Source organism: Apodemus sylvaticus, chromosome 15 (genome assembly GCF_947179515.1).
Source record: "Apodemus sylvaticus chromosome 15, mApoSyl1.1, whole genome shotgun sequence".
Classification (NCBI taxonomy): Eukaryota; Metazoa; Chordata; class Mammalia; order Rodentia; family Muridae; genus Apodemus; species Apodemus sylvaticus.
Window position 1 is genome coordinate 70093835 of NC_067486.1, and position 143051 is coordinate 70236885.

General features: G+C 44.1%; 4 protein-coding genes and 1 pseudogene across 6 annotated transcripts in view; all 5 read left to right on the forward strand.

Moving 5' to 3' along the window:
* The first annotated feature begins 14112 nt into the window (after positions 1–14112).
* Positions 14113–89204, forward strand: Atp13a3 (ATPase 13A3). Of its 3 annotated transcripts, XM_052158245.1 has the most exons (34): positions 14113–14603; positions 15292–15335; positions 36673–36772; positions 40549–40722; positions 41305–41475; positions 41814–41884; positions 43564–43644; positions 46082–46151; positions 47380–47514; positions 48769–48841; positions 50595–50726; positions 51890–52069; positions 52179–52336; positions 53373–53561; positions 55145–55206; positions 55376–55526; positions 58466–58582; positions 59206–59223; positions 59317–59470; positions 59562–59682; positions 60944–61068; positions 61700–61875; positions 62797–62919; positions 64135–64214; positions 65224–65266; positions 65350–65459; positions 66153–66249; positions 67481–67553; positions 70063–70231; positions 71554–71741; positions 74770–74858; positions 79006–79086; positions 80027–80116; positions 85913–89204. In XM_052158245.1, the coding sequence occupies exons 3-34, from the start codon at positions 36722–36724 to the stop codon at positions 86108–86110; spliced, it is 3750 nt and encodes a 1249-aa protein (XP_052014205.1). In that variant the 5' UTR covers positions 14113–14603; positions 15292–15335; positions 36673–36721; the 3' UTR covers positions 86111–89204. The 3 variants fall into 3 exon arrangements, with proteins under 3 accessions (XP_052014205.1, XP_052014207.1, XP_052014206.1); XM_052158247.1 differs by lacking the exon at positions 80027–80116; XM_052158246.1 differs by lacking the exon at positions 43564–43644.
* Positions 62930–63463, forward strand: LOC127665732 (non-histone chromosomal protein HMG-14-like; annotated as a pseudogene).
* Positions 89205–90654: 1450 nt separating the features above from the next.
* Positions 90655–95155, forward strand: Gp5 (glycoprotein V platelet). Its single transcript, XM_052158254.1, has 2 exons — positions 90655–90734; positions 92286–95155. Exons 1-2 carry the CDS (start codon positions 90668–90670, stop codon positions 93989–93991), a joined length of 1773 nt encoding a protein of 590 aa, XP_052014214.1. The 5' UTR covers positions 90655–90667; the 3' UTR covers positions 93992–95155.
* A 33375-nt stretch (positions 95156–128530) lies between these two features.
* On the forward strand, positions 128531–130365 carry Lrrc15 (leucine rich repeat containing 15). The gene has a single exon (XM_052158255.1). The coding sequence runs from the start codon at positions 128531–128533 to the stop codon at positions 130265–130267; it is 1737 nt and encodes a 578-aa protein (XP_052014215.1). The 3' UTR covers positions 130268–130365.
* Positions 130366–135723: 5358 nt separating this feature from the next.
* Positions 135724–143051, forward strand: part of Cpn2 (carboxypeptidase N subunit 2) — a 10567-nt gene continuing 3239 nt past the window's right edge. The window contains exon 1 of the mRNA XM_052158256.1: positions 135724–135808. Within this exon, the coding sequence (XP_052014216.1) occupies positions 135743–135808 (66 nt within the window). The 5' untranslated portion in view covers positions 135724–135742. The remainder of the gene's footprint in view (positions 135809–143051) is intronic.

Genomic DNA, 143051 nt, shown 5'->3' on the forward strand with positions numbered 1-143051 from the left:
TGGGATCGGAGAGGTGGCTCAGTGGTTAAACCACTTGCTTTTTCAGAGGCTCTGAAAGGATAGAAAATAATACAGCCTAACTCTAATGACCCCAAGAAGTCAGAAGTTTAAAATGCTATCTCGATTTGTTAGAAACTAGGTAAAAGGTCACATTCCCGATCCCGCCCTTTAAGAGCTAGGCAGAAAGGCCTTGAGTAGGAGATCCTGGCCCCACAAGGTAACTGGAAATGGGCTAAGCTTATCTTGCTTCTGTAAACTGCTTACGCCATTACCCCTATGCCAGAGTTCATGCAGCTATAGACATTCAAGAAAATAGGAAACTAATTGGTCCACTGAACGGCTCTGATAATTTAAACTTGGCCTAAAAGCTATGGCGTGGTACAAATCGATTGGCTCGCATTTCGAGGACTCTCCATGCTAAGAAATGATTGGTTTGTGATTCTCCGGCTTTGTTGTAAACTTATAAAAGCTGTCACAATTCGGCACTTGGGGTCCTCAGACCTCTACCCTTGTGCGGTGTATGGCTGTGGAACCCAGAATTCTGGAATAAAGACATCCTCATGCTATTGCATCGAGACCGTTTCTCGCGAGTAATTTGGGTGTCACCTTCCGAGGTGTGGGGTACTGGGGCACCCTCGGTTTTGGGGGTCTTACAGCTCCAGCTTCCATTCCCAGGACCCACGCGTAACTCTATCCTCAGGTGACCCTGAATTCTCTTTTGGCCTTTACAGGCTTCAGGTACACATGAAGTGTACAAACCTACATCCTGGGACTCTGCAGGGGTGGGGAAGGATAGGGGTGTGTGTGGGGGGGAGGTGATGAAGATTGTTCTTTGTGACCACCAAGGCCAGCAGAGTGTCATACACTAGAACTAGGAAGGAAATTCGGGTTAACAGAAATCAGTAGCTGACCTTGGTTCAAACTGAGAGTCTGACTGTAAGTAGTTTTATTTTAAGTATATTTAAGCACAGTAAAAATTGAAAAAACAAGCAAACAAGATTCCTGGGTATAATTAACTCAATCCCATTTGCACAGCAAAGTTTAAGACTTGATTGGGGGCCGGGTGATTACACCTGTAATCCCAGCACTCTGGGAGGCAGAGGCAGGCAGATTTCTGAGTTCGAGGACAGTCAGGGCTACACAGAGAAACCCTATCTTGAAGAAACCAAAAAATTAAAAAAAATAAATAAATAAAAAGACTTGATTGCATCTAAACTATTGTAACACACAATTGACATCTTCCATAAAGATAGGCTCTACAGATTAACAGAGGAAACCGAGTCAATATAAACCGAGTCATGATAAAGGTCTGGGAGCGTATAGTGCCATACATTGATTGAGACAAAAAAAGCTCAGGAGAAGGATCTACAGGAGCTCAGCCTGTAGTTGGTAGTGCAGGGATCACCAGGCTGTTGCCCACATCTTTTTCCAGTCTTCTAGGCAGAAAACATGTTATACATCTCTTCCTTTGAAGATAAAACCCCATGTGTTTAACATTCCTGGTTTCCCTAACGCTTTTCTGTGAGTACAAGGACCTACATATCTCCCACAGAAATGCTGATACACACATTTAGTGCTAGCATGTGGAAGGCAGGGGCAGGCAGAGCTTTGTGAGTTCAAGGCCAGCTTGGTCTATATATCAAGTTTCAGGCCAACCAGGGCTACAGACAAGACCCTGTCTCAAAAATAAAACATGCATGAAGGCAAAGCATTCATCCATAAAAATAGAAAGATAATAATAATAATAATAATAATAAATAATAATAATAAAGATCACAGTAATCATCATAAAGCATGGGGTTAGGGAGATGGCTCGACAGACAAAGTGCTTGCCACGCAAGCATGGAGGGCTGAACTTGACTCACCAGAACACACATAAAAGCAAGACACATGGGGGCTGGTGAGAATGGTGGAGATAGCATGATAGCAAGACTTAGCAAATCAAGCAGACAGACAGATAGAGAGAGCGGGACAAATCCTGTGGGTTACAAGGAGGCCCAGGAGCTGGGGGAGGGAAGGGCCAGAATGCCAGTGTGGACTTTGAAATGTGTAACAGGTACTTGTGTTACAGAAGGATCCTGCTGGCCAGTGTGTGCTCTGATATGTTGATAGACACCGTAGGTAGTCAAATGTCCCTTCAGCCAGAGGTAAGGGAGTGGTCTCCTTTGGGCAGATGGGAGCTGATTCCCTGAGAAATGCTGGCTTTATGTACCATCCAGAATCCTATAGTCCATCTTGAGCTTACTTGTAGACATAGACAGCCTGAGCCCTAACAAATATAACATAAACTTTATTAGCAAAGTATCATCATGGTTTCCATTCCACGAGGAGAGTCGTTGGGAGGAAGACACTTGCCTCTCAGACTTCAGTATGTTTCTTCCAAGTGTCTCCCAAGACTGCCTGTCCTGGAGTGGGCCGGTCACCTGACCCTCTAACAGGGAGGGGGAAAGACAAACAACCAAGGATGTTAAAAAGCATTGTCTCCTTGACAGCAGCTTGAAGGTAACCATTTCCAACAGAGGTTACTACTGTGCATTCCGTGGCATAAAAATGCCTGCACTGGGAAAGAAGCTGGAAGTTCCTTTCTAGAGGAAAAAGGTCTCTGCCCAGGACTCTAGGCTGGGAACACCACCATGACGGTTTCAGCTGCGACTCCCCAGCTGCCCTGCCCGATGGTGGAAGCCCTTGATTCAAAGTTGCTTTTGCTTGCTCTCAGCTGGGCTCTACTCCAGTCCGGAGGTGTGAGCTGGGTCCTTTGAAGCCACCTGATGCAGCTAGGATGGAACTCTGGTCCTCCAATACAACAGTAAATGCTCTTATGTGCGTAGCTGTCTCTCCAGTCCTTCGCCATCTTCTGAGTGGCTGCTGGCGTGAAGGACTCAATGGATTAAGTTCCTAACTTCCTTAAGGTTGTCTCCAGAGTCATATTTTCTGACCTTGGACTACTCTACACAAAGCGATGTTATTATGCAGAGGTGGCGTGGGGGTGGAAGGGAGTAAAGAGATGAGTATGACTCTCCCTAGCATTTTTTTTTCTTTTATTGTGTGTGCACATGATGTATGTGTAAGAGCCAAGGGCAACGATCTTAGCTGCATGCAGCGAAGCTAAGAAAGTCGGTTGCACCTGGCGCATTAAAGCATTTTCAACATAAGCTATTTCAAGTTTACAACAGACTTATCATTACACACTGCCTCATAAACTGAGGGGCACTTGTATTTAAAGACAAGCTAAGGGGGCTGGAGTGATGGCCCAGAGGCTCAGAGCACTTCTGTTCTTGCTTGGTCTGGTTCCACGTGGCAGTTCACAACTGTCTATACCACCAGTTCTGTCTGTAACTCCAGTTCCAGAGGGTCTGACACCTTCTTCTGGTCTCCATGAATACCTGCACATGTCTGTTGCATATTATATACACTCAGGCCTAAACACACACATACACACACACACACACACACACACACACACACACACACAGCAAGCTAAGGTCATAATTGTATTCAAATTTACCTTTAAATAAAATTACCTTTAAATTTGCCGGGCAGTGGTGCACACCTTTAATCCCAGCACTTGGGAGGCAGAGGCAGGCAAATTTCTGAGTTCTAGGCCAGCCTGGTCTACAGAGTGAGCTCCAGGACAGCCAGGGCTACACAGAGAAACCCTGACTCAGAAAAAAAGTTCAGGGCTGGGATCCTAGCTCAGTGGGTAGAGCACTGGTCTGGATGTTCTAGGTTCAACCTGTGGCACTTGAAAATAAAATTGCTCACATATCTGCTGAGCATGGTGGCATATCCCTGTTAGCCCATCATGCAGGAGGCTAAGGTCGGAGGACCATTTTAGAGTTCAAGGCTAGCCTGAGCAACATATTGAGACAAAAAGATCTTGGTGGTTCAGGACTGGTGATCATAGAAGCTAAAGGCAGAGACAGGAGGATCAGGAGTTCAGTGCCAGCCTCAGCTACATGGTGAGTCTGAGGTCAGATCAAGCTATAGGAGACCCTGCTTCTAAATAAGTGACTGGATAGACAAATGGAACCTTTAAAGCATGATGTCCCCTGATGTTCTCCTCACTGGGGAGGTTGAGGCAGAAGATTGTTAAGCTGCAGCATAGCCTGGGCTATATAGGGTGACCCTGGTTAGTTTTATCTTATTTTGTTTGTTTTGAGACAGAGTCATTCTACACAGCAGCCCTGGATATCCTGGAACTCACTATATAGATCTGCTCTCTCTCTCTCTCTCTCTCTCTCACTCTCTCTCTCTCTCCCTCCCTCCCTCCTCCTTGGCCCTTTGACCAAGATCTAATGTAAAAAATGAACTTGTAGTTTAGCTCCAAGAGGTTTTACTTCAGTTTTCTTAACTGCTGATAGGAACTCTTTAAGTCACTCTAAGGACTATGGTGGCTAAGACCCTGTGTTGTGAAGCTAACAGTGTTTAAGCACTTCTCCGGCTTAGAGCCTGGCTCCCTTTCCTTTGGTGCTGACAGCTGGTGTGGACTTTGCAGAACCTTGAGCTATTTAGATCCTGCTTCCTCTGCTGGATTAGATTACAGGTAACGCCAAACTGGAGGCGTGTTTTGGACAGGCTCACTTTTGTGTGAAAGAAATTCTTTGGCAGCAGAACCCCCACACTGCAGCTGGCAATCACTATTGCCTCAACTTACCAGATCTGTGGAAGCTGCTCTGCTTTGAGAGGAAAAAAAGCTAACTAAGAGCAAACACCCTCCACTTTCCTCCCCCTCACCCACAAGGAAGCAACTGCCTTCAGCAAACAGAAGATAATAGCCTCTGGCTATTTAGATCTTAAGATACTGACTTGTGGGTTACTGCACTGAGAATCAATCTACATGAATGTGGCCTTTGGGCTCCCACCTGTCCTCTTTCCAATGAGCAATCACCTTTTGGAACTAGGAGCTTAAAGGAAACCTGGGAATCTACCCTGGAGGCCAGGTTTGTCCCCTGTTTGCTCTAGAAGCCATGAGCTGCCAGCTCTGAAAATAGGCCGCGGGTGACTGGCAGTCCCTCTGAGGCTCATAGGAAGTAGCTACAAAGGTCAGGGGAAGTTCTTAACGACGACCGAAAGCTAGAGAAGGGCAGGCTCCGTGAATGGCAGGCTCCGAGGAGCTTCTTTGTTTGGAATGTGAAACAGGCGTTGGGGAAGCAGCCGTGGGTACAGGATGACAGGTGTCGAGATGCCAGCCTAATGCTTCAGCCCCAAGGAAGAGCTGGCCCTGTTGTGCCAATAGCTCCTCTGCAGTCGGGGGAGCCGCCCAGCAGGACAGCAGAACTTCTGGAAAGGTGTGCATGTGTGGCTCTGGCTTTAGAGACCTACTACAGTATCCTAAGAGGCCAGCCTGGATAAGCAGCCTTTGAATTTCTCCTTCCTTTCCACTCCCCCACCCCCACTTCAAGGTTGAACCTGGAGCCTCACACAAGAGAAGCAGAATAGCTACGTTCCCCCAACACCCCCCACCCCCAAAGTCCCTGCTTCTCCTATCTTTGCCACCTAACTGCTGGGATTACGGATGTGTTTGACACCCAGGGTCTTCCTTCCAGCTACCTTCAGGCTCCTTTGTAGCGCATAGCGCAGGCATACTTCAAATTCACATACTTCTGCATCATTCTCCCAAGTGAATGGAATTACTGGTGTGTATTAGCAGGCCAGTGAATGGAATTACTGGTGTGTATTAGCAGGCCTGGCTGACTTCATTTCAACCAGAAGATTCCCCAAAAGTAGGAAACATAAATGCTCTGTCTCTCTGTCTCCGCATCTCCCATTTTGTCTGTTTCTCTCCCCCCCCCCCCTCTCTCTGGAGAGAGACAGTTTATTAAGGATGAGAAAGACACTTTTTTTTTTTTTTGGTTTTGTTTTGGTTTTTTTTGAGCCAAGGTAGCCCTGGATGTCCTGGAACTCACTCTGTAGATCAGGCTGGCCTCCAAAAATCTGCCTGCCTCTGCCTCCTAAGTGCTGGGATTAAAGGCATGTACCACCACCTCCTGGCTGAGAAAGACATTCTTGAGAAGCTGGATAAAAACATCTGCTCAGGGCCTTAACAAGAAGATTTTTGTGGATTACTTGTTATCAGTAGTCTCACGTTATGCTATTAAGAAGGCCATTTCAAGCCTCGAGGTGGTGGCACGCGACTTTAATCCCAGCACCTTAATCCCAGCACTCCAATCCCAGCACTCCAGAGGCAGAGGCAGGCAGATTTGAGTTCGAGGCCAGCCTGGCCTACAGAGTGAGTTCCAGGACAGCCAGGGCTATATAGAGAAACCCTGTCTCGAAAAACCAAATCCAAAAAAAAAAAAAAAAAGCCATTTTACTGCTGCAGCTCTTAGAGTACAAACGGTGGGAGAGTTTCTTCACAGACGCTGTGTTCACTTGTCTTATTGGTCAGCAGAGGTCATTTTCAAACCAATTTCACCCACCATCAGTAACCAACATGTCACCCCATACATACAGGTAGGATCTCACAGAACAGCGGTCAGTAAGCATTCTCTGTCAGAGAGTTAGGTGGTGTTTGGCCCATAGGTCCCCTCACCTCTGTCATATAATAAAAACTGCTATAGACAATGCTACCTGAATGGGTCTGTAAACTCTAGAGGACTAGTACTCTAGGTAGAATGTAGGTTGGATTCTAGCAGTAGCTAAACATGGGGAAAAAATGAAGGAAGGAAGGAAGGAAGGAAGGAAGGAAGGAAGGAAGGAAGGAAGGAAGGAAGGTAGGTGTTGGGGGGGGAATATTAAAAAAATAGATCTGGCATGTTCCTGCACTCCTACCTGTGCCAGGCCTGGGGTGGCACTGGAGGGCAATGGCTGACCTGACTTTAGTCTTGTGGAGATTCTAACTCTGAACTCTATAATCTCTCTACCCAGATCGCTAGGTTCCCACTGGCAAGTTGCTACCATGCCAAACCTGTACTTCAAATCCCCCAAGGCCTTTGTGGTACACATCTGGCAAAACCACCTTTCTCTCTTGAACCCAGACGAGCCACTGCATGACGAAGGAAAACACAACACAAACTTGGTTCAGAAACAATGGTAGCTCAATCTCTGGGTGCAACAACTAAAACCTAATCTTGTAAGCCTTATTAAAATCGGATCCAGTTGGGCGGTGGTGGTGCACGCCTGTAATCCCAGCACTCTGGAAAGCAGAGACAGGCGGATTTCTGAGTTTGAGGCCTGCCTGGTCTACAGAGTGAGTTCCAGGACAGCCAGGGCTACACAGAGAAACCCTGTCTGGGGGCGGGGGGGGGGGGGGGGGGGGGGGGGGACAAATCCAAAAAAAAAAAAGGATCCGTCATGATTACTAGGAAACTCTAGCAGCTACATCTTAACCCTCTGCTATCCTGGACCTTACTCTCTCCTGCTTGGGCCCTTCTTCCGTCCAACCCAGAAGTCCTGCCCACTCGCCCAGTGAATGGCTCCTTTATTCATGGTTCACAAGAACAGCACCAGGCCAATCCACAACTGTAAGGGAGGAAGGAAGGGAGGGAGGGAGGGAGGGAGGAAGGGAAATTAAGAAAGGGAGGGAGGGAGGGAGGAAGGGAGGGAGGGAAAATAAGAAAAGGAGGGAGGGAGGGAGCTAACTGACTTGGAGCTATAGACTTTAAAGCAGTGATTCTCAACCTTGCTAATGCTGCAACCCTTTAATAGCGTTCCTCATGTTCCAATGACCCCCCCCACACACACACACACCATAAAGTTATTTTTGTTGCTCCTTTATAACTGTAATTTGGAACTATTATGAATTGTAATATAAATATCTGATATGCAGGATATCTAATATGAGACCTGTGTGAAAGGATCATTCAACCCCTAAAAGTGTGGCTGACTCAGAGGTTGAGAACTACTGCTGCTGAGTCTGGCCGTGGCCTCAAATTCACCGTATAGCCAAGGCTGGCCTCAAACACCTGTGCCTCATGCCAGGATTACAGGAGTGTGCTGGGACACTCAGCTGTCACTTAAGAAAGTTTCAAAAAAATGTTTTATTAACATAGCACTATACGTGAGTCAGGGGCGGGGCACACATGTGGAGGCCAGAGGACTAGTATGTGGAGTTGGTTCTCTCCTTCCACCGTTCATGTGAGTTCCTAGGATTGCATTTTGCATTGCCAGGTTGTGCCTTTTCCTGCTGAGCTAGCTCACTAGCCCCTCATCTTCAATTTCTATGCTGCTTCTAGGAAGATGCTGGAACCCCAAATATAACCACCCTTGGGCCTATCTTTTTTTCTTTCCTGTTAGTGCTAGGGATTGGACCCAGGGCCTTGTGGTTGCTCAGCAGTGCCTGACCATTGACCTATACACCCAGTCTATGGTCCCCATCTTCCCAGAAGTCATAGCTTAACAAGAAAGACAGATTTAAAGAAATATACCTGCAAATACAACGGTGACAATGATTACAAAGGGGGCAAAGGAGATGATAGGAAAATGAAGGAAGAGAAGGGATGACTGGCCACCTTCTCAACATCTGATATGAGTGCTTAAGCCAGAGCCGAGTTCCTAAGAGTTAGCTTACAAGAGGAGAGAGGAAAGGGGGAGACAGGAAAGAGCTTGGTGTATATGAGGAACTGAGAGAGGACCATGTGACATGGATGAGGAAGGTAGACAGGGAACCCGGGGTGACAGTTGCGGGGCAAAAGGGGAAAGGCTTGGACCTCGTAGGTCAACAAAGTTTACATTTCATTCCTAGCAAAATGGGCAGCCATTGAAAATTGTCATCGGTAGCTATGCTCCAATGCTCGGTGACACTCTGGTCAGGATGTGAGAATGACTGCAAGTGCCGGAGGGTGACAGTGCAGACACCAGTTGGAGGTAGCTGCAATAGTTCTGGGTGAGTGATGGAGATGGCTGAGATTGTTACAGTGGTGACAGATACAGAGCGAGGTGGACAGATTTGTCATAGACATGTCATGAGGTTGTCAGTGGGTAGCAGAAGAATAGGAGATACAAAGAATGACAGCCAAGGGAAATGAAATCATCCAACAACTGGGATGCCTGTATTCTCACATGCCAGGTAATGAGGTTCCCAATGGTCAAGATACAGAATACAGCGGTGTCCTCTGACAGAAGTCGGAAAGGAAAGTACAGTGCTTCAGCCAGCCTGATTGCACAGACTTCTAATTCCAGCCCTTAGGTAGAAGAAGTAAGTCATGGTTATCTTTACCTGCATAGCAAGTCTAAAGAAAGCCTGGGATTCATGAAACCCTGTTCAAAAGGGGGGGAAATGGGCTTGGGATGCAGCTCAGTTGGCCAAATGTGTATGCAGCCTTCATGAAGCCCTGGGTTCTGTCTCTAGCACTATAGAAACCAGGTTTCAGTGAGTGGAGTCAGGAGGATCAGAAGTTCAAGGTCATCTTTGTCTACACAACAAATTCAAGGGCAGAATGGGAAACAGAAGACATGCCCCCCCTTTGGAAAAAATTATATATATATATATATATATATATTTGCTGTTGTTGTTTTTTGTTTTTTTTTGTTTTTGTTTTTTTTTTTGAGACAGGGTTTCTCTGTGTAGTCCTGGCTGTCCTGGAACTCACTCTATAGACCAGGCTGGCCTCAAACTCAGAAATCCCCCTGCCTCTGCCTCCCAAGTGCTGGGATTAAAGGCATGTGCCACCACTGCCCGATGGAAAAAATTATATTTAAGAGGTAGCACACATAGTCTAAGCACTCTATAAAAGTGTCAAAAACAGGCTGATCTCTTAATTCTAGGTTAGACTGGTCTACATTTGAGTTCCAAGGCAGAAAAAATTATATAGAAAGATCCTGTCTCAAAAAACAAAAACAGGGCTGGTGAGATGGCTCAGCGGGTAGGAGTACTGACTGCTCTACCCAAAGTCCTGAGTTCAAATCCCAGCAATCACATGGTGGCTCAAAATCACCCATAGTGAGATCTAACACCCTCTTTTGGTGTGTTTAAAGACAGCTACAAAGTGTACTTAAATACAGAAATAAATAAATCTTTGGGCCGGAGCCAGCAGGGACTGAGCTAGCAAGGGGTGGGGTGGGGCGGTGGGGTGGGGGTGGGGCGGTGGGGTGGGTGACTGGAGCGAGCAGAGGTCCTAAATTCAATCCCCAGCAACCACACACAGGCTCACAACCATCTGTACAGCTACAGCATACCATATACATTAAATAAATAAATAAATAAATAAATAAATAAATAAATAAATCTTTAAAAAATAAAGCTAAAACAAAAAGGGAAAGACTCCAGCCAATGAACCAGCTGCCAAGAACCAGCCTCAGCCTGGAGAGGGGATCTTAGGAAGGGGTGTTTGGGAGAAATGACTTGAAGTTAATCGTGAGTACAAGCTGAGAGCTCTGTCTTCTGCTTGAGAAGGCTTTCCAGACAGCTGTGTCAATAGCTCAACCCTTCTTTTTTTCTTAAAGATTTAAGAACACCTTCAGAAGAGCAGTCCAAGCTCTTAGCCACTGAGCCATGAGCCATCTCACCAGCCCCTAACTCAGCCCTTCAAACCAAACCCCAGTCTTTATTTGCATATCAATTCAATCATTACCCCAGGTTCCCTTTTGATTATCCCATGAATCAGCATTTTACGGCCTTTGTGGGTTGCTGGGAGTTGTTAGAAGACAGTAAGTACATTTTTTTTTTTCCAACACAGCAAATGAATTCAGAGATCTGCCTGCCTTTGTAAGCACAGACAATAAGCCAGCCCATGGAAGGGTGGAACCTTACCTTGTAATCACTATTTATCTGTTTATCTCCTTCCTTAATATCTTTCTGACAAGCTGGGTCATTAGTGCAGTTGTCTCTGTTCTTTTAGGTCTATGAAGCTGCTCATACAATTCATATTACATCCTTATATTTTGCATAGTAGAAAAAAGAAAGAAAGAAAGACAAGGTAGCTCAAAGAGGGAGAGATGGTGGGTGTGGTGGGTGGGTGAAGTGAAACAAGCCTGAAGTCTCAGCACCCACTGGAGGATTGCCACAACTTTTTTTTTTTACTTTTTTGTTTTTGTTTTGTTTTGTTTTGGAGACAGGGTTTCTCTGTGTAGCCCTGGCTGTGCTGGAACTCACTCTGTAGACCAGGCTGGCCTCAAACTCAGAAATCCGCCTGTCTCTGCCTCCCAAGTGCTGGGATTAAAGGCGTGTGCCACCACCACCTGACTTTGCCACAACTTTTAAAACTAATTCTAAGGTACATAGTGGGTTCCAATCTGGCAAGGTGACATAGAGGGACATTGTCTCAAAAATAAATAATGGACTGGAGAGAACTGACAGTCTTCCCAAGTTCAATTCTCATCCCATACATAGCAGCTTCCACCTGTCTGTACTCCAGTTCCTGGAGATGACAACCTCTTCTGGCCTCAAAGGCTACCAGGCAGGTTTGTGGTGCAGAGACATACATGCAGGCAAAAGACTCATACATGTGAGTTGCCTTAATTTGAAAAAATTTAGTTGGGCTGGAGAGATGGCTCAGTGGTTAAGAGCACTGCTCTTCCAGAGGTCCTGAGTTCAAATCCCAGCAACCACATGGTGGCTCACAACCATCTGTAATGGTATCTGATGCCCTTTTGTGTCTGAAGACAGCTGCAGTGTACTCACATACATTAAATAGATACATAAATAATTTTTTAAAAAAATTTGGTTGAAGTCGGGACTTTTCAAGTTTGTTTGTCTGTTGTCTTGGAACGTGGTCTCTCATACAGTTCATGCTGGTTTTAAACTCACTTTGCTTCTACCTCCCAAGTGCTGATTTCACAGGCATGGATTACTAGGTGTGGGCTTGTAGTGTCCTTTAAAACCCCAGTGCTGGCCTGTGGAATGGCAGGCAGGTACCAAGCCTGACCACCTGAGTTCTATCCTTGGGACCCACAGCATGCATGCAACTAGAGAACCAGTTCCAAAAGATTGCCCTCTGACGTCCACTCTTGGGCCATGAAGTGTCTCCCACCCCCACAAATAAAAATAATAGCAAACTAAACAAACAAACAAACAAACAAGTCTGAGTGCATTGACCTTAGGGCTTTAAGTAGGTGTGCATTTTAGACAGGACTTTGGAGGCAGGGTGGAGGATGTGTTCCTCCTAAGAAGGCTGGTGGAGGCTACCAAGGCAGCGTAGCTTAGAAAGGATGAGTGCCCGAGGAGGAGGCAGGAGTCTGACATGAAACAGATAGGGCTTGGTGACTAATCGTGGGTGACTCATCTATTCCTAATTTCCCAATTCAGATGGTTATGTGATGGCGGTGCTAATAGTTTTGGGAGGGGCAGTCAGAAAGGCAGAGGGCTAGTTCGGTTTTGGATTCACTGTTGGTGTTTCTCTGTGAGCTCTCCATAGAGATACATGACAGGCAATTGGATATTTGATTCTCTCTTTTGTAAAAGGCATCTCGCTGATGTGGGAGTTCAAAGCCAGAGTAGAGTCGAGCCTTCCAGAGTTGAGTGAAGCTGAGTGGGCACAGCTATGGGCTTAGGGTGCCGGCCTGCATTTCAGGTGCTGCTTCACAGCTGGTGCCACTTAAGGATGCCACTGAGGAAGGCAGAGGTCTTAGTTACAGAGAGTTGACAACTGGGAGAGCAAAATCCTCTGCAAGCTGAGGCAGTAGAGTAATTTCAGAGGGTGAGAACACCCACAGTGTCATATGTGGCAGGAGAGATGCTGAGGAGGTAGCGCTCAGGACAGTTCGACCCAATGGTGGATGACATCAAGGTCAAGGGTTACTGTCAATTGAGCAGAGTTAAAAGGATCTCTCTCGCTGTCTCTCTCTTTCTGTGTGTGTGTGTGGTCAGTTTGCCAAGAGTTGAGGAATGAGGAAGTAGAGGCAGCTAGGGGGAGACCACTGTTTGAGAGGTGTGCATAAGAGGATCAGAAACACTTGATGGCTAATTGAAGAGGGCACTCTAAGTGGATGGCTTGCTTGGCAGTTTTATTTATAGGACCAGGAGAGGTTTGTGCTTGTTTAAAATCTGAGAGGTAAATAACCAGCTGCTAAGGAAGCTGGAAGGAGTGTGTGCAGGGTTAGTTAGTCCAGCCCTACCCTGACTTCCTCAATCCTATACCATTTACTTCAGCACAAGTGAGCTAGGAAACACATTGAGGGCTGAAACACAGTGGTGAGCAGGAGCTGGGAGCACACAGCTGGGGGTCATCTTCATTTACTGTCATGTCCACATCACCTGGTCGAAATAATTCTATGGCTGCCATCCAGGCCTTTACCGCCGCGGTTGGAAAGCAGGAGCAGCATCCTTAGTGTTCCCAATGAAGTATGTTAGGGCCATGTATCTGGGACACATTACTGACCCAAATGAGGTGCCATTCTCTGCTGCGGACCGAGAGGCTGGATGCTCCACGCCCTTGGTGGACTGTGCACAAGTGTGGGAACAGGAGCTGAGCACAAGCTGTTCCCTCCTCTAAGACAGTCAGGCAGCTAAAAGTTATGTTTGTAGGAAGGCAGGAGATCAATAACGAGTGATGGCCAGACGTCTGGGAAGCAGGTGAGGTAGACTTAAGAGTGGAAAGATGGCGGAGCTGGAGGCAGCAGGTGGCAGGCTCAGCTTCCCGCGCTAGACATCGAGCGGAAGGCAGTGAAAACCAAAACCAAGATTTGAATATCCGGGCGGGGCAGTGCCCCAAGATAAATCTCCTGTGGAGGGAAGTATTTAATTTGCTTCCAGCGCAGTTGGAAGAAACTGCTCCCTGAGTTCGGGCAGTCAACAGTGTGGAAGCTTTCTCTTGCCTACCTGACTGTTCTCGGTCCCACGCCCGGGGGCTGGGCCAGGAGTTCCATTGGGATTAAAGTGTTCTTTTTGGTGTAGGTGGGGATGAAGGAGGGAAAGAATCTGGGTCCCGAGCTAGGACTTCGCTCTCCACCTTGCTAGCCCAGGCGTCCTTTGATTGCCACCCTGGACAAGTCTGCACTTACCACTGGGCATCAGTGTCTTTGTTCAGAAAATGGGGGTTTGAACTACGACCTCCTTGCACGGCAAGCAACACAGAGTTGATCGCCTCCCGTAAAACGAGTCCCGAGCAGCATCCCGCTAGCAGTTCTTGCTTAGGCGGGCTGGGGGACCGGTGAGCGACGAGGTGGGCGGGACCGGAGGGTCGCCCCGCCCCCTGACGGCCCCTCCGCGCTGGGCGCTGGGATGAGGCAATCACGTGACCTCACATCCGGCGCGGGAGTCCTGAGCTCGCGGGGCGCTCCCCGTGTGCCCGCCGGCCCTCCCCGCAGCGTGACCGGGCGCCGTGGCCGCGGGGAGGGGGTCCGCTTCGTCGCCGACGGCGGGAGGCCGCTTCGCAGCACAGACCACCTCCCACCCCTGCCGGTCTTCCGCGCCGCGCTCCCTTGTTCACGCCCTGCCCGGCTGCACGCCGCCGCCGCCGCGGGCGCTGATAGCGGAGCGCGGACGCCCCTGCGCCCGGTGCGGCCCGGGCCCCGCCGCGGCGTCTCTGTTCCTACAGCCCGAGCCGCGACGCGCGGCGGCGGACCCTCGAGCCCGAGCGACCCGCGGCCGCCGGCGCCGGCCGAGGGTGATGGGGCTGGGCTGAGGAGAGGCGGCGGCAGTGGCGAAAGCGGCCCCCCGGCCCCCTGCGGCCTTTTGGCTGCCCGGGCCGGGAGGCCGCGGAGAAGGCGGCACGGCGGCGCGGCTGGTGAGTGACTGGGCGAGCGGGGTGTGGGGCGGGAGGCGAAGGTGATGGGGAGGCTGGAGGAGGCGAACGGCTTCGCCCGGGTGGCGGGTACCAGGTGGGTCTACGGCTGCTTCCTGGACCCGAATCGGACATCACCTTTCTGGGAAGGGGTGTGTGACAGGGAGGGTGCGGAGACCCCGCACTGTCTGGGAGCACGTGTGGGTGTGGAGGACCGGAGTGCACCCTCTGCGTGCCCGCCGGCCCCGGTAGGCCAGCCGCTCTGCAAAGTCCAGAAGGTGATGCGCCGGGAGCAAGAATGTGGGAAGGGCCCCAGATGGGTCCGTGCTGGAGCCGTCACTAGCCTACCTAGTTCGGCCCCAGCCACTGAGGAGTAAATTACCCTTGGCTATCAGCGCACTTTACACCGATAACGGAGGTCCGGAAAGGAGAACGGACTTGAGGTGTCAACACTCCTGATTAAGGAGAAAGAGGCAGGGCGGTGAGGACTAGAAAAAAAAAAACAGACCCATTTGCGCCAGTACTCTCTGGCCTCGCCTTCACCCAGACTGTTGGTCCGATTGATAGCTTTTCTGGTGCGGTGTGGAGTTGGGGGTGGAGGAAGGAATAGCATTGGGAGATCGACAGTAACTGGGGCTTCCCAGTTTGAAAAGCTTTGGTGACAGGTGTTCATTGTTTATTTTCCCCTTAGGTCTGACAGAAGCATCCTAGGATCTTGGTGTCTGAACATAAGAGGTATGAATCACTTATATAATTAGCTCCCAATCATTGATGTTTTAGAGCTATATTTAGTGGTTTGTATTAGTGCAAAATGAATGGGTATGGAGTCATAAACCCAGAAATTTCCATGATTTTTGAACTGAATGGAATATACTTGAGTATATTAATGGTGAATTTTTTTTTTTTTTAATCTGTGAATCAGGACTCGAAATGCGGGGCCTTTCGTGATGAATACTATTTTAGAGGGTTTGAGGCTAACGTGAAAGTTTATTATTTTATTTATTTTTACTTACATATGTTTGAATATGTATATGAAATGTGTGGATGCTCTTGAAAGCCAGACCCTTTGAAACCGGAGTTACAGGTGGTTGTGAGCTGACTACTGTGGTTCGGTCCTAAGAGCAGCAGGCGCTTTCTACTGCTGAGCCGTCTTTCTAGCTCCAGTGTATTTTTATTCTGGAAGGGCATCATTAAATGTGATCCACCTTTGATTAGAACCAAACCTTTTTGCTAAAGCTGGCATCAATTTTGTTTTTTCTAGAATATATGTAGCATTCTTTTTGAGGATTGTCGCTTTGCAGAATAGGTTATAAGTTGCCAAAATAAATTATGGACATCCATCAGGGTTTAACAACAACTTCAAAAGTACATCAGTTTCTGGAAGTTTGTTTGTTTGTTTTGAAATAGTAAGCCTATTAATGATTGTTGTAGAAGAGGGAAAAAAATGATATTGCCTTAGCCTCCTGAACGGTTGTTTTACAGGCAGCACCACTAAGTTTAACAGGATAATTTTTATTTTTTTTTTCCTAGTATTAAAATCTGCTCTCCCCAACCCCCAGTCATTTGTCATTAAATTAGGTTGAGGATGGAATAGTTGAGATTTTTAAATATTGTTAGAATAGCAATGCCTGTTTTGGTTATGGGATTAGGCAGGAAAAGTGATAACTTATATGGTTCATTAAATGCAGTTGTAATTAGATAAAAATATTTTTGAAAACAAAGTTGATAAGCTTCACTCTGATAGAGTGCTAGGATTGATTTCTTTGCCCAAGCCAACCAGTAACAGAAATTGAAATTTTAATTTAGAATTAGTTTGAGATCATATAAATTCCTATATTGGTATTAAAATAGTTTCATAGATAGTAGGGAAAAACTCATGTCTGTTGAGGTGCTTGGTTGTGTTAGCAGATATTGGCACTAACATAGTTCAGCGAGTTTAGTTTACCCTTAATAACTATGTAATGCCAGTTTCAAAATGTTTCTTTTTTTTTAAAAAAATTTGTTTTCATCTTATATGCATTAGTGTTTTGCCTGAATGTGTGTCTGTGTGAGGTGTCTGGTTCCCTGGAATAGTAATTGTGAGCTGCCTGCCATGTGGGTGCTGGGAACGCTCTGCCGAGTCATCTCTCCAGCCCAAAATGTTTCAAATGTTGATTGTTCTGTAAGTGTTTGGGGTTTCGGATGTAGCTCAGCTGGGTAAAATCCTGGATGTGGTATCAAATGCTTCTAATTCGTGCAGGGAATCAAAAGTTAAGGGCATCCTCACCAACAGACTTAGTTTAGGGCTAACATGGAATACATGAGATTGTCTAAAAGAAAAAAGGAAGAATGTATGCTGACAGTTAAGAAAACTGTAATAGAAAGAATTGATGGGATTTGGGACTCTGTCTTGACTGATAACTGATTTACCTTTGTCGATGATGGTAGTTATGGAGCTAGTGTCCATGTACTAGGCCCTATGCAAACACTTGGTAGTTACTGAACTTTCTTTGCTAGATGAGGAAACAGGTTTTGCAATACATTTCTAGTTACATACTTACACAAACCAAGAAATAAGAACTTGTGTGTTGTAGACAGTAATATTAAACTTAGATTGTGGTTTTCTTCAAAGTCCTTAAACTCTAAGTTGCTTAACTTTCTTGTTTCATTTCAATTTACAAAGAACAATTATTCTAAGAGGCTTGAGGGCCACTGAGCACATGTGAAGGAGGGAGCACTCAGCTAGCTCTGCCTGGGTTCCTTTCTTCTCCTATGCATGGTGCTTGGAAGATAAAATAGAATTTCAAAATGATCTTGATGATGATGGTCTTACATAAAATGGATTCTGTGTTTTGTGATACTTGAATTCAGAACTTCACAGATGGTAGGCAAACACTATTCAGAGCTACAGCCCCAGCCCCCTTTGTGTTTTTAAATAAATTTTTTGGTAGAGTCTCGATGCACTTGCCCTGGTTGGCTGACCTTAGATTAAAATTTTCCTGTCCAGGATTCCAAAGTAGCTGGGATTAAAAACCTGTGACTTTAGGCCAGTAAAACAGGTTATTTGGTAGTATACTTGGTGACCTACACTAACTATAAGTACAAAATATAAGACCTTGTATATGACTAGACCATACATTGAGCAGGAGTTGGCTTATCATTTATTGACAAGATACTCTTAAAACAGAGATATGCTGAAAGTCGTTAATCTAGTGTCTAACATCTGTTAAATTGATACTCTTGATGTGCTCTAAAATTTGAGTGCTGAAACAAATTCTGAATGCAATAGTATCCTTTCTATACAGCTCCCACCCATAGTTTAACCTTCTGTGGTTTCAGTTAATGATCATTCAGCTGTGGCTTGACAATATTAAATGGAAAATTCCAGAAATAATCTAGACCAGTGGTTCTCAACCTTTGGGTTTCAACCCCTTTGGTAAACCTTTATCTTCAATATATTTACATTACAATTCATAACAGTAGCTTTGTGTTATTTTGAGTAGTGATAAAATTTTGTGCTGTGCTATTTTGTTCTGGCCTAGACCCTAGTCAGCCCTAGGTCCCGCACACTCATTGCTTATGCCTACTAGTTGGTTATTAGCTATTGTTTTCTCTACTTATTTATCTAACTAGCAATTCTGTTATCCAAAGAAAAACTAGAAATTATTTCCTTTAGTTAAAGGTAAGATATTTGAAAAGAAAAAAATAAAAGGAGAGATCACATACATAGTTTCCAGTATAGTATAATGTTGAGTTGCTTCATTGTTGATAATCTTACTGTGCTTAATTTATAAATTAAATTTCCTCATGTATGTATAGGAGAACAGTATATACAAAGTTTGGTACTACCTCAGTTTCATTTGTGCACTAGGAGTTCTTGGACTGTCCGGTTGGTTTAAGGGGACGGTTAGTATGCCAAATCTGATTTGTTTAGATCTTGATCTAAGAGTTGGGTTACAGGATTTAGTCTTTGGCTTTTTTGTAACTTTCTGTTAATTGAAGAAAACGGGCCTATATATACATAGTAACTCTGTAATCTTGAAAGTCATGTTCTTGACTTCTTGAATTCTCTTACTTTGAGAGAGAAGTTCAGGATTTAGGTACATGTTTTAGTTTTAGGTTAAAAAATAGTCAAGTGTTCTGTAATTATTTAATCTTTTAAAACTTTTATTTGTAACGCATAAAAGTGCTTTTATAAGTGTTTTGCCTGCATGTATGTTTGTGTACCACATGTGTGCCTAGTGCCTACAGAGGCCAGTATCTAATCCTTGGAACTGGGGTTATGAATGGTTAAGGTAACCAGTCTGTTACTGTAACTAAAACCATGATTTCTGCTATTCACTATTACAAGTCATATTGGGATGGTTGGTAGACTGAATGGTTATGTGGGTGGTAGGAATTGAATCCATGTTCTGCAAGAGCAAAGTGGTTTTTTGTTGTTTGTTGATTGTTTTTGTTGAGGTTTCTGAGACAGGGTTCCTAGTCCTGGCTGGCCTGAAGCTCCCTTGTAGAACAAGAGCCTTGAATTTACAGAGATCCTCCCGCCTCTGCCTCCCAAGTGCTGGGATAAAGGCGTGTGCTTGTGGCCACAAGTGCTCTCAACTGCTAAGCTACCTCTCTAGCCCTGTTCGTTTGTTTATTTTAATCATATGTGTGTGTGTATCTGTGCTTGTCTGTACATAAGAGTCCAGGTACTTATAGAGGCCAGAGGTGTTAGCTCCTCTAGGGTTGGAGTTGCAGGAAGTTGTGAGATGCTTGGGTATTTGAAATCATACTTGGGTACTCTGAAAGAGCAGTAGTGTGTGTTCTTAATTAACCATCAATCCTTCTTCCAGCCCCAGCTTAATCTTGAATAAAGTAGAAATTTAAAAGATAGAATGCCTTGAAGTTAATGATAACCTGATAACCATTGATAAAATTAAGATAAAAAATTAGCATTACTGATATTAAAAATAATGTGTATGGTTGGGCACAGTGCTGAGCCTGTAGTTCATGACTGAGGAGGCTGGGGCATATAGATGATCGATGCTAGAAGCTTACTGAGACTTTGGCTCAAAAAGTCAAAACAAGTTGGGTATAGTAGTGATGCTTTTGTAATCTCAGCTGACACAAGAGGCTCACTGAAAATTTAAGACCAGACAGCTACTACCTATCAAGACCCTGACTCAAAATAACAAAACAACAGAATAATAAAAAAGGTAAAGTGTCGTGAATTGGCAAAAATACAGTTACTGCAATGATCGCTTAAAATTAGTTTTGTGATAATTACTACTTCTTAGTGTAGAAAAATGGAGTGAGGAATAGAGCTATTCAAAAATGCAATGCAAAAGTTTCAAATAGAGGCAAAAGTTATTTGAGGATGGGAATTGCTGCAGTTCCATAGAACAATCGAACACCAGATCTGTTAACATTTTAGACAAACCCACAGGTCATATTGTGTGTGACCTTTGGTAGAATCTGAGGTGGTGAAACAGCTTAAAATAGATCTTAGTGTATGAAACTAATTTGTTAATTAGAACTTTCTTTATAGTCTATAAGTTTTCCCTTGGAATGAGCAATTAGGTAATATGCAGAATAATTATGAAGGAAAGTTTTAGAAAGACTGAATCGTACCTTAATAGTAGGTTGGATTTATTCTATGATTTAGTTTTTCTTGTTTTCATAACAAAAGTATTGGGCATTAAAATAAAGGTCCAAGAGTAGAAAATAATAATGCTGAGAAGTAACAGACTATTTAGACTGGCCCTTTCTTACAGAAGTTGGTGTCTGGGAGGGAAATGGCAACATGTTAATAAAGGGTCTAGGTTGAATTCCAGTCTCTGTCAAGTATGTGTTCTTTTCTTCAGGGTCTTTATTCTGCATTGTAACCAGCCTGGCAGAGATGAAGATAGTCTAAAGAGACATGATCATTGGACTATTGAGACAGTGGCCCTCCCCAAAATTGTAGCTCCCCCAGAAATCTTAGGTTTGGAGAAGTGAAAGCAAGCCTAAAGCCTAAGCCCCTATGGACGGACACAACACTCCTCCCACTCATCCCAGAAATTTACAACTTGACATACTACCTTAGAGATGAGAGAAAGGGTGGAACCACATCATGACCTGGACTGGTTTGTAGAAATATGTAGCTCTAGCCCTCTTCTTAATTTTTAACCTCATGTTAAGACACAGATGATGGACTTGGCCAGGCTCACTGGATTTCTTTGTCCCTCCTCACACTATTTGATTGCTTCAGTTGAATTATTGCATATGTGTAGAGGAGTTTTTGTCCAGTGAGGCTGCCTCATCAAAGGATCTAGGTCTGTGTGATCTTCTGGAATGAGATGCACCTTTAATCCCAGGAGACAGAGGCAAGGAGATCCCTTGAATTGAAGGCTGGCTTGTTACAGAACAAGTTTCATGTAAAGAAAAGCCAGTAAAAGTCAGGTGTGGTGGTACACACCTCTAATGCTAGCTAGCACCCGGGAGAGAAGCATACAGATTTCTTGAGTTCTAGTCAGTTTGATTTGAGTCTGAGTTAAAAAGCAAGCAGCACAGCTGGGCGGTGGTGGCGCACCCCTGTAATCCCAGCACTCTGGAGGCAGAGGCAGGCGGATTTCTGAGTTCGAGGCCAGCCTGGTCTACAGAGTGAGTTCCAGGACAGCCAGGGCAACACAGAGAAACCCTGACTTGAAAAAAACTAAAAAAAAAAAAAAAAAAAAAAAAAGCAAGCAGCACAGTGGAGTTGCCACCATTTGAGTTCATGCAGTTCATTGCAGGTCCATAGAGGCAATTGAAGACAGAAAATAATGAGCCAGAGAAGATTAGAACAAATTATCAATATATGCAGGTATTGTGTGTACATATGTGCTTGTGTGGAGGCCAAAAGACAACTTCAGATATTTGGGGAACGTTGCAGGGCCATGATATGGGTCAGAGGTTGACATTGGGTGTCTTTGTGACTTTTCTACCTTAATTTTTGCAGACAGTGTGTCTCTTACTGAACCTGGAGCTTGCTAATTGGGTAGACTATCTTCAAGAAAGCCCTTGGATCTGGCTGTTTTCCTTGCAAAGCCCTGGGGTTACAGATCCCTGCCATTTCTGGCTTTTATATGGGACCTGGGGAACAGGCTTATGTCTTAATGCTTTTATGCAAGATTTTCCCTCTGAGTTATCTCTGCAGCCTCCTACTTTGTGTGTGTGTGTGTGTGTTTGTGTTAATGTGTGTGTTTCCTAGGTTCCTGGAGGTCATTGTGAGCTACCTGATATGGGTGCTGGAAACCAAACCTGGGAAGAATATGAAGTACTCCTAACTACTGAGCCATCTCTTCATCCCCTATTTTACTTTACTGTTATGTATGTGTGTGTGTTTTAATGTTTTATATTGCATTTTAAGTGTTTTATCTGAATGTATCTGTACCATGTGTTTGACTGGTGCCTGTGGAAGCCGGAAGACACTGATCCTAGGAATTGAACCTGGATCCTCTGGAAGAGTGGACAGTGCTTTTTTTGTTTGTCTGTTTTTCATGATAGGGCACCTAGGCATAGTTCTGGAATTCACTCTGAAGACCAGGTTGGCCTTGAATTGCCTACCTCAACCCCCCCAAGTGCCATCCTTCAGCTAGTGCTCTTAACCACTGGACCATCTCTCCAGCCCCTCCTGTTTTTGAGACCATGTCTCTTATTCTAAGACCAGTGAGCCTCAGGGATCTGCTTGTCTTTAGGCTGGGTTCAAGCCCCGTTATTTTACATTGGTTCTGGCCCTCTTTATTTAACATTGGGACTTTTCAAGTGCTTTACCTACTGAACCCTCTTTCCCATTCCCCAGCAGTCAATTCTGTGTGCATTAACTTTTGAGAATGACTCTTTTTTTTTTTTTTTTTTTTTTGGTTTTTCGAGACAGGGTTTCTGGAACTCATTTTGTAGACCATGCTGGCCTCGAACTCAGAAATCCGCCTGCCTCTGCCTCCCAAGTGCTGAGATTACAGGCGTGTGCCACCACCGCCCAGCTGAGAATGACTCTTGAGCAATGATTGTCAACCTTTGTTGTCACACCCTTTGGGGTCACATATATTCCTCAAGTCAGATATTTACATTACAATTAATAGTAGCAAAATTACTGTTATGAAGTGGTCAGTGAAATAATTTTATGGTTGGGGTCATCACAACATGAGGGGACTGTATTAAAGGGTCACAACATTATTAGGGAGGTAGAAGCACTGCTCTTGAGAAAGAGATATTAATTTGGTGGACACAAATAACATTGTGATGGGTTTCTCTTGGGAGGGTTACAGGTCAGGAAGGAATCTGGCTAAATTAGTTGGGAAAGGGGCATAGGATTGACATATGGGACATGTTTAGACTCCAAATTTATTGTAGGATTTTGCCCAGAAAAAAAGGATTCCACCTTTGGTCTTACCTCATTTCATTTATTTGATTGCATTACCAGGTGGCAGTTTGAGAATCATAACTTTTAAGGCTAAGTTTGATGTAGTTAGTAACTGCTCTGACAGTTGGAGTAGTGGGGGAAAGTGGCAGGAGTCCTTTGCCAGAAGAAGATGGAAAGGACAGTCAAAGAAAGCCTAGTGGCTTGAGTTGACTTGAAGGATTAACTGCAGCTTCTCAGCCAAACTAGGTTTGTGAAGGCATTCTTGGCAGAAAGAGGATTGTATAGAGAAGAATGGTGTCAGGAAGTGGGAGAGCAATTTGAAGAGCTGCAAATTGTGCTCATTGTGAAAGGGATGTAAAGTTTCTAAGTGTGAATGATAGCAGTTGTAAAGTGGCAGATTGCAGTTAGTTTTTTACTTTGAACCCCATTTCCACAATGGTAGAGAAAGAAATACGTACTTTGTGTTATGAGACTTTAGACACTAGCTAGAGAACAGTGTTTTAAACATTTTGTAAGTTTGTCCAATTTATATGAGCAGGGAATCTTTTGAAATGCTTTGGATGTATTCTCACTAATTTGGGAAATGACATTGCAGTGACTAGCTATTGAGACTTTACAAAGGGGAAGTAGAGAGGTCATAGTTGGTTTAGATATCCATGTGAATGAGGAAGACTTGGAAAAGGACCTGAATTGGAGTAATTTCTGTGGAGATAGGGCTGGTGAAGTGGAGAAAGACTAGGAATGATGCCCAGCTGCTTGTAAAAGGTGTTAAATAGTGGAGTCTAGGTGACTGGTAAATTTTGTTTTAAACAAATCATTAAGGGGTAGAAAGAATTGAAAAGCTTAAAGAGCAGAGTATTTTGAAGAAAGGTTGAATTTTAGCAATCTGTAAAGAAGGATGGAGAGGTTCAGTTTGTAGGTCTGAAAATGAGATGAGTGCTGAAAACTGATGGGTTGTTGTTGTAGGCACAGACATTCCAGTAGTGCTACACTTTGTCCCCAGAGACATCTTACAGACACAGCCCAGGGGACATTAACAATTAAGTGATTTTAGGAAGTAGGAGCTTAGTAACCTGTCTACTTGCCCTTTTATTTAGGCTAGTAAAATGTAAATTGCAGTTAGGCAGAACTGTGGGGGTAGGCAGGGCATTTGGGGGCCATCTTAGAAGCCTGGTTACTGTTTTTCTCATGAGTAAGTGATTCAGCTTTATTTGTAGCAACGATCAGTTTAGTGGAGCTTTAGAAAATAATCCTGTGAAAAAATATATCAGTGTCTTTTTTTTTTTTTTTTTTCCAGACAGGGTTTAGTCCTGTTTAGTCCTGGCTGTCCTGGAACTCACTCTGTAGACCAGGCTGGCCTCGAACTCAGAAATCCACCTGCCTGTGCCCCTGCCTCCCAAGTGCTGGAATTAAAGGCGTGCGCCACCACTGCCCGGCCCAATGTCATTTTTTAAAAAACCTTGTTGGTAAAGCCTTTTTAATGTAGTTTCATCTCATGCCTGCCTTTCTTGTCTTTAAAAAGATACCGCGTAAGCCTGGGATTGTGCTAAGAGTCCAGTGGTATATCCTTGCCTGGGGTGGGTGAGACCTTGGGTTCAGTCCCCAGCATCTCAAATAACAAGCTATAACACAACAGTATCAGTAGTTTTGTAGATGCCCATGAAGGTGGTTTCTAGGCTAAATATACCTGTACAGATTAGCCTTCTCTGGGACTCACAGTGTAGTCAGGGAGGTCTGCCTGCTTCTGCCTCTTGAGTGCTGTGATTAAATGAAAGTACCACCATATCCTGCACTTCTCTCTTTTCTCCCAAGTTGCTATGTAGCCCAGGCTGTCCTTTGCTACCTGAATATATTTTTATAATATTCATAGACAGTAGTTGTTTGAGGTCTTTTGTACTGCATTGACTCAACATAGCAACTTTGGAATTGAGAAAAAGGAATAAAGCAGAAAAACAAACTCCTACAATCTCTAAAGTTCACATAATCCAGGTGTATGTGACTGTAACCCTGGGAAGCTGAAGCAGGAAGATGCAGAGTTAAAGGCCTGTCTGTCCGTTCTGATCAGATCTTACTTCAAGTACAACTTTCTCCTCTTCTGACACCGTTGACCTCAGTTCTTATTAGTTATGGTTGTTAAATGTGCAGGGTTGTATCTTTTGTAAAGAATAATTTCCTGCTGATTGCATGCTTCTTCGTGATTGGGCCTTCAAATCAACAAGCCTGGAAGAGTGAAATGTGGATCATACTGTAGTAAAGATCATGAATGAAACAAATCCGTGGTTTTTTTGAAAGCAGTGTAGTAGTGTGTTAATGAAAGGTGTGTGTGTGTGTGTGTGTGTGCGCGCGCGCGCGCGCGCGCGCGCGCGCGGTCCATCCGTCCGTCCGTCCGTCCGTCCGTCCGTCCGTCCGTCCGTCCTAGGGGCTGTAAGTGTAGCTTGGGTTAGTCCTGTGCTTGACTAACATCAAGCAATGGGCCCAGGGGTTTAAATCTCCCTTTTCCCAATCTACCCCATAAACCAGGCACTGTGGCTTGAGGTATAATCAGGAGGGTCAAAAAGATTTCTGGGGTTTCTATCTCCCAAACATACTGAAGATTTAGGAATCTATTCCTCTGGAAAGTTTTCTCATTTTCCTTGTCACTTACTCTATTCACCCTTTCTAGCCCTGCTCTTCCTACCCACTCTGTTGCTGTATTTTGAGTCCTTTCTGTGCATGCTAGTACTTGTTGACAGTCCTATTGTAAGGTAGTTTATTCAAAATGCATTAGTAATTTAAGACATGTACTTACTACTAACAATGTACATGCATCAATTTTGAGAAATAAGAATACCAATTTTGAACATTCTGTACAGTGACCCATGCATGCTGACAGCAACAATAACGTTTAAAAAGCACTCAATTTCTACCTGTGGTAAAGTGGAAAGTAGCAGCCTCAGAATTGATGAGCATGGTTGGGATTGGTTCTAATGCTTTGATTTATTGGGAATCTGTGTGACAACACACTGAAGGTCCTTGTCCTCAATTGGTTTCAATCAGTCAGTAAAGATGCCAGTGGGGGGCTGGAGAGATGACTCAGTGACTGTTCTTCCAGAGGTCCTGAGTTCAATTCCCAGCAACCACATGGTGGCTCACAACCATCTATAATGGCACCCGATACCCTTTTCTAATGTGTCTGAGGTCAGTGTACTCACATTAAAAAAAAAAAAAATCTTAAAAAAAAAAAAAAGAGAGAGATGCCAGTGGCTACTGGCTGGACAAAGGGAGATTGGGGGCGGGGGAACTCTTAGATTTGTGCAGGCTAGGACTCAATGGAGGGGCGCAGAGAGCAGAATTGCCAGGTTTCAGAGGGAGACAGATCAGATTTTTTAGAGTTAGATAAGGAAAATCATCTGAAATGTAGGTGAGAGGGAATGTGCCCCCAAAAGGGCTGCTCAGAAGCATCTTGGGCAGCAAAGTCTGGGGGGCCACCCAGAAGGAACAGGGCAGCAAAGAGAGAGCATAGATAGATTCAGAGGGAAGTACACCACAGCTGTCTTCAGACACCAGAAGACGGCGTCAGATCTCTTTACAGGTGCTTGTGAGCCACCATGTGGTTGCTGGGATTTGAACTTGGGATCTCTGGAAGAGCAGTCAGTGCCCTTAACCGCTGAACCATCTCTCCAGCCCCCAAGGCATTTCAAAAACAAGATAATGTGTGTGTCTTTCATTTGCGGATCCAAGGCAGGTGGCTGGAAGTGCTTAACCTGTTGGGAGCTAAAGCGGTGTAGCTAATCTCTACACTACAGAGCATTTAGAGTTAAATCATCAATTTAAATGTCAACCAAGTTATTAGTGATTTTAGTTAATGGTAGTATAGTGTTAAGCTGAAACTAATTTGTACTAAATGGGAGAACCTCTCATTTATATTATTCAAAGAAACCCTTAGCCTTAAATCTAAATTACAGATTTTAGGTTGGAGTAAGTAGACTCATTTGTCAGTTTGCCTTGTTTACATAGACAGTTATTGAGATTCTTGTTTTCTTAGTCTTTATTGTATTTTGTATTCAGTGTCTCTATTATATCATTTCACTTTTGCTTGTTTTAAAATAACCTTTGTTTTAGTGAGATTTTTACTTTCAAATCCACTGTCACCACCCTCAATGGGGCGGGGAACACAAATTTTACATTTAATTTTGCAGAAGAACTTGAATTGAAATATTTGATACTGGTAGACTTTACATTACCTAAAAGACTTTGTTAGTTTTGGTGTACGTCTTTTGAGACAGGGTCTCACCACGAAGCCGAGGCTAACCTACAACTCATTGTGTAGACCAGGCTGGCTTCAACCTCAGAGTTATCAGCCTGCCTCTGTGTCTAGAGTGCTAGGCTTAAAGCCATGCACCACCATTTCTGTCTCTTTGCTTGTTTATAAACATGCATATGCAACTTTTTGATTGCTACAAAAGTTGCATATTAGTCATATTTCTTTTTCTCTTGTATAGAGCTATCCTGGTCTCATAATTTGACTCATTTGTCTTTCATAAGCCATTCATACATTCCGTTGGCACACATTGCACACATTAAGATACATTCTAAGGGTCTTAGGTTTGTTACAAACTGTATAGTAGGATGTTTTAACCATACATACTTAGTATAGATAACACATGCCATGAATATTGATTAGAATTGTTAGATTAGGTATATACAGATTTTAAATTTAAAGATGTCAGTTGGTTTTCTAAAAAGATAGTATAGATCCCCCCCCCACTCCCTTTCCTCTTTCTTTTCTTGGGGATCAAAAAGGTATATACTCTCTTTTTATTGATCTGTTTAAGAAGCAGGAAGGATCTTACAGCTGGCTTAAACTTGTGTTCTTCTTGCCGTATCCTCCCAAGGATTACATGGGACCACTACTTCTAACTGAAAATCTTTTTTATTCTTCAATACAGGGTTTCTCTGTGTAGCCTTGGTTGTCCTGAAACTCACTTGGTAGACCAGGCTGGCCTACCTAAGATCTCCCTGTCTTAGACTCTGAGTTCTGGGATTAAAGCCATGATGCCCATATTACTCTTTAATTTTTTTTTTTTTTATTACTCTTTAATTTTAAAGAGACTGTGTCTTAACGTAGTTTACCTTGTTGGTTTCAGAAGTCACTGTGTAGCTGAGGATGGCCTTAAATACCAGATTCTCAGGTTTCCATTTGCAAAATGCTGAGATTACAGGTGTGTGCCACCTCCATGCTAGGTACCTCCTCCTCTTCCTTTCCTTCTTTCCTCCTTTCCTTTCCTTTTCCTTTTCTTTCCTTTCCTTTTCCCTTTCCTTTTCCCTTTCCTTTCCTTTTTCCTTTCCTTTTTCCTTTCCTTTTTCCTTTCCTTTCTTTCTTTTTCTCCTCCTCCTCCTCCTCTCCTTCCCTCCTCCACTCCTCTCCTTCTGTTATAATTTTAAGTTGATCTATAAAGTAGTGACTTATTATTATGTGTGTGCATGTGCCTGCCTCTGCCTCCCAAGTGCTGGGATTAAAGGTGTGGGCCCCCACTGCCTGGCGCAACCCCTTTTCATATTGACTAAACAAATTGGTGTATAGTACCTTATCTCTAATCATTGAATATTTTAGTCAATTCTTTTTCCTTAGCAATATTGGATTGCCACCTACAGGTGAAAGAGTGCAACAGCAGGTTGTACATAGGGTCTTTGCATTGCTTTGCTTTGCTTTCTTTCTTTAAAGAGTCAGGGTCTCTCTATAGCTATGGCTGTCCTGGAGCTTAATATGTAGACCAGGCTGGCCTTCAACTCACAGAGATCTTCCTACGTCTGCCCCCTGAGTGCTGGGATTGAAGATATTGTGTCACTATATTTGCCTGTATTCTTGGAAGGCAAAACTTTTTCATGGTTGACTCCATCTTACAGCGTTATTTTACCAGCCTTGTATTGTAGTAGTGAAGAGATTGAGGCCAAGATAAGTGAAGAGATGCTCGTAACAGTTCTTAGTGGATTGTCTTCTGTGGACAAGTTAAAGCTGATACTCATGTTCTGTGGCCTTTCAGACCTTTGCTTTGGCGGAGAGAGAACTTACATTCTCCTTTTTTGTTTTTTGTTTTATCCATACAAGTTTTCTTTGTAGCCTTGGCTGTCCTGGAAATATGGAAATAGGTCTGTAGAACTGCCTGGCCTTGAACTCACAGAGATATACCTGCCTCTCAGCACCCCCAGTGCTGGAATTAAAAGTATGTACCACCACCACATCATTTTTTGACAGCATCTTGTCTCTCTGTGTATAGCCCTGGCTGTTGCAGAATTCACTATAGAATGGGCTGACCTTGAACTCTTAAAGTGTCTCTTGCATGCTGGCATTGAAATAAGCCCTGCCACACCCAATTTCTTCGCTCTTAATATGATGATGCACTTGCTTACTTAATTCTGTAGATGAATTCAATAAAAAATAAGAATTTGTGGCCAAGCTATGGTGGCACAGGCCTTTCTAATCCCAGCACACTGGAGGCAGAGGCAGGTAGATCTCTGAGTTTGAGGACAGAGAAATCATATCTTTTTTTAAGCTTTATTTAAGTATGCTGTAACAGACACTGCAGAAGAGGGCGTCAGATCCCATTACAGATGGTTGTGAGCCACCGTGTGGTTGCTGGGAATTGGACTCAGGGCCTTCGGGAGAGCAGTCTTAACTTCTGAGCCATCTCACCAGCCCGAGAAATCATGTCTTAAAGAACAAAGAATATGCTGCTACTTCTCATATTTGTATTATGGGTTATCAATACACTTTCTCAAACCAAAATATAGATAAGACAGAACTTTAACTCTGCAGCTTGGTGGTGAAGCACTTGCTGAGCTCCTGTCAAGTCCTGGGTTGTGGGTCGTAGGCAAGCCTGTGCTACAAAGAGGCTTGATATTAGAAAAAGAAAACAAAACAAATAAAAGGCAATGTGCATGTTAAAGAAATAGCTTTTAAAATGCCAAAAGTAAAATGACTTCAGTTGAGATCTAGGCAGAGTGTGAAGATTTTAGGGATTATGTATACATTGTACAGTCTTCCTTCTGGGTAAAACCACCTAGCTTTCTGTCTTCTTACTCCTGCCCAGTGGATGGTTACCACCAATTAATCAACACATTGACTTTGGTTGTTGCTGCTTTTATTTGTTGTTGGTTTTTTTTTTCTCCCCAAGACAGAGTTTCTGTTTGCCCTGGTTATTCTGGAACTCACTCTATAGACCAGACTGGTCAGTAGAAGCTCTTCCTCCTCCTGCTGGGATTAACTCCCAGATTGCTGGGATTAGAGGTGGGCCCACTACTACCCAGTTTACACATTGTCTTCGATATCAGAGGCACTTGTCTTTCTAGGTTGTTTAGCCCTGCAAGTTATAATTCTTTCTGTCTACAGGGTAAATCTGTTTCAAATTCTTGCCTGCTGTGGCATTTTCATAATGGATAAGAATTTGAAATCTATCTAGTCATTATAGCATTTTGCTAACTTTTTGAACATGGACTTCAGAAATGTTACATACATGAGAAAGAAATATGAGACTTCTAGAACCTTAGTGACTTGAATAATTGAAACTGGTTTTGAATTACATAAGTACACTTGAATGAAGTTCAGATCACATGGAGTAGCAGATGAACTCAAACTCCCTAAGCAGTTGAAGAGACCTTCGATTCTTGATCCTCCTACCTCTTTCCCAAGCAGTAGCATTATAGGCATGCGCCACCATCCCCAGCTTTATTTTATAAATTAATTCACAAATAATGGTTTCAGTATGGTGCTCTCCTCCATGTATCAGCATTGTTTCACTCCTCTGCTTTCCCCATTCCCCCTTCCTCCTTAAACAGACATTTAAGAAATGCAGACTAGGGCCGGTGGTGGTAGTGCACACCTGTAATCCCAGCACTCTGGGAGGCAGAGGCAGGCAGATCTCTGAGTTCCAGGACAGCCTGGTCTACAGAGTGAGTTCCAGGACAGCCAGGGCTACACAGAGAAACCCTGTCTAGGGGGAAAAAAAAAAAACAACCAACCAAACAAACAAAATGCAAACTAAACTGGGTAGTGTGGCATATGCCTATAATCCCAGCACTATTGGTGGCAGAGGCAGGAGCAGGAGGGTCATGTGTTCAAGGCCAGCCTCAGTTGCATAGGGAGTTGAGGGACAGGCTGGGTTATATGATATTGTCTTAAAATCCTAATTAAATAAATAAATAAACAATCCAAACTTTTATTAGATGAACTATTTTGTCTCATGAGGACAGTTTTTTAAAAAAAGATTTTTATGTATATGATTACACTGCCACTGTCTTCAGACACATCTGATCCCATCTCAGATGGTTGTGAGCCACCGTGTGGTTGCTGGGAATTGAACTCAGGACCTCTGGAAGAGCAGTCAGTGCTCTTAACCTCTGAGCCATCTTTCCAGCCCAAGGACAGTCTTAGCCATTTGGAATACCTCTAAATAAAAATGTTGATTAAAAAAAATAGTATATAATAAAGTGATTAAAAATAGTATAGTCTAAACTCATTGTTTATATTAATCCCAACATGGGGAATTATATTTTGTAGCCTAATTATAACTTATTTTATTATACCTCTCACGTTGCTCTATAACATAGGGAAAACATACTATACAAAGACTTCACTTGGGAAATGTAAATACAGTCTTAGTTTGGTGTATATTGGACACAATAGTTGTCCTTAAGCCTAAACACAGAAACAAAAGCATGTATTATAAGAGAAAGTCTAAGATGGGAAGTGATAAAGTGGGTATTGAGTAAACCTTTGTTAAAATGAAGCTGGTATCTTTGTAAAATTTCCACGTATTCATTAAGCTATATTATGTCATTTTATTGTTATGTTAGGAGCTGATTTGAAGTTGAGTTCTGTCCTCAGAGCTGTCAACAGTTCGCTTACTATGGCTGGAAGATTAAGATTTTCTTACTCTTTTTACATAGGTATTTATATAGAGAGTAAGAAGTAAGGTAAAGATTGTTCATTGGGCATATAAATTTTGAATTGTGGGTTTGTTGTGGGTGCTGTAAATTGGCAAATCTATGCCAGTTGTGGTATTTGTTGAAGCATCCTTTCCTGTGTCCTTTAGTTTTTACCTGATGAGGTGGTAAATGTCTCAGCACTTGGAAAGTTAAGGCAAGAGGTCAGAACCCACTAGGCTATATGGAGAGACAGACCTTAACTCAAAAAAGGGTTAAATGTTTATTTAAAATCTTTTATTTGTGTGTATATGTCATAGGGGGAGGCAAGCATACACGTGTCACAGCACATATGTGGAGGTCAGAAACAACTACATAGGAAGTGCAGGGCCAGCCTGGGCTACTTGGGAGTCTCCACAAAAGAAAACAAAATATACTTAAAATTGCTTGCTTAGGGCTGGAGAAGTGGCTTCAGGTTAAGAGCACTGATTGCTCTTCTGAAGGTCCTAAGTTCAAATCCCAGCAATGACATGGTGGCTCACAACCATTCATAATGAGATCTCATGCCTCCTCCTGGGGAGTCTGAAGGAGTCTGAACTACAGTGCTTACAGTACTTACATATAATAAGTAAATTTTAAAAAGCACCTTGTGAAATTATTCCTTTGGGATTTCTAGACAGGTTTAAATTTTTTCATTGAATTTCATTTTGAGATAGCTTCAGACTAACCTTGAACACATTCTACCCCAGTTCCCTGAATGCTGAGATTACAGCATGAGATTATATATATATGCATACACATCACACCCCCCCCCCACATTTGGCTCAGATGAATTATTACAGTATTATGCTCATATAAAGCAAAGATGTCTTAAGATGTTTGGGGAGTTTCTCTGCAAGTTGATATCACTTTGTCTTGTTTTAGAAAATAAGCTCTGATAAACTTGTAGAACAGACTATAGACTAATTTCAATAGTTCTTAATAATTGTGGAATGTGGGGGGAGGGGAGTAAGCATTATATTAAACTTGGTGACTTTTATTTCTGATAGCTTCACTTCATCCTCCCCTGCATTTTTTTTCTCCCGATGAAGTAAATCCATTTCATTATAAATTCAAGGAAGGGTTTGGTTTAGGACAATAGCCTAGCCCTTTGCTGTTTAGATAACATCAAGATTCAGGCATGCACTGTAGGCTGGAACTTGTGTATGCTAGCAGGATAGGATTTATTCAAATAGGAGTTCTGCCAGTGACAAAGAACAGAAGGGTATACCTTCTAAAACAATTTAAATTTGCTGAATTAAAAAGTCCTAAATTTTAATATCATAATTATTTTACAGCAGTTTAAACAGAGCCAGTATTTGGCATAAAATTTTAATATTTGTATGGATTTCTATGGTCTTTATATGAAGAGCCAGCTTTTGAAAGCTGATATATCAGGATTGGAGAAGAATAATGGTATAGTGCTATTGGTAAGAACAAACTCTTTTATTTTCTGTGATGTAGAAATTGACTTGACTCTATAGCAAGCCACCAAAGTGTATTTTCAAAGCTTGTTGTTAATGCTTCAGATGTCTTAAGATGTATGACAGAAACACATTTAATATACAACTTGATTACATTTGTATTAAGATATTTTTATATTGTTCTTTGTTTTTATGGAGTCATTGAAATGTTAAAGGTTGTCTTATATAAACATTACATTTAATTATACCTTTACAATGTTTCAAATGTAAGCACAGTTGGATTGTGAGTTTTCCAAGGGTATTTGAAGGGTTAATTCTTGGTAATTTCCTGTGAAGTGTATGATATATTTAAAATTAATGATAATGGATACTTTTTAGAGCATTTTTATTATATTTAAATTAATTTTATAATTTTGCTAACTTTGGTTAAAATGTGTTAAGCTGTTACTTTTGTCTTAAAGCAATTGACTCAGAGAAGTAATTCTTACATAAAGAGCTGCAGTATAATAGGGTCAACGATTGTTGGAAAAAGTATAGGTTGTCTCCCCACTAAATTACCATATGATAAATAGTTGGAGTATTCCTTTTTTTTTTTTTTTTTCTTTTCGAGACAGGGTTTCTCTGTATAGTCCTGGCTGTCCTGGAACTTGATCTGTAGACCAGGCTGGCCCCAACTCCCAAGTGCTGGGATTAAAGGCATGCACCACCACTGCCCGGTGGAGTATTCCTTACTTTGTTTTTTAACTGTTGAAGATCTTGGGAGAATACTCAATGTTAGAATAAGGCCAACTTGTTAAAGAAATTTAGGGAAATAATTTGTAAATAGTAAACAGGCTCAATGAGAGCATTGAATTTTAATGGCAACTTCAGCTAGCCATACTGGTTTATTTTTATAATCCCACAAAAGGTAGGAAAGGAGAGATAGGATGAGAATAGGGGAGGGGGAGAGAGGGAGAGAAGGAGGGAAGAAAGGGCAGAGGGAGAGAAAAGGGAGGGGTGTCAACAACCTGGACCATAAGTTTGCATAGTAAGCTCCAGGCCAGCCAGGGAAGAGGCTAGAACTGATAATTTAAATGTGACTGGCCATTGGTATTTGTTATGTAGCTGCCAGGACTCTGCCAGGTGCTAAAGTCCGAGGTGTTTAATCATTTATATAAAGTGGTAGACTGTTTGCATTTAACCCATGTTTATTCCTTTGCTACTCATGACAAGAAAAAGTGTACATGTTTAGTACTGGTGCTTTGTCTACCTAAATATTTGTAATCCCTGGTTGGTTGAACTCTGGAAGTCTCTGGGGATACATCAGAATCAGCTCAATAGGAGAACACTTCACTATCACACACAGTTCCAGGCTTCTCCAGCACCTCAGAAGTAATGCTGACTGGTTCTGCAGTGACAATGGCATGCCAATTCTTGACCCTCCACTACTTATGATCATAAAACTCAGTGTGCTTCATTAACCTATACCTGCTGCAGTTTTGGTATATAATAATTTAACTTCTGAGAGAAATAATCTTTTTTCTTCATCCCTTAGCTTTAGGGGAGTCTTATTCATCTACTTTGAACTAAGAACTAAATTCACTTTAAAGCATCAAGCACCAGCCAGGAAACCAATCTCCACAGCCTTTTGGGGTAGTGTGTGAGGTGGGGAGAGGAAGTCTTAAGTAGCTCAGACTCCTCAAACTCATGATTATCCTGCCTCTGCCTCCTGAATGCTGGCATTAGAGGTGTGTACCACCAGATCTGGATCTTAAGAGATCATTGTTCCCAACAAATAATTGCCGAATGTGTTACATATGTAATAGTAGTTCCTAGCCAAAGTTTTATTAGGATAGCACTCAACCAACCCTGTCTGACTCCACATACACTGAGCAATCCTCTGATTGTTCCTTACTCTATGTTCTTTCACCCTATGTCTAGGGTGAAAACTCATTAAGTTGATTGACAACTACCAAAGAGATAACTTAAAAGGGGAGAGGAAGAGATTATTAAAGAAATTTATAAAATGTAAAGCACAGCTGCTTTTCTTGCCAAGGTAAAAGAAATTAAAGTTTAACTTTGGCCAGGTGGTGGTGATGTACAATCTCAGCAGAGAGGCGCCAGCCTGGTCTACAGAGTGAAATCCAGAATAGCCAGGGTTACAGAGAAACCCTGTCTCGAAAAACCAAAACCAAAGTAAATAAAAAGCAACAACAACAAAAAAATTTGTTGTAGAGACAATCTTACTATGTAACTCCACTATGTAAACCATGTTGGGCCTTGATCTGACAGATCTGCTCATACCTTCCAAGTGCTGGGAGGAGATAAAAGTTGTGAGCTACAACACCTGGTGTACTAAAGGGTTTGTTTTTGTTTTTATGATAGCTTATTCTTTGATGATTTCATACCCATGTCTAATGTGTATGGATTTCACATACCCATCCTTTCCCCATTGTCTTCTCATCTCCCACTTCCACAGAACACTTATTTTTTTCAGCAAGCTCTATTTTTGTTTTGCTATTACCCATTGAGTTTAATTAGAGTTGATTAGGAAACCGACTGGTGACTATTCAACTGAAGAAATGGACTGCCGCCCCCCCCCCCCCCCCCCCCCCCCCCCCGCTACCATAACTGCTAATAGCTCCTCAGGGATGGGGGTCTTATCAGCCCCCCCCCATGATGAAATACTGATTGCCGTATTTGCTGTTGAGTTAGTGACTGCAGCTGTCATGACGTGTGGAGGACAGCATTTCACAATTTTGTTTCTTTTTTTCCCCAGCCCCCTATAATTCCATGATATTCTTTCAGCCTTCAAGAGGGTGAAATAGATGTCCTAAGTGTTTAGGGATGGGCTCTTAACATTTATTCTTCCAGTTATGAATCACTTTACTAACTGCAGATGTTTCTCTGTCCAAGGTTGAGAGCAGCAATAATCTGTGAATATAAAAATGAACAATTGAAATTAGTTTGGACAAAACAAGAATAATAGGTTTGTTACCACAGGGTCTGAGACTTCCCTAGCCATGGGCTTTAGTCCAGGTTTCCAGGACAAAGATGATTTCCCTCCCGTGGAATGAGTCCCACATGCAGTACGAAAGTGGTTGGTTATGTACATAACAGTCATGACCCTATTGTACCCATGAGGATATTTTGCCTGACAGATTGGTTGTATGCATAGTGTAGAAGTTCGACTCTTGATGGCTTTTCTCCAGTAGCAGCTTGCATAGCACCTTTTGGCAGTAGGAAAACTATTCACAGGGGACAGTTTCTAGCTCAGTTCCAACCTGATTTCTCAGTGTGTGGTGTCATCAGCAGTGGGGTTTTAGCATCTTGGTGGCCAAGATCTGTTTTTAAAGAGAGCCAACATTTGTTTCTTTTCCTGCAGTTATCTTCACCTGTTGTGTGAAGCACAGCACCTTCAAGCCACTGTAGAAATGGACAAAGAAGAAAGGAAGACTATCAACAAGGGTCAAGAAGATGAAATGGTAACCAGCTTTCATAATTTTCTAGGGAGTGATACAATTAAAGAAAATCCAACATAGGCTGAGCCCAGTGGTGGCCTGTTTGGCTTCAGATTTGATCTCTAGTGAAACACCCAGCCACAACATAAATCGGAATCTCTGTATCCTGACTAAGGTGTGTGTGTGTCTGTGTGTGTGTATTTTCTTTGTTTTAGACAACAAAGTCTTACTAGAAAGCTATGGCTGGCCTGGAACTTGTTATGTAGACCAGGCCAGCTTCAGTCTCAGAGTTCTACCAGTTTGTGCTTTCCAAGTCCTAGAATCAAAGATACGAGCCATTCCTGACCTGACTTGAGGTGGTGGTGGTGGTGGTGGTGGTGGTTGCCATTTCATTTAATTTGATTGATTGATTGATTGATTGATTGATTGATTTTGAGGCAGGGTAGCCCTGGCTGCCCTGGACCTCTCTTTGTAGAACAAGTCAGAAATCAGCCTTCCTCTGCTTATCTAATGCTGGAATTAAAGTTACCCTCCACTGTCTTCTGATACTTGATTTTATTTTTGGTTATTTGAATTGAGGTTATATAACACTTATGTTGGTTGGATTTTTAAAATAATTCTCTTTTATGTGCATTGGTGTTTTGCCTGCACCTATGTTTCAGGTGTCAGAAGCCCTGCACAGGTGTGAGCTGCCATATGTGGGTGCTGGGATCGAACCCAGGTTCTCTGGAAGAGCAGCTCTTAACACTGAGCCATCTCCAGGCCTGCATAGTGTGGATTTTAGTATATAGCCTTTTCAGGGTTTTTATTTGTTTTGTTTTAATTGTTGAAGGTTTTCATTTTCTCATGTAGTTTAATCATAGTGAACAGTGAATGGCCAATTTATTTTGTCCACCAGAAGTATGTCTCTCCTGCACATAAAGAGTTTCATCTTGAAGTAGGGGCAGGATTTTTAAATACTTGAATCCTGATCCCTAGAAACAAGTAATTTTAGATATATTTCATAGCTATGTGACTTAGTGGAAGCGTTAAAGTAGAACATTAATACACACACACACACACACACACACACACACACACACGAATGAATGAATGAATGAATGAATGACAGAACTTGAGCAAGGTCCACTTGGTTCCAAAAGTTTTTTTCTTTCTCCTCCTTTTTCTCTTTTTCTTCTTCCTTCTCTTCCTCTTCCTCCTCCTTTTAACAGTTTCATTACTTTTTAATTTTTTTCTTTTACTGAAAATAGATTTTTTTCATTTCATATAATCTGATTATGGTTTTCCCTTTTTCTCTTCTTCCCAGTTCCTTCTACTTCTCTCATTTGGATCTACCCCATTTTTGTCTCTATAGAAAAACAAAAAGGCATCTAAGGGATAATAATAAAACAAAATATTATAAGATAAATAAAAACCAACAAATGAGAATAGGACAAAACAAGCAGAAGGAAAAAGAGACCAAGGGAAGGTGCACGGGTAGCCATAGACACAGACCGTGTCTGCCATCCAGCAATCCCATAGAAACACAGAACTGGAAGCCATGATATACATACACAACCTGCAGGACAAAAAGAATAAAGGTTAAAGGCTAAAGCCCTGACAGGACATTATGAAATAAGGAGCCTTCAAAGTTTGGTTTTGTTGGTCTCTACTGCTGAGTGTGCAATCTATTCTTAAGGTGGTTTGTTTCCCCAGGGTCTCATTTTGTTCAGGCTGATCTAAATACACTGTTGCCCAGACTGGCCTCAGGTTTATGGCAATCAGTCCTGCTTCAGCTCGAGTGCTGCTGCTGTGTGACGCACAAGCCATCATACTCAGTTCCCCTTTCCCGTGTAAAGTGATAGCAGTTGGGGAAAGACATGGTTTTGTATGTGGATATTTAAAATGTTAGCTAGTGCTAAAGTATCCCAAATAAAGGTCTCTGTCTCCCTCTCCCCTTCTCCCTCTCTCTCCCTCTTCTCTCTCCCTGCCTTCTTGAGACAGGGTCTCTTTATGTAACTCAGGCTACTCCGAGACTTGTCCCCCACGCCCCCCAGGAGTGCCTTCCAGGTGCCACACCTGGCTGTTTGTGTAGACACACATGTGCGTGCCATGGTGTGCATGTGGTGGATGTCAGGAGACAACTTTTAGGAGTTTTAAAAGTTGTTTGGGTTTTAGTGATTGAACTCAGGTCAGCATACATGGCCGAGACATCTTGCTGGTTCCCCAAGTAAAGGTTTCTATTTGTGGTTTGTAAAGTTGAAAATTCAGTTCAGTTAAAACAAAAACTCAGGCTGGAGAGGTGGCTCAGCAGTTAAGAGCACTAACTGTTCTTCCAGAGATCCTGAGTTCAATTCCCAGCAACCACATGGTGGCTCACAGCTATCTGACGCCCTCTTCTGGTGTGTCTGAAGACAGCTATAGTGTACTTGTATACATAAAGTAAATCTTTAAAAAAGATAAAACCATACCAAACACTCAGGTTTTTGCTAGGTAAAGTAGATACCTTTAAAATAATCAAAGAATAAAGTTTTCTTCTTGCTATATAGTTTAGGCTGGTTTCAAACTCATATTTTCTCTCTTGTCCTAGCCTCTCAAGTTCAGAGATTATAGGCATGTATTGCCACCATGTCAAGTAATAAGTTGTAATGTATCTCAGATGTTGCCATGGGATAAATAATGTTTTTGTTTGTTTGTTTTTTGTTTTTTTGAGACCGGGTTTCTCTGTGTAGCCCTGGCTGTCCTGGAACTCACTCTGTAGACCAGGCTGGCCTCCAACTCAGAAATCTGCCTGCCTCTGCCTCTCAAGTGCTGGGACTAAAGGCGTGTGCCACCACTGCCCGGCTGAGATAAATAATTTTCATTGCTTGAAATTTACACTTACCTAGGCCTTTAACAGTTTGAAATGTTATATTTGGGAACCCTTGTAGGTGAGAATGTAAGAATATTTAAATTAATTTGAGGTAGAGAGTGAAGTTAATCAATCCAGTGGTAGCATTGGAACAATTTTCAAGTCACTTAGACAAAAACCTATCCAAATGTACTGTGCTAGGCAAGGAGACACACACTTTGTAATTCTAGATGCAGGAGGCAGAGAAACAGAAGGATCGTGAGCTGGAGGCCACTTTGTGTACAATCAATTATATCTAAGTGAGACCCTGTCTCATGGCAAGCTCTTAGAGTGTCTGAGCCATCTCAACAGTGTAAGACCCTGTCTCAGTTCATCCATCCATCCATCCATCCATCCATCCATCCATCCATCCACTCACTCACCCAGTGAGTGAGCGAGCGAGCGAGCAAGTGTAGGTCATGAAACAAGATCCAAGTAGAAAAGCTGGTGAAATACTGAGTATAATTGACAGTACAGGAGCACTGTGATTTTTGACAGAAGCACCAGATGTTAGGGTCAGGAAAGTGGATGAAAGGGTCTATAAGAAACACTGGTATTTTACAGTTTTCTGTAGTGGTTACAGAATTAAAATTTTATTTTAAAAAACCCACCTGAAGTCTTAAGCTTTTAAAAATGAAATGATAAAATTACAAGGAATGGGGCTGGTGAGTTGGCTTGGTAGGTGGTTAAGAGCACTGGGTGTTCCTCTGGAGTTTGATTCTCAGTCCCCACAATGAGACTCGTAACCATCTGTAACTCAGTTTCCAGGGGGCATTCTAAAATTTGTACAGTGAATTTATTGAAAATAACATAGGTAAATTAGCAGTTGAGGAAATACAGTTTATATGCAAAGAAAATAGTTTGTAACTGAGCAAATTTTAGTTTATCTGCCTTATCATTTGCTCATTATGTGATTGCCATTTCTGTGTAGGAGATACATGGCTATAACTTATGCCGCTGGAAGCTTGCCATGGTTTTTGTAGGAGTGATTTGTACTGGTGGTTTCCTCCTCCTCCTCCTCTACTGGATGCCTGAGTGGCGAGTGAAAGCCACGTGTGTTAGAGCTGCAGTTAAAGACTGTGAAGTGGTGCTTCTCAGGACGACTGTAAGTCCATGCAAGTGTATTTACTAGTAGCTGATTATTCAAGGAGTAAAATAAACTGTTTAGAATAAGTAATAGGGACTTTATTGCCAGGACACGGTAGGAATGTTTAATATTTTTAGGTATGGCTTTGATATGAATTCAGTTCCAGCGATTAAGCTAAAGAGTCTTAAAAGTTGATGAGGCTGTCTATCCTCTTATAGCCTCATGACCCACAGTAGTAGATATTCAGTGGTCTTTTAAGGTCCTGGCCCTTTAGGATTACAGCCCATACACTTGAGTAACTTGGCCAGTTGTTGAGTGTGATGTTATATCTTAAGCAGTTTGTTTAGAACCCTGGTTGGAAGCATACTTTAATTTTCAGTATATATGTGATTCAGGAACTGTGAACTTTTATAGAATGTATTGATAGTTTGTATTGGTAAAGTCTGTCAAAGTTGATGAGAAATTTTTCATGCTAGATGACTATGAAATAGTACTTTATTAGCAAGAGATGACTAAATTTGTAAATAATAGCATTTACTTAAAAACATAGGCAGTTATTTAATATGTATAATTAACTGACCTGTCTCCCTTTCTTCTAAGGATGAATTTAGGATATGGTTTTGTGCAAAAATTCACTTTCTTCCTGTGGAGAATCAACCAAATTTGAATGCAAAATCTTTAGTTAATAAGGTTTCTAATGGCCATGCTGTTCGTCTGACTGAAGAAAATAGATGCGAGATGAATAAATACTCACAGAGTCAGTCACAACAGGTACTGTACTGTGTTGGAGTGTCAAAGCTGTGAAAAACCGTAATTTACACTCTACATTAGCAAAGATACAGTATAATTTTATATTTGCAGTTACTGCTTGAAATAAAATTACATGCTTTATAAAATACCTGTCACTAAATAAAACTTAAGATTCTTTGTTTTTTGTATTTTATTTTTTATTTTTTATTCTTTTCTCTTATATATTACATTCTAACTGCAGTTTCCCCTCCCCCTTCTCTTCCCACCCCTTCCTCCTCCAAAAACTTTAGGTTTAATAGAAAGTTTGTTTTATTTGATGTATGATAAGCCTTTTGATGTAATATTATTGTGTTCTACAGATGCGTTATTTTACCCACCATAGCATAAGATATTTCTGGAATGATGCTATTCACAATTTTGATTTCTTAAAGTAAGTAAGTTTAGTTTGTTTGGAATATGTTATGAATATTTGTAAATGTTTTAGTAAAAGTGGCTATATTCTAATGTTAACACAGAATCATTGGTTTATTCACTTATTGACAAGTCTCATGTTGTTTGAAGTTCCATTCACCATTTTAAAGTTAGTCTCACCTGCAGCTTGTACCTTGGAGAATTTTACATAATGTTTAAAAGAAAACTACATACTATGGTGTATGCCTGTGATCCCAGCAGTCAGAGGTTGAGGTGCATAAAGAATTTGAATATACCTTGATGCTTAGGTTTTCAAGTTGTTTTTTTTTATTGTTTAGTTTTACTCTGGTTTTGATATGCACTGTGTTGAGCATCTGGGATTCAGGTGGTGACTCCCAGTCCCCAACCTCTATGCTTTTCTCTAGAGTATCTGAATTATTTCTTCCTATGTTGATAGTCCCATCTAGTTGTACTCCAAGAATCATGTAACACATACTTAGATGAGAAATGACCCTGGCAAATGTTATCTTTGGGTAGGACAAATTGGAGTATGAGTCCTTATTTGTTTTATTTATGTGTGTAGAGATCAAAGTTAAATAAAAACTTACTATGGTTTAGACTTTAAAAGATGAGGTCTTGCTATTTTGCTCAGTTTGTATCCAATTTCCCATCTTAGCCTCCTAAGGATTTTGTTTTGCTGTTATTTACTATTTGAAACCCTCATTAAATATCCTTGCTCTAGAATGCTGAAGAAGTTTGTAATTCTTAACAGTAAAAGCAACAGTCAAGAACATTTAATACCTGGAATGCTTACCTAGAATACTAAAGAATGTTTTCGAATTATTCAGTGATTTTCTCATTTCTGCTTCAGAAGTTGAAGTACCAATGCTTTAAGGGAAAAATTCCAGTGTCTTGCAGGCTTGTTAAACACTTTGTTGCTAGTCCCTCTTTGTGCTACATTCTGGAGAAGTCATCAGCTCTGGTGGAAAGAATGTCTAGCATACTTGTTGTTTGGTCTCTGTCACCCACTGAAACTTGTAAAATTTAAATCTACCATAATGATGTCAACAAATTGTAGAACTTAGCTTTCCTATATGTAAAATGTAAAGAATAAATAGAATTAATGTGTTTAATTCTCTTTGCTTTAGAGTTGTTTGGCTGTTATCTATTAAAATACACATAATTATATTGGGGGGGGAAGCAGATATGCTAGTTGAATCCTAGTTAGAATTGTTCTAGGACTTAGACATTTATGATCGTAAATTCTGTACTTTGAAATGTAACAGTCATGAAAGGACTTATTGTTGCAACTTGTGGAAGAAAATGAATAGAAAATAGTAAATCTTTAGTTTGAAAGTCTCATTAGTCATACTTTATCTTAAGTTTATTTGATTGTTGGCTCATAAGCTTTGGAAGCTGTTAAAGGATAATGCTGCTATGCATGTTTATATAGTATTATTTAGAGCCTGACAAATGTAGTGGATAATTTAGTTGTGTTTGAGATTTAAACTATTGATTGTTTTTATATTAAGAATTTGCGATTTTAAAATTCCCAGGACTTTTGTATTTTGTTGTTAATAATTTTAAGAAGTTTGTAAGGAAGTTACAGTTTTAAAATCAAGCGTATAGCAAAATGAGGCATTAATAAATTTGGATATTTTAAACTTTGTTTAAAGTAAAAACTTTGGATTTATTTAGGGGACTGGATGAAGGTGTATCTTGTGCATCAATTTATGAAAAGCATAGTGCAGGACTGACAAAGGGGATGCATGCCTACAGGTAACGTCATCCATCTGAAGTAGGTCTTCTCTGCATTCCTAAATCCACAGTGCACACAGGCAGTTCTCTCCACAGTGTGTAGGTACTTAAATACCACATTCTCTTAGTTATGCAAAACTCCCTCAGTTTAAGAAAAAAAAATGTTAAAACTAACAATCCTCTTGTTTTACTATTTAATCAATTCTAAGATCCAAATTTCCTCACCTATTTCTATCTGTGAAGTTGGGATGTTTTGTGTATTGGGTAGCGTGTCCTTGTCAGTCGCACATAGTGGTGTGAGCTGTAAATTAGTAACACCTTAGATTTTCTCGTGTGGGAATTATAAGCATCCACTGGCATTTCCCACATGAAACTGTAAACTGGGAGTCCTGTTTTTTGTTTTGTTTTGTTTTAATATAAAGATATGCTAGTGTCCCAGCACTCAAGAATCATAGGCAGGTGGATCTCTGTGAATTTGAAAGCCTGGTCTACAAAGTGAGTTCCAGAAAAGCAAGGGCTATGCAGAGAAACCCAGTCTCCAAAAACAAACATATTGCCAGTGTATTGCACATTTAAAGATAAATGTTGGCCAGGTGGTGGTGGTATCCACCTTTAATCCCAGAACTTGGGAGGCAGAGGCAGGCGGGTTTCTGAGTTCAAGGCCAGCCTGGTCTACAGAGTGAGTTCCAGGACAGCCAAGGCTATACAGAGAAACCCTGTCTCAAAAAAAACAAATCCAAAAAAAATTTTTTTTTAAATTGAATTAGAAGTTTTTTTTAAACTGTTGTAACATCTTTTTCAGTGTTTAAACAAAAAATTCATTCAGTCTTAGTACCTTAGAAGGAGCTGAGCCTTTTGAGGGCTAGGCAAATCCTTTACACTGCCCTTTGTGCACCCCTCCCTCTTTTATGAGGCCTCGGGTAGTTAAACCTGAGCACACTCACTGTGCAGCCAAGGGTGGGTGCCTTTCAACTTTTTTTTTTAAAGATTTATTTATTATTATATCTAAGTACACTATAGCTGTCTTCAGACACACCAGAAGAGGGCATAGGATCTCATTACAGATGGTGGTGAACCACCATGTGGTTGCTGGAATTTGAACTCAGGACCTTTGGAAGAGTAGTCAGTTTTCTTAACCGCTGAGCCATCTCTCTAGCCGTCTTTCAACTTTTGATCTTGAATTTGCTCCCCAAGTGCTGGGCTTCCAGGAAAGCACCAGCCACATTGTACTTGTTTGTTTATAGAGTTGGTTGGGACTGAAGCTAGGGTGTTGTGTGTGGTTGACAGCCACTCTGACAGCGGAGCAGCACTCCAGCCTCTGAGCAACGTCAAGAAGGTGTTTTCTAAAAGATTTAAAATGCAATATTTTGAAATAAACTTCCTTAGTAAAATATTCTTGCTAGAAAGAAGTAGGGTAAGATTCTTCAAATGTATTTAGTATTTGTTTGTTTTTTCAAAAGTTAGATAAATCTTAATAAAATTTGTTCTGTTTGGGGCTATACAAGATGTCTCAGTGGTTAAGAGTACTGCTCTTCCAGAAGACCTGGATTTGGTTCCCAACACCCACATGGCAGCTCACAACTGCCTGCAAATCCAGTTCCAGAGGATTCAATGCTTTCCCACGGCCTCATTGGGTATTACATGCTTGAGATGCATAGACACATTTAAGGAAAACATCCATGTACATGAAATAAAAATGAAATCAAAAAATTTCCCTCTATTCAAGAAGAGAACCTTAGTTGTGATGACTTAACACCTATAGTCCCAGCATTTGGAAAGTCGAGACAGGTGGATTTGGCCTTCACATAAGGAACGAAGTGAGCCTTTTGCTCATGTGGTTATTATTGATTAGTAAGAAATACTTGTTGGGGACTGGAGAGATGGCTCAGTGGTTAGGAGCACTGAGTGCTCTTCCAGAGGACCTGAGTTCAAATCCCAGCAACCTCATGGTGGCTCACAACCATCCGATGCCCTCTTCTGGTGTGTGTGAAGACAACTGCAACCATGTACTCACATACATCAAACAAATCTTTTAAAAAAAGAAACTTGTTACATATGAAATGGAAGACTAAAGGAAATAAACCACTAAAAGTTTGATTACCACTATTGATGTTTTTTATTTAAATAGCATAGCTAGCTATTTTATTTGATTTTACTTATTTATTTATTTTGGTTTTTGAGACAGATTCTCTGTGTATCCCTGGCTGTCCTGGAACTCAGTCTGTAGACACAGTTGGCCCCAAACTCAGATCCAGCTGCCTCTCCCTCCTGAATGCTGAGAGTAAACGTGGGAGCCACCATGTCCTAGCAGCTTTTTTATTTTTAAAAGTAGAGACTTTTACAGTCATAGAATATGAGATTTTGAAAACATGAACCTAAGAATGATTGGCTTTAACCATATCTAACATTAACTCTTCTTCTAAATTATTAATACAATTACTTCATTTTTCTGTCATAGAAAGTTGCTTTATGGAGTAAATGAAATTGCTGTGAAAGTGCCTTCTGTTTTTAAGCTTCTAATTAAAGAGGTAAGACTTTGTATTTAATGGAACAAATAGTAGATCCATCAATGTGGAAAGAGTCATGTTTAAGAAGCTGTTCTTAGTTGTCTGCTTCTTTGCTTCATATTTTACTTGGACAGTAAAAATCGAAAAATTCTTGTCTGGTAGGAAAGGTGTCCATTTTTATTACATAGGTTTCCTTTTGGGCTCTCATACACTGCGTCCTGTCTGAGCGTTTGTGACTGCTTGCTCCCTCACTCCTTTGACCTCACAGTGTAGTACTAGAGACTTGACAAGACATTTGTATTTATAACTGCCTCGGCTGTGGGTGTAAGAGATGAGGACTGTATGGGACGCTGGTGAGTAACTGCCTGGCAGAAAGACTTGCCGGTCTTTGTTCAGGTTTTGGCTGTAGATAAAAAGTAGCATTGGGTGGATGCTGTACTAGAAATAATGATTTCCCACCACTTTCTTAGAGTAGCCATCTGATGCTGCCTGTAAGCATAGCTTTATGTATGATTAAGACATTTGGGAAGCCTCAGAGCTTGAGAGGATCCTACTAAGCAGCCGTCCTTGGAGTTTTTTATGTTGTTGTTGTTTTGTTTTTTGTTTTTAAAGAAAACATTTCTACCTGCTACTTGTATGGCTAAAGTTGGAATCATTTCTTAATATTTCATTTGGGTTTGAAGTAAATGGTTCTTTAAACATGAAATGCTTTGAAAAGCACAAAAGCAACAGTCAAAAGACATTGGGAAGTAATAAAGAAAGATAAAAATACCAACTTATGAACCTCATTACCAGGGCTTTCTAGTCTTTTATTCAAGATTAAATCCCAAGATGTCTCCTTGAGAGGGGAAAGCAGCCCATTATCACATATTTTTTCTTTGTATGCCAGTAAACTTTTGAAATGTAAATGAAGTTTTCTTTTGTGTTCTTTAAGCATTTGTTGTTTAAAAGTTTTATGTTTTAGCCTGGAGTATAGAATTTGTTACAAATAAATTTGCTTTTAACAAAGTAGAGTACAGAACACTGAAATTCATACAGGTTAGCTTTTTCTAGTTGAACTTGTTTGGGGTTTTGGTATGACTCTGAATTATTGTAAATAGTTTAAGCTTACTGGATTAAGCTTTTATGTTCAATAGTGCGCATCGTGTAAGAGCCTGGGTGCTGACCCGTCCAGTGTGTGGTAGGGAACCTGTGTTTGCATAGCCTCCTCCACTGCTGATGGGGCTTTCTTTTTCTTCTTTCTTATTAGGTTCTCAACCCATTTTACATTTTCCAGCTGTTCAGTGTTATCCTGTGGAGCATTGATGAATACTATTACTATGCTCTAGCCATTGTGATTATGTCCATAGTGTCCATTATAAGTTCACTGTATTCCATTAGAAAGGTAAGTCACAATGTATTACATATTTCAGAAATATATTTGCATTTTTAATAATTTGCAAGGTTTGTAGAATGAATAGTACTTGGTATAAAGTATACGTATTGTTAGGTTTGCCTAAGTACACATACATACTTCCTTCTTTTTATTTGTTTGTTGAGACAAGGTAGCTAAAGGTGGCCTTTAACTAATCCTGCTTTTCGCTTGATCTTTTGACATAAATATATTTAAAAAAAACTAGTGTTTTGCCTGCATTTACATCAGTGTACTACATGTGTGCCTGGAAGACTAGGCAGTAACCATTGAGTTATGTCTTTAGCCTCGGCTTTTTCTTTTCTTCTTTTTTTAATGGAATCAAATGTCTTTTGTTTTTTTTGTGGTACTAGAGTTTGAACCTAAGACTGTATATGCTCACTAAGCTGTACTCTGGGACAGATGTTTTTAGAGGAAAATTACCACATGATTATTCAGAAAGGATGGCTCCACTGTTCTCAAGGCTGCCTCATTTAAAGTGCTTTTTATTTTGATTCTCCATTTTGGGAATGTGCATGGATGTGTTCACATGTAAGAGTCCAGTTGTGCCCAGAGGCCCCAGTTTGCTCCCGAGTTTTTCTTGGATTGTTCTCTACCTTATATTCATTGAGGCAGGATCCCAGTTGAACTCAGTGCTATGTCCTGATTGAGCTAGCCAGTTTGGTCTAGGAGTCAGTCTCACTCCTGCCTCTTGCACTGGAATTGCAAGAAGGCTGCAGTGCCTGTTTGCTGTTCACGAGTGCTCAGATCTGAACTTGACTGTGAAGAGACACCATGACCACAGGGACTCTTACAAAGGAAAAGATTTAATTAGGGCTGGCTCTCAGTTCAGAAGTTTAGTCCATTGTCAAGGCTGGACGCTTGGTGGCATGCAGGCAGACACAGTGCTAGAGGGGTAGCTGAGAATTGGAAGAGAATGACTGTGCCTGGCTTGAAAGTTTGAAAACCTCAAAATTCACAGCCCAGTGATGCACTTCCTTCCACAAGACCACACCTGCTGCTTCCTATTGGCCTATGGGGCCATTATCATTCAAACCACAAGTAGTAAGTGTCTCAACCACTAGGTTATCTCCACATCCTATGACTTTTCACCTTTGATATAGGCAGAGCAATAAACAATGGTCACAGTCATTAAGCTTTTCTTCTTTTTACTTTTTTCTTTTTTCTTTTTTTTTTTTTGAGAAGTGGGTTTGTATTCATTAATTTTTGATTTCTTTTTTCTTTCAGCAATATGTTATGTTACATGACATGGTGGCAACTCATAGTACCGTGAGAGTTTCAGTCTGTAGAGTAAATGAAGGTAAGTACTTCTAATGAGGGCTGAAAGACTAAATGAACAAAACATCCCATTAAATGCTCACATGTAAAGCAAGACCGTGTGTACATGTGCATCTTCTTTTTTAAATTGCATTTATTTATTTCATTGTATGCGTGCTTAAGGCATATGTATGGAGATCAGAGGACCACCTATGACACTCACTTATCTTTCTACCACATGGGTCCTAGTTTATCAGGGAGTAATACTGAAGGCATGACCTGGATCAAAAATAGGTTGTAGAATCCGCAAAGTGTGGAAGTGCAAAAAAGAGGAGTCTTGAGATCTGTGCAGCAGATAGGTGGATGTTGGTGCTGTCCCTGGGGCATAGGAAGGGGGAGGCAGTCATTGCAGCAATGAGAATGCTTGGAGCATACACACTGAGGTAGTAAAGGTCAGCCAGAGTAGTGTGTTCCCTGGAGGCAGGCTGCTTCCACTTCTTCAGGACGCACAGGTCAGTCTTTATTTTCACATATTGTCAGCATTCTTCTCCCTTCCCCCTGATGACTCCTTCTTGCCCCCCCACCCCCACCCCCACCCCCACCCCCAACCCTCTGCCTTCCTGGAGAAGATTGCTAAATTTGGCAACTCTGGCTTCCCAAGTAGCTGGGATTCTAGGTATGAACCATGCCTTCAGGCTCCATTTTGTTGACTGTTTCCAAGTGATTACTTCCTTCCCAGTCACTTCCTTCTCACTAGAATCTCCCACACTTGCTGCCATCTTACATATTTTGGTAGGATTATTTGATTACTTTGTTTCAGGGGAGGGAGGGAGGGAGGGAGGGAGGGAGGGAGGGAGGGAGGGAGGGAGGGAGGGAGGGAGGGAGGGAGGGAGGAAGGAGTGTGTGTTGTTTCTATATTCCTGCTATACTCCTGTATTCCAGCAGCACAGGCTGGCCTAGACCTTGTTATGTAACTAAGGATGACCTTGAACTTCTGATCCTGTTGTATAAACTCTGGGATCAAATTTATACAACTGCCCTAGTGCTTGTAGGATGAGACAGTATCAGATCAGTACCTGGATTTGAAGGTAGTCGCGTGAAGAACGCAAGCTGTTAACATGAGACAAGTACTTCAGCTCTTAGCTCTCCTCTAGCTGCTAGTGTCTCAGTCCACTGGATAGCTCATTGAAACCTCTCTTGATCCCAGAGAAGGGATGAGAGAGAAATACTTGAATGAGGAAAGAATACCTTTGGAAAGAAAATATGGTGTGCATATATATATATATATACACACACACACACACACACACACTTTTGGTGGAATTGGAGAAATCTGAATTTATTTTGCTTGTTCGCCAGAATTTCCTGTGTGGACTTATGTTCCTATTTCAAGTGGCTGACTATCAAAATTGATGCTGTATGGCTTGTGATATTTTGTCAGCATATTGTCAAGAGACACGTTAGCTGACATATCTCAATGCCTGGTACCTATGGAGGCCAGAAGAGGGTGTTAAATCCCTTGGAACTAGAGTTACAGTTACCTTCATGTGGGTGTTGGGTATTGAACCCAGGCTCCTGGGAAAACAGCCAGTGCTCTTAACTGCTAAGCCATCTCTTTAGCCTAGATGCTTTGTTAATGTATTTGTTGAGACATATGATGCAGTTTTGGTATTCACCCTCCTGTAGTCTTACTGTAATCTTACTGAAAGCAAGAGACTTTTGGAAAGGTCATTTATTTATTTGCTGTGCTTTTATTATAAATTAAAAAACAATTTCTAACTTTCTTTCAAATTCAGAAATAGAAGAGATCTTTTCTACTGACCTTGTGCCGGGAGATGTCATGATCATTCCATTAAATGGGACAGTCATGCCTTGTGATGCAGTGCTTATTAATGGTACTTGCATTGTAAATGAAAGCATGTTAACAGGTAAATGGGATCAGCAATGTCATGCTCATTGTTTATGATGGTAGTAAAATTAGTTTAAACTTTTTCAAAATCACAATCATTTACTCATAAATGCAATGGGTAGTGATTTTTGTATGTGTGAATAGACTATATTCTAGGCTGAAAACTATAATCCTAAATCAGTACTAATGGTACTGACCATATTCCTAGACCTGCTTCTTGTCACTCCTTGGACGTGGGGAAGTGGTTTATAGTAAGAGAAGAGGAGAGAAAGCCTTTGTCTACAGAGATTATAATGTATTTGGTTTTGTATAAGTTATGTGAAAAATGGGAGTAAATCAAGATTGATTTTATATATATATATATTTGTTTATTTATTTTGGTTTTTTTAAAACAGGGTTTCTCTGTGTAGCCTTGGCTCTCCTGGAACTCAACTTTTCTAGACCAGGCTGGCCTTGAACTCAGAAATCCTGCCTGCCTCTGCTTCCCAAGTGCTGGGATTAAAGGCATGCACCACCACCGCCCGGCTATATATATATATATCTTCATTGGGAAGAAGTAGACTTTAAGCTAACTCAGCTGGAAATTCACAGTGTAAAAGTGGATCTTTCTGATTTTTAAATTGTGCTGTCTTTTTTCATTATCATAATCTGACTAGAAATTATTTCCTGCATGGTATATTTTGAGGCTTAAAGCACACAATGTCACACATGTATTTTCTACTCTCTTGTCTTTGAAGAAGTGTGAATGCTATAGAGAATTAACCTCATACTTATTTCTTTCTTCCTTGGCCAAATTTTCTGTGGTGTGTGTCTCTATTGTGTCTTTCTGTGTAGTGGTAGCTAAAGATAATCATGATATCTTTAGATACTGAAAGTAACAGTACTTTTAAATCCTGTTGGATGTATTTTTTAGTCTGTGGAATTATTTGAGGGTCAATAAAAACAATTTTCAAATAATGGCAGGCATTTCTAAATTATGAATCACTCTCTGGAATTACTGTGGTAAACAGCTTTCTCAGTGAACCAGTTGATGAACAGAAAGCTGATTCGTTCTCTGTGTTGTCCATATGTGGAGCAGTTATTATATGCAATACTGTTAATTACTAAATTTTACCATTTTTTTCAATATGTATTTGATATTGATTTCTAAGATAACCTTTAAAATTTGACTTTTCATTATAGGAGAAAGTGTTCCAGTGACAAAGACTAATTTGCCAAATCCTTCAGTGGATGTGAAAGGGATGGGGGAGGAGCCGTACAGTCCAGAAATACATAAGCGACACACTCTGTTTTGTGGGACGACTGTTATTCAGACCCGTTTCTACACTGGAGAACTTGTGAAAGCCATAGTAGTTAGAACAGGTAGATAAGTCTCTTTCAAATTTGAAACCTATTAGATGTTTATAAAGGTGTTCTGGTGGTGAGTAAATTCTTATAAAAAGATAAATAATTGTCTTTAATTTTTTGAAAGGATTTAGTACTTCCAAAGGACAGCTTGTTCGCTCTATACTGTATCCCAAGCCAACTGACTTTAAACTCTATAGAGATGCCTACTTGTTTCTACTGTGTCTTGTGGTGGTGGCCGGAATAGGGTTTATCTACACAATCATCAATAGCATCCTAAATGAGGTATGTAACTTTTAATAGGTTTGGTCCTTAATTATTTCTCATGTGGTTGAAGTTAATATTCTAAAGAAAACTGACACTATTATCTATTATATTAGAAAGCAAAATATGAGTGGCATAGGCAGGAAAATTGGATGTTCTAAGCCAGCCTGGGATATATGTGTGTATATATATATATATATATTTCAAGACGCTGTTTCAACAATAAAGCCCTGCAAAAGCATAAAGATTTATGTATTTTGTATATGTAAGTACACTGTAGCTGTCTTCAGACACACCAGAAGAGGGTGTCAGATCTCTTACCAATGGTTGTGAGCCACCATGTGGTTTCTGGGATTTGAACTCAGGACCGTCGGAAGACCAGTCAGTGCTCTTAACCGCTGAGCCATCTCTCCAGCCCCCCCCCCCTTTTTTAAAGATTTAATAATTTTTCAGAATGTCTGCTGCTTTCCTTTATGCTTTGTGAAGCATGCGCCAAAATCCCTTTTCTTATTTGTGGGATAAAGTAAAATAATATATACAATAAATACCTGTTTTGTTTATTTAGCTATGTTGCCCTTTTCTCAATTCTACCTCTGGGGTGCTGGAATTACTAAAATTATTTTTAAATACTTAATTGCAGGCACTTGTAAAAGATATATCTGATTAATTTTTTTCTAGCTTCTGTAGACACCTGCCCTGGTGCTTATAGGATAAGACAGTATCAAATCAGTACCTGGATTTGAAGGTAGTCATGTGTGAAGACCGCAAGCTGTTAAAATGAGACAAGTACTTTAGCTTTTAGCTTTCCTCTATCTGCTAGTGTTTTAGTCTACTGGATAGCTCATTGAAACATCTCTTTAAGAATGTCCACTCCCCTCTCCAACACTGGGCTTTGAATCTAGGGCCTCAAGCATTCTAGGCAAGCATTTATATGTTTTTATATAATCTTCAGATGAAAAGCTGTATCAATAATAGATGAGTATGTATACTTAGTTTTTTAATGAAATCAGTAAGCTGAATACTGTGAGTTTGATGTTTCTTTTTATATCGGTTGTAGAAAGAAGTTCAGGAAATAATTATTAAGTCTCTTGATATCATTACAATTACTGTGCCACCTGCTCTCCCTGCTGCAATGACTGCTGGGATTGTGTATGCTCAGAGAAGACTGAAAAAAGTTGGTATTTTCTGTATTAGTCCCCAGAGGATAAACATCTGTGGACAGCTGAATCTCGTTTGCTTTGACAAGGTTGGTTTCATAATTGTTACAGCCTTACTTTTAAATATTTATGTTTGTGCTTTCTTTATGAATTAATTCGCCCTTATTTTTTAATATTTCTGTCATTTTACTATTTCTCACTTAGTTACATATTTAGATTTTGAAATATTTTTCTCTTCTCTCCCCACTTGAAACGGCTTTTCACTATATAGCACTGGCTACTAGCGTAGAATCCATTTGTATAGACTAGGCTGGCCTCAAACTGACAGCAATCTGCCTTCCTCTGCTCTCCAGGATGCTGGGCTTAAAGGCATGTTGTACCACCTTTCCTGACTCCCTTCTTAGCTTTCATTTATCTGTCTGTCTCTATCTCTTTCTGTCTGTTTCTCTCTCTCTTTCTCTCAAGTGTTTTGCATACATGTTGTGTGTGCAGTTCCCATAGGTTAAGAGGGTATCAGATCCTTAAAACTGGAGTTGCAGAGGGTTTGAGCCACATTATAGGCTGGGAACAGATGCCAGGTCCTATGGAAGAGTAACCTTTTGTTCTTACATCTCTCCAGCTTCCCTCCTCAACTTATTCTTAGTGGTCAATCACTGGAGTGTTGCTTATTTTGTCCAGTCTGCAAGTCAGTGTTTGTATTCAGTGTTATGTCTTAACAGCAAGTCAGGGAAACTTACGGCTGTAGTTTTAGCATCTGGGAAACTGAGACAGAATGACAGCTTGAGCTTGCAAGTTCTAAGCCCTCTGGGCAATATGATGTCTACCTCAAAGGAAAAGAAGTTTAATATCTGTTAGCAATAAAATTTAAGATACATGTGTGCTAGAGAGACAACTCAGTTACAAGCATTGACTGCTCTTACAGAGGAGCTGAGTTTGATTCATATCATCTATCCATATAGCACCTCATAACTTTCTATGAGTACAGTTCCAGGGGATCTGGTGCCCTCTTACGATCTCTATGGGCACCAGGCATGCACAGGATGAACATATATATATGAAGTCAAAACACCCATACACATAAAAAAAGTTTCAAAAATTTTTAATAAATTAAAGATATAGTGGTGATAAATAAAAATTATATGGTCTTTGGTGTTTTTAGGTGAATCTGATATAATAGAATAGGTATGTATTTACTGCGATTTTTTTTTAATTATTCAAAGTATATATATGTGTGTGTGTATTATATATATAATATGTGATTTTATTGAATCCTCACAATTTGTTGAAGAAAATCTTTTTTTTTAATGTGGGTTTGACTAGGAGCTCTCTTGTGGTTTAAATTTTTTTCTTGCCTCCTTGTCCCCTAGTCTGTTCTATCATTATTTCTCTCACCAGTATATAGAGACTTGCTGTTGGTTGGTTGGTTGGTAGATTGGCTGGTACATTTTGTGTCTGTACATGACTGTAGTCAATATAGGTGGGTGTCTACTTGTATTTGGAGGAACCTAGTACAAGTACTGTTATACACAGTTTCTCTTTGTTGTACACAGTTCTCAGTTTCAACAACAGTCCATTTTCTGGCAGTGTGGAGTTACTGGTTTGGATCTTGGTGTTTTATTTTATTTTTGTGAGGTATTGTTCTTACTTTGTGCATGTGTACTTTTTTTTTTAGACTGGAACTCTTACTGAAGATGGTTTAGATCTGTGGGGAATTCAGCGAGTGGAAAATACCCGGTAAATATCAGCTAGATTTTATAGATCATTGGTCTAGTTCATTTTTAACATTTTAATATTCACGCGCATGCATACACTTTTAGTCAGAGCACAACTTGTAGGGTGTGTTAGAACGTTGGCTTGAATCTAGAGATTTGTGATCCTAGTCCAATGTGTGTTCTTTGTTTAGATTCCTTTTACCAGAAGACAATGTTTGCAGTGAGATGTTGGTAAAATCTCAGTTTGTTGCTTGTATGGCTACTTGTCATTCACTTACAAAAATCGAAGGAGTTCTTTCTGGTGACCCACTTGATTTAAAAATGTTTGAAGCCATTGGATGGGTAAGTTCAACCTTTTTTAAAACTTATTTTCATTTTTTTAAATTTTTATGTGCATTGGTGCTTTGTCTGCATCTGTGTATGAGATGGTGTCTGATCTGAAATTGGAATTACAGACAGTTGTGAACTGCCATGTGGTACTTGGGAATTGAACCCCCCTTGTCCTTTGGAAGAGCATCTCTGCTGAGCCATCTCTTCAGCCCCATGGTTAACTTTTGGTCTTTTTGTTTTTGTTTTTGTTTTTGTTTTTGATACAAGGTTTTGTGTAGCCTAGACCCACCATAAACACAGCTGCATAGCCAAGCTATCCTGCCTTTACCTCCCGAGTACTCAAATGCACCCTACACTCTGTTTCTGTGGTGCTAGACTGTATCTTAGGCCAGTGGCTTCTCCAGCTCTTTTCCCAAGGCTCTAGCTCTGACACAGAGCCAAATCCCAGCTCCTCTCCGATTCCATTCATGCCTTCAAAGCAAGCACCCTTAAATGATTCAAGCACATTACTAGTTTTGAATGTTGGCATGAGATGCAGCCATAGCTACTCTGAACTACACTGTGCTGATCCAGAGAAATAAACCCAGCAGATTGCGCAGTGATTCTGGTCTTACGGCGGGCGGGGCTTATCTGTGTAGGCCAGGCTGTCCTGGAACCTGTTCTATAGACCAGGCTGGCCTCAAACTCACAAAGATCCTCCTATTTCAGCCTTCCTAGTGTTGGTGTTAAAGGCATGTGCTGCCTGAATTTTTTTTTTTTTAATCACAACCATTATCAATTGTGCTAGCAAAGATTTCCCTTCAGTAGTTCTGGTAATATTTTTTAATCACAGCTAATTCTTTAGCACCAGCTGACCAGAACCACAAATTCTTAATTCAGAACTACTTTAATAAGTGGTTGCTTTACAAGTCAGACCTCCATTATCCATAATGGTCTCAGCATTATCTTCTAGCATTCTACAGAACAGCCCACTGAGCTCTGAGCACTTAGTGCCTTTTCTATCTCAAAGTTCCAAAGTCCTTCCAAATCTTCTCCAGAAACATGGTCAGGTCTGCCACAGCAACCACAACCTGGTATTTGTGTTTTTGTTTGACCAAAGGCCCCCTAGGGAGGAAGGGTTTCTTTCAGCTTACAGTTCTAAATGATACCCATCATTTAAAGAGGGTTTGGAAGAATTCAAAGCTACAACTTCCTGGTGGCTAAAAATGAAGCAGAGACTGTAAAACAGCGCTGCTCAGCCTCTTACTTATTTATTTGTTTATTTTAATGGCCTCTTTACATAACCTTAGCTGTCCTGAAATTATTATGTAGACCCCGCTGACCTAGAGCTCAAGAGCTCCACTTGCCTCTGCTTCCTGAACCGTGGGATTAAGGGTGAGTGCCACTATACCTAGCTTCAGCCTGTTTTTTTCACCTGCCCGGGGATAACATCATCTGTAGGAGCTAGGCCCACCCGCATCAATCATTAATCAGGAAAATGCCCCAAGGCTGATGGGGGCGTTTTCTTGGCTGGCTTTTCCTCTTCTTAAAACTGAACGTAGGACAGTAAGATACATCCCAATTTCTGAGATGATCAGATGTGGGAAACTGGTTTGGAATTGTTTGGATTTAAAAACAAGTGTTTTTATTGATTGAGTTAGTGTAATTCACTAATTTAGTTTTCTTACATAATACAGGCTTTTACTTAAGCCTGTTTTGGATTTGGTGGAGTGTTCATGCAGTATTTTTTCTTCTCTCTTGCTACTTTACTTTGTTTTATGTGAGAGAGAGAGAGGGAGGTGTGTGTGTGTGTGTGTGTGTGTGTGTGTGTGTGTGTGTGTGTGTGTGTGTGAGAGAGAGAGAGAGAGAGAGAGAGAGCGCGAGCGAGAGAGCGCACGAGCACACTTGTCTTAAACTGATACATGGAAGGCAGTGGACAGCTTTTGAGAGCTGGCTTTCTTCTACCACTATAGGAATCTCTAGATCACAATCAAATAGCAAGCATCTTCAACTGCTGAGTCATCTTTTCTAGAAAAACAAATTCTTTGAGAGCTGGAGAGATGAATGGTTCAGTGCTTAAGAGCACGGAGTTGTGCTTGTAGAGGACTATGGGTCATTTCCTGTGAGGACGTGGCAGGCAGCTTAGAATTATCCGTAACTCCAATCCCAGGGAATTCATTCTACACTCTCTCCTACCCTCTATTGGCATCAGATACACATTGTTGTACAATATACCCATATATATCAAATATATTTTTTAAAAGTGAAAATTAAGAGTTTATGACTATAGTAGTGTAATTAAAATATGATTGCATGGCATATCTCTAAAATCATATTTCTTTATTTTCCTTTTTTTTTTTTCTGTTTTTCTTTTTGAGACAGGGTTTCTCTGTGTAGCCCTGGCTGTCCTGGAAATCACTCTGTAGACCAGGCTGACCTTGAACTCAGAAATCCACCTGCCTCTTCCTTCCGAGTGCTGGGATTAAAGGCGTGCGCCACCAACGCCACCGGCTTAAAATCATATTTCTAAAACAGCTTATTCTCTTAGTGGTTCTATTAATCATATCTGAATTAATTCATTTTATGGCTTGAGAAAAGCTTTCCTAAAGTCCAGATTGACCTCAAGCTCACTCTGCACAGGCTGTCATTAAGCTCCTGATTCTTTTGCGTCCATGTCTTTTGAGTACACTTGTGTACACACAAACCTATATCATTTGTTACTTATAAGTAACAGCTAATGTGTTGCTATGCACATGTGCTCTTTATTCTCCTTCCGAGTTCTTTCTCTCCTCATCCAAAGGCTCCAGGTATTCAGTAGCTATTTCTATGTTTTGTTATATTAAAAATATATTTATGTTAATTATTTAGTGTTGACATGCCCTTTGATAGCAGGTTTTTTTTTTTAATGGTTTACTTAAAAATGAAGCGAGTCTGGAATTGTGTGATATGTTAAGTGTTTTCTTTTTATTTAGATCCTGGAAGAAGCAACTGAAGAAGAAACAGCACTTCATAACCGGATCATGCCTACTGTGGTTCGTCCTTCCAAACAACTGCTTCCTGAGTCTACAACTGCAGGAAACCAAGAAATGGTACAGTGTCACCCAATCCTGGATACCATAGTGGCTGCTTGCTTTTAATTCTAGTTTAGAGATATCTCTCGAAGAAGAAGTTGCATGTTTTATTTTACTTTCATGCAGATACAGGTATTTTTACTGAGTTTATCAGGAAGGTTACCCCTTATGCTAAGGCATTCTCTGTAAACTGTTGAGATTTAATTCTTCTGTGTCTGTTCCTTTCCTATTTATACATGTGATAGTTAATCTTTCTAGTATGCATTCTGTGTTCCTAGAATTGCATAATTTATAAAAAGGCACTCTTACTAGTTACTTTTAAATGAAATTTAGTGTTCCCCTCATTTATTTTATTGTGCCAATATTTTTATGATTCCAGAATATTTGAGATGTTGAATACCATTTCCCACCTCCTCCCTTAGACATTGAACCCTGCCTTATGCCTTCTGGCCTGGTGCTCATCCTGTGGGTCTACACCATGGCTGCATGGCTGCCTGGTCTACACCATGGCTACATACCTTTTTCTTTGGGAGGTGGTATAGTAACTTAAAGCCACTTGTTAGTTTCTAAGTGAAATTTGCAGGTGTTTTAGTTTTTCTAGCTGATGTATATTAATCTGTACTTTGTTCTCTTGTCTCTAGGAGCTGTTTGAACTTCCAGTAAGTGAAGAATGCTTTCTTTTTAGATAAGTACATTTGCTTTTATTCTTAAAGAGTAATAAATCTTTTGTATGCATTTTTGAAATTAAATAGGCTATTTATGAGATAGGAATTGTTCGCCAGTTTCCATTTTCTTCTGCCTTGCAACGGATGAGTGTGGTTGCAAGGACACTGGGTGACAAGAGGATGGATGCCTACATGAAGGGGGCCCCTGAGGTCATCGCCAGTCTCTGCAAACCTGAGACAGGTAAGGAACTATGGAGGCTCTGGATAAAACTGATGTCAGCACGAACTTACAATAGCAATTCTAAAATTAAATTTCCTTTTACTTTTAAAAGTTCCAGTTGATTTTGAGAAAGTGTTAGAAGATTATACCAAACAAGGCTTCCGTGTAATTGCTCTTGCACACAGAAAATTAGAGTCAAAGCTGAGCTGGCATAAAGTACAGCATATTAACAGGTAAGGCTGAGTGGCTTCCCCGCAGTCTGCAGTAATTGGTACTTATGTTCTTGCAAAAAGTTGAATGTGTGAAATGTCTGCACTGTAGCTTTATTTTAGGTTAAACTAGGATTTTTCTTTCATTCTATATTGCTTTTTCTCGTTGTTTTTTCACGTCAGTTTCTCTGTATTCCTGGCTCTGGGAAGTTGCGGCGTGGACCAGGCTGGCCTGGAGCTTCCAGTGCTGGCGTTGACTCATGTGCCACCACACCCACTCTTTATTGATTTGATGCCTATATATCTTCCTGAAATAATTATTTTCTTTACAAGTGTGTAGATGTGGCTGCCTGATATACGTGCTGGGAGCTGAATCTGGGACCCCTGGGAAGGGTCCAGGATTGATATTGTGCCCTTCGCCACTGTACTATCCTACAGCCTGTTACCAAAGTTTTACAGTGTGCCAGGCATGTTGTAGGAATAGGCAACAGTTTTGTTTATTTTCTCTAAAAGCCCACCGCCCAGGGGGAACCAAACACAAATTTGGCTCATGAGTATCTTGAGTCATGATATTCTCTCTCTTTCTCTCTGTTCTTTCTCTCCTGTTTTATTCTGCCCTCTGTCAGACGACATTGCTGACATCTCTTCTCTTTCTGTATAAATACGACTTTATATTTGACTCTGTTTCTTTGCTATGATAAAGTCCTCTGACAAAAGAAACTGAAGAAAGGAAGGGGTTATTTTAACTTACAGTTTAAGGTACAGTCAGGTGGCTCACAGACATCTGTAATGGAATCTGATGCCCTCTTCTGGTACACAGGTGTACAGACAGACAGAACACTCACATACATTAAATAAATAAATTCATACATCCTTTTTGTTAAAAAAAATAGACATTTCAAGGTGATCTTTGTATTTTATGTCTTTGTATTTTTATTTCAATATATCAAGATCTTACTTGGAAATTTTGTTTTATTTTGTTTTTCACTGGGTTTCTCTGTGTAGCCCTGGCTGTCCTGGAATTCACTCTGTAGACCAGGCTGGCCTCAAACTAAGAAATCTGCCTGTCTCTGCCTCCCAAGTGCTGGGATTAAAGGTGTGCGCCACCACCGCCCAGCTGGAAATTATTTTTTGAGATTTAAATTTTTGAAGATAGTTAACTGGTACATATGATTCATTGAGTATGTGCACATTTTACTTTATAATAAAGATGTTTTATATTTAGGTCTTTTAGATTGCTCTGTTAATCTTTTGTCTTAACTATACAATTATGTTAACTCTTCAGAGATGCCATTGAAAACAACATGGATTTTATGGGATTGATTATAATGCAGAACAAATTGAAGCAGGAAACCCCTGCAGTACTTGAAGATTTGCATAAAGCCAACATTCGAACTGTCATGGTCACAGGTGAGCATGATTGTAGAGCTCAAGTTGTGTGATATTGAGGGATGGTCAGTTAGAAAAGCACATTATTTAGTGACTCTACCATGTCAACTATCTCAACTCTAAATATTTTCCCAAGATAATAAGGTAGCTATAATCCAGCTTTGATTTCTAACAAACTCTGTTTATGGAAAATATAGCAGTGAAGAAGAAACTAAAGCTTTTTAATTATGTTCTTTTTTGTTGTATTTCCTATACAACCTGTGGTGCCTTGCCTTGTGTGGATTATCTGTGAATGCTTCTTCTGTAATGTAGATTCCTGAGGAATGAGTGTGCCTAGGGATTGTTTACAGATTTTAATATTGACATAGACATAAAAAATGGTTATCAGATGTTTGTTAGAATCAGGTGAAACTTTCTCAGTTACATTACATTTCTATACTGTGTGTGTGTGTGTGTGTGTGTGTGTGTGTGTGTGTGAGTCAGAATATCCCACAGAAGTTAGTTTTCCCCTCCCATTCCAGTGCTGAGACTCACATTTCCCTCTAACCATGTTGTGAACCCTCCTTATCCCACCATAGCACTACAGTAGAAGCCTAGTGCGTGTTCCATATGTCCATGTTTCCTTTTCAACCTTAATGTCTTTAAAAATTAGGAGACAACATGTTGACCGCTGTTTCTGTGGCCAGAGACTGTGGGATGATTCTACCTCAGGATAAAGTTATTATTGCTGAAGCATTACCTCCAAAGGATGGAAAAGTTGCCAAGATCAATTGGCATTATACAGACTCCCTGACACAGTGTAGTGAATCATCAGCCATTGACTCAGAGGTAATGTTTATATTCTCTCTCTCTCTCTCTCTCTCTCTCTCTCTCTCTCTCTCCCTCCCTCCCTCCCTCCCTCCCTCCCTCCCTCCCTCTCTCCCTCTCTCCCTCCCTCTCCCCCTCCTCTCTCTTCTCTCCTCTCCTCTCCTCCCCTCCCCTCCCCTCCCCTTCCCTCCCCTCCCCTCCCCTCTCTCTCTCTCTCTCTCTCTCTCTCTCTCTCTCTCTCTTCTCTCTCTTTCTCTCTCTCTCAGACAGGGTTTCTCTGTGTAGCCCTGACTGTCCTAGAACTCACTCTGTAGACCAGGCTGGCCTCAACTCAGAAATCCTCTGCCTATGCCTCCCAAGTTCTGGGATTAAAGGTGTGCACCACCACCGCCCAGCTATATTGTCTTTTTAAGTTTGCTTTGTTGAATTTAGTCTGGGGGAGAAAAAACAAGGGCTGGAGAGCTGTCTCAGTGGTTAAGATCACTGACTGCTCTTCCAGAGGTCCTGAGTTCAATCACAGCAATCACATGATGGCTCACAACCATCTGTAATGGGATCTGGTGCTCTCTTCTGGTGTGTCTGAAGATAGCATCAGTGTACTCACATACATGAAATAAATAAACAAGCAAAAGATGGTACATGAAAACCCAGTATTATCAAACACTAAATGTATTTTTTTATTCAATATATTTTTTATTTAAAAAACTTTAAATTTTATTTAAAAAATATTTAGTTTTTTGGGAAATGAGATTCTGACTCATTATCCTAAGAATTTGGGTGTTTAAATTTTGATACTGATTTTCCTTTTCTTTGAATAAATACTAGGTTTTTAATGACATATCATTTATAATATAAAATAATCTTGGCATAAATATATTGAATATAGAACTGTATTTTCTTGGTATGGGTGCATGAATATTGTTTCAAATGTCTTATGTATAGGCTATTCCAATTAAACTTGCCCATGACAGTTTAGAGGATCTTCAGGTGACTCGCTATCATTTTGCGATGAATGGAAAGTCATTTTCAGTGATACTGGAACATTTTCAGGATCTCGTTCCTAAGGTAAGTAATGTGATTTTATGGATGTGTTCATGAGCTTACTGTGAACAGCATTTAAAAAAAATGTTTGGAGTAGTTGGTGGTGGTGGTTAGGCAGTGCAGCTCCGTGACAGATCTGGTCACACGGGTCTCCCACCCTGCGCCACCATGATGCCTAAGAGGAAGGTTAGTGCAGATGGAGCCATAAAGGCGGAGCCCAAGCTCCGTGAGGCTGTTGCCCAATTCCGCCCCTGCCAAGGTGGACGTGAAACTGAAAAAGGCTGCGGGAAAGGATAAAGCATCAGACAAAAAAGTGCAGGTAAAGGGGAAGAGTGGAGCGAAGGGCGACCAGGCTGAAGTGTCTGAGCAGCAAGCTACAGATCTGCCTGCAGGAAGCGGGGAGACGTAAACCAGAGTCCAGCGTCTGACGGAGACTAAGAAGCCGGGTCCGACTAAGCTTCCATCACTTCCCTGCCTCCCTTCCTGTACAATCCAGAGGAATATTTTTATCAACTATTTTGTAAATGCTTTTTCAGTAGCTCTAGAAACAGGTTTAAAAGGTGAAGGAATCCCACCTCATCCCATTTTATAAGTGTAAATTTTTTTAAGAGGTTAAGTCATTTGCTGTTTATTTTTTGGTGCAATCAGAAAACAGCAGGATACTGACTCAGGAGAGGCTGTGGCTGTCCGTAGAGATGGCTAGTTTTATATCCTATAATACAAAGCATACTAAACAATTTGGAGTCTCAGTCGTGCATTCGTGTCTGGAATAGTTTCAGTTCTATCCTGTCCTGTGTTCTAGTAGAACTATTTCGTAAGAAAGCCAGTCAGTCCTTGGTCCTTGCCCTGTGAGAACTGTGATGTCTGTGGTCTTGGCAGTCCACTTTCCTAACAATTGTGATAATGTGCTGGGAAAGATGGAAATTTTGGGTATGTTCTGTGTGGCATAAAACTGTGAATTGGTGGAAGTGAGGATTATGAGCATTTGGTTATGAGAGGTCTTAGGGGAACTTGCCGAGTGCGAGGCTGAAACATCCCTGGAATAAGTTCAAAGAAAAGCAGTGGTAGTAGTTCTTCATTTGCATACATGACCACAATGGGACTCTTGAGAGTTTGGGTCCGTGAACACAATATATGGCTCTTTTTGGGTTCATGTGATAAGAATTGGAATGTCTGTGTACTCTGCTCCTCGACCAGTAAAATCTGTTGTGAAAGAGGAAAAAAATGTTTGTTTTATAGTTGATGCTGCATGGCACTGTGTTTGCTCGAATGGCACCAGATCAAAAGACACAGTTGGTGGAAGCATTGCAGAATGTAGAGTAAGTATTGATGGGCTTTTATGGTTCTTTTCTTAGGAATTGTAATTTCGTTTTCAAATTCTGAATAGTAACTAACATTTCTTATGTATAAGTTTTGAGCATCCTTAATCTAGACACCCGAATAGGAAATCCTTTAAAATCTGAAACGTTTTGAGTGTCACAGTAGAATTTGAAGCAAATATTTTAAAAAATGAAAAATTCCAAAAATTTGAAACACTTACTTCAAATGAAAAATATTTAAAGTGTGAGCACATTGCATGTGAACGTCTGTGTGTAAAGAATGTTACCTATCTAGTAGGTGAGCACTTTATATATGTTTTTAAAATTAGTTTACCTACATGTGTATCTGGGTAAAGTGAAAAAAAAGTATCCACAATTCTTCCTTAAGGTTATAACCTCACAGAGTTCATTAATTGGTGCTCTTTTAATTGAAATGTGTATTCTTTTTACAAACAAACCTACTCCCTGTTTCCTCTGGTCCTCCCTTCCACTCTTCCACCCGTAGTCTCATTTGTTCTTTCTTCTTCCTTCAACCTGATTTCAACTGATTCGTCCACTTAGTGCTTGTATGTGTACCTACCCGCGTATAATAAAGAAGTGACTTTATCATTTGAACTTCGGGGTATGTTTCAGGCCAATGTCTTAGTCTTCAACTCTTGCTCCTCCCAAATACTGGGTTTACAGGTTCATACAAATGCATTTGGGTCATGCATGGCTCTGGAACTTTATTAACTAGTAACGTTTGAAGTTTCTAGGGGAGAAATCTTTACTCATAACACAAAAAAATTTGTTCAAATTCTTACCTAGCCCGCCAGACACCAAAATCATTTGTCCTTCGTTTCTTTCTACCCAGTGCTATCAGTAGAATAGCCATGTCTGATGACTTGGCTTCGTGAAGACCATTTGTTTCATTTGTGTGTTAGCTCTGACTCTGTACTGGAGGAGAATCAACTTCTTTGTATGAGAATTTTAAGAAATTAAAGTTTTAAACTCATTTTTCTTTTCTTAGCTACTTTGTTGGGATGTGCGGTGATGGTGCAAATGATTGTGGTGTAAGTACTGTTTTGTGTTTTACTTTGTAGTTCTTTAGCCTGAGTCATTCACAAAATTAATCAGTTTTTTTTTAAACTGTTAGGCTTTGAAGAGGGCACATGGTGGCATTTCCTTATCTGAGCTGGAAGCTTCTGTGGCATCTCCTTTTACTTCTAAGACACCTAGTATCTCCTGTGTGCCAAACCTTATCAGGTAATAAAGCTCTGAATTTTTCATATTTGTGTTCTTTGAAGAGACTTTTAAAAAGTATGTTTTGCCTACACAAAATTTAGTAAGTATGAGTGTACTGTGTGTGCCTCGTGCCCAACGAGACCATAAAAGTGTTTCTGAACCCCTGGAACTAGAGTTTTGGACAGTTTGGAGTTGCCATGTGAGTACTGTGAATCAAACTCCAGATCCTTTGGAAAAACAGCCGGTGCTGTTACCTGCTAAGTCAGCTCTCCGGCCCCAGAAAAAGCAACACTCCTACTGCCCCCATCCCCCCCCCCCCCCATTTATAGCAAAGCTGCCCAGAAATTCACTGTGTAGCCTGAATGGCCTTGAACTTGTGATCCTCCTGTCTGTCTCCACCTCGCAGTGGCTGTGAGTACAAAAGTGAGAGCAGTGAGAGCTAGTATTCCTGGCTCAAAGTTTTACTATCTTACTCTGTCTTGGACTTGACATGTAGTAGAATGAATTATCATGAAGAGCAATAGAACTTGTTTAATGTTCAGCCGTAGTTGAACCTATGACTCAGTAGCAGCAGATTGATGCTCTTCCAGTTGTATTGCAACATAGGGTTTTTTGGTAGCCAAGAACTTTGTTGTAGATGTGAATGGTGATGTTTATCTGTCAAGATGGAATTGTGTTCTTGAAGGACAAGCTAAGGTGCATTTTTATTCACAGGGAAGGCCGTGCTGCTTTAATGACATCCTTCTGTGTGTTTAAATTTATGGCATTATACAGCATCATTCAATACTTCAGTGTTACTCTCCTGTATTCTGTGAGTACCCACACCACACAGACATGGACTTAGTGGTAAAGCACCAAAGATAGTGGCCCTATGTCTTTGATTTTGAATACATGACCTAAAAAGGAAAATTTTATAATGTGTGTAAAATTATCTTGAGGTATTGATATTTGGGATACTATGTTCCTTAGAGCCTGTACTTGTGGCTACAGCTTTGTGTGGAAAAAATGTGGGGTTTTTTGTTTGGTTGTTTACTTTTGTTGTTTTTGTCAATAGTACAGATTGGCGTTGTTTGTTCTGGACAGGATTTTAAATTTGTAATCTCATGTGGTTGAGGAGGGCCTTGAAGTTCTGATCCTCAACTGCTGTCATGCTTGGGATAGAGGTCTACACCATCTGTGTTAGAGTTATAGGTGTAGTTAACTTTGCTGTGCATTAACAGAAATGAAAACAGACCTGTCATAAAACTGCATTTGTAGCATGTAGACAGTAGTTGCGATAGGTTACTCTCTTACATTATAATTGACATAATTGACCTGTAATTTCCTAGTTGACACTGGAACATTCTAAAAGTATCTTTGTGAACACTTCGTTTTATTATTTATAAAGTATCAGAAAGGAAGATCTAAAATATGAAAGAAACTCTGACACGAGAATACTGAGTATTAGAATGTTAAATATTTTCAGTAAAAACATTGCCAAATTAAAAATGCTTTTGACAAATTTTAAACTCAAGCCTTTTATACTAAAATTTGACTTTAAAGTTAGGTAAATCTGTTGTTATTGATTAATTCCAGAGGCAAATGTTTAAGTATGTTTCTATTGCTGTGATAAAACACCGTGTGACTAAAAGGCAAGTTGGGGAGGAAAGGATTTATTTGGCTTACACTTCCAGATCATAGTCCATCACTGGAGGAAGTCAGGATAGGAAGTGAAGTAAGGCTGGAGTGAGGCAGAGGCCATGGAGGAGAGCTGCTTGCTTATAGAATGCAAGCCCACCAGCCCAGGTGTGACACCATCCACAACAGGCTGGGTCATTTCTTCACTGGTTAGTAACTGAGAAAATGACTTACAGCTGGATGTCACAGAGGCATTTTCTCACCTGAAGCTCCTTCCTCTCAATGAGTCTAGCTTGTGTCAACTTGATACACAAAACCAGCAAGAAAATAGCATTTTGAAGGTATCATTCTTGGGGAAAAACAAAACTGTAACCTGGCAACCATGCTATGAAAACACTCTTAAACTTTCACAATTGCTTTTGTAGATCTTGAGTAACCTGGGAGACTTTCAGTTTCTCTTCATTGATCTGGCAATCATTTTGGTGGTAGTATTTACAAGTGAGTATTTTGTCTTTTTTTTTTTTTCTTTTCAAAGCATACAAGTGTTTGAAATTATGTTTTAAATTTTGGTAAATTTACATCAACCATTTTATGAGTAAGCTTATATTGGTCCAGGTTTCCTGTATATGTTGTATTACTGGTTTATATTTTGTCCTGATTCTAGACTGGAAGTGGGATATTACCCTGACTCATGCATCTTAATCTAGTTTGTCTGTCTGTCTGTCTGTCTGTGGCTTTAGGAATAGATTTATTTATACCAAAAGAGCCATAAAACACTTAACTGCATACCTTACCGTCCTTGCTCTAATAACGAATCAGGAGATTATCCAGTTTCAACAATTATGTATTGGATCCTTGCTGCATTATCTTACTCTTAACTAATGATGTTATTTTCCTTCTTTATTGAAAATAGATTACCTTACTCCACACCCCTCCCGGCTCTTACCTGATCACTTCCTTTCCCATTCCCACCAGTCCCTAGCCCAGCCTTAGACTCTATTCTATTCTCCCTTCCCAGGGACATCCATGCTTCTCCATGCTTCTTCCTCTTTACTTGTCTTCTCTGAGTCTGGATTGTGGCTTGATTATTATTTGCTTAACAGCTGTTATCTATTTACAAGTCAATACAGACTATACTTCTCTTTCTGGGTTTATGTTACATCACCCAAGATGATGTTTTTCTAGTTCCATCCATTGGTCTGCAAATTTCATGGTCATTTTTTTAAAAACAATAATCCATTGTGCAAATGTGCCACATTTTCTTTATCTGTTCTTCAGTTGAGGGGCATCTAGGTTGTTGTTACCCAGTTTCTGGCTGTTGTAGATCAAGTGAACATAGTTGAGAAAGTGTCTTTGTGGTAGGATGGAGCATCCTTTAGGTATATCACAGTGCCAGCAGGTTTTTTTTTTTTTTTTGAGACAGGGTTTCTCTATAGTCCGAGCTGTCTTGATACCCATTCTGTAGATCAAGCTGGCCTAGAACTCAGAGATCTGCCTGCCTGTACCTCTGCCTCCTAAGTACTGGGACTAAAGGGATGTGCTACCACCACTCTACTTGCCAAACAATTCTTTACAGACCTTGAAAGGACAATTCTTACCATCATATGGAAAAACAAAAGAACCAGGATAGCCAAAACGATCCTAAACAATAATGTAACTGCTGAAGGTCCTTGATGTCAGGTTATACTACAGAGCTTTATTAATAAATGGTACATGGTATTGATATAAAACTGACATGTTTGGCCAGGTGGTGATAGTGCATGCCTTTAAACTCAGGTTATGAATTTCTTAAGGGATATTACAGGGCTAATGCTGTGCCTTTATAGATTCTTCATGGAAGGAGAAACAAGATGTTAGGGGGTTTTTGTTTGTTTGTTTGTTTGTTTGTTTGTTTTTTGATTTTGTTTTTTTCGAGACAGGGTTTCTCTGTGTAGTCCTAGCTGTCCTGGAACTCACTCTGTAGACCAGGCTGGCCTCAAACTCAGAAATCCGCCTGCCTCTGCCTCTGCCTCCTAGAGTGCTGGGATAACAGGCCACCACTACCACCGCCCGGTAAGATGTTAGTTTTTACTAGTGTTGGTACTAACATCAAGATAAATAATAGGCATATGACTTCTTAAATTAATAGGAGTTCACAAATCTGTCCATACCAGAAATAAATATCTGGGAAATAAGTAAAAGCTGTTCAAAGAACTTGCTAGTTAATATGAGGACTGTTACATTTGACCATGAAGAGAGCCAGGTCTTCTTATTTATATTTTAGGAAAATAATTCTATGTGGAGAACTATCCTGTGCATTGTAAGGTACACAGATGATCCATTGTTTACTGCATGTCTTCAATACTGTCAAAATTCCAACTACTTGAAATAGAGTCCTTGCTGTATTTTTCTCGGGGGCGTTAAGATTACCTCTGAGAATTCCTGAATTAAAAGTGGCTTGGTAGATAAGACTAGTCATTGAGAGAGCAAAATCTATCAAAATGTTGTAATACTTGATGTTATCATCAAGAGAAATTTAGAAATTTTATCGTGGAAAACTCAGTAGGTCCCATGTGCTATCAGGTGAACTGGTTTCCTTTGTGTTCCCTTTGGGTTCAGAGAGCTGCAGACAGTGGTAGTGTGTCATTTAGCTAGGGCTTGTTTTTGTTTTTCATTTTTATGTTACATTATGTTGTGACATAACATTACATGGTGTTGCTGGGATTACAAGTGTGCACTGCAACCACACATTGGCTTATCGTTACTGGTTTTACTGGTAACGGGATTTTCCATGAGTTTCAATGGAAAGGGAAAAGTTACTGGAGGCATTTTTGAAATTAGAATTTTTAAAAAAAACATTTACTCTTGTAGATTATTTAAATGTGTATAACATCTAGCTTGAATGTTCAGAATACTTACAAGACAAAACCAGAATTTTAAAAGTCTCATTTTTAAAAGTATTTAATTATGTCTTTTCTTAGTGAGAAATTTAAACACTTTTTTTCTTATCCTTTCCTTTCAAATATAGTGAGTTTAAATCCTGCCTGGAAAGAGCTTGTGGCACAGCGACCACCTTCAGGCCTCATTTCCGGGGCGCTCCTCTTCTCCGTCTTGTCTCAGATTGTGATCTCCGTTGGATTTCAGTCACTGGGTTTTTTCTGGGTCAAGCAGTATAAAGTGTGTGATCCAAATTCAGAGTGAGTTGGTCAATGCATTGTAAAAATTGTATAAGGTGACTATAAAAAGATGAGCCTTGAAATGTGTATAGAACTTGCAGCTTTTTTAAACACCTTAATAATTTCGTCTTTTTGTCATTATAACTTCTGTCTTTAGGAAAGAGTGTCTTAATTTTCTGTTCATCAGTACCACAGCCAAGTTATAAGGAAAGGATTCATCTTACCTCTAGGTTGAGAAACTCATATACTGGCTTTTTTGATGGTGGTGTTTCTAGCAGATGTTTCTAGACATCACACATTAAGAGACCTATTATGATATGCCCCCATTTCCCCGTTATTGCATGAATGAATTAATCTACTCATAGGGGCAGAACTCTAATCACCTCTTAAAGTTCCCACCTAGTCTCTGCTTTTGCCCTCTCAATGAAGATTAAATTTGAGCATAAATTTTAGAGGAGACCATATAAAACCATAGTAGAAAGTATCTAGGCAAAGTACAATTCATTACCTAGATGAAACCTGAATTTGCTTCTGAGACTTGCTTATCTGTAAAATGAGAAAAATTAGCATCAGGCTTAAGGAAGACCCTGCTATAGTATAACACTTCTAGGTTTTCTATTTCCAAGTTGAAGAAACACTTTTATTAAATATTTTAAAACATCCTGAAAAGATTATTAGGAATTTATTTATGAAGTGTTCTACTATTCACAAACTGTAATGAATTAATTAAATGTGGTTAATTTTGTCAGCTCTTCAGTTGTGAATATTTTAATTTGCTTGATTGAGGTTATCATTAACATTTTTAGGAAATTAAAAAAGCCATAGTTTTCTTAAATGTATATAGGCATTGCCCATAAAAAGGAATGGACAAAATTGTTTTGAATCTTTTCAGAGGCCATTTCTAGAGGTTTAACATATGTTTGTTGCAACAACATTACTAATTTGTGTATGCCTGACAGTACTACACACTTAGAAAAGGAGGGCAAGCCCTAGCTAGAAAACATTGAACCCCAGAGAGTGTGAACCCTAGGTAAGGAAGTACAGTCACCTATGTAAAATAAGATAGTGTATCCCCAGTTATCATGGGGTAGTACTAAAGACAGACTTGTGGTCTATTTACATTCACTGTGCTGAAATTCCAAATGTGTTTAAAAATTATTTGATTATCATTTTAACTGATTATAATCTGTAGCTAAAGGGTAAAGAATAACCTGTGTTGCTGCACCTTTTGTTATGAATAGCATCTTACATCTTTGTATTGTAATGATTTATGGCATCTAAAATAACATTGGCCCCTTGGGAAGATGCTGCTGTGTTCTTAATGGGATCTTTGTGTGTTTCAGTGCTTGTAATGCAACAAGAAGCGCATGTTGGAACTCATCACACTTATACAATGGGACTGAACTCGATTCATGTAAAATACAAAATTATGAAAATACCACAGTGTTTTTTATCTCCAGTTTTCAGTACCTCACAGTGGCAGTTGCCTTTTCAAAAGGAAAACCATTCAGGCAGCCTTGCTACAAGAATTGTAAGTGTGACGTCATGATTTCCACCTTTCTCTTCCTTTATAACCTTTATGGAGAAGAAACCTGATCTTTGCAACATGTCAGTAATCCTTCTTAGCCACATACATAGCCAGACACTCTCAAAAACAAAACTTTAAAAAAAAAAAAGGAACAAGTGATTTTAACTGTCAATTCTTTCATGGGAGAGGCAGGTTTTTAATGCTTTGAATGTTTACTGTCTTGTTTTCACTTTCATGAGCATTCCCACCCTTAAGTTTACACAACTCTGATTTTCATAGTCTGTTACTTTGGGCCCCTTTCTTTCTTTCTTTCTTTGAGTGAGTACAGAGAATTGACTGGAAGCTGGAACCTGTAGGAGGCTCTGGGGAGACAGTGCTTTCCTCTTGAGTGTTCTTCACAGTACCAGATACCTTGTTTTTTACACTGTTGTCAAGGTCAGGATCTATGGAATTTCTAATTTTAATCATTTTGCTCCCACTGCAAAAGTGGTCAGAAGATTAGAGGTCTGTGTCTCTCTTTGGGTTTCACTATAAATGTCAAAATTTAGGTTTATAGACAAAACTTGATTCGACATATAAGTTGCTAGCTTTTGAAAATTGAAATAGGAACGGTGAAATGGCTTCGAAGAACACCTGTCCCTCTAGAAGAGCTTGACCTGAGTTCAGTCCTTAGAACATGAGAATGCACAAAGACACCAGGAAGCCTAGGACTTCCATATCCATGGTGTGTGTGCCAGCTGACACACAGTAATAATATTTTAAAAATTGAAAACATTAGTTGATACGGCTTTTGCAGTGTTGTGGAGCAAATGACAAGTGTGTGTGTGTAGCTGTGAAGAGCTGTCGTTGTTCAGTTAGACATCAGATAGGTGATAGTCATTGGCCCATCATTGTCATTCTGGATGTGAGGGGCCTTTCCACATGCACTGTTCCTGTCTGACCTTGTTTTTGCTGGTAGTTTTTCTGTCTTAGATAAGATAGTTTTTATTAGCATTCATGTTACTGTGTAACTGTACCGATAAGTGTGTGGAGATGTACTAGAAGCATGCCATGCTACTTAGAGCACTTTAACTCTTGTTAATGTAAAGTTGGGTGAACCTTTTTGGAGGGGTGAATGGAGGCAATATTAGGACTTGAACCCTGGGGACTCCACCACAAACTGGTATGTATCATTGAACTATATCCCTCACGTCTCCTTGCTTGAGCGTAGCTTGTGTAGGTTAGGCCAAGTAACTGAATACTCGGAGCTTTGGAGCCTCACTCCTCCATTTGAGTACTAAGGTTGCAGATGTTTGCTACCACACGTTATGTATGTGACACTGCAGAGCTACCTTGGGCATAAGAAACTCTTGCAGCTGAACCACATCCCCAGCCCTTCCTGACGTAACTTTTCTTTTATTAATATCTGTGGAAGATACAGGGCATCTCTTTGGAAGGAAGCCTGCGCTCTCCTCTCCTTCCATTGTTTACATTAGACTCGGGTCACCAGGCTTGTGCAGCAAATGCCTTTGCTTTCTACTTTTCCTGAGCAGATTTTGTGCTTGTAATTCTCCTGTATCGTTCTCCTGAATTCTGAGACTGATGGAATAGTGTGCTGTGTCCAGAAATGGTGGTTTTCCTTTCCTTTTTTTTTTTTTTGTATCTATTTTGTTTTTCTTTATAGTTATGAAAAAACCTAGCCCTCAGATTGATATCATATTAGGAAAATTAACTGTAGTAATCTAAGAATATACTCCACCCTATCTGTACTTACATTGTCATGAGTGAGTGATGAGTCACTTCAAGCAGGGACAGTTGTAGGGTGAACTCAGGTGTGTGACCCTTCCAGGCAGGTGCTCCACCATAGAGCCACACCTAGGTTTGTCTGTGTTTAGTTTCAGCAGAGCTGAGGTTAGGGTGTGTGCCCCCCCCCTCAGTTTTAAGATAGTTGTTTTAAAAGTAAATCTTTTACAGGATTGGAAGACTTCAAATTTATTTTCTCATTAGTTTTCAGTTGATGTGAATAAGTACTTTATTTCTGACAGTGGCACTGATTTCTTTTAAGTATATATACTAAAATATTTCAGCAGAAATACCTTAAAACCATTTTATTTCCTGTAAGCTTTTGTGCCTTTAGAGGGTATAGAGGAACCAATATAGTCTGCTATATATGTTCTGCTAGTTTTTACCCCTTGTTTTCCTGTTAGTAATGTACATTGCCAGTGAAATTTTTTGGATAGTTCTTTGCTAGGCTATTCAGTTTTTCTCTAGATCTAATCAATGTAATATATTATTACACTTAATTTGAGATTTTTGTTTGTATAGAGGCAGTCTTTCTAGAGTGGCATTCCCTTCTAAAATAAAAACTACTATCAGTGTAGCTTCAATTTTGAAACTTAGTTGTTACATATGCATAACTGTGTTTGGCTGCTTCAATTTCAAGTATCATGGTGGGTCACACTTAAATCTTGACTATCATTTCTCACTAGACTTTGCTTCTTTGTTTGAGGCAGGCTCTTCTGTAGCTAAGGGGGTACTGACCTTCTGATCTTCCACACTTTTGAAAGTGTTACCACTAATATGCCTGATAGTTTCAATTTTGTCACAGAAACTGGTTAGATTGTTTGGTCCTTGTGGGGTGTGTTTGTTTGTTTGTTTGTTTGTTTGTAAAGTCCGATCCTGTCTTTGCCTGTGAAGATATTATTACTGAATTTAGTGATCAGGGTCTCACTATATATACCTGCCTAACCTGGAACTCAAGATCTGTCCATCTCTGGAATGCTGGGATTAAAGCATATGTCACCATTAGCTGACATACATTTAAGGGTGAAGGGGATGGATTTAAATATCTCTAATAAATCTGGAAGAGGAGGAGGCTATGCGGAACTTCTTATACTGTAGTAAATAACAGTATATGCTTTTTATATTTCATCAACTTAAGTAGAGGAATTCAAACCATATTGTATGTTTGAAGTAATTGTATGTTTCTTGGTGTTTGGCACTTTTTTATTTAAGGGAAATGCCTAATTTTATTGTTTGCTTTCTTTTCCAGATTTTTTTGTTATATCTGTGATTATTTTGTATGTTTTCATATTATTCATCATGTTGCATCCAGTTGCCTCTGTTGACCAGGTTCTCGAGGTAAGGCTTAGAACTTTGTTCATTACTTGTCATGGTTGATAAGAACTGGAAAAACAGTAAGACATTGATAGAAAGTGACATTGTAGTAGCATGGGGAGTGTAAATGGGTAAATAATATTTTGGATGTTTGGTACTGAAGGAAGATTAAATAAGCTCCCTTTATTTTTTCCAGTATTGCTTCTTTCCCTTTATCTCATATGTAGTTGTATTTACCAAAAGACACTCTGAAAGAATGGACATAATTAAAGTAGATTTTATTGATTATACCTGACTAGTTCATTGACCAGTCTTTTCCCATGTCTTCTTTGGTTTCACTGTGGTGTATCAGTGCCCAAGTGTGGAGTTTGTGACTTTCATCCTGTTGGGAGCTTTATATTTTATGTTTTGAGTTCTCTTTTATCTTTTTTCTATGGTAGTATCAGATTGTCCAAATTATTGTAAGGAATCTTTATGTATTTCAGACCAGGACTACTGTTGCAGCCTCTTGTTGAATCGTCAAGATAGCTTTGTCTATTGGGTATTTCTTTTTAAATTTTAGATTGGACTTGTTGGGACCCAGGAAAAGCACTTAGGATTAGAGTTATTCTGAGATGCTTAATAAATTCAGGGTACAATTAGTTCCCCTTTTTGTGAACAATGCCCATTTTTTCATTGTGTTAGTTATTTCTCTCATTCCTATGATAATAACTGATGAGCCATTTAGAGAAGAAAGACTTATTTTGGTGCATTGTTTGAGGGGATGTCCTCTGTCACAATGGATGATGCATACTAGTAGAACTTTGAGGCACTTGGTCACATTAGTCAGGAAGCAGCGAATCTCTTCATTGACTGCTTTGGACACTGCCAAAAGAAGCTTCTCTGACCAAGACTGAGACAGACCTATTCAATGGAAATAGACATATTTATAAGGCACACATCCATTTATTAAAAATAGTAGTGTTAGATTCCCCTTAGGGATTATGACCCAGCCAAGCCATGGACCAGGTTTACAGCCATCAAGTTTGCAGTGAGATCTGCTCTATAGAGCAAGTCTGAAATCTAGTCAGAGTAGTTGGTTACCCCAAAACTTTTGTGTACTAACTAGTACATATATCTTTGGTGGGTAGGTCTCTGCAGTAGCATGCCAGGTCCACTGTTGAATTTTCCAGATCAGTTTCAGCCTGATTTCTTTGTGTGTCTTATCATTGAAGTGTTGTATCTTCAGTTGTTATGTAACTGTGATGAGCAATGGCTAGAGTCTGTATTGATCAGAGGGGCCTCTAGGGAATACCCCACACCTGACACTGAAAATATGTCTTCTGGAGGAAGCAGTGTTCACCCCTGCATAGTATTTCCTTCAAACTCATTTTTTTTTTCTTAAAACAAGAAACATATGTATATGTTGAAGACAGTTGTGAGCTTTGACGTGGGATCCTGGGAACTAAAGCTTGGTCCTCTCCAGGAGCAGCAAGTGCCCTCAGCCACTGAGCCATTTCTCCAGTTCCTGTAGATTATGTATAGTATTGGTTAGCTTACAAAGAGGAGAGTCTATAAGGCTATTTTCTTAGCTTACCCCCAACTCCCTCTTCCTCCCCATCTCCCTTCTCGTGCTCAAACCTTAACCACTAATGTTGTTTCTTACTACTTTCACATTACATTTGTTCCACTACCCCCATTCCCTGTAAGTCCCCCTTCTTGCTTCCTGACCCCACTAAAAATTTGAAGGTGGGATCTACATATAAGTAAAAACATGTATTTGTTTCTCTGAGCCTGCATTGCTGCACTTAGTATAGTTTTTTCCAGTTCCAACCCTCTTTCTGGAGATGACATAATTTTATTCTTTAGAGCTGAGTTAGTTCCATTGATTCCAATGGGTTCCACTGTATGTATGCCGCACATTTTCATTGTCCATTCATCACTTTATGAACATCCAGGCTCGTTTCATTTCCTAGCCGTTATGATGACAAGAGCAGTGGATGTTGTTTGAAGGGTCATTCCTGGTTTCCTTAGTCCTTACCTGACAGTACAGGGACCTCATGTTTCCTACACCTTCTTAGGAGTTTTCTTAATATTTGATCTATTTAAAGACAGTCCCATGGACTGCTAAAAATAATGTATTTGCAGTGTTTGGATGGAATGTTCTGTAGGTGCCTTTTAAGTCCATTTATCTGTGAAATCATATAATTCTCATCTTAATTTTTTTGTCAAGAAGACCTGCCAGTTGGTGAGAGTCAGGTGTTGGAGTCACCCACTACTATTTTTCTAGGGCTGATCTGACTGCTCATATAAGAGAATTTGTATTCTGAAGTTTAGTGCAACTGTCTTTGGGACACATGTTTACAATTGTAATGTCCTCTTGGTGTATGGAATGGCCATCTTTAATCTCTTGTTTTGGCTTCAAGTCTATATCTTTGTCAGGTATGAGAACAGTTGCTTGTTTGCTAGGTCCATTTCCTTGGAGACTGGACGCAGGTCCTATGAAAGAGTATCGAGAACTCTTACCCACTGAGCCATCCTCTAGCCCCTTCAATGTATTCTCTTGCCATGACAAAATACTTAAAGATAATCATAAAGAAGAGTGAGGGGTTTTTGTTTGTTGGTTTGGTTTGTTGGCTTTCAGTTCTGGATGTCTGAGCACTGGACCAGCGTCTGGTCAGCTTTTGGTGCAGACTGCCATTTCTCCTTTCAGCGCCTGAAGGTGGAAGGGCAAATTGGCATGCATTGAAGAGATCACATGATAAGTATTTATAGTAAGAAAGCAAAGGAAGCCCCATTCGCTTCTGAACAACCTACTCCTGTACATCAACTACTTTAGCGGAAAGTACATTGCCTTCCTTGAAGGTGGAACCCCTGTGAACTAATTGCTCATGAAGACCTCAACATTTCACATTTAAAAAGCGTGTTTGTTTGGGTGTTCTGTTTTGTTTTTGCTGTTTGTTTCCCTATTCTGAAAATTCTGTGATTGGGATCATTGGGCAAGTCTGGTTTGGCCTTCCATCATCTCTTACAGATTCCTCATCAGACCTTAAGGAGTGGTAGTATGTTAATGTGACACACCTCAGGCCATCCCCCTTGGCCTCTCACAGAGTGTCTTAGGTACTCAGTGGTAAATACTTGCTAACCAAAAAGGATGTTTACATTGTAGAAAGCAGTCAGATTTTGGTTGGGTGTGATGGCATGTAGATATATCAGCTGTGTGGAGACTTAAGTATGGGAAGTCAACTTAAGATTTGACCAGTATTAAATTAGTATCCGGCTCATTGTTTTAAAAAGATTTATTTTTAATTATGTGTATGTTAGAGGGGTGTGCATGCTGATTACCATGCCTGTAGAGGCCAAATGAGGGCATTGAGTGAATTCCCTTGGACTGCTGCAGAGAATTAACTGGTAGCTGTGACTACCAGATTGGATGCTAGGAACTGAGATTGGAGCCTTTGGAAGAGACGCGCATGCTCCTAACTACTGAGCAGTCTCTGTGGCCTCTGCCTCATCTTTGAAAGATACTTTATTTTAAAAGTATACATTTGTTAGACATTTGTAATACTGTAGATTAGAGCATGGACTTTCGAGTCGCTTTGAGATTTAAGATGAATTGTCGCTTAAAATTCGGAGTTAGAATTTTATTGTGTGAGCCAGGCATGGTGGCGCACGCCTGTAATCCCAGTACTTGGGAGGCAGAGGCAGGCGGATTTCTGAGTTCAAGGCCAGCCTGGTCTGCAGAGTGAGTTCCAAGACAGCCAGGACTACACAGAGAAACCTTGTCTTGGTGGGGGGGAGGGGGCAGTTTATTGTGTGAAAAGATGCATGCTTTGTTGCATTTAATGGGTAAAGGGTACATATAAAAATACTATATATATTATATAGTATATATATTATGTAGTATATTATATATATTATATATATATATAATATATATAATAGAATTTCAGTAAGCTTGGGTTGGTTTGTTCGTCTCAGGTATCCCAGTCTGTCTTTGAACACACCAGGTAGTTGAGGATTGCCTAAGCTCATGAGCTTTCTGTGTTTGCACTCCAAGTCCTGGGCTACTCGTAGCTGTAATACTTGTGTTGCCGTGCCTGCTTCAGATACCCTGCTTCAGATACCGTGGTGTCATCCTCTGCTATCAATTAAGGTGACAACTTTAACTAAAGTATTTTTTGTCTTCTAGATTATGTGTGTACCATACCAGTGGCGCATATATATGCTTATCATTGTTCTTATCAATGCCTTCGTGTCTATCACGGTGGAGGTAAGCACTCAGCTTTGGGATTCTTGGGTGCCTTAGTGCTGAGAGAGCAGTTGATACTAATGTTATTCAGAAGTCCACATTCACATTTCATTTCAGAGAAACTCATTTAGCTTCCTGATCTGAGTTTTCGGTAGTTTTATCAAGGCTTGATAGAGTTGTATTCAGGCATTAGATGTGCATGAGGTGGCACAGATAAGTAGGGGGTGGAAAGAGAAGCAGGTATCCAGGCAGCTCCCAGAGCCGCGTGCTCTGAGGGGAGAGTAGAGGGACCACTTCCGGAGGGAAGAGTAGTAAGTTCTCAGTGCTGCTCTATACCACTGTAAGAAACAGACAGGGCAGATAGAAGTGTACTGTTAAAAGGTTTTTATAGTGGAAGCTTTTGAAAGTATGTGTATGTTTTAGAGACAATTCTAGATTGAGAAATTAACCTGAAACTCAGCTGTCCCAACAAAAGATGGTTTAGATATAAATTGACATATGGGAACATGGATGTTTGTATTGTATCATTTTAAGTTGTTCCATAGAAAGTGTCCTAGAAAGCACATCTAAGACTACCTAAAAGCACTCCTTTCTTACAGTGTATATTCATCTTTTCAAATGTTATTTTTTATTTTTGTTAACTAAAGAATTATTTGTATTGGGTGCTGATGAAATGTTTGTGTATATATATGTAGGTGGAATTAATAATTAGATATTAAGTGAAAATAACTCTTAAGAAAAAGGCTATGCAGCATCAACGTTGTTGGGGAGCATTGGAGATCGAACCTGGTTCTTAGATTGCTTAATCTTTTTTATCAAGAATTATGATTTTATATTTATTAGAAAAGCTCTCTTATTTATCCTTTTTTATTATTTACTGAGGTTTACCATATCAAATGTGTGTGTTTAAAAGGAATGACCTGTTTAAGTTTAATTCTTAACTCACTGGACTGTCTCTCAGAGCTTCTTCCTTGACACGGTCCTTTGGAAAGTTGTGTTCAATCGAGACAAACACGGAGAGTGTCGTTTCAGCACCACACAGCCACCACAGGTTGGAATGAGCAGTTACCATCAATTCTTCACTTACATCTTGGTTTTCCCCTTGTGTTCTTGGTTCTGTCACTGTGTGTGTGGCTTCAGCTGTCTTTGTTGTGCTGGCATTTCTTCTTCTTCTTCTTTTTTTTTTAAATAAGTCTTAGAAAAATCTCTGGCAAGCACTTAATAAAGGCTTTTTAGGACTTTGGGAATTTCATAAGACTTTCCAATCCTGATTCTGTGTGTATGTGTGTGTGTTGGTCTGTCTGTCTGTCTGTCTTATTCTTATAAAGAGTTTCTCTGTGTTGCTTTGGCTGTACTGGAATTTACCATACACCAGGCTGGCCTTGAACTCACAGAAATCTGCCTGCCTTTGTCTCCTGAGTGATGAGATTAAAGGCGTGTACCACCTCCTAGCTGAGAGTTAATTCTTCCTGTCATCTTTATAGTTTATTTTTTTGATTGTCACTAAGAGGGTAAGAGATTTTGAATCAACTTTTTTCTTTTCTTTTCTTTTTTTTTTTCTTTTTTTTTTTTTTTTGAGACCAGGTTTCTCTGTGTAGTCCTGGCTGTCCTGTCAAGTTTTGTTTTGTTTTGTTTTGTTTTGTTTTGGATCAGAATCAAGAGACACATTTTGAAGATTTAGATCTGATTTTTATTTTACTGTCTTCCTGTATTTGTTTTGCCAGTTGATATGCATTATTTTAAGGTGGCCTTTTGCTTTCCTTGACAAATGATTCTAACTCGGAAAAATATTTATTTCTACTTAAGCAGTGATGAAGGCTTTTAAAGTCAGTGAAATAGCCTGTGACTTACTAGCACAAGGTTTCTCTGGCAAAAGGAAAGAGAAGCAGGTAAATCTGTTTCTTAGTATAATAATGTTACAGTAGAGATCCTGACAGAATGTAAAGATGTCAGTCCATCAGAGCCCTATGAAAACTTTAACTTTTTTGGTTTTTTGAGACAGGGTTTCTCTGTGTAACCCCGGCTGTCCTGGAACTCGCTCTGTAGACCAGGCTGGCCTCGAACTCAGAAATCTACCTGCTTCTGCCTCTCAAGTGCTGGGATTAAAGGTGTGTGCCACCACTGCCCAGCAAAAACTTTAACTTTTAATCTCACCCTGTCAGGAGTTGTTGCACACAATCTGACACATGAGAGGTATCTATGTGTAGAAGTACCAGACGATAGAGTTCAGGGATAGATTGTACTGCATTAGAATCTGTTTGAAAACATGTTACCCAAGCATGCTTTTTATAGAGTAGGTGATGTGTTCAAGGCTTCAGCTATCCTTAAGCCATGTGTGGAATTGAAGAGGACTGGCTGGCATTTCTTACTCGGATCATTAACTGTTTTCTTATACCTTTTATCTAAACGGTGACTTGCTGGGCTTTGTGTTAGTAATGGAGCAGGCCTAGGCTCCACAGTTTGTGCCAGGTTTGCTGTATGGGATGCACAGTGCCACTCTGTGCTCCGTGCTCTGTAGTGGCATAATGGTGGCATGCAGTAATAGCACGAGCCTCAAGTCGATTGCAATTCCTTTTTCCTTAAAGGGAACAGTGGGATGCCTGTTTGTCACTAGCTGTGGGCAAGACCAGAAAGAACTGGGACCCAGGTCCTTCAGCTGAATCTCCTCTGATAATGGCGTAGCTGTGTTTTCTTTAGGTGACTTAATTATTGCAGAAGGTCACACTGGTTCAGGTCACCCATCTCATGTGAACTAGTACTGATTGGAAAGGCATAGCCTAGGGAAACATACTGAATTTTCACATTCTCCAAAAAGATCTCTAACTCCCAATGCAGGTGTGCTTTAAAAAGAGGGGTTTATTTGCTTACTTAGTCAAATAGGTCTTTTAAGTCCCCTATAAAATATTTGAATTAGAAATCTCCAGTTTTCTTGTTTATATGCTTGTTTGTTTGTTTTGTTTTTGTGTGTTTTTGAGACAGGATTTCTCTGGATAACAGCTCTGGTTGTCAAACTCGCTCTGTAGACTAGACTGGCCTCAAAGTCAGAGATCTGTCTGCCTGCCTCCTAAATGCTGGGATTAAAAGCCTGCATTTCAGCTCAAGGAAATTCCCAATCTTTCAACCACAATAAAACGGCATAAACATACATGTCCTTTAATAATGCATCTAATTCTAAGTATCAGTTCATTTTAAACGTTTTTATTTTGTGTGAATTTCTATCTCTAAAAGTGTTCATGGGAGGGAACAAAGATATGGGGATAGTACATAGCATTTAGGCCCGGCGTGTCCCACAGACTGATCCATCCTGGGTATCACTAAGTAGACAAGGATTGTGGCCTTAGTTCTGTGGTTTGGGGGCTTTTTTCTTTTTAAAGATTTATTTATTATGTATACAGCATTCTGCCTGCTTATATGTCTACAGGCCGGGAGAGGGCACCGGATCCCATTACAGGTGGTTGTGAGCCACCATGTGGTTGCTGAACTCAGGATCTCCAGAAAAGCAGTCAGTGCTCTTAACCACTGAGTCATCTCTCCAGCCAAGTTCTGTGGTTTTAAGAAAACATTTTTTGGAGCTCTACTTTTAGAAAAGAATTCTAAGTTTAGAGAGATTAATTTTCCTCTTCCGATAGATACTTGTGTGTATAATGCTTGCTTCTCTTCCAGTGGCAACTCTCTGTAGCTCCCTTCCTTTTCCTCTCCCTTCCGTCTTCCAGCAAGGACCACTTGACAGTGTCTAGAGACAATTTTAGGGATCAGGTTTTGACACAGAACGTGTAGAGGCCACTGGTGTTGCTAAGTAAATGTCCTGTGGTATGCAACCCTGCTAAAGAATTTTATAGCCCAAGGTGTCACCCATCCTGAAGTAGAAACTCCCAGGAAGGAAAGAAGGAGGGCAGAAGGCTGCTGGCAGCTTTACCCAGGGCACCTGTAGTGCTGACTGCCGCAGTCCTTTCTCCATACTGCCTAGTCAGTGCTCCTTGATTCTAGAAAAGCCCAAGAGAGCTCAGACTGCAACGCCCAAACTCCTGTGTTAGTATTGGGAAGGGACATGCTTTTCTTCTTTTCCTTACTGTTCTCATGGGGAACACTGAGTTAGTTTGAAGGTTTCAGAGCTATAGGCTGCAATCTAGGCTCCACGCTAATTCTAGGTGGCTTGGTTGGTTAGGGGTGAGCGAGAGTTACGCTGCTGTGCATTGTTGCCCTGTTGAGGTTATGTACCTCTTGGTGAAAATCTGAACTGTAGCCATTCTGCAGCTTGAAAACACTGTTTCAACTTATTCATACAGAATACTAATTTGGATTGTATTCATTTTATATTGAGGATTGAACTGGAAGATTTATGAAAACTACAATACATGCCATGCATGAAAACGTTTCCTTGCCGGGCGGTGGTGGCACACGCCTGTAATCCCAGCACTTGGGAGGCAGAGGCAGGTGGATTTCTGAGTTCAAGGCCAGCCTGGTCTACAGAGTGAGTTCCAGGACAGCCAGGGCTACACAGAGAAACCCTGTCTTGAAAGAAAAAAAAGTTTCCTAAACAACTGCTGGTTGTGAAAAGCTGGGCATTAGAATGTACAACTAGGAATGTCTCAGAGCAAGGGTGTGGCTGCAGATCTTGATGAACATTCGATATGATTCTCTGCTTGCCTGTGGTACCTTTCCCTTGTCTCGGGGATTCTGTTTGGCTACATTAACCATTCCAAATTAAGTCTTAAGAATCCAGCGTTCTGCTTTGGGATCTGAAACTCTGCTCTGGGGAGATCCAAATGTTCACTCTAAGCCCTGTGACTAAATAGCCTGAGTGTTGCACAGCGACTGACTTTCTTCCCTTGCTTTCTTCTGATTTCTCACTCTGTCATACCTGTAGCCGTTAGTTTTCTTTCCCAGTGAACTGTGATATTTTGTGGGGAGATGTGTGTGGTACATTTATGTGTAGTCTCACCAACCTATGTATAGTGTATTTTTTGTATGGAGATAAAGAACAAACATGTTTCTAGCTATGTTGGAGTAGGGGGATCTCAGGTGTTCCTTGTGACTTAATGTGGAATGAATATACATTCTTAAAACAGATGTGAAAAAGTACACACACACACACATATACATATATACACACACACAGATGTGTGTGTGATGTGTTGCACGCATACCCACAAATGTTAAAAGAATGCTGTGCAGTTATAATGCCATTTGTGATTAGCATTAATGATATTGCTTGCCTTAGCTTCCAGGGGTATAGAACTTTAGAGGGGGGATGTGTGTGTCTGTCTTCATCCATTACCTTTGGCTTTCCGCCTGTTGTACATCACCTGTCCACTCAGGATTCATCTGCACAGACAAGCATGATGTGTTTCTCTGATGCTTTAGCAGTGCCACTGTTAAGGAGAGTGACAGCTTTCATATTTAGGAACAATGGTCTTTTCCTCAATTGGACTGAAGACTTGAAGCTCCCTCCAGGAAAGGAGTAAACTGCAGTCACACTGGGAGGGAAGGAAACGGCTAGCTTGGGTGTGGATTCTTTTTTAAAAAAGATTAGTAGCACAGCTGCACTCCCCCAATCCACCCCCACCCCTACTTCAGTTTGCTTTTTTGTTTTTTTTAAATGTAGGATCTCACTGTATAACACTGCTGGCTTTGAACTCAACAATGTAGAGCAGGCTAGCCTCAAACTTGTGAAGAACTTCTTGTCTCTGCTTTCTGCATATTAGTTATTACAGGCAAGTCCCACCATGCTGTCTAAAAAACCTTCATTGTGATAATACTTGGAGAATAATCTTTAAATCTTTTAGTTTCCCCTAGATTGTAATTCAGCTTATCTGTGAGTATAATTTTGCATTTAAATCCTTGGGAGCAATGCAGCTCAGTGTTTTATATACAAACTGATGAAGAGGGGCAGAGTTACTGATGGCTCTCTTACTGAAATGAGAGAAGGTCCTTAGGGGAACTAGACTTTAGAGCTTTCATTTTGAAAGACTTTGGTCCTTCCCTTTGGCTACTCTTTGTCTTAAGTGATTGATGATCAGTTGGTTGAACAGAGCTTTCACTTTGTGGCTTAAATTGGCCCGGCTTGCTGTTTAGGTCAGTCTGGTGGTAAACTCCAGCATGTCCCGCCTTGGCCTCCCCAGGGCTGGAGTGCAGGTGCTGCACATGCCTGGGCCCATGCACAACTAAAAATTGTGTTTCAAGTATATGCGTAACACATTTGCCTTTCTTGGCTGTAGGTACTTTGGATGTTCATATTAGGATGCTCATCTGGTACGCTGTACCTTCATTTTGTACAATTGCTTCTGTTGAGGTTAGCATGTATGGGGTGGGTCAAAATTTTACTTGGGAGAAGTAATAGCCAAAATAATTTATGGGCTGTTTTCCGAGGTGAAGTATGGGGCACCATTCCCAGCCAAAGCTGTAGTTTTAAAAGATGTAATTTTTTTTTTAATGTGACAATGAAATCCTGATTTTCACCTTATGTTGTTGACTTGATGCTTTGTGTTTTGAAAGTGATATTAGCAGTAACAATGATTTTTCACTGCCTTATAAAAGTGATTGGTGGGTATGGGCAATCTAAAAGTAATTTGAAATAAAGTAAGGATTTCCAAATTAAATACTAAAAATATCTTTTCAATGTTTTCTGTTAGAGACTATATCAGTACACATGACACATGCACAAAACTAAAGGAGCTGGAAAAAAAAAATCCTCTTTAAAAACAATCTGTTCCTAAATTGAAAGCTGGCTTTTTTGCATGAAGTTTTCCCTAGTTATTTGTTGTATTCAGAAGTTATTTCATATTGTTCTGTGCACAATGCATGCTTTAACCAAAAAGTCCTTACTCTGGTGTTTTTCCTTTCCTAGGAGTCAGTGGATCGATGGGGGAAATGCTGCTTGTCCTGGGCCCTGAGCTGTAGAAAGAAGACTCCAAAAGCAAAGTACATGTACCTAGCACAAGAGCTCCTCGTCGATCCTGAGTGGCCGCCTAAGCCTCAGACAACGACGGAAGCCAAAGCTGTAGTAAAGGAGAATGGATCATGTCAGATTATCACCATAGCATAATGGGGACTGCTGCTGTGCCAGTAGCAGTGCTGAGCAGGATGTGCTGTTGAGCTTCTCTGACCCTGTGTTGGAATGGCACTAGTTCAGTTTATATCCGCCTCATAATACGGCAGTTGATTAAAACACAGAACAGTAAAATGTCATTTGCTGCACAGTTATTAACTATAAATCTGGCTATATCTTCATGCAGTAACCTAAATATGATAAACACTTTATATTGGGTATGAGAGAAGTATGTTTGGGTTTTATAGATTTTAGCTTTTGACGCTAGTTTGCCCCTTTAATATTCATAAATCCCCTTATTAGAAAGTTCTTTTACATATAGGTCCAAAAATTGTGATTACTAAAAATATAGTTAATTGTGATTAGCCTTTAGTGAAAATAGGTTGAAAGCCTGTTTTGATCCGATGTTTCTCCCAAAGAACGCCATGTTAAACATTGTCTTTTATGACCTGGAGTTAGGGGTGAGTTTGTGTGTTCTTGATAGAGCAACTCAGGTGATTTCCATTTCTGGTTTATATTCTCTGTGTAGCCTACCTGGGTGTCACTTCTAGACAGTAAGGTGTTCACTGCTTGCTGTCCTGAGATGTCCTTCATAGTATTCCATGGGTCCCGTGCAGTATCTGACATCAACAGTATAGTTAAGCAAAGAACTCTCTCACTAGAAAAGTTTATTTCTGAGCCAGGCATGACAGTAAAGGCCCCTAATCCTGCACAGATGGCTGAGGCAGGAGAATTGTTTAATCCAAGGATAGCCTAGAATAGATTGTAAAAGCCTGTCTCAGAATACACATGCAGAGAAAGATTGAGGTTATTTCTCTTAGCAGTAGATTTCATTCATATCTCTCCATACCTATTTGTTTCTTCTTTGGGGACTTGTATCATTTTAAATATTTCATATTCATTCTCTCCCTCCCTCCTCCCTAAAGGTATGGGATGATGCTGTTTTTGTTTTGTTTCGAGTTAGATCTTAACCTTGCTATATGTCTCTCTTTTGAATAATGGGGCTTAAAAGAATAATGAACATTCAAAAAGAATTTGAATGACTTAAAACACAATATGATCTTGTAGAGCTTGTTTCATGCCAATAGGTGGCACCAGAGATCATCACATACCTATTTTGTAACAAGTGAGCTTGAGAAAATTAAAAAATATAATTTATTTAGCCAAAAGGAATAAGGAAAGCATTTACACATTTGTGTTTTATCTGATTCTGTTCGGTTCTCGAGGAACTTTCACAATGCCTTCCTAGGTAGGACAAGGTAGTTTTGGCAGTGCCTTCAGTTTGGCAGTGATATTAAATGAACCCTAAATTAGCAAAACAATGTAACATTATTCTGTGTTCTTTCTTAAACTAACTACAAGTATATGCTTTCCACTCCAGTTTACCAAATGTTAACCAGATTTGTGGAACCTTTCCCCCGCCCCCCCCTTTTTTTTTAATGTTGCAAAGACCCGAATGATGTTTGATAATTGTAGAAAAAGTAAGTTAGTCTCAGGATCACTGTTACTGCTATTGCCACTAGTGATTCTTAGGAAATTATATAATCGACTTTTTCAACAAAATGTATGATGCTATTATATGTTAGATACTAAGAACAATTGTCCCATGGATGATTCTATGAAGCTATGCATCTTAGACCTCTTGAGCTGTGAATTAGCACTATTTTCTATAGTTACTTATCTATTGTTTTATACTTTCTATGTTCATGTCAAATAATGTTAATGTTATTCAATCATTTTCTGAATTGTTAACTCTTGTTTAAATACTGAAACATGATTGATAACTACAGCTTAGAAACCCAATATCAATTGTATTTAACATCTTTAAGAGCATGATCATAAAGGCTATTTTGGCAGTTCATTTTAACATTTAGAGTTGATAAGGTTTTATATCTCATCTGTTCATATTGTTTGCAAAGGAACAAGGTTTTATGTAGGTGAGAAAAAAAGCATTTGTAGGAAGTTAGATGTGAACATAGACAGGATAGGTTATTCCAGTTGAGAATGTCATTTGAGGAGTGTCTGTGAGTGCAGGCATGGGTCCTGCTTAGTGCCACAGTAGACCGAGTCTTGTAGGTCACCATTACATAGTAATTTTGGTTCTGAATTTTACATTAAATTATTTGAGTATATACAGACCTAAATTTTAAAATCTGTACATATATTATTTTGATGTATTAAGATTGATATTGCTGATTTAAATTTTATTTATGCACATACTTAAAGGACAGAAATGTCTGGGAAAGTAATTGTTAAATAATGATATGTAGCTTTTTAACTTTTTAAATAAATAACAAGATTTTTTAATGTGGGTTTCCCTCAGGGTTGTTTAAAGTTATTTGTTTTCCTCCCTTACATATAAATAAATAATGGTAACTATGTTTTCTATCTTGTAGCACCAACTGCTGTAAGGGAACGCTGCAGATAGTGCTTGGGCGAGAATGTGGTGCCAACAAGCCTGAGATTCAAACGCTTTCCATTTAAGCAAATCTGTCCTTTTTTATACATTATTTTGTTTCCCATGTTGATGAAAGTACTGCACAGTTTCAAAGGCATGGCAAATAATGTGTTTCTTTCATTCATATATATATATATATTTATATTCATCATATAAATATATATATTTAAAGGCAGCAAAAACTCATATCCAGTGAAGAGCAACTTCAAGTTTTAGAGAACATCTGATATCTCCTGCATGCAGTTTTGTTGTAACAAATAAAAGGATTTTGTATATTTATGGTGGGAGGCTATTGGGAACTTTCAACAAAATAGGGTATTACCTTTTGTATAGTCTGGGTATTTACATGTATTTTTAATGTATTACAATTTGGTAATTATGTGCACATGAAATTAATAAAAGTTACTTCTGTTATAATTTGTGAATTCCCTGAGACCGTGGATTTTTTTAAGTAACTTTATATATTGGAAATGACACATCTTTATATTTTTAAAATTGTATTGCTGCTCAAGAATGGTACCCTGTTGTCAAAAAGGTAGATAGATATTCATAATTGTACATTCAGCATTGTAAATACCATATGAAATCCTTTTTGATTAAAGCTATTCAAAATAAAAATTTTAATGAATTAAATATGTCTATTTTTTTTCTGGGTCCTACACACTTGTTTGATTATGTAACTGCAGCTAGCTTTCTCAGAACCAATTTTGCTGTAGATTGTTTTTTGTTGTTTTTTTGCCTGGGAGGGTGGTTGAGAGGAAGGCAGCGTGGCTATTTAGCTTGGCGGACTGACTGGTTGTGAGAAGAGCTAGCTGGTTGGTGCACACTGCAAGCAGGGTGGCATTTAGTTAGGGGCTCTGGAGTTGCTATCTCCCCAAATCCTAGATCTTTGTTCTTCAAGTGAGTGAAAAAATGATCTTTGACTTTGTGTTAAAAATGGGAAATAGTGATAGAAGCACATTCAAAGGAACTCTGCCTCTTAGGGCCATACAAAGGGATCTCTGTCTCCTGGGGATCGGAATGCCAAGCTCTGGAGCATTACAGGAATTGGTGGGCATTCTCCTGGGGAGGCATTTACTTGATAACCTATGACTTGACAGTGGACAGATAATAGCATTTATAAAGAATGTCTAATTATAGTTACATTTAGGAAAATGAGCACAGCTGACATTATGATGCATTCTTTGTGACTCCTAAGTTTAGGACACTAGGACCAGCAGATTGTAAAATTGAAGCTAGCATGGGCTACATATACATAGCGAGGTTGTCTAAAGGAGAGAAAAATAGACATAGAAGGGGAACCGAGTTTCCCAAAAGCTGAAGAACAAGTGGCCCTTCATTGTAAGAAAGACATCAAGCTTGTCATTAAACAGAAATGCAACATTAAAAAGCATATTGAGACAGTAAGTTGACAGACTGGTGTGCTGTGTTGCTCTCCATGCTGAGCTAAGCCGTGCCAGGTGAGGGATGGGTATTCATGGGAACAATCTGACCTAGACTGAAAGGATGCCAAGTACAAGCCAGAGATGTCCAGTGTGACCAGTTCTCATGCCGTGTGACACTGGCAGTACAACCGCGGTGGCAGGCAGTTAGACATTAAACTGAACACGAACCCTTGAGCAGTGCTATTACTGAACATATTTGACAATGGCTAGACAAACCATGGGGGGGGGCATTTGAGAATTCTTTAGCCTTATTTAAGAAATAAAATGCTGAGTAAAGGTAAAGATACTTCTCTCCAAGGCAGGTGGCAGTATGAGTCCTTGGGAACTTACATGGGGGAAGGTGAGAACCGATTGCCCAGTTTTCTGACACGGGTGGGGCACTGCCACTTGTGCACCCACATACTCATACATTAGTGCAATAGCAGGCCAAAGGAAAAAAAGTGTGGCCAATGTAATGAGAGCATGCCATTTCTGGAAAAACTTAGACCTTCTACCCTCTAGCTTTGATAATAGAACTCTTGTGGACTCCCACAAGTCTGAAAGCTCTTGTCATTCAAACCTAGAATATGCCCTGTGGAGATAGTCTTTTTCTTCACTGTTTATCTGGTAAGGTCTTTATCCTCAGGATGCAAGAATACTTCCTCTTCCTCTATGAAGTACCAAGTCACAAGCAGAGCTGCAAGCCTTTTAGTCAGCCCAGGGTGCAGAACTGCGTCAGGTAAGGCCAAAAAGAAGTTTTGGTTTTTTTTGTTTTGTTTTGTTTTTTGGATTTTTTTTTTCCCCCCGAGACAGGGTTTCTCTGTATAGCCCTGGCTGTCCTGCAGCTCACTTTGTAGACCAGGCTGGCCTTGAACTCAAATCCGCCTGCCTCTGTCTCCCAAGTGCTGGGATTAAAGGCGCCCAGCAGGGCCAAATATTCTTAAATTAGCATATGCAATTAGAGCTTCAGTCTGCATAGGGGCAAAAGGAAACCTAGTACCAAAAAACAGTACAAATTTTTACTTGGGAAACATTGTTTGAGTAAACTAGTATTACTGTGCTTCCTGGGTAACTCAATGCCCAGAGTAGTTTTATTACGCAGCTTGGCTTATAAGCAAACAGTAGCTCATTATTTAAATGTGTGAGTCAGAAAGACCAACTTCAAATTCTATTTATGTGACTCTTAAATTAACCTCATGTGCATTGGAGTGCTCAGCCTACTGCTCTCCTGTTACTGTAACAGTACAAAGTTCAGAAAGGCATGGCGTAAAGCAGTGGGCCTTCCCTATCACTCACCTGCCCCATCTGGCATGGGGGGTTACAGAACGGTGTAATGTGTTGTGGGGTGTTGGGACTTTGAAAATATGTAAGAAACTGAATTTAGTAGAAGTGGGCCTTGTGTTCCCTTGCTGACTGTTGGGGATAAAGCGTCCCTGCTTAACTTGGTTTTTTGAGTTTTTTTTTTTTCCCCCCTCTCTCTCTTTTTTTTTTTTTTTTTTTTTTTTTTTTTTTTTTTTTTTTTTTTTTTTTTTTGGTTTTTTGGATTTGGTTTTTTGGAGACAGGGTTTCTCTGTGTAGCTCTGGCTGTCCTGGAACTTACTCTGTAGACCAGGCTGGCCTCGAACTCAGAAATCTGCCTGCCTCTGCCTCCCAAAAGCTGGGATTACAGGCGTGCGCCACCACCGCCCGGCTCCTGCTTGTTTTGTTTTGTTTGTTTTGGTTTTAGTTTGGTTTTTGTTGTTGTTGTTGTTTTGTATTTTTTTGAGACAGAGTTTCTCTGTATAGCTCTGGCTGTCCTGGACTCACTCTGTAGACCAGGCTGGTCTCGAACGCAGAAATCCGCCTGCCTCTGACTCCCAGAGTGCTGGGATTACAGGCTTGCGCCACCACCTGGGATTACAGGCTCTGCTTAACTTGTTAGTCAGTGACAGTCCCAGTAAGCCCCAATTTCTATTCTCTGAAAAAGTAGATTTTAATTCGTTGTATAACGGTTTTAAGGTATTGTCCATTCTGTAACTTGAAAGTGCCCAAATGTCAATGCTCTAAACAGAAACGAGGAGATGGCTCACTGGATAAAAATGTGTACCTATAAGACTGATCTGGACTCCCCAACACCCACATAAGCTGAATAGAAAAGTAATTTATTTCTTTAATCAGCCTTTGTAAGACAGAGGGAGACTTGGTTGTATCTGGGTGTTCCACAGCAGAGAGTGCTGGCCCAAGAACTGCTTGCAGACGGTGCAGGGCTCCAAGATCTGCTCTGAGCCTTGCTTATGCTCTTGCCTTTCAGACATGCTAAGGAGCGCCCTGCTGTCCGTGGTGCTCGCACTCGCGCGTGCCCAACCCTTCCCCTGCCCCAAAACCTGCAAGTGTGTGGTGCGCGATGCCGCGCAGTGTTCGGGCGGCAGCGTGGCTCACATCGCTGAGCTAGGTCTGCCCACGAACCTCACACACATCCTGCTCTTCCGAATGGACCAGGGCATATTGCGGAACCACAGCTTCAGCGGCATGACGATCCTTCAGCGCCTGATGCTCTCAGACAGCCACATTTCCGCCATCGAGACAGGCACCTTCAATGACCTAGTAAAACTGAAAACCCTCAGGTTGACGCGCAACAAAATCTCTCATCTTCCACGTGCGATTCTGGATAAGACGGTGCTCTTGGAACAGCTGTTCTTGGACCACAATGCACTAAGGGACCTTGACCAAAACCTGTTTCAGAAACTGCTTAACTTGCAGGAGCTCTGTTTGAACCAGAATCAGTTCTCTTTTCTTCCTGCTAACCTTTTCTCGAGCCTGGGAAAGCTCAAGGTGTTGGATTTATCGCGAAACAACCTGACCCACCTGCCCAAGGGATTGCTTGGGGCGCAAGTGAACCTTGAGAAGCTGCTGCTGTATTCAAACCAGCTCACGTCTGTGGATTCGGGACTGCTGGGCAACCTGGGCGCCCTGACCGAGCTGCGGCTGGAGCGGAATCACCTCCGCTCCATCGCACCGGGTGCCTTCGACCGCCTCGGAAACCTGAGCTGCTTGACTCTGTCCGGAAACCTCCTAGAGTCTCTGCCGCCCGCGCTCTTCCTTCACGTGAGCGGCGTGACTCGGCTGACTCTGTTCGAGAACCCTCTGGAGGAGCTCCCGGAGGTGCTGTTCGGGGAGATGGCCGGCCTGCGGGAGCTGTGGCTGAACGGCACCCACCTGAGCACGCTGCCCGCCGCCGCCTTCCGCAACCTGAGCGGCCTGCAGACGCTGGGGCTGACGCGGAACCCGCGCCTGGGCGCGCTCCCGCGCGGCGCGTTCCAGGGCCTGGCGGAGCTGCGCGTGCTCGCGCTGCACACCAACGCCCTGGCCGAGCTGCCGGACGACGCGCTGCGCGGCCTCGGGCGCCTGCGCCTGGTGTCGCTGCGCCACAACCGGCTGCGGGCCCTGCCGCGCACGCTCTTCCGCAACCTCAGCAGCCTCGAGACCGTGCAGCTAGAGCACAACCAGCTGGAGACGCTGCCGGGAGACGTGTTCGCGGCTCTGCCCCAGCTCACCCAGGTCCTGCTGGGACACAACCCCTGGCTCTGCGACTGTGGCCTCTGGCCCTTCCTCCAGTGGCTGCGGCACCACCAGGACCTCCTGGGCCGAGACGAGCCCCCGCAGTGCCGTGGCCCCGAGCCGCGCGCCAGCCTGTCGTTCTGGGAGCTGCTGCAGGGTGACCCGTGGTGCCCGGATCCCCGCGGCCTGCCTCTCGACCCTCCAACGGAAAATGCTCTGGAAGTCCCGGTTCCGTCCCAGCTGCCTAACAGCTCGCAGTCACGGGCGTGGGTCCAGCTGGTGACCAGCGGTGACAGTCCTGATCACAGCCTCTACTGGAGTCTTTATATTCTGCTTCTAGTAGCCCAGGCCGTCATAGCCGGGTTCATCGTGTTTGCCATGATTAAAATCGGCCAGTTGTTTCGGACATTAATCCGAGAGAAGCTCCTGTTTGAGGCGATGGAAAAATCGTGTAACTAATTAAACTGTGACCAGAGCACTGTGGACGGGCGCCCCAAGAAGAATCCAGTCAGGATGCTGGCGTGTCATTCCGCCATTTCCCATGCGGTTCACAACCCTCTCCCGTCCTCTCCTAGTTCTACTCTGTCCCTTCTCCTCCCCTCTCCTCAGAAGTACCTTTTGTAAACCGCTACTGCTTTCTAGCCTGGTCTGTTTCCTCCTCTGTTGTTTCTGGGAGAAAGGGGAGGGGGGAGCACGGAGAACGGGACTTGGCTCATCCAGTCCCACTGTGCATCGCTGGGTGCCTAATTTGTTGGTGTCTGAATTTGATGCCACACACTGCCAGGTGGGCAAGACCTCTCCTGCACCCAGCAAGGATACAGGCCTAAAAGGAACCCTAGATCCCAGAGATGAAGGCGCTTCCCAGGAAAAAGAGGAAAAAGCTGGAGTGTTCTTGTCTGAAAAGAGAATTTGTGTCCGTTCCTTTTTATTGTCTCATTTTGAGTCCATCTGCTCTGGGGATGTTTGGAAGGGTCTCTGATCCAGCTCCAGCGACGAATTTCAGAGCAAGCCTCCACTGTGACAGGCTGAGCTAGGACACACAGGAGCTCCCGGCCCCACCCCAGTGACCGCAGCCACTTTGCAGCACCCACTCCTGACCCGACTAAAATGGCTGTTGTCACGGAGGCGGGGATAGGAGCTTCGAGGGGGTTCTGGAAGTCATCTGGAGAAGCCCGTGTGCTGGGAAACTTGGGGAACTGCTCAGCGTGTCTGTCCCATTGGCCTCCTGGGAGTTTCCATCCGTCATTTGTTTCCCATTTCCTAGAGGTAAACGCCACATCATTTCACAAGCGTTTATGGCGCTGTGACCATGGGACAGGTGTTCATGATCGTAATGACAGCTTGGTTTCCAGTGGACGGTGCTTGTATCGCGTTCTCGTTTATCCTTCCAATAGAAAACAATTAAACCCTTGTTGCAGTAATTGGCTGTCTGTGCTTGTGAGAGACAGTGGTTAAACACGTGCGCTGGGCGCTGACAACTGAGTGTCCTCGTTTACTAACCCCTGCAGACTCTGTACACACATCCTGTAAGCCTGGGTTTCCTCGTCCTTGAAAGGGGACAAAACAGTACCTGCCTCATGACTGTCTCTCAAAAAGTAAATAAATAAAAAGGCGAGGTTTGAACTTGAGGCCCTCCTGTTTTACTCTCCTAGGGTCTAGGAGTAGAGGCTTGGGCTGTCACATTCAGCTGGCATCATTTCTAAAGAAGAACTTCAAGATATTTGCCTCCCACCCCTGTATAAAAAAAAGAGCAACCATTCTCAAACTGGAGGTTATATCCAAACCAGCTGGATCTGTCTACAGGAAGCCTCGTTCCTGTGTGCTCACAGGCCACAGGCGTGGGTCCTTCCAGCACTGTCACCGTCACCGTCGAGCAGGAGGAGAAAGAGCTTCCATCTGCACATGCGCTTCTTCAACCACAGTTTCAAGTAGTTCCTTCTGGGTGAAGCTTCTCCTGTTCCTCACTTTGTGCCTCCTGTGCTTCCTGACTCAGGCACTGGGCACCACCCTCAATCTGGTCCTGGGTGTAATTTCAGAGTATCTGTTTAATTAGCCTCTTGTGCTTATAAACTCCTTGGATAGTTTTGCCTTGTTTATTGCAAAAGTTTGGAACCACCTATAGCCCAGAATCTAGATGTGTGTGTGTGTGTGTGTGTGTGTGAGAGAGAGAGAGAGAGAGAGAGAGAGAGAGAGAGAGAGAAATGAAGACACAATTTTAGCCACTATTCTTTGAGGCAGGTTTGAAGCCTGTTCTGTCAGATGGGGACAACAGTTGTGCCTACTAGAGCTTCAAGGACCAAATGGGGCAATCCCGGCTCCACAGGCAATGGGCGGTCCCTGGGGCCCAAGGGCAGCTGTTTTGATCAGTTATTCCCGACCCCACTATTCTACTTGAGTTTCTCACGGCCTCTTCAGCCTTGCTTCATCAAGTGATTGACTACTTTATCTCAGGCCCTCTGGGAAATCAAGAGTCTGAGCCTCGAGTGAAACAAAATGCCTACTTCCGTGGGGTTATCCCCTGGGTCCCACCAGCCTTGACGCTGCTTCCAAACTTCAGGACACTCAGAAACTTCCAGAAAAATCTAGAGGACAGCTTCAGACACTTTGCCAGCTTCATAAATTATTCATACTTTGCTCTATTAGATTCAATTTTTGAACAGTGTCAAAACCAACTGATAGTATTGAAAAGACCTTATCCTTTCCCTCTTTTTTAAGCATTAAAACTACTTAGTAAATGCGTTTTACATCCTTCTATCCTTTTAATCCTTCATTTTTAATGTTTACCTTAGCACTGCTAACCTGAATATAGTAGCTCTCAGCTCTGGGAAATTTGATGTTTATATAATATTCTATTGAGTGAATATGTTACAACTTACCACTTTTTTTTGTTTGTTTGGGTTTTTTTGTTTTGTTTTGTTTTGTTTTGTTTTTGAGACAGGGTTTCTCTGTGTAGCCCTGGCTGTCCTGGAACTCACTCTGTAGATCAGGCTGGCCTGGAAGTCAGAAATCCACCTGCCTCTGCTTCCCAAGTGCTGGGATTAAAGGTGTGTGCCACTGCCCCCGCACCACTTTCTTTTTGTTTATTTGATTTTGGGCTGGTTTTTGTTTTTGTTTTTGTTTTTGTTTTGAGACTTTGCTACATAACTCTGGATGATTTTTATGAACTTTTATGCTTACATCTTGAAGTTTTCCTGTGCTCTGAAAGCTTAGAGATTTTGAGTTTTTAAAGGTCTTTTTACTTTATATAAGGTCTTGCTGTACATATATGTTCCCTTTGGGGTGTTTTTGTTGTTTCCTATTTCTCTCAAACCATTACTTCACATTTTAAATCAGAGGCAAGACAAATAACTGACTTTGGGAGTTATATGCACGTATGAAAGAGTTTTGGGAGCAAGACTTATTTTAGACCGGGCGGTGGTGGTGCACTCCTGTAATCCCAGCACTCTGGGAGGCAGAGGCAGGCGGATTTCTGAGTTCGAGGCCAGCCTGGTCTACAGAGTGAGTTCCAGGACAGCCAGGGCTACACAGAGAAACCCTGTCTCAAAAACACCAAATCCAAAAAAAAAAAGAAAAAAGAAAAAAGACTTAGACCACTGGGCTAACAAGCTGGTTTTGTTTGTTTTGAGAACTTCATACATGAGAACGTCATACATGAGAACATCATACATGAGAACTTCATACATGAGAACTTCATATATAACTCCATCCACGTCACTCCTCTCTGCGCCAAGTCGTCTTGTGCCTCTGTGATCCTTCCCAAATCCGTGACATCGTGTGTGTGTGTGTGTGTGTGTGTGTGTGTGTGTGTGTGTGTGTGTGTGCATGACTGTGTTCAGCCTACTGAGTATTTAGTGTTGCTCATATGGACATGTCCAGATCTGACCAGTAGGGATTGGACAACCTATTATCTCTTAAGGAAATAGCTGACCACCCCCCCCCCCCACACACACACACACACACTCTCAGGAACCATCGGTCACCTGTAACTTTGCATCTAGGGGCAGGATCTCGTGGGATTTCCCTGTCCCTGTTAGCATGTGAACTGATCTTGTTCAGGCGCCCATCAAGTTGAGAGTTCAGGGATACAGTTTCCCTGTCATGTACCTCTAGGGTTTGGGGCTTTGTTTTTTTGTTTATGGGGAGTTTTGTTTATCTCTTGAAATAGCTTGTTGGTTTTTCCTGTTCCACGGAATGGGAACAGAAGCTGCTGTCACACACTAGCTTTCGCTCTTCATCTGACATCTCACACTGCCTTCTCTTCCTACACAGTTTGAAACAGTCAGCCCTCAATGAAGTTCTCAATGTAGTGAAGAAGATGACCTCTCTCCTCCCTCTCACTGGCTGTGGCTCCAGGATCCCCCACCAATCCAGCAACCGTTCTGTTTCATAAACCTGCTGGAGTATGAGGTCCTTTGATGACACTCCCACTGCCTCTGGTGCTGAGCCTCATGCTATTTCAATCCTCGTCCATCCACCCGGGTGCAGCCCTGGGAAAGGGAGGCAGAAGAAGGTTCATCCGTTTCTCTTCTCTACGTTTCTAGTTCGGGCACTTTCCCTGACTTCTGGGAAGAATGAGGTCTCCTTGCCCTGGGTCTCTCCTGTGCTCTGGCCTCCATCCACCCCCAGCCTCCTCTTGTGCTTAATTTACCTTCCTAGAACCTCAGCAGAGAGGCTGGACCCCTGGTGACGCTGGAACTGACTCAGTCTGTTCTGAGAGAATTTTCTCTGGGCTTCCCAGCTTTTAAAAAATCACCATCCCTTCCAGGGTGTGCCGCAGGCCGGGAGATTCCAGGGATCACTAGCCAACTGCCTGCACCCCCTCATTAGGTCCTGGAATGTTACAGGATGACCCATCAACACCATAAAGAAATAAACATTAATTGAGTCCAGTGGCTGGTCTGCAGTGGGAGGCTGACACCTGCGGGGAGAAAACAAGGAGTAGCCTCCGCCCAGTGCTGCCCTCTGCCCAGCTTCTGCCCCCATACCTGCCTGGTCACCGTGCCAGTGACTCCTGGGTTTTATTAGTCAGCACTGCCTCTGATGTTTCTAAAGCCAGCCCTTGGGAGAGTTCTGTATTCCAGGGGCTGTGCCACCAATGTGCCTTTAGTGACATTGAGCACAGCCTTCCCTGTTGCTTCAGCTGTCCTAGCCCTCACGACCACCCAGGAGTTCGAAATCATTAGTTCTCTTTAAGGCTAAAGAGCCAGGCAGTGGTGGTGCATGCGTTCAATCCCAGAACTCAGGGGACAGAGGGCATCTTTGAGTTGAGGCCAGCCTGACCTACAGAGTGAGTTCAAAGAACAGCCAGGGCTGCACAGAGAAATCATGTCTCTTTGCCCTCTTGCCCTGCCCCCACACCTCCCTCTAGAGTGGAGGAGAGATGTCACAGGATCTCTGGTCTCCCAGCGACCAAGTGTCCAACCTGTTTCTCCTGGCATGGGCCACACCAGCCGATTACAAAGGCCTGCCAGTCAGGGGACACACACACTCATGGACACAGCCACTGACATAGGGGCGCCAGTCTCTCAAGCCTAGAAGGAACTCCCTACAAGCTGAGTATTATCTATCTGTAGGGGCCATGGCTTTTGGTGAAGAAAAAAAAAAATAAGAGAAAATAGGAATATAAAAAGACAAATAGCCGGGCGGTGGTGGCGCACGCCTGTAATCCCAGCACTCAGGGAGGCAGAGGCAGGCAGATTTCTGAGTTCAAGGCCAGCCTGGTCTACAGAGTGAGTTCCAGGACAGCCAGGGCTACACAGAGAAACCCTGTCTTGAAAAAACCAAGTCAAAAAAGACAAATGGGTGGAGAGAAGGGAAAGAAGAAAGAAGGGAGGGGGAGAGGAAGGAAGGTTTCTGAGGGCGGGTGGCTGTTGGCAGCAGTTACAGGCTGCTCTCTGCCCAGCAGGGGCCAAAGCCCACAGCTCTCCACTGTTTCTGTTCCTCTGTTCTCACCAGGGTGCACTGAGGCAAAGATAGTAAGGTAAATCCAAACATATGGTATGCCAGGGAGGGGTCTGCCTGTCACTACTCACCAGGAGAGCGACGCTGCTCTCGGGGACAGGCCAAAGAAGTAACACAGAGAGACCAGGCAAATGAAAGGGTTTCCTCCTCCTCTTCCTCCTCTCTTCTCTCTCTCTCTCTCTTTTTTTTTTTTTTTTTTTTTTTTTTGGTGTTTTTTCGAGACAGGATTTCTCTGTGTAGCCCCGGCTATCCTGGAACTCACTCTGTAAACCAGGCTGCTGGCCTCGAACTCAGAAATGCGCCTGCTTCTGCCTCCCGGAGTGCTGGGATTACAGACGTGCGCCACCACCACCAGCTGTTTTTTTGTTTTGTTTTTAGACAGGGTTTCTCTGTGTAGCCCTGGCTATCCTGGAACTCACTCTGTAGACCAGGCTGGCCTGGAACTCAAAGAGACCCACCTGCCTCTGCCTCCTGAGTTCTGGGATTAAAGGTGTGTACCACCACCACATGACTGACAGGTCTTCTACGCAAGCCTTTCCCATGTCTCTCCTACATCCAGAAAACAAAGGGCCTTTCCTTTGGCTCCAAACCCTGACATGTGACATGAAAAGAGAAAAGAAAATTGTCAACACCTGGCTTTTGGTCCCCTTTAAGCTCAAAGTTTTGATTCAGTCTCAGCTTAGGTTCTTTTCAGTTGATGTGTACAGCAAGAGTAAAGGAGACAGCTTCGATGACATTCTGCCACCTGCCTTGTTTTGACAAAGGGAGTCTCTGCTAAGCCGTTGACTTGAAACCTTCCAAAGGGATTTAGGACAAACGCAGGCTACCCTAAGCTGAGCCTCAGGGAACCTTGTCTTTGTTAGGCTATCTACTGCTGCAAAGACCATAATCAAAAAGCAAGTTGGTGAGGAAAGAGTCTATTTGGTTTACACATTCAGATCACAGTTCGTCACTGGAGGAAGTCAGGACAGAAACTCAAGCAGGGCGGGAACCTGGAGGCAGCAACTGAGGCAGAGGCCGTGTAGGGGTGCTGCCTCCTGGCTTGCTCCCCCAGAACGGGCAGCCCAGGGATGGGGCAGCCACAATAGGCTGGGCTCTTCCCCATTGATCACTAATCGAGAAAGCGGCTTATAGCTGCACCTCATGGAGGCATTTTCTCAGTGGAGGCTCCGTCTTCTCTGATGACTCTAACTTATGTCAAGTTGACACACAAAACCAGTCAGTACAAACCTTACGGCTCTTCGTTAGATCCCTGTACACCATGGGCCACCATTGCACAGTCCTCTCTGTGGTCTAGCTAAAGTCACTGAGCAGTGTGGGGGTGGTTAATATTTCCAGCAATGATAGAGACGTTGGGACAGTAGTTCAGCTAACAGCGCCAAACAAAGAAAAGTCTTCCTTAATCGAGCCTAGATCTTTGATTGTTTCTTGAAGGGTAGTAAGCCTCTCAGGACCAGAAGCAATCAACAGATCTTGACTCTTCCTTAAAAACAAGTAACCAACCAGGTATTGGTGGTGGTGAATCCCTTTTAATCCCAGAATTTGGGAGGCAGAGGCAGGAGGATCCCTGAGTTTGAAGCCAGCCTGGTCTACAGAGTGAGGTGCAGGACATCCAGGAACAGAGAAACTCTGTCTCAGAAAAACAAAATGGAAAACAACAACAAAAGAAAAACGTTAAAAAAAAAAAAAAGCAAGGACAAAAACAAAGCACACTTTCAGGCTTGGTGCAGGGGCATGCGTTCTTCTTACTGGACTCATGCCAAGGGCTTTTGAGCAGAAATCTAGCAAAGCCTTAATCCCGCCCAGTGTAAAGATTCCCACATTCCCACAGGGAAGAGTTTGTGGTTCTCCTGCCAAGGGAGGCAGATCAAAAGCCTCAGATATGTTCTAACCCCAGGCCATTTGGACTTGCTAGCCTCAACAGCAAAGTACCCTCCTTAGCCGACTTTAGATAAGGGACTCCATGCGAGGTCAAGGTAAGGTTATCTGAAGAGTCCTTCGTGACCGTGGGAGTTTGCTCCTGAAAAACAGATAAGAGCTAAGAGTTCGAGGAGGATGTGGTACTAGTGTCTTTGGGGATAAAGAGAGATGCCTGGATCCAGGAACTGTGGTCACTTTTAGACACCGGAAAGGCACGGAGCGGATTCTTTCCAGCCTCCCGTGGAACACGGCCGTCCTGACACCTTTGTCTCAGCACAGTGAGACTTGTTTCAGGATTGTGGTGACTCAGGACAGCAGCAATAAGAAAGGGACATTTCTTGTCTTCCTGTTTGATACGTGTCATCTAGTCTGTGTCCCTCAAACAAAAACTATGCGCGTGTAGCTTTCCTCTCCACTGTGGACACAGTGGGCACTCTGTGTGGGCACCTCCTGCATGGGTGAGTGTGGCAGTGTGTGAGTTGGCAGCTGGGACTGGCCATCTTTGACGCTTGCTGTGCTCTTGGGATATCCTGTTGGCCCATGACCTTGTGGCCTTCTAAAAAGGTGTCTCTCTTTACTGAGCCTTTTTGTTGTTGTTGTTTGTTTGCGTGTTTGTTTTAAAAATCCTTTGCCACACACATTTGGGTGTCTCTAGCCTTAGATGTTCATGGCTTTCTCTTTTTAGAGAAGAGTTTCTTGTCTTGGACCAAGGCATCAAGGCAGGAGACAGCAGAAAGGAAAAGGGGGTTCAGGTGGCTAGAGGAAGGGTGATTTGTGATGCTGGCTTCCAACTTGAACATTTTGTTGTATTGGCAGCCACAGCCTGGGTGGGCAGTGTGGATCCATTAATTGTACAACCCATTAGCAAGCAAATACCAGGTGACTCGTTCTATGTCATTTCAAAGGAATGGGGTCTAGTGGGAAGACCTGGAGGTAGTAGTTTTTGCTGGGTCAGAGGACGAATTCAAATATTGTCCAAGGTGCTAGAGGCCTATCATGCCAAGAGCTTCCTCTTCAAGCCAAGCAACGTTCGGTTTAGAGAAAGGAATCCTGATCTTGGATGGAGACAGGAATGAGACTGGAAAATGGCCTCTGAGATCCTGACACCTCAGCCTGTGACTAACCACTCCTACCCTGGCTGAACTGGGTGGGGTCTGGGTGTAACCTCCCACCCGGGCATTGGTCAACTGAGACACTGACCACAACCTTGCCGAGCTACCTGCTTGATACAGAGAGCAATTTGCAAGGCCAGCCCTGGCCTGGGTGCTTCATGCCCTAGGGTCAGTCCCCATCCTTAGGCATGCCAAACCAGCTGCTCCAATAACAGGCTTTTTAGTTGCTGTTTCCAGGGTGTCATCTTCTGGGCTGGCCGAGTACCTTTGAGGATACTCAGTGTACCTTCACAGGGTCCTTGAAGAAATGCTCAAACAAGAGGGGGTATGGGGTTTTCCATTTCCTGACATCCTAAACCTCTATACTTCCATCCTTCCTTCCTCCCTTCATTCCAGGTTAGTCCTCCCATGCCAAATCCCTCTCCTGCTAGGTGCCCCACTGGAGAGCTCTGTGTGATGACTCTACAGAGTGTGACAGCTTGATAAAACTGATAGGCCACCTTGTCCTTCATCCGGTCGCACTGACCATCTCCAGACTTCAGATATTGCGACTGAAGGGTCCCAAGCTCATGCAGGCATCTCTAGATGCAAATCCTGTGACTTCCTAAAGCAGGATTCCAATAGTCGCCCTGGCCCATGTGACTCTGAGTGAGTCGCTTGTCCTCTTTGCTTTGCTGTCCTTGGGTGTGCAGAGGGAGTCTGGAGCAGAGGACCTTCCAGCTCAGGGTCTGACTGCTGGGTCCCAAAGTACCTCCTTTCTCACCTTCCTTCCCCCATCCTTTACCTGATTCCATTAACGCCACCTCTGGTCTCCTGCCCTTCCCACACAGTCTGCGCCCTGATGGCTACATCCGAGCAGCTGTACAAAGCCCCCTTTCCAGAAGAGGTAGACAATCGGTGCTTGTGTCTACCTACAGTGCCCATCCATCTGTGCCCTCTCTCGCCATACCTAGCAGGAACACCTAGGTCAGTGGTTCTCATGGCTCCTGATTGAAGGGGCCCTTCTGGGTTCAGTCACCTTGGCACCGCTGGTCCTCTGAGCTAGTTAGCTGCTATCTGGGAGTGCTGAGTGGTGGTGGCAGTGAGCGAAAAGGAGGATTTCCAAGGTGGCTCCATGCCCTGCCACTGTCATAAGGAGGTCCCCTGGCTTGCCAAGGGCCTGCCGTTGTCTCTGATGATGGGTGTGAGCAGCTGTCTTTGGATAGAAGACAGCACAGATAGAAGGAGCTTTGTGACCTGGGAGCTCTGGAAAATGGGCCCCCTCAGAAGGTCCGCTGATACCCAGGGGACACAGTGAGGCTCCCCAGAGGCTGCATCTCTCTAGTACTATCTGGAGGGTTGGCCAGGACCTTCCTGGGATAGCGACTGTAGCTCCTGAACATTGGCTTCTTTCTGGATTCTGGACTCAGCCAGCCAAGCACCCTACCATGACACTGGGGATTCAAGACCTTCCCTGAGAGCACCCCCAGCCCCTAGGGAACCACTGAGGCTGGTTGTCACTGAGGTTGATGCAGTAGAAAGACCAGAGGGATCTGGGTAGCTCAATAACTAGGCATAAAAATCTGCAGGGCAATGGGATTCTGCACAGGTCCCTGAACCTGTGATGGAGGGGGTAGTGAGGGTGTGTTCCAGCAGCACCGTGTGAGCCACAGGGTTTCCCAAGTGTGTCACCTTTCTGCTGGTCTGAGTCTACCTAAATGGAGCGCACAGCCCTTCCAAGCCTGGTGTGGAGACTGTACTGCGCATGTCACCTGTCACCCGATTGGACCCAATCCTCACATTTTTCATTCCTCATGTGACTTTGCTGCCTTTGCACAGCTTAACCATGACCACAGGATTGCTTTGTAGGGCATTTAGGAACCTCGTGTTTTAGGAGACTCGGTTTAGGAAAAGAGGCCATTCCAGTTTGACCGACTGATTGCTGGGGAGGAGAAGTCCCACACTTTGACACTGGGCTGCAAGGGCATCTTCAGCCTTGAGGTCTGATGTTCTAAGGGCCACATGACAGGATTAATGTGCAGGGGGAGTTGCTGAGAAGAGAAGCACAGTTGATCCCTTTCTCCTGATGGCCACAGATACATCTCACACAAGCCTGAAGACCAGAGGGCAGGCATCTGGCTCTCGGCAGGGCCTCCTCTCAGTCTGTGGTGGTGCCTCAGCCCCGTGGAGAGAAATACCTCTAATCCCACAAGGTCCTGTAGTTGGGATAACTGTTGGGCATGGTTGGACTGGTGTCAGTGTCCCCTGTAAAGACCCCTCTGAGACTGTCCCATGTGGCCCTTGCCTCCGGTCCCTTACACTTCAGTGCGTCATCATTGTGTCCTGGCCACACTGGTGGCCCTGGTTCCTTTCCCTGGTTGCCTGCCAGGAACCATCATGGTCCACCATGGCGAGTTTCCTTCCTCTTCCTGATTCTTCGGCCATCTTTCCTCGGCTTCCCTCACATGCTCAGCCTCTTCCTTCTGCCACTGAGTGCTGAAGCCACCAAACCTGGCCGCCATCGGTCCTCTTTCTTCAAGCTCTGCCCGTCCTAAGGCAGGTACAAAGTGTCCTTCACACCCAAGTGGCAATCGGTTGCATGTCCTGAATCCACTGGGGACATTCTTGGCTGGTCATAGAGGGCTGTCATCATGTGCCTGCTGGCTAGCACAGAGACAGTCGCGTCATTGTCTCCTCTACCCAAGCCCTGCAGTGTTTGTCTCTATGGCCATAGCGTCTGCTGCCTCTTGCCTGTATCACAGGTGAGGAGAAGATGCCAAGTCTACCTTTAAAATGTGAACGTGTTTATTTTGGTTGTTTATGGTACCGGGACCACAGGGCTTTGGCACATGCTAGGTGAGTGTTCTTCCACCAAGCTATTATTTAAGAGACTAGTCTCATTAAATTGCCCAGGCTAGCCTTGAACTTATTGACTTCCTGTCTCAGCTTCCCAAGTATCTGGGATGACAGGTCTGCACCACTAGGCTTGGCAACAGCTCTTTTAATTGCTTAACACCTATGCAGAAGAGCGCATGGCTCCCATCTCTGTGTGCAGCTGCGTGGATGGCCTGGAAATGAACACTGAGCGATTGCTTTGGTCTTATTCCCAGCTCCCTGCTCATCTTTTCCTTTTGTTTTGATTTAGGCGACCTCATTGTGGTTTGTGTGAGCCACCTAAGTCTTTTCTGGAGTCAGCATTAGAAGAATAAATGAAAAAAAAAATGCGTTGGGTGGATTCTCAGTTCTCTGACTTGATCATGAAGACCCTGGGCCTGAGGACCACAGCTCTGTCCTCCACGCGAGGAACTGTCTCGTGTTCTATACAGAAGGGTCGGCGTAGGGTCAGCGAGCGCAGCCGTCCTTATCCTGTCGGACCCCAGCTGGGTCTTTTATCCATCGTTGCTGTAAGGCCTGTTCCTTCCCCCTCTGGTGCAGCGTTCACTCCCTTGCCCTCAGAGTCCTCTGCTGCAGGAAGAGGGCTAAGTCCTCTTCATTCCCTTCCTGGTTTAGGAAGGAAACAGCCAATGCTATTGCCAACTCTGAAGCTCCAAGAAGTCGGGTGTGGCCCTAAAGTGGACCCCAGGTCCATGACTGTCCTCTTGTATCTATAAAATGGCTATTTGATGCCTCTTGCCTGAGGCAATAGGTTGTCCGTGAATTTGAGGCCAGCTGGGCTTTGCCCATTGAGTTCTATGCTTGCCAGAAACTACCTTGTGAGACACTGTCCCGAAGAAAGCAGAATTAAAAACCACAAACAAGAACCAAAAGGTTATCTAGGTCGGGAAGGCCATGTGTGGTCCCCGCGTGCTTATACTGAGTACTGCGTACTACTACTGAGTACTGAGTCAAGAGAGTTCCGTAAGATGGCTTAATTCATAAGGGTGCTTGTTACACAGCATGGGATCTAAGTTCATATCCTCAGCACCCATGTTAAAAGTCTAGCAGCCGGACAGTGGTGGCGCACGCCTTTAATCCCAGCACTCTAGGAGGCAGAGGCAGGTCTGAGTTTCTGAGTTTGAGGCCAGCCTGGTCTACAGAGTGAGTTCCAAGACAGCCAGGGCAACACAGAGAAACCCTGTCTTGAAACAAACAAACAAACAAACAAACAAACAAACAAAAAAGTCTAGGAGTAGGGACACGCCCCCGCCCCCCAAGCCCTTCACTGTGGGACCTAGAGACAAGGATCTGGGACTTGCAGGCTGCTGGTTCAGCTGTGGGTTCAGCTGTGAGTTCCGCGAGAAACCATCTCAAGGAAGGAGGATGCAGAGTTATCACCTATGTTACAGAGCACAGGCAGATACAAATACGCACCGTGGTCAGGGTTCTCCTCCATTCCCCTCTTTTCTTCCTTTGTTCCTGGATGAAATGGGGTTTTTAAAACATAAAGATACAATCCCCCCTGCCCCCAATAGCCTCCTAGACTGTGGTGTATGGTTGTCTCAAGTCCTGCCCTGCTGCGTGGCTGGGAGACCTGAGACCCCCTAGGGACGGCTCACTGGATTCCCGTTCCAGTTCACGGCCTTCCATGTCTTGCATGAACGTGTCCACTAGCCTGCTTTTCTCTCTCTACTTCACGGCGCTTTCCCATTCCTCTTCCGGTCTCTCCCTGCGAACAGTTGGGACGGCTGGGGGCGGGGGGGGGGGGGGGGAAGGCTCAGCAATTAAGAACATTGGCTGAGCCGGGCTGTGGCGGCGCACGCCTGTAATCCCAGCACTTGGGAGGCAGAGGCAGGCGCATTTCTGAGTTCGAGGCCAGCCTGGTCTACAGAGTGAGTTCCAGGACAGCCTGAACACGGAGAAACCCTGTCTTGACACACACACACACAAACAAACAAACAAACAAACAAAAAAGAGCATTGGCTGTTCTTCCAGGGGACCTGAGTATACTTCCCAGGAGCCACAAGGTGGCTTACAGCTGCCTGGAACTACAGTTCCAGAGGATTGGACATGCTCCTCTAGTCTCCATGGGCATTGTACACACGTGATGCACAGGTACACACACAAGCAAAACACCCATACATGTACCTTTAAAAAAAAAAAAAAAAACACTTAAAAACCAAAGAAGTAGAGCAGCCGCCTAGGCTGTGCTCACGTGGCCTGTGTGTCTTGCAGCCCGTCAAGCAGGGCATCCAGTACAGACCTGTCCATTCACGCAGAGATTAAGGGAGACACGACATCCCTCACAGCGCCCATCCCCGACCTTTAATTAGGTGTTGTGACGCGCTGGAAGCCGCTCCGGCCGTAAGGACCTCGATGCTGTCGGTTTAATCATTTCAAAGGCTGCTCTGTTTTATGACGGTGTAAAATTTGGAAGTCTCATATTAAAATGTACAATTAAATGTAACTTGAATAAATTGCTTTAGGCCAAGGAGAACTTTTCCCCCCCTTCTCTTTCTTTGCACCCGCCCCAGCCCTTCCTGACCCCCGTTGGTTCACTCTCTGCCTCAGCCTCCCCCAGCCTCCTCTTTCAGGGAACAGAATGCAGGGTTCTTTGAAAATGAGCATGCCAGAGACATTTGCCAAGCTTGACACTTGGGCTTGGGTGATTCGTGATTCTTCAGGCTGGTATGACATTAAAAAAACAGCAGCCTCTATTGCAACCTCTCTGACACCGCAATCCTTTAATACAGTTTGCCATGTGGTGGTGAACCCCCCCCCCCCCCCACACCACCATAAAATTATTTCATTGCTACTTCATAACTGTAATTACAAATTGTAATGTAAATATCAGATACAGGACCCGATGGGGTCGCAACCCACAGGCTGAGAGAGGGGCACTGCTCTAGAGCGCTTGGCTCAGGGATGGATAAAATAAACGACACCATGTCATCGTCAGCTGCCAGGTGTGCACGGGCCTCACCGTCCTGTTAGCTGTGCCAGCTCACTCTCTCCCACAGCAGCCTTCCCCGATTCTGGCTTTGCTCCTGTCTAGGGTTCCCCCACCCCATTCTTTTGCTCCAGAGCTCTCAGCTGCTCCGTTTCCTTTAAGCCCCCCGCAGCTGCCTGTTCCTTTTCTTGTCCTTCGCCTTATTATCCTGGCTGGACCACCCTTCCCTCCTCCACTGAAGCCAGAAGCCAGGCTGATAGGAAACTAAGACTGTTCTGAGTTTGGAGCGCCTTGTGTTCCTTGTTTCGGTGTCCTGGGAAAGGGACTGAAGATCATTCCAGCTTCTCGGCAGGGACCTCATGAAGAGACTTACCAGGCCTTTTGTTCTGCACCAAGAGTCTAGTCCATCTTTGTAAGGCTACCGGTGTGACTCACCCCAGGAAAGATGGCATCGCTGGTCATTCCTCAGAGGACAGGGTCTTTAAAATGGAGAATCCAAGGAATGCTTCCTTCACTATAAAAACCATCAGTCAGCAACAGAAAAATGTGAAAAAAAATATGGCAGACAAAATTATAGGGACAAGAATATGAGGCATATGAGCCTTGTTCTGTCATCTGGAGACAACCAAACCTGCCTCAAAGACTTGGTCCGTGCTTGCTGAGTGAGGGGAGCCCAGAGCTGGCAGGGCAGAAGATGGCTTCCACAGTTGGCCATGCCCCTCCAGAAGCAGGTGCCAGGATGCTTGGATCTGTTTTCTGTGGTCTTGATTTTTGCTCAATAATGTGAGGAAGGAGTAGTTTTGATCTTGTAGAATATCATCTTACTATTGCAGTGATGGACCTTAACTCTCTGAAACATAATTTTACCTGGGGGTTACTTTGTACATTAAAATATATATAACACACAATCTATTACCTTCCTCAAATTTTCCCATGATAAAATGCACATAAAATTTACCAGGTTAGCTACTTTTCTTTTAAACTGTTGAAATTTTACTTTAGTTCTTCTTACTGCGGTGGGGCCGCAGCCAAGGACTGTCATGTGGAGTCAGTTCTCATGTCCCACAGGCTGAGAGATCAAACTCAGGTTCCAGTCTCCAGTCTTGTTGGGCAGCGAGTGCCTTTGCCCGCTGAGCCATCTTGCCAGCCCCTCTTTTGTTTTGTTTGAGGCAAGATCTCATTATGTCGCCTAGCCTAGACATAGCAATCCTTCTGCCTCAGCATCCTGAGTGCTGGGATTATAGGTGTGAACCGCCACACCCAGCTTCCAACAACCATTTTTAAATGTATAGTTGGTGGCATTAAGTAGACCATAATTTTGTTCAGCTGCTTCCATCACTCAAGCTCAACCCATTATCAGTCCCTGCTCCCCACCCTCTGTCCATGACACTCTCTGCTATACCCTGTCTCTGTGTATCTAGCTACTCTACATACATACATACATACATACATACTGCATAATACATTCTTTCACTTAGCAACATTTCCATAATTCCTTTCATCCTAAAGCCAGATCATATTCATACAGACTTCTATATGCACCATATTCCACGGCTTGTTCAGTAATTCATTTGTTGATGAGCGCAGACGGCTCCCATTTCTGGCTGTCAGGATATATGCTGTTGTGACTGTGAGTTCTGCTTTGGGACATGTGCCCAGACGTGGACCTTCTATATTTAACTTTTTAGAAGTGCCAGCATGCTGCTCTCCATGACGGCTGTGTCATTTTATGTCCCTACCACTATCAAACAAACAGTCCAACTTCTCCACATCCAATCTGATGCGTTGGTAACACTTGCAGTGCCTGTGCATGGTGTGTGTGTGTGTGTGTGTGTATGTGTGTGTGCTTGTATGTGTGTGTGTGTGTGTGTGTGTGTGCATATGTGTGTGCTTGTGGGTATGTGTGCGCGCACACACACACACACACACATGCCTGTGCACATGCTTGTGGCCGTGTTGGGTGTGTCCTTATGTTTTGGTTTGCATCTCTGCAATGGCAGTAGCGCAGGGCATTCTTTTGTATGAGCCAGCTGTGGATACTCCTGGGGAGTTGTTGAGATCCTTTGCCTGTTTGGGGACTGCTTTCTCATTGTGAGACACTCTCCCCTCCACCCACAGCCCCAGGCTCCACACTCTGAGCCAGCAGCTTCCTGGAGCACCCATGACTCTGCAGTCACCATCATGAGGAGCCCATGCTGGGGACCCAGGGCAGTCTTAGGAAACTCATCTCTGGAGAAACACCACTAATAACTGGGTATGGGCTGGGGATGAGTCTGGGAGTTGTCACTAAGGATGTTAAGAAGGTGACTGTCTGCTTGTTTGTCCCATTGTCATTATTCTATATATTTTCAGTATTTCTGGCATCACTCTTCCAACCTTGAGCGTGGTGCCTGACACAGTCACACGCCACATGTGATATTTATGTCAACCATATAGATGCCATAGGTATGGCCAGTGGTTCCCCCAGATTGTATCTTCCATGACTTAGCCTTCTAAGTGTGTGCAAATAACCCCTGATGTTTACCCAGGAGGAAATCCTGGCAGTTATCACAAGCACCCGGCTGTTGAGAGATGCACGGGTGAACTTCTTGTAGCCCAAATCCAGCCCCTTTGGCACAGCAAGGCGCGATCCAGCTGCTTCCACCAAGGTTCCCTGTGCTCTTGGCTGCTGAGAGCATCAGTCCTAGGGGCATGAAAAGCTGGGGGGCTCAAGGTGCTCCCACTCAGCCACCGAGCCAGGGTCCGGCACCGTGGCTCTCACAAGACATTTGTCTTCTAGTCCTGCGTTAATCAGGCGAGGCCGGTCGCTAGTGAAGCTCACACCTTGGCACAGGAAGGCTCAGAGAGGGAGGGTGAGGACTGGCAGAGCTGAGACTTGATGCCATCAGAGGCACGGGCCCTCTCTGCGACGGAGACCCTGTTCCAGGCTGCTGAGAGCACACTGAGCGCTGGGTGGGCCTTCACAGCCATCCGCTCCATCCTCCGTTTCTCGGCCTCCTCCTCTCTAATAGACACTCTTATCTCACCTGTGGGCATGTTGAATCCTCAGACCTTAAAAAAATCCATGGCAGACTGTGATGGAAGACACCTGTCATGTTCCTCCAGACCCACAGAAAACCAGGACCTAGTGAATCCTCATACAGATAGACTACATGGTGGTGATGTCTCATAGGAGGGCCCTGGATGGGGGGACCACCAAGGCACCCCAGCGGAGCATAGCTAAGGTCTTGAGTTTGGCTCCCCAGCACCTAGGTAGCAGCAGGATATGGCACCAGTAAGCCTGGGCTGGGTAGGCAGAGCCTGGCGGACATGCCCGGGACTTGCTGACCAGCTAGGCTGTCCAGTCACTAAGCTCCAGGTTCACCTCATTTAAACATGAGGCGAAGGGCCTGTCTGAGGGATATGTTCCTCTCGCTGGGCTGCCCTGCCTGACCTCAGTGGGAGAGATGCACCTAGCCTGTAGATACTGAATGTGCCAGGGTGGGGGGACACCCAAGGCGGGTCTCCACCCTCTCAAAGGAGACGGAGAAGGGGGAAGGGGAAGGATTGTGGGAGAGGGTGACCAGGGGATAGTGATAAAGATGTAAAGTGAATCAATTTTTGAAAATGAGGTGAATGGCCAGCAAGATGGCTCAGCTCGTAAAGGAGCTTGCTGCTAAGCCTGACAGCCTGAGTTCGAGCCCCGGACCCACAGGGTAGAGAGAGAACTGATTCTTGAAAGTTGTCTTCTGGCTTCCATGCATGTTCCTGGATAGATAGATAGATAGATAGATAGATAGACAGACAATAAATGAATAAATAAATAATAAATTTAAAAATCCAAACAGAGTGAAAAGGAGTTGAGGAGGATGCCTCTGACTCCTACATGCATGCACACATATGTGCACATGCACCTGCACACACACACACACACACACTCAGAACACACATATGTCACACGCACAGCACTCATTCCGGGCTTCCCCTCGGGACCCCTGCTTCTCCTTACTCTCCACAGGAGCCAAGGGCTCCGCCATCCTCCCAAGTGCCTCTTTCTAAGTCCTTCTCCATCTCCTCCTCCCGTCTTCCCTCTTCCCTTAGTTCTGCCACTCACTGCTGCCTCTTTATAAATGTTAATTGCATTTACTTAATTTGTTATAATTATGCATGATTGGAGCCTTGCGAATGTCACGGCGATCAAAGGATAACTTTGTGGAGCCAACTCTCTCCTTTATAGGGACTTCAGGGTGCTCTCTCTCTCTCTCTCTCTCACACACACACACACACACACACACACACACACACACACACACTTCAGGAAGCTCAGACTTCATCTTCTCCCAGCGCTTTAATCTGGCATCTGCTTTAAGCCAGGGGGTTGGTAGACTCCAGATTAGTTACCATTTCTGGCCAACCTCACCCCTAGCTCCTTGTAGAGCTCTACCTTCCTCTGAGCTCCGAGGGGGGCTCCTGGCTCCCCTGGCCAGCTCACAGTGGGCTCAGCCCTGCCCCACAGCGCTCTTGCCTCCCCCTCCCCCTCTCCTCACGACGCTGGCCAACCACTCAGTTTCCCATGCCTACCTACATCTGGCTAATGGAGCACACTGTTGAGCCCACCCACGCCCGGTTTCACAGCTGTGAGAGTCTTACTTTGTGCCCAGTGCTTTGCTCGAGGTGACATCTCCCTTGTAGAAGGGAACAACCGGATAACTAAGCTCTGGCTGGTAGGATATGAGTGGGATATTTGAATTGTCTGTCTTCTAGATCATTTCCCCAAAGAGGAGGACCAAGCCCCAAGCGCCCTTTCTCTTGGCTTTTCCTCTGGCAGGAGTGTGAAGGCAGGCTCAGGAGCAGCTGTTTGAGATCACGAGGTGGCAGCCATGGCTTGTGGATCAGAGGATGACATCAGTATATAACAAAGCCACCATTCACATCTGGATGGACACAGCGCCATGATTCAGCTCTTGCGATACTGGCTTCCCCGGTGATGATGAACCGACAACCCTGCTTCATCCACTATAAACACTCCATCCACTATAAACACTCCATCCACTATAAACACTCCATCCTGGACTTCAACAACTGGCTGCTGTGAAACCCACCCAGCGATGCTCCCGGCCTCCATCACCCCTGCCTGAGCTGCTACTGCCATTTTTTATTGGATTTCCCCATTCCACGCCCCTTACTAATCCACACCCTACACTATCACTCAAATGTTCCCTCTTCCGCAGCAATCTTTCTTCTCTGGCACCACTGATCTCCCAGAGCACAGAGTTCTCTGTCTGGGGGCTGTCCTACATATAGAAGGGCATTTAGCAATGTCTCTTCAACTATGTCTCAGTGGCCAGTAACCTTTTCCTAATGACAAGAACAAAAATGTCTGTAGACTCTGCCAAATGTCCTGTGGAAGCCACCACAGCACTCTGGTCTGGCCATACACCCCTAACTAAGTGCCTGCAGTAGGCATCCCAGCTGGCAACACTCTTCCTGTGCCTGGACGGTGGCTCTGCTTCCAACATGACCCTGTTCTGGGGACCGCTACTGTGTTTCTCACATGCAGGATATGGTGACTATTCACACCTCTGTGCCTTTACAGACTTCCTTGCTTCTTCCCAGAAAGCCCAAATGCCTCCTCCTTCTAGCAGGAATAGTTCTAGAGTGTCAGCTCGGTGAGGAAGCCTCGTTCCGCGGCCTTCACAATCTCTGTGGTCCCCTGTCTTACACTTGAACTTCATTGTCAAGGTGCCTGAGGCCCTTCGAGTTCATCCCCTTAGAATGAATTCACTCCTGTGTGTTTAGCACCTAGTCCAAGACCTGGAACAGTTTGTTGATCGAAGGCTAGCACTTAGTCAGAATGCTGGAGTGAGGTGGCGTGTCCAGCCCTACAGGAGAGACGAGGGCTTTGGCAGAGTGAGCCTGCTCACGTCCCCTACTCATAAAAGCGGCCTCCAGGTTAAAAGCTCGCATGATAGAGTCCCTAACTGGGACAGAGCCCATGGGTGGGGGCTTCAGGCAGGCAGGGTTCTGCTCAATAGAAGGCAAGATAATACCTAGAGAAAGGACCCAAGGAGCTGAAGGGGTTTGCAGCGCCATAGGAGGAACAACAATATGAGCCACCCAGTATTCCCAGAGTTCCCAGGGACAACACCATCAATCAGAGAGTGCACATGGAGGGACCCATGGCTCCAGACACATAGGCAGCAGAGGATGGCCTTGCTGGACATCAAAGGGAGGAGAGGCCCTTGGTCCTGGAAAGGCTCAATGCTACAGTGTAGGGGAATACCAGGACAGGGAAGTGGGAGAGGGGTGATGGGGGACATGGGGAGGGGAGATGGCTTATGGGATTTTCGGGGGTGGGGACCAGGAAGGGGGAAATCATTTGAAATGTAAATAAAGAATATATCTAATAAAAAAAGAAGGCAAGATAGTTAAAAATGTAACTTTATTTTTACAGTATGTGATACTTGCCCTAATCATGTAGTAGATGCAATACAAGAATAATGTTTATTTCAATAAAATACGAACTAGCTGGGCATGGTAATCCCAGCACTGCGGAGGCAGAGGCAGGTGGATCTCTGTGAGTTTAAGGCCAGCCTGGTCTATGCATCAAGTTTCAGGACAGCCAGGGCTATACAGAAAAAAACCCTGGCTCGTAAGACAAACTGCATCTATGAAACTCTGTGACCTTCACTGCGTTGGGGCCCAAACGCAAGTCCTGAGCATAGCCAGGATGGTGGGAGGGGCTGAAAACCATAAACTGGGGCTGGAGAGATGGCTCAGTGGTTAAGAGCACTGACTGCTCTTCCAAAGGTACTGAGTTCAAATCCCAGCAACCACATGGTGGCTCACAACCATCCAGAATGAGATCTGATGCCCTCTTCTGGTGTGTCTGACAGCTACAGTGTGTTTACTTACATATAATAAATAAATAAATCTTAAAAAAAAAAAAGAAAGAAAGAAAAGAAAACCATAAACTACCCCTGGGGACCTCAGAGGCCCCATGGCCTTTGCTACCTCTGAGGTGGAGGGGCCGTGGCAGGGAGGGAGGTGGAGCACCACTGAAGGCCCCTTAAGGAGGAAGCTCGGGTTTTGTTCCACCCTCTGGCTTCTGGGGTGACCCGACTGACAATCACTGAGATTCTTTCCTGTAGGCTGCCCTGTAACTGAGGAATAGTGCTACGGTCTAACTCGGTGATAACATAGAGAAGCGCCTGCTGCCTTGCCGCCATGTTACTGTTTAGAGGAAAGCTGAGACAAGTAGCAGGGAGAATGGCGCACAGAGGGAGCTGCGAGATGGGTCATCACCGTGCTCCCTGGAAGGCAGGGGTGCTCCTCTGAAGTTAGGGCCGTGTTATTCTTTTATTTTTATTTTTTTTTATTTTTTGGTTTTTCGAGACAGGGTTTCTCTGTGTAGCCCTGGCTGTCCTGGAACTCACTCTGTAGACCAGGCTGGCCTCGAACTCAGAAATCCACCTGCCTCTGCCTCCCCCAAGTGCTGAGATTAAAGGCATGCACCACCACCGCCCGGCTTGGGGCCTTGTTATTCTTACCCTCAGTGTGGGGTCTCCTGGGGAAATGTCAGTTCCTTTGGTTCAGATGCACAGGTCTAAGCCCTTCTTTTCCTGCCCTGGGAAATTCAGACGTGCCTTCTGAACGCTATGTTTGGTACGTTCGCGGTCATTCTATAGGAGGAGACAGCCTTGCTGTTCTGTTGCCGCTGCGTAGAACAAGGCAGGTTGTTCTGTTGCCCGCAGACTTGCTACCCTTGGATGCTCGCTGTCATCTTCACGTTGTCACTCTAGTGGGGGAATCCGTGGGATGACAATGCCACATGTCATGGCTCTATGAGGGATTTCCTCCATGGAGTAGAAGCTGGGTCCCAGAGCCCCAGCTGTCTCTTCCCTTCTTTCCCCTCATTATTCCTCTCCGTCTCCCCGTCTCCCCGTCTCCCTCTCCCTGTCCCTCTCCCTGTCCCTCTCCCTCTTCCTCCCTGTCTCTGTCTCTCCCTCTCTCTCTCTCCTACCTATTTATCATCCATCTTTTTATCTATCTATCTATCTATCTATCTATCTATCTATCTATCTATCTATCTATCTAGTGTGTGAAAGACAGAGAGGATATGTGTAAGAGATCTGTGGGAAAGTCTGGGTGCTAGCACACCATGGCGTGCAGATGGACGCCAGAGGACAGCTTTAGGAGTCAATTCCCTCCTATCACCTTATTGAGGAAGGGCCTCTCTTGTCCCTGCTATGCTGCAGCACCAGGCTAGCTGGCCTGCAAATCTTGAAGCAGGAGAGTTGGGACTACAGGTGAGTGTCTAGCTCTTTTACACAGGTTTCATCTCAGGCCTCCATAGCTAGCTTTCGTACCAACTGAGCCACCTCTCAGGTCCCAGTAACCTTCTTAAGGAAACAGATCCACACGGGTCTGGGGGAGGGGCCAGGCTCCCCTTCAGCTCTTCAGCAAACCTGGTCCTTCTGGTTCTCCCCACGGGGTGGATAGGAAGTAGGCCCGGAGGCCACAGGGCCTCAGGGTGGTGACTCAAGATTTTGCTTTCAGCAGTCATAGGTCTTACTGTGGGGGCTGACGGGGCACCGTGGCGCTTTCTCACCCTTGAGAAAGTGCAAGTGTAATAGGCTGTAGAGGGCACCCCAGGGTGGTCCTCATGCTCATCCTGGTTACTGTACGTCAGCCACAGATTATCACGAGAGCCAGGAACTTGGCATCCTCTCCCCAGTCCAGCATCCACAGATACCTCCGATCGAGATCGATCATCCTTCTTCCGCTGTGTCTGGTGGCTCCCCACTGCTGCCAGCCAGGTCACACACTCCTCGGGGAGGCATCCCAAGCATCCTCAGCTCCTTCACAAATCTGGGCTTCAGACGCACATTTGGCCAAGCCCCGGTCCTCGCTCTGCCTTCATGGTTACCCTGATTCACGCCACTGAGTTTCAGCGCCATGCCTGCAAATGCTTCTGCTTCTCCTTTTACCCTCCAAGGGCTGTTGTGTTCCTCACACCGAGTCCCCCTCCCCCAGAATCTGTTCACAGTCCTCTGTCCACACAGCCTGTCTAAGTAGTGCAGTTTTTTTTTTTTAACTCACTGCAGTCATGCCTGTTTGAGGACTTAATACCACGGAGGTCCGAACCACACAGAACCCATGGGTTTGGATTCTGCCTCTGCGGACCCTGAGGAGTCAGCACTGGCTTGGGCCCTGCGTTGGAGATAACGACTTTATTTGCAGTATGGAGAACTTCTGATAGACCAATCGTTCTCTTCCACCCCCCGCCCCCCGCAAGGGGACATTTAGCAATGTCTAGGGACACTTTTGGCTGTCACCACTTGTGTCTGTGATGTTGTCTTATCCTGCAAAGCACTGGGAAGCCCACCCAACCCTGAACGTCACTGTGACATGAATGAAAGGTAAGATGTAGAGAAAGCAATATGGAACGGTGAGACAGGTTCTTCAGCACACCCACCTTACAGCCGAGCTGTGTGGAGAATGGTCATCCTTCGATGTACCCGGTGTTGGCTACAGCTCCCAACACAGTAACTACAACCTAGTGCAGTGACCATGTGTAGGAAGTGAAGGAGGGGAATGGACAGGGGGAATATTCTTATTTTTGGAGGTCCACGGGCAGGATGTTTATGGCCCTGGGTTCAAGATGTTGGCGGTAAGAAGGAAGATGCTCTCCTGTGGAATCTTAGTGGGAAAGGAGGCTAAGGTTGGGGAGCCGGGGCTGGGGTGTGGTGGCAGCGTTCTCCTTGTTTCATGGCCAGGGCACTTTTGTTTCTGGCTGTGATTCATGGTACAGCATGATTCAGGCTGTAGGGCTTGACCACGGCAAGCCGCAGAATGACTGTTTCGGTAATAACACCGCACTTTTATGTCTCCCCTTTCATCGCAGATCTCAAAGCGCCCTGCAAACATTAATTAAGGCTCTTGGCATTCCAGGAGTTGGGGGGGGGGGTGGTGCAAGGATCGTTCTGGCCGCTTGGCGGAGAAGGTAAACCCAGCCAAGGCTGCTACAGCCTTTAAGCGCTTTGCTTGAGGGTAGGTCACAGAAAAGAAGCCGAGGTCTGATGGCCCCCTCCCCAGCTGTGACTCTCTCTGGCACACTTTGACTAGAACAGAATAGTCTCCTGGTGTTCTGCTGAGGTGGGGACAGTGGGAAGGTAGGAATCGGGGATGCTCAGGCTGTGGTACAGAGGTGAAAGGTAGAAAAGTCTTTATTCTCTCAGCCACCACCTTCCTGGTTGTCTCAGACCAGGGACATACCCTGCACACACACACACACACACACACACACACACACACACACCCGAGCAGCAGCCTAGGTCCGGAAGATGGCCTCAGAGGGACATGAAATGCTACTTTTAGAAGAGACATGGTGGAGGAAACTATAGTCTTCCTTGGGACTTAAATGCTTTTTCCAAAACGTTATCAATGGCTGAGTTGGACAAAACACCCAAGTATTCCTTATAATGTTCTTGCAAATTTTCTGTAAAATTGGAGTTACTTCTATACACAAAGCTTAGAATACAGGGAAAGAAAAGGGAGGGGGAGGGAGGAGAAAGAGAGAGGACTCAAAGGTCATAGAAAGCAATTCGTCTTCAATCCCGGTGAGCTGGCGCCTCGCTCTCTAAGGCAAATGCCGGGTCCCAGTCACTCAGAGCCCCACGGAGGTGGCAGAAAACCCCTTCCCAGGGCCACACAGGACACAGCGAATCCGAAAGGGGTGGGGAAGGAGGGCAGAAGAAGAAACTTATTTTCAAGTGCAGTCAAAGAACAAAGAACGCCCCCTTCAACTTGAACGCAATTCCCTGGTGATGCTCCCGGAGGCTGCCCCGCCCCGCAGGCAGACACTGCCCCTTGCGGTGACTCACGAGGGGGCTGTTTAAATGACAGGGAGGGCCCAGAAGGTCCTCACTCATGCTGCAGTCTTGAGCGGGTCCGGTCCTCCTCCTCTCCTCGCCGCCTCCCTCTTGTTGACCCGGCAGCTGCGTGGAGCTGCTGGTAAGTGGGTGCTCGCCCTCCCCTCCCGGCCGCGCCCCACATCCCGGCTGACCATAGGATCCCCAGAGACTCTACAAGGGGCAGGGCTGGCGCGTGCCTGGGATGCTCTGAGGACCTGGACAGGTCCAGCCCGCGTAGGAGCTGGGTGAGCCTGCCCTGACTGCTCTGGTCCCAGGGTCTAGCTGTGAATCTTGGGTCCCTGCTTGCTTTCCTTGCCTTTATGGTCCGTGAAGTCAGCCCGGAGTGCAGCGGGTAAGACTTCTGACCCGCAAGAAATGAGTTGACAGTTGACTGAAGCACCCGGTCTAAATGCGCCAGGAGACCAGATCCACAAGGGCAGGAGTTTCTCTAAGGTTCTGGCTGTTGGAACCTGATTCATTTCCATTGAGCCTATAGAGGTGGCCGCTTATAGAGGACCCTGCCCACGGACGTGTCCGGGATGGTGAACTTTGATTCACAAGGTTTCTGCCTGGACGAAATCAGCGCTCTACTTATCATAGATTTACAGTGTTACCTGCTGGACTCGAGCAGATGTGCAGTCCCTAGTGAGGAGTGCCGATCTGGAACCCAGCTGAGCTTTAGAAGTCCAGGTTCTAACTGTGTGTAGCTTAGATGATCCCATTCTGGTCATCTGTGTTACAGGGTTTAGGCCAGGAGAGCTGATGACTTTGGGGAGGAGATGCTAGAGGTAGGTTTGCGAAGAGAATCTATGTATGTATGTATGTATGTATGTATGTATGTATGTATGTATGTGTGTATGTGTGTATGTGTGTATGTGTGTATATGTATGTATGTATATGTATGTGTGTATATGTATGTGTGTATATGTATGTATATGTATGTGTGTATATGTATATATGTGTGTGTACATGTATGCATGTATGTGTCTATATGTATGTATGTGTGTATGTATGTGTATATGCATGTATGTGTATATATGTATGTATGTATGTATGTATGTATGTATATGTATGTTTATTTGTATGTATTTTGGTGCTGAGGATCAAACTCAGGACTTCAAGCGTGCTAAGGTATAGCCATAGCTGCCTGGGTGAGTTTTTGCTTTGTTTTGTTTTGTTTTGTTTTGTTTTGTTTTGTTTTTGAGAAAGGGTTTCTCTGTGTAGCCCTGGCTGTCCTGGAGCTCACTCTGTAGACCAGGCTGGCCTCGAACTCAGAAATCCACCTGCCTCTGCCTCCCAAGTGCTGGGATTACAGGCGTGCCCCACCACGTCCGGCTGCCTTGTTTTGTTTTAAAACAGGGTCCCACTATGTAGACCAGGCTGGCCCTGAATTCACAGAGATCCTCCAGCCTCTGCTTCCCGAGTGCTAGGATCAAAGGCATGCACCACCACGCACAAACTGGTGGATTTTAATCTCACTCCTTACCTGGGTCTCTGCCCAAAGTACAGAGGAAGCAACTATGGATAAACAGAGCCTTCTGGATCTTCCAACCTGAGTGGGCCTACCCTTAGGGTTGAATGCACTACCCCAGGGCAGACCGTGACTCCTGAGATAGCTCAAGAACTCAAGGTGCTGGGCATTGCCTTCCTCACGCCGGCTTCTATCCCAGGATGTCTAGCTGCTGTTACCTGAGGCAGGCAGCTCTCAGATATGTGGGTGTCCCTGCTCCGTAACTTGGAAATTCCTTCTTAACCAGGTCTTTCGTCTCTCTTTCTACATTGCCTGAACATCTGGAGTAAATTCAGGACCAGACAGTTCAATTTGCCTGTGGTCATGAGTCAGCTGCTGGTCTCAGCAGCAATTGTGACAGGGAAGGCATGTGAGAGGGTCGTGGCCAGGAAGAACTCCAAGAAGACCCCACAGCAAGCATAGGAGGATTGCGCCCAGGGCTGGGGAGCACTACCCAGATTAGCAATGTAAAGAGAGCGGTGTGAAGCGTGGAGAGGCAGTAGATCCAGATGTGCACAGATGAGAGATGGGAGACACGCTGCCCAGGCTTTGTCCTGCCCGCAAACACACCAAGGCTGTGATTACAGATGGCAGTTTCCTTCCTGACTCCTGACTTCAGAAGAACCTCTGAAGCTGCAGGTTCCACCGCCTGCCTTGGCTGTGGGACACAGGACTGAGTAGAGACCACAGTGTCCCTCTCAGACCGAAGGTGCTCCACTGAGAAGAAGCAGTCTCTGTAGACTGTGGCTTCAGTGAAAGTCCCCCCACTTCAGAACTCCTATGTCCTATGTTGTGCTGGGCAGTTAAAGCTCTTTCTGCTCTTGCAGAGCAAATTATAGCCTTGCTCTGGCCTCTGCAGGAAACCGGGCTGGGCCTGCCTCAGGCTTGGGAGGGTTCCCACAGAGGGCCGGAGGAGGAGCTGCTCTTTTCTTATTCATTCTTATTCTCTCTCTCTCTCTCTCTCTCTCTCTGTTTTTTTTTTGTTTGTTTGTTTGTTTGTTTGTTAGTGTTTTGGATTTGGTTTTTTTCCAGACAGGGTTTCTCTGTGTAGCCTTCTGGCTGTCCTGGAACTCACTCTGTAGACCAGGCTGGCCTCAAACTCAGAAATCCGCCTGCCTCTGCCTCCCAGAGTGATGGGATTACAGGCGTGCACCACCACTGCCCAGCTTTTTAAAAAATAAAACAAGAAACAGTATTTTGTCTTTGAAGGCCCAGGAGGATGAGGTTGTGAAGGTCTTGTCCCAGGATTCAAGGGTGCTTTATGTCTGGGATAAAGTAGTCCTAATCCTGGGCTGTGTTACCAGGCTCAACCCTCCTGCCCAGCCCCCCCTGCCCTCTGAACCTTCTCTCCCCTCTCCCAGGTTACTCCTGTGACCCTAAACAACACACCATCATGGGGTCAAGCCTCAGAGGGTAAAGAATGCAGAAAGAGTTGGGGGGAGGACTTGGCATAGCTAAGAATGCTGGGTAGGTGAAGCCAGTCAGGCTAGGGGAAGGGCAAGGTTGGCTCCTCCCCCTCCCCACCTACCGCAGTAGGTAGTAGCTGAGACAGACACACCTCTGTAGTAGTGTTGTGAGGAGGTTCAGAGGTCCACCAGGTTCTGAGTTTAGAGTCTTCAAGTTGCTTGTGTGACCTTGGGTGAATCCCCTCCTCTCTAGGGACTCGACAATTTCTCATCTACAAAACAGCCAAATGGTCCAGGAGATGACTGCAAAAGGCTCTGGTGCTCGTGGTGTCCTGGATTCCATGAACTTTATCTGGGAGCAGCTTATAGGCCCAAGTAGAGCAATCGCAGATTCCGGCTGGGTGAGGCAAACCCAGAGTTGCTCCTAGAGTGAAGCAGCCCCAGCCTCTGTATTCCTATTCCTTCTCTGTTCGTGGTGGGAACTGACACAGGATGTGAGCCAGGGTTCCCAGGGAGTCTGGTCCATATTTGAGGTACTTCTGAGTGTGGTCTGTGGACGCTTGAAAAGGGAGTCCCTGCTGTGTGTGAGTCTAACCCTCAGCCCAGCCTCTAAGTTAGGAGTGCTGTGGGTGGAGCCTCTGGAGAGCTGATTCTGCTCAACTACAAAGCAGTAATTGCCCCCTGCTTTTATGGGAAGCCACTTTGTTCCCGAGCCAGTCTCAGTGTAGTGCACTGATTCGGTCATTTCACAGACACAGCAGCGGTGCTAAGGGGTCAGATCTAGTCAACAAGATTCTTAGGTGTGTGTGTGTGTGTGTGATAGAGTGTGTATGTCAGTGTATGTGTGTGTTTGAGTGTGAGAGAGTTTGTATGTGTTAGTGTGTGTGAGAACGAGTTTATGTGTGTGTGTGTGTGTATGTGTGTGTGGGGGGGTATGTGAGTATCTGTGTGAATGTGTATGTGTGAGAGAGTTTGTATGTGTTAGTGTGTGTGCAAGAGTTTATGTATATATGTGACTGTGTATGTATGATATGTGTCTGTGTGAGTGTGTGTGTGTGTGTGAGTATGAATGTTTGTGTGAGGGAGAGAGTTTGTATGTGCTAGTGTATGTGTGTGTATGTGCTAGTGTATGTGTGTGAGTTGGTGTATTTGAGTGTATGTGATAGTGTGTGTGTCTGTGTGTGTGTGTGAGAGAGAGAGAGACAGAGAGAGAGAGAGAGAGAGAGAGAGAGAGAGAGAGAGAGAGAGAGAGAGAGGAGACACCTTGAGATCTGAGTTCCACCTGTATTTAGCCTCTCTGACCTCAACGTCTCTTAGAATGTGCACTAAAGGGCAGCCAAGCTGAGGCCAGTACTAGGTGGAAATGGGGAGGCAGCACCAATCCTGGCCTCTCTTGCGTGGCCTGGGGTCCATCTCACTTGAGAAGAGGCCTTGATTAGGAAGCCATTCTTGGAGTGTCACAGGCATGGGGTGGGATCTTCTTTGGGGGCCTTAGTTCCCTCCGGTGCACTGGGAAGGGTAGGAGAGGCCTTTTAGGCAACTTGGTTGGGTCTCTATGAAGAGAGTGATTAACTCATGGGATTTCCCTGCCGAGGAAACTTCTGAAACAAGCAGCTTGAGAAAGAAAAGGTTTTCAAGCCTTAGCCTGCGAGTGGGGCCTTGCCAGGCGGCTCTTCAGAGGGCAGAGAGGCTGGGAGAACGGCAAGCCAGGTTCCGTTGCCTCCAGCTTAAGCACACTAGTGCTATAAGGGCATCGGAGGCTTTTACAGAAGGGGAAACGGAGGCCTGTAGAATTTACCTAAACTCAGGTTGTTGATGTCAAGGCCAGACAGAGTAGAGTAAGGGTCTCCGTGGCCCTCTCAAGAGTCTCAGTTTGTGGCATTGAAATGAGGAGTCTCTTTCTGGGGAACCCTGTGTCTAGTTAACATGAACAATGGGCTAATCCAAGAGGACCCCAGCTCCAAGCAGCGAAGCCCAGGGTTTCAAGGCTAATTAGGTATTCTCCTGTGAGTCACAGACTGTTTCTGCGAAGAGACCTACAGCCAGAGCCCTCATCCACGTGTTTCCACTCTTGGGGAGGGGCTGCGTCTATGGGGGGGGCTGTCTGTCCTTCTGTCTGTCTGCCAGGTCTCTGACTACATGGATCTGGCTGACGCCAGGTGTACCCTCTCCCCGGCAGTTGACTGACATGATTGAGGACGCTCAGTGCCTGGAGGAGGAAGCTGTAATTAGGGCAGCTTTGAGGGCCTTTAACTGCCATTGTCACGGCTACCAAGCGACACTGGGCAGCGTGGGCTATTATGCCACCCTATGCTGGTTCTTTCAAGCCAAGGGCCGTGGCCTGCAGCACGGCCAGGAGATCAAGGTTTAGCCCCAGGGCTGCTTTCGGTGCTCCCTCTTCGCAGAACTGGAACATCTTTGTGGTGCTCCTGCAGGTGGTTAGGAGCAGGCAGGGGTGTGTGTGTGTGTGTGTGTGTGTGTGTGTGTGTGTGGTGCACCAGCTGCAGCAACCACTGGGAAACAGGAAACAGCTGCATGCAGCACTGGGTGGGCCCAGCAGACAGGGAGGATTTATAAAAAGATGTTGGGGATTCTTGCGATATTTGCCGTGCTGAGTGTGGTCCATTTTAGACAACAATGCCTGTTCCCATGGGGAACTGCCACTCTGGTCACCCTCCCCCAGGCCTCAGAGTGCCCTGCCAGAGCTCAGAGGCTTCACAGGGCTAGCCTGATACCCCTGAGTCGCTGGGGAGAGGGTGCTCAAGGGAGCTCCTTCCTACAGGAAGAGACAACAGGTAGAGCCTCCAGGTGATGGGCACCTAATCGCTTTCCATTACTTGGGCTTTGACATCATCCTTGGAACTGAGCGAATCAGTATTTATGAAAAATAAGTAGTTCAGACAGCACCAGGAGCAGTCGGACCTCAGCCAGGGGTGCGTCTCACACACACCTCTCGAGGGGATGGATGCAAGTCCTGACGACACAACCTCCTGGGACATGGGACATTCTCACGTCCACTCACTGGGACTCAGCCGTAGAACTGAAATCTCAGCCATGGGCTGGACAGCCGCCATCTTCTCCACATCTCGTTAATCTATCAGTGCTCAGCTGTGTTTGAACATGGAGTTTGCCGTCTCTGTGAGACTGTGCACACCAAGCGTGCACTGACCTCTGTGGTGCCATGACCCTGGCACACTAGTGTTGGCCTCTGGGTCGGCATTGCATCGTTATCCCATGGTGGTTTTTCCGCCCTCTGGAAAGGGTTCTGGATTCTCTGTCGGTTCTCCTGGGTGTCCATCTGCAGTGCCTGTGGGTATCAGATGCTCTAGTCTCTTCAACCTCTCACCATCTTCTAGGAGTCCCTTAAGAAACCAGTTTGTCATGGGCCTTGACACAAAAGGGGGACAGCAGGACACAGAAGGGTGTGGGCTGCTCAGGGGTGTGTAGAGTCAGGCCGGCACCTCCCCGCCCCGCCCCCCACACTCAGAATCACATTAGCTTCCATAGCATGGCTGTTTCTTTGTTATCCCCAATAAGAAGTCTTGTACTTTGGGCACTGAGCCATTTTTCCCTGGGCTCTCCTTGTGTGCATGTGCTTGTCGGTGGGTGTCTGAGTCAGGGTTTCTATTCCTGCACACACATCATGACCAAGAAGCAAGTTGGGGAGGAAAGGGTTTATTCCACTTCCACTTCCACACAGCTGTTCATCACTAAAGAAGTCAGGACTGGAACTCAAGCATGTCAGGAAGCAGGAGCTGATGCAGAGGCCATGGAGGGATGTTTCTTACTGGCGTGCTTCCCCTGGTTTGCTCAGCCTGCTCTCTTATAGAACCCAAGAGCACCAGCCCAGGGATGGCACCACCCACAAGGGGCCCTCCCCACTTGATCACTGATTGAGAAAATGCCCCACAGCTGGATCTCATGGAGGTACTTCCCCAACTGAAGCTCCTTTCTCTGTGATAACTCCAGCCTGTGTCAAGTTGACACAAAACCAGTCAGTACAGTCGGGGATGTGCACTGGCACGCATGAAGGCCAGAGGTCAACTTCAGGGGTCTTCCTCATTGTATCCCACCTTGGTTTTTGAGATAAAGCCTTTCACTGAACCTGGAACTTCTCCATTCAGCTAGGTTGGCTGACCAGCTAGCGAGCTCCCGGGATCCACCTGTCTCCATCTACCCACACTGGAGTGACTGAACTCTCTGTGTCTAGACTCCTTTTTCCCCTCAACTTTGGGGGGTGGGGAGGGTAAGGTTTTACTCTGTAGCTCAAGCTAGCCTCAGACCTGCAAGGATCCTATTGTCTCAGCCTCCCAAGTAAGCGTTACAGGCATGAGTTGATATGCCTGACTCTGTGCAGCCATTGTCTCTCTTTCTGGACCCGACTCACTGGTCCTCAGCTTTACCGGCATCCTAATCTTTCGTCACAGGACTGGAGTGGGCGGGCATGGTGTTCTCTTCTCTTCCTCCATAGTTAGGCAAGTCCTTCATGAAAGCTCAGCAGGCCAGGGATAAGAAAGGCCGTGAATAAAGGAAAAGCTGACTTTGTGTGGGCGGGAGACAGGTAGGGTCTTTCTGAGCTGCGTGTTTGTTGGGGGATTAAAGGAGGGGTAAAGGAAGCCCAGGCCAGGGTGAAGTACCAGGCTCAGATGGTGTGGCGTGCCCCACCCCCACCCCCGAGGGTGCCTTGACAGCCTGCTGACCCCCTGCTTCACCCCTTATGAAAGGGACTGCACACCACTCAAAGTCCTCACCTAACAACCTGGCAACTGGGACCTTAAGACTGAAGCCTCAGTTTCCCTGTTTCCTGCTTCCTTATAAACTCCACAGGCCTCAGGAGTTACAGGCTGAACTGTGGGCAGAGATCATTAACACATGTCTATACACAAAAATCCTTAGTCCCTTGACTAAGAATGCCAGACTAGAGACATGTTGAGGACTTCCTGCCTTTGGGGACCTATGAGTGAATGCTATGGGTAAGCTGGGAACGGGGACACACATTAATATAGCCATGCGTAGAGTGCCTTGTAGTCTATTTTCCCACCTAACACATACAACAGCCTCAAGAGAAAAGAGGTCATCTCAGCAAATGAGGAATCTGAAGCCAGAGGCCTGAGCTCTCAATCAAGGCCAAACATTACCTTAAATATCCACGTAGGGAGCGCTGCCCGAGGTCCTGTATTTATCATTGCCATAGGTGATTTCAAACGTCAAGTCTTCCCTGTATTTAGCTCCTTCATTCATGGAGACATCTGGACTCACTTATACCCTTCAGCTTAAAGTGTGTCTACATTTTCAGGGACTTACTCCAGACCACCCAGTGTCCCTCTGTGGGAACCGGGACTCGAGCCACAAGCCACATCGTAGGCATCGGCTGAGGCCCTGCCACCTCTTCCAGACAGACAGTGTGATGCAGACAGTCGCTTCATACCAGAGGGTGGCTTGGATTTAATCTAGATGAAGCTCATATGGACAGGCTGAGAAAGGGCGGTGACGGTGTCTGTGAGCTGGCGGGGAGGGCAGGAGATGGGGGAGAGATGTCTGCCCTTTACCTGACTGTCTCCTCCCTCTGTGGCCCGTCACTGCCCCTCCCTGTGGCCTGAGCATCTCTCTCCATGTGCTGAGAGCTAGAGAAGGTAGGTAGAAGACACAGTTCCTCAGGGAGCATCGTTGAAGAAGGGGCAGAAAGATTGTGAAAGACATACGGAGGGGAGTTCAGTACAACTGTGGCCGCCTGCACAAGCCGGTCAACATTCTGACGTGGATCGGGGAGGGGCTCGTGAGGCCAAGGAGCTGCTTGAAAATTGATGGTGCTAAGGGAGAGACAGGCAGTTTTATTTAACAGTGCAGCCCCTGGTGGATAGACTATGCCTCAGTGGATGGAGCACACATGTACCTATGTGTATATGGCAGCACGAATAAGACTCAGTGTGTGTGTGTGTGTGTGTGTGTGTATGTATATATTGTGTATATATATATACACACACATATATACACATCATATATATATATATGTATATGTGTGTGTGTGTGTGTGTGTATGACATGAATTGGGATGGAGTGGGTGGAGAGGTAGGAGTAGCCACCTAAGGCTGGCTGTTTCCCAGCAATAGAAGAGGTTAGGGCTGTCACTTGTACAAGGGGGTGACTAGTACCCACTGATGAAATCTAGAAAACGTCATAATGATGGCTGGACTTGAACTTGACCCAGAAGCATGGGGAAGCCTTGAATGAGCTTTCGGAGCCTTCCACGGGAGGCGATTGCTTGGGCAAAAGTAGAAAGGGCTTTGAGTGAGGCACGAGGGGGTGGGGCTCGGAGCCACGACTGAAGCTGAAGGTTGGTGGTCGGTGAGATAACCGCGACTCACATCTCTCCCTCTCCACACAGGCCATGCCGCTGAAACATTATCTCCTGCTGCTGGTGGGCTGCCAGGCCTGGGCTGCAGGCTTGGCTTACTATGGCTGCCCCAGCGAGTGCACCTGTTCCCGGGCCTCCCAGGTAGAGTGCGTGGGGGCACGCATCGTGGCGATGCCCAGCCCCCTGCCCTGGAATGCCATGAGCCTGCAGGTCCTTAACACACACATCACCGAGATCCCTGACGACATGTTCCTCAACATTTCAGCCCTCATCGCCCTGAAGATGGAGAAGAACCAGCTGACAAACATCATGCCCGGTGCCTTCCGCAATCTGGGCTCGCTGCGACACCTCAGCCTCGCCAACAACAAGCTGAGGATGCTGCCTGTGAGGCTCTTCCAGGATGTGAACAATCTGGAGACCCTCCTGCTGTCCAACAACCAGCTGATAGAGATCCAGCCAGCCCAGTTCTCCCAGTTTAGTAATCTTAAGGAACTCCAGTTGCACAGCAACAATCTGGAATACATCCCTGACGGGGCCTTCGACCACCTGGTAGGACTCACCAAACTCAACCTGGGCAGGAACAGCTTCACCCACCTATCACCTAGGGTCTTTCAGCATCTGGGCAACCTGCAGGTGCTCCGGCTCTATGAGAACAGGCTTTCAGACATCCCCATGGGCACCTTTGATGCACTGGGCAACCTCCAGGAGCTGGCCCTCCAAGAGAACCAGATTGGCACACTCTCTCCTGGCTTGTTTCATAATAACCGTAACCTCCAGAGACTGTATTTGTCCAACAACCACATCTCGCAGCTGCCCCCTGGCATCTTCATGCAGCTACCCCAACTGAACAAGCTCACACTCTTCGGGAACTCCCTGAGGGAGCTTTCCCCGGGGGTCTTTGGGCCCATGCCCAACCTGAGGGAGCTTTGGCTCTACAACAACCACATTAGCTCGCTCGCCGACAACACCTTCAGCAACCTGGACCAGTTGCAGGTTCTAATTCTTAGCCACAACCAGCTCACCTACATCTCCCCAGGAGCCTTCAATGGGCTGACGAATCTCCGAGAACTCTCCCTGCACACCAATGCTCTTCAGGACCTGGATGGGAATGTCTTCCGATCACTGGCCAACCTGAAGAACATCTCACTCCAGAACAACCGCCTCCGACAGCTCCCCGGCAGCATCTTTGCCAACGTCAACGGTCTCATGACCATCCAGCTACAGAACAACAATCTAGAGAACCTGCCTTTGGGCATCTTTGATCACTTAGGGAACCTGTGTGAGCTTCGTCTCTATGACAATCCCTGGAGATGTGACTCGAACATTCTTCCACTTCATAACTGGCTCCTTATCAACAGAGCCAGGTTGGGGACAGACACTCTTCCAGTGTGTTCCAGTCCCACCAATGTCCGAGGCCAGTCTCTTATCATCATCAATATCAATGCCCCTGGACCCAGTGTCCAGGGTCCAGAAACCCCCGAAGTATCCAGCTACCCAGATACATCGAGCTATTCTGACACCACATCCATTTCTTCTACCACAGAGATCACTACTTCCATGGAGGACTACACCGATCTAAGCACTATCGAAGCCATTGATGACCGCAATACGTGGGGCATGACTGACGCCCAGAGCGGGCTGGCCATTGCCGCCATTGTGATCGGCATCGTAGCTTTGGCCTGTTCTCTAGCTGCCTGCATCTGCTGTTGCTGCTGCAAAAAGAGGAGCCAGGCCGTCCTGATGCAGATGAAGGCTCCCAATGAGTGCTAGGGAGGCAGGCTTGGACAGGGCTGGGGCAGGATGGAACCAGAGGCTCTGAGGAGATGACCATACAGCTTCCACACCTGGGTCCACACAGCCAGGCTCTGGCGGCCCCAGGGCAAATGTGCCCCATCTTGTCCTGTGCCCCTGAGTCTTCTATAGAGAAGCAGGCATTTCAGGACCTTCTACTCCCAGAGAAATCTAATTGGTCATTTAAGAAAGAAAGAAAGAAAGAAAGAAAGAAAGAAAGAAAGAAAGAAAGAAAGAAAGAAAGAAAGAAAGAAAGAAAGAAAGAAAGAAAGAAAGAAGGAAGGAAGGAAGGAAGGAAGGAAGGAAGGAAGGAAGGAAGGAAGGAAGGAAGGAAGAAAGGAATAAGGAAGAAAAGAAGAAACCAACCAACCCAGGGGTCTCTAGGTCGGTGCCTAGGTGACTTTCAGAGGGGCCCTCTGCTACACCCTTACTACTCCCGAGAAGAAGCTTCCCATGCCCAGCCCCCTCAGCCTCTGTAAACTTAATGATGACAAGGCCTGCTCACATGGTGAGATAGTTCTCTGCCGGCACAGCCGTGCCTCAAAGTATTATATATGCTGCTTTCGTCTTTCCCCTCGCTTCTCCTTTTATGCCGTGGCCTGACTCTGTCTCTTCAAGAGAGGGGTCCCCTCTTTATCTGCTGCTGAAGGCAGACTATGTCCTCTCTCTGAGAAGCTTTGAATCTTTTAGCTCCCTGCACTGCCTTGGAGGACGTTCTGAAGACAGAAGACACCTGTGCTGTCCGATCCTAGGCAGAGTTGTCGGCGGCGGCGGCATCTATTGCACCAAGTTCAGCCTTTTAGAGGAGAATGTTTGAAGCCTCAAGCCTTCCTTTGAAGAGCTTAGCCCTTTGCAGTATAAAATCGTGCCAAATGGCTAAGATCTCAAAACACGAACATCAATCGGCTCGTTGAAACTAGCTGAAGAATGCAACCTGCAGTCTGGAGTCCCTGCATGCCCCGCTGCCCTTGCCCACTCTGATTTCGTATTGAAGTATCACAGGCATGCAGAAAGCGGGAGTGTGGGAGTGGACAGCCCCGCACATTTTCAGGATCTGAATAGACACCTGTGTGGTTGGCATGATACCAAGAAATGATATCGCAGCGACCCCCATTCCAAGCTTGTTCTAGGGGGCTTCTGGGGATGCTGGAGACTTTCTAGCTTCCCATTGGCTAGGGAAGGATTCTTACAACTTCCTCTGCCTCTCCACGGGAAGCCTTTGCATGGGCCCAGCTGTTAGGAGTGAAAGAGATCTAGGAGCAGTCAGGGTAAGAAGCAGCCATGCTGGCCAGACCTACAGTCAACTCCAGTGGTCTGGACGAGCACATGTCTTCCCCACCAGCCAGCCCTGTGCTGCCCATTGGCAGCCCCTCTACCAATCCTTTTATGGGCATTACATGCCTGTCTCTGTTTCTAATTTTTGTTCTCCACTTGGGGGAAGCAAAATTGCTCAGAGATGAGATCTTCCAGCTGAACGAGCAAGTGTAATGGAAACCAGGAATCCATCTATACTGCGGTCAAATCCTCCATCAGCTTTAGTCAGCTGTAGCTAGACTACAGCATGTTTGCAGACAGCAGATATCAGGGCACGCTGGAAGGTCACGCGAGGGTGTGGGGTGCTCTGCAGAACCTTCTGCTTGGGGTCTGGTTGTGAACTGAATGGTTTAGTTTAGAGTCTTCTCATTGGGCGACAGTCACCATACATCTACCTTGGCTCTGTTTCCTGCTACAAACTATCTATTTCTGCACATTAAACAGTTTTGATAAGACAACACAGCTTTCTCGGGACAGCTAATACACTGTGCGGAAGTAAAAGCTGTGAAACAAGCAGACATGGTGGCTCATGCCTTTAGTGAGTTCAAGGGTAGCCTGGTCTATAGAGCTGGTTCTAGGATGGCCAGAGCTATGTAGAAAGACCCTCCCTCGAAAACAACACAGGGACACAGAATTTCAGAAGGACCCCAACTGAGCACAGGGATTTGGAAATCTATCTCCAATCTGAGGTGATGCTCATAAGGCCAATCAGAAGTCCCTCTGGGTCTTGGCAATGGGGAACTTACACGATGTCCAGACTCCTCCCCTCCCCCCAGATCCCTGACAGAATAGTTCATAGGGAATGCTTGTGAGAACCAGCATGCTCGATGGCCCAGGGAAGCTGATGTCAGTCAAAAGACATCATCTTTCTATGGCCAACCTGGGTCTCCAAAGTCTTTGCAAAGTATCTATAGCAATTGGTCCACATGCACCAAGGCTGTCTCCAGCCCCGGAGTGAGTGTGAACATGGCTCTGCTGTCTGTGGCTTGCTGGTAGGTCCTGGGGTGAAGAGGAGGAGCTGGGCGCCTCTTTACTGCAGATGGAAGTTTGACACAGTACCGTGCTCCCAAAACTGTCAGGTGCTCCTCGTGAGCTATGTCCAGCCTCAGTGGGCTAAGGCTGGAAAGAGGTGGCATTCACAGTATCCAGTGTCCCCTGCCAATCATCACCTGGAGACACTGGCTGCTTCTGACATTGGCCATGACAGTGGTGTTCCTCACTGTCTCAAAGGCTTGTTCTCAGGACAGCTGTGTTCTAATGACCTGCCCAGTGAGCAAAGTGCACAGTTCCTCCAAATCACATCTTTTAGTCAGGAAAAGAGTTGCACTGGCTAGAGGGTCCTTTTCCACAGGGTAATCCATTTTGCTCAGTTCTTGGGCTGGAATGAGCTCTATGGTCCCTAGAAGTCTGTGATAGGGTGCAGAGTTCAATCCACTTGCCCCATCTGTCCACCAATGTCTGGACTACCATCCCAGCCTTTGTGCAGAGTAGGGAGAGCAGTTGATTCTGGAAGGCTAACAAAGGCCAACTAGAACCAGCATGTTAACAGATGTTTGGGGCCTGGGTGTCCTTCAAAGCTCTTGATGTGCATGCCCCTAACCCCCTCAGCACCATGCAAAATTAGTTCCACCATTATTTTTTGTGTTATTGTTTTTTTTTTTTCTTTCTGCACAGTGCCCAACAGACAGTCCCTGTAGAGGCTCTATGGGCTGCCTAGGGCTTTCACCAGGAGACTGTAGGACCAGGGTTAGAGTACAGACACAGTTGGGTTCTTGGAGCATCTCACCCACAGCCACACAGTTCCCACATGCATCGAGATGGGGGACTGGAGCCGTGAAAGCCAGTTCCGGCCTTGGGAGAGCATGACAACTAGGGCGACAGCCCGAGTCAGGAAGCAGGAAGCAGGTTCTCCGCAGTCAGAACCAGATCTGGCAGTGGAAGAGAATCTGGCTGTTGATGGTCTCTGGAGGGAAGCCATTAGCATTGTTTGATAGAGCACCCGCGCGGCCGGTAACATCTGTGTGGAGCCCACCCACCCACTCGGAGCCCTTCTCCTAAGGACAGAGTCTTCTTGCTTACTGTTATCTTTGCTCTGCCTTCTAGAATGATCATGCTTGCCTTACTAGACAGTCTCTGCAAATAGTCTCAGTTGCTTGGCGGTGCATTTAGAGATTTCTAGGCTCCTGGGGTATTTTAGAATGTGAGCCCTGGTGGGCAGGTTTGGGGAATCTGTCCTTTGCTAGATGCTGCTTGTAACAGATTTGGTGTACAGGATCAACAATAAATGGTATACGAAGGGCGAGTGTGTTCTCTGTGGACATCTTGGTGTGGGGGTCTCAGGCCTGTGCATGTTACCCTTGCCACCTAGATTATGGGTGACCTGGATAGATGGTTCCTCACAAACAGTTGATCTTGGGTGGAGAACAGGCCTTTGGGGGAAAATGTGGCTAGTGGGGACTTTAAGAATAGGTTTGGCAGGATTGACAAATGAAAATGCAAAGTCAAGACAAAATGAATTTCTCAGAGTCACCTTGTAAACTGGTCTTCCTCCCCTAATCACCCAGAGTCTACTGAGACAGGCTTCTGGAATTCCAGATAATGGGGAGAGGGTTTGAAGCTGGACGATTATTTCCTAGAGGAGGTCCTTGTGCAAATATCCCTCCACAGTACATATACATATGTGCACATGTCTGCACTCTGGACACTTCAACACACATGGATGGATGGTCACACACATGGATGGACACACACACACACACACACACACACACACGCACACACACACTTCCCTGAAGCCTCCTTCCTATAGGAGAGAACAAGGATTGGTAGAGATCCAATCACTTGTATTGCGATTAATAGTTGAAAAGCCAGCATTCAATCCGAGCTCTGGCACCCAGATCCCTCTTCTTTGCCCTGATGTCTTGACAAGTGGGGCATGGTGTGTTCCTTCAAGGGCCAAGGCCCTGGGAGCACAGTATACACAGCTGTTCTCATACCTGAGTGTGAGTCTCCCAAGAGATGTGGGTCTCATACCCTGAGCTCCTTGAGGCCACCATCCTGCCTTTGTCAGGACAGGCACCACACGGGGTGGGCCTGGGTACACTAGATTCCTGGTTGTCTCCCTCTTTCTTTTGTTTGTACGGAAAGAAAATGCCTCCTATTGGTCAGTCAGACCTTTGCAGGGTAGGGTGTCATCTGATCATGTGCATAAGAAGTATTATGTCCTAGTAGTTTTTCTAAAAGTAAACAACGCTAAATAGCCTCAGATCACTTGGATAACAGACTCCTGGCACTGGAGTCTTAGATTGCTTCTCTTGGTCATCCCTTCATGCCATATACCTCACATCATGTGAACACGCATATACAATCATGTGCACACAAAACTTACTCAGCCATACCCACCATACATAGTTACTCTTATTTTTATGATATAGAATATGTCTGAGTGTATGTATGCGTGCATGCACAACTCCATTTACTCTCATATGCTCACCACACACACACACACACACACACACGTGCATACACACACATACACACACACACACACACACACACACCTTCATTCACACTCTCAGATGCTCAGATCTCACATGCTCAGTTCACACACACACACACACACACACACACACACACACACACTTTCAGATGCTCAGATCTCACATGCTCAGTTCACACACACACACACACACACACACACACAATATATATGCCCAAAAGAGAACATTCACTAAACAAACAAGTCAGCAAACACAATAGACTGGTGAGTTTTAGGTTTCGTCTTAGTGGCAGGACTGAGGGCTGCAGCAGCTGGTGGCCTCTTAGTCCACACTTAAGTTCATAAGAAAATGACTCTCATCTCAGTGTAGCTTGGAGACACTTTTTGTTTTTTTCTGGAGATACTTTTTATGGACTAGTAGACACTTGGGGTCCCAGAGATGCCAAGCCTGTAGTCTCAGTTAAATTGTAGCCCTATTAGGCTTGGGTCTATGGGAATCATTCAGGGTCATTTTGTAATCTTTATAGACCTTGCCCAAGTGACCTTGGTGACATTCCGGGAACAGTCAATCCCCATGGGGGAGGAACCCTTCCCAGAACTTTGGTCAGTGTTGAGACTGGATTCAACTGAGCACAGAACACATGAAATTCTCCTCTGTTTCAGAGGAAAAACCAGGGCTTCCGGCCCCACCTGCCTGGCCTCTCACGGTAGGCCTGCCTCACTCCTGGGTCTGTGGGGACATGGGGACATCTGGCTTAGGATCCTGACTGGGACACTGGAGAGGGACTTGTTGCTCTGGTAACAAGTAGCTGAGTCCCCTTCCCTGCAAGGGGAAGCCCATGGCAAGGGAAGCTAGCCTTGGTTGGGAAGGGCCTGGGAGAACTTAAGGTGGAAGGTGGCCTGACCTGGCTCTGGGGGGAACTAGGTGTGAATGGGGGCAGGCAGAGTTGTCACAGGCCATGGTCCACCCTGGTTGGTGCCTGACGTCTGACTGTGAATGGAGTCAGACAGAGTGGTCACAGGCCATGGTCCACCCTGGTTGGTGCCTGTCGTCTGGCATAATTAGTGCTGCTGTCTCTTCATTCCCAGAGGGCCAGGCTTAGATGATAACGTTCACATTCATCCTAGAACTAAATTGGATGTTTGTTATTTGTCGAGCGCTATGCAGTCCTTTAAACACACTGTCTAATTGGGGACTAATTTTAACCTTAAGGGTTCTAATCAGGATGTGGAAATTAAGGCTTTGATAGATGGAGAAGGGAACCCTTTGAGCCCACACAGCTAGTAAGCACGGTGTCTGATTTGAACACAGAGCTGGCTAGTCAGACAAAGCCAAAATGCTTTTCCACACCAGGAAGAGAAGAGGAGCCGCCATAGAGAGCTACAGACATTCCATTCCTTCAGTCGGCTGCCATCTCTCTGCCCAGCCCTGTCCCAGCTGAGAGCCAAAATACTGCAGCAGGAGCCTGCCCCCTAGGGGCTCCGTTGAGATACAATCTACTAGAATGCAGAGCACAAGGAACCTGTGCTTAGCAAGGGACACCAGCAGCGACCTGCCAGGTGAAGGAGGGGCAGTCCAGGAAAGCTTGCTGGGGACTCCTACTGGTCTGGAAGGGGGCGGGGTAGAACAGGAGCAGGCAGTGAGAGGGAGCAGCAGGCACAGACGTACTGCAGCATGGCCAAGGGGCTGGAGGCGTGGCACAGCCGGAAAGTGGCAGTACCCAGTCCACACCTTTTATGTCAAAGTGCCAGCTTTTCCACAAACCAACACAGCAAAGAGCCAAGCTGGTCCTTGGCAATGCTGGATCTGAGCGCTGTGGACCAAGATGGACCCCTGTAGGGTACTGGAGTTGGTGTTTGTGGGTGGGGTCAAGCCTCACACCTTATGGGGTGGGGCTGGGAGCCCTGGGACTCACCTGTGCCTAGGGTTTTATACAATTACATACATCTTATAAGATAGCGTTCTTCTTTACCTTAAAATAGAGTCATGTTTATTATGTTGAAATATTTAAAACTTGAAAGCTTGTTCAAGAATAGAAACTTTTATTTATATTTTGTCACTCTTATGCATGTGACAATGTATCTTGTCATCTTGATGATATCCACTCCCAAGCCCCGTCCTTCCCCCATAACCCCAGTACACCCAAACCTACTTTCATGTCTTTGTTGCTTGTTTTTTCATTTATTTTTTAAATAACTCACTGAGTCCAGTTAATATTGCCTGCTGGAACTTGGACTAATCCTGCTGGCTTGACCTGGAGCCAGGCTTGTGTAGGTGACCATGGTGGCAGTAGATTCATGAGGCAACATCTGTGTCCTGTCCAGAGGTCAGCATTTCGCAGCACTCCTTCCTCGGGCTCGAAAGTTCTTTCCACCCCCTCTTCCAAGAGGTTTCTTGAGCCTCGTCTCAGGTGTATTGATGCACAGATGCCCCGTTCAGAACAGAGCACTCTATTCACATTTATTCTCAGACCGTCCACCAGTTAGGAGTATCTGCCTTAGCTGCTGACCCCTGCACAGAAGCTTTCCTGGCCGAGGCTGAGGGTAGCGCTAAACATAAGTGTGTGTGTGTGTGTGTGTGTGTGCGTGCATGCATGTGTGTATGTGTACATGTGTATGTACATGCATGTGTGTATGTGTACATGTGTATGTGCATGCATGTGTGTATGCATGCATGTGTATACATGTATGTTTATGTACATTCAGGTGTGTGCATGCATATGTGTATACATGCATGTGTTTGCATGTATGTTTATATACATTCAGTTGTGTGCATGCATGTGTGTATGCATGCATGTGTATGCATGCATGAATGTTTATGCACATTCATGTGTGTGCATTCGTGCATGTGTATGTACATGCATGTGTGTGCATGCATGCATGTGTGTGTGTGTGTGCACACGAACAAGTGAGCACACATGAGTGACATTGCCTATGGAGGCCAGAAGGTGGCATTGAGTTCTTTGGAGCTAGAAGTACTGACATGGATGCAGAAACTGACCTGGGTGGAGTTGGTGGTCCTCTTCAAGAGCATATATGCCAACCCCAGAATGTACTCTTAACCACTGAACCATTTTCCCATCCTTATTGCTTATATTTCTTTTTTTTTAATTTATTTATTAAGTGTGGGTATGAGTTTATTACACCACGTGCATGCAGGTACCCACAGAAGCCAGAAGAGGGCAGTGTGTCTCCTGGGACTGCAGTCACAGGCAATTGGGAGCCACCTCATTTGGGTGCTGGGAGATGACCCCAGGTCCTGTGCAAGAGCAGTGCGTACTCTTAACCTCTGAGCCATCTCTCCAGCTTCTTAGCTTCTGGGTTTTTTTTTTTTGTTGTTGTTGTTGTTTTTGTTTTTTTGTTTTTTGGTTTTTTTTTATAGTTTGTTCCTTCCGTCTCCTTTCAGGGCCACACTAGCAACAGTAAATCTGTGTGTTAGGTGTCAAGATTGTGTGGTCAGCATGGTTCACGATTAACCAATGCAGAGGCAGAGCCTCAGGGTTTGCTCCACTCCTGGGTCTCAGGTGGGCCTGGAGGTGGGGTGGGCTGTCAGGGTGGGCCTGTGCAAGGTCCCAGACTACACTTCCTGAGGCCGTCAGCCCTTTGATTAGTTTGCTGGCTTAGAGGAAATGAGGTCAGAACTGAGGGCCAGCCAGGGGCACAGAGGAGCAGAGATGTCCTTCTTGCTTGCCAGGGTCCTTGGAACAAGCAGTCACATCCAGCCTGCCGGGGAGGTAGATCCCAGTGCAGGTGGCACAAGGCACACTGGGGTCAGGCCCTGGGCTCCCAGCACCCTGGGAAAGGAGGGGGCTTGGCTCTGTGGCGGATGACAGGTGGAACAGCTGGGGCGGGTAGGAATGCGCTGCCACAGGAGCATTTGGAGAGGATGAAGGCTGTTTGCAGCCAGTCAACCAAAACCATCAGATGAATAGCAGACACATTTCCGAATGGAGGAAAGGCCAGGTGCCAATCACTTGTGGAGTACAGGGCGCTGCTGGGGTCATTAAATGGTCTTTCTGTGTGTATAGCATATGCCTTCCACACTTGATGCCTCTGGTGCAGACCCCCTGCAGTATCTGGAGTGGGAGTGCCCGGTGACTGGTTCTTTTGAGGGAGTGCCAGGGCTGTGAGTCTGCACCTTTCTTGCCACTGAGAAGGAAAAGCATTCGGACCAGGGCTGTGAGGAGGGGTCGCTCTGCTCCGCGTGGTTCCGTCTCACGAGCTCACCAGTGTTTCCACAGCAAACCTCTGATGACCTCCTACCAGAGCTGATTCTTCCCACCATGACCTCTCCAGAGCAGATCATGTACAATGCACCCAGCTCTGGGCTTGGGGCTGTCTCTGTATTTTCTCGTTATAGCTTTCTGAGACCCTCACATAGAAGGCAACATTGTGCTCACTGTTTTAATGATGAAGTGAGGCACAGAGAGGTTCCATCACTTAGCCACGGTACACAGCTAGTCAGGATTTGAGCCCATACTGTCTGGCTTCAGAGTGCTCCCTCTTGGTTGCTCTGCTACAGAGTGCTCCCTCTTGGTTGCTCTGCTACAGAGTGCTCCCTTTTGGTTACTCTGCTACAGAGTACTCCCTCTTGGTTACTCTGCTACAGAGTGCTCCCTCTTGGTTACTCTGCTACAGAGTGCTCCCTCTTGGTTACTCTGCTACAGAGTGCTCCCTCTTGGTTACTCTGCTACAGAGTGCTCCCTCTTGGTTACTCTGCTACAGAGTGCTCCCTCTTGGTTACTCTGCTACAGAGTGCTCCCTCTTGGTTACTCTGCTACAGAGTGCTCCCTCTTGGTTACTCTGCTACAGAGTGCTCCCTCTTGGTTACTCTGCTACAGAGTGCTCCCTCTTGGTTACTCTGTTACAGAGTGCTCCCTCTTGGTTATTCTGCTACAGAGTGCTCCCTCTTGGTTACTCTGCTACAGAGTGCTCCCTCTTGGTTACTCTGCTACAGAGTGCTCCCTCTTGGTTACTCTGCTACGGAGTGCTCCCTCTTGGTTACTTTGCTGCAGAGTGCTCCCTCTTGGCTACTCTGCAGTGGGGATGAGTCTTGGGTTGGGAATGGATCATTTTCTTTTCTTTTTTAAAGATTTATCTATTTACTTTTATGTGACTACACTGTAGCTGTCTTCAGACACACCAGAAGAGGGCATCAGATCCCATTACAGATGGTTGTGAGCCACCATGTGGTTGCTGGGAATTGAACTCAGGACCTTTGGAAGAGCAGTAGGTGCTCTTAACTGCTGAGCCATCTCTCCAGCCCCCAGATCATTTCTTTCTGCCCCCTCCCATCACATTCCATCCTTGTAGACTAAGACAAGGAGGATCATGTCCTATACTTGAGAGGGCCTTGCTCTGACCCCTCTCCTAAGGATACTCCCAGGCCCGGAGAGGGTGACAAGGTTAAGGTTAAGCTATCTGCATAGTTATCTTAAGCCTTGCCTCAGGTACTAGGCCTAGCTAGGGCGGATAGCTCCCGGGAGCCGACGACCCTAGATTGACCCTGCCACTGGGGCCCACGCCCATTGCTTACCTGTGGAACCCTGAAGGCGACTGTGACCCAACCCAACAAGATTCAGCTTGAAAGAGACATGGACCGACAGCAGGCTGGGATAACTCTAGGCCCGAAACTGTGAGGAATGAGCCTGCCAGTGCCTACCTATTCTTTGTCTGATACAAAAGCCTGTGAGCTCAGCAGAGATTCTCACAGCACAGACATGGGCCTGTCCCTGACCCCTTCATGTCTGAGCCTCAGGCTGTGGGAGTCCTGATTTCCCTGTCCTGGTCTTGTCTAGGTTTCTCCATGGACTAGGGTTGCAGGTTTGAGGGTGTTGGAGGTAGGGAAACAGCCCCTCAGACTCCCTCCCAGCCCCATGTCCGCTTGGCCCCACAGGGGCCAGACACTCCTCTAACTCCTGGGTGGATTTGCTTCACCTGATTTCTAGGCCGCCAAGGGAATGAGAGGATCAGGACAGGGTGGCTCAGTGGTGATACTTGTCCTCAGGAGGCCCTGGCTTTCCTCCTGGCAATGCTGGTGTGTGTGTGTGTGTGTGTGGTCTGCAGAGGGCCTCTCAGGTTGTGTCACTGTCTAATTACTATTCTGTTATTGTGGAGAGACATCCTGACCAAGGAAACTTCCAGGAGGAGGCATTTAGTTGGGGGCTGGGTGGCTTACAGATTCAGAGGGTGAGTCTGTGGTCATCTGGTCAGGAAGCCTGGCAGCAGGCGAGCAGGCATGGCGCTGGAGTAACAGCCAGGAACTTACATCTGATCCACAAGCAGCAGGCAGAATGAGACTGGGCTTGGTGTGGGCACGAGTGACACACCTCCTCCAACAAGGCCACGCCTCCTAACTCCCCTTAAACAGTCCATTAGCAGGAAAACAAACATCCAAATATATACAAGCCTGTGGGGGAAGGGGTATTCTCATTCAAACCACCACAATCACTACCCCAGGGCAAAGGCCTCCGAGCCCTCAATTCCCTGAGCTGTATAGCTTTTTATTCTGAGGGACCTTTATCTGGAAACTTCCTTTGAGTGTCAAAGAAATTAGTCAGAAACAGTGGCTAGCATCTGGCTACCCCTTGGCACGGAAATAGTAAGAGCGTCTTGCCTCTTCTCATGAGCTCTGTAGGCCATGTTTCTGGCCTGCTGATAGTCAGGGTCTGGTTGGACTCAGTCCAAGAAAGAGTTGCTGCCTCCCAAACTGCTCACCCCGCCTTGGGGCGGCCCACTCAATTAACCAGATGGGTCGGTCTGCAGGAGTCAGTCCTGGCCAGCAGGGGGCAGCAGAGAAACACCCAGAGGCGATTCCTGGCTTTCTTTTATTTTTTACTTTCTATTTTTAGTAAAGTCAAATGTATTCTATCTACGAGATATTTTCTTATGACATTTTTTTTGCTCAGATGCTCTCTTTGTAATGAAGGCACTTGAAACCTAACAGCAGTTAGCATAGTTCCTATCTGCTCGTTTATAAATGTGCTCTTTTAGATCTCACGATCACCCTGACGTCATCAGTTCAGTTATTATCCCCAGTTTGCATATGAGGAAGTTGAATCACAGGTAATAACATACCTGAGGTCACTAGACTAGAAAGTCACGAGCCTGGGATTTGAACTCACAGGGTTTGAACCTCCACAGGTCATGTGGCTAGGTGAGACACCACCATAGAGTGTTTCACAAAGTGTGTGTTTTCTGAAGGGCGGGGGCTCCTGAGCCCCAGTTGGTCTTGCCAGGTGGGAACGTGAGCCTATTGTTTCCAGATCATTCTGAAATGGGGACTTTCAGTGTTGAACTCCCAGTTTGTATGTGTGGCCTATGAAACCACCACAGACTAAACAAAAGGCACCTGTAAGCTACACCACTCGTTTGTAACCTGTTAGTAGATGCAACAGTTTTTTGTTTTGTTTTGTTTGTTTGTTTTGATTTTTCCTTTTGTTTTTTTGTATTTTGTTTGTTTGTTTTCTTTTGTTTTTGTTTGTTTTGTTTTGTTGTGGGTTTGGTTGGGGTTTTGCTTTGCTTTTTTGTTTTTTTTATATTTGCTTGTTTTGAGCCAGGACCTCTCAATACACCCCAGACTAACTGTGACCTTACTGAACTTACTAGTTATCCCAGGCTGGCCTACTAAACTTAAAACTAAAACCCCTGCGCTCTCTCTGCCCCAGCCTGCACAACACTGTGAATGGTACACACTGCTGAGAACCACTGTGCTAGACTTCCTTCCTTCCTTTCTTTTTCTTTTTCTTCTTCTTTCTTTTTCTTCTTTCTTTTTCTTTTTCTTCTTCTTTCTTTTTCTTCTTTCTTTTTCTTTTTCTTCTTCTTTCTTTTTCTTCTTTCTTTTTCTTTTTCTTCTTCTTTCTTTTTCTTCTTTCTTCTTTCTTTTTCTTCTTTCTTTTTCTTCTTTCTTTTTCTTCTTTCTTTTTCTTCTCCTTCTCCTTCTCCTTCTCC

Excerpts from the sequence above, each read along its gene's own strand:
- Atp13a3 (XM_052158245.1), top strand. The coding sequence starts at position 36,722 with ATGGACAAAGAAGAAAGGAAGACTATCAACAAGGGTCAAGAAGATGAA. Across the intron at positions 53,562-55,144 it reads ATCTCGTTTGCTTTGACAAG|ACTGGAACTCTTACTGAAGA; the intron begins GTTGGTTTCATA and ends TTTTTTTTTTAG. Across the intron at positions 65,460-66,152 it reads TGTGTGCCAAACCTTATCAG|GGAAGGCCGTGCTGCTTTAA; the intron begins GTAATAAAGCTC and ends TTTTATTCACAG.
- Gp5 (XM_052158254.1), top strand. The coding sequence starts at position 90,668 with ATGAAGTACCAAGTCACAAGCAGAGCTGCAAGCCTTTTAGTCAGCCCA. Across the intron at positions 90,735-92,285 it reads AGGGTGCAGAACTGCGTCAG|ACATGCTAAGGAGCGCCCTG; the intron begins GTAAGGCCAAAA and ends CTTGCCTTTCAG.
- Lrrc15 (XM_052158255.1), top strand. The coding sequence starts at position 128,531 with ATGCCGCTGAAACATTATCTCCTGCTGCTGGTGGGCTGCCAGGCCTGG.